Below are 144,179 nucleotides of genomic sequence, written 5' to 3'. Positions count from 1 at the left end.
AATACATTTTTATTACAGTAAAATGTATACAATGATAATGTGTGGATTTTAGAGGAATTTATTTGTATTTCTAGAGTGCAGAGAAAATATATCTCTGAAAAGGGTGGGGAAATAATTGATATGGGACATAATTGCTAGGCATATTAAGTATACACAAACCTCCAAAAGTCATGAATGAGGTTCAGTCGCATTCTCAGAAAAAAAATGACATTTGGGTTAAGGCATTGATAATCACTATGCACAGATTGCCTCCCTACAGGCCATCTTGACAAGGGTACAGTGTTGCGACACAGCAAGGGTAATGTCCCTGGCCCTGCTTGTACACTCCACGGTCCAATGCATAAATAGAGCACCACAGCACACCTCTTAAAAGGCTGCAGCCATCCGAGTGTGTAATGACGCCAGGGGTGAGAGGCACTTTACAACCAACCCATACCTTCACCCACAATGGAGATTAATTGCACTTGATTGACTACATCAGATGTGGTTCTACTTTCTGGCTTCTCGTTTGGTACACTCCGGAATGTATCGGAAGACTTCGGCTTGCTCGATATATATTGAGCCCTTATCAGAGCGGAGCTAATTAAGCGCCATTTCCATGTGTTTATTTTTTTCGCCCCCGCCCCCCTCCTATATCCGGACTGCAGATGGAGTGGGGAAATCTATTAAAGTTGTTGACATGCAATGTGCTAGCCTTTACCTGACGTCAATTCATCGTGCATCATGGTATGCTTGATGGCATTTTGAGCACTCAAGGACCACCTGGAGTGCTATGCAACTACAAGTACTGTAACTCTAACTCTGGGCATAATGAGAAATAGGAAATGACAAATAGGCTACAATATATCTACTCCAGTGCGTGTGTGTGTGTGTGTGTGTGTGTGTGTGTGTGTGTGTGTGTGTGTGTGTGTGTGTGTGTGTGTGTGTGTGTGTGTGCGCGCTCGCGCACGCCAATTGGTCACACGGTTCACACCTGATAACCCCTATATCTCCATATATGGAACTGGCCTGTTCTGGCATCGGCATAGACTCCATATTTGGGCATGCCTGAAATAATAACTGGCTGGGGCATGCATTTACAACTTGCATTGTTCCAAGCAGGCCAACGGCCACCGCTCTAGTATTACCTAACTCGAGTAATACTCCACCATGACATTTGGTGGAGATATAGAAGTACAGTACAGTTGGATAGATGGATGTTTACAGCCCTGTGACAGCAGTCACTGGGGGGAGAAGGTGTTACCCAATATAAATGTGTTAGATACACACCAACCCATGAGCCATCCAGCATGGACCAATAGAAAAACATGTCAACTGTACGCAGCCAACAATGGTGGGTTGCGTTATTAGTAATTCTACAATAATACGTTGGCTACGACATTCTCTATACACTCCGTGTTGCCATACTCGGCCCATCCTAGATTGTGATGCCAGACGGGTCTGCTTTCAATAGAATACCTGATTTATGTTGTACTACTGTACCTCTTATGTTCTTTAACTATACTTATCTTGTAATTTACTGTTACAGTGCTCCTCTTCACCAGGTGCAACTGAGACTATTTCCTGCCCCCTCGCTGTCTGACAACATCTACATACTCTGACGTGAGTACAGTTCAGCATGTTGTGACAGGATGGACGACCTCTCAGTGCTATAGATTTCCATCACCCAGAGTGAACAGCGTATTGTGACAGGCCTGAGATGGAAGGCTGCCATTTCCCATCAAAATTGGATTTATTTTCATTAATGCTATGGCCTGTACTGTATATAGGTCACGGAGAACGATCAATACACACATTTATTTCTATACCGTCCTCCTTGAGGCATGGCAACCACAATTAGACAGCAAGCCAAACTCCATTCACTGAGAGTCAGGATATATTATGCTTCATGCGGAATTGAAAAAAGGCAACAATTACAGTATTGTTGCTTGTATAAATGAATAGGTAAGTGAGTGTAATATAAATGTAGGTTACATTTAGCCTCAATTTGCAGCACTAGATATTTTTTTTTAATGGGTTGAATCTAGAGTTGAAATACCCTCCATTGACAGCCCATTGATACAAATAGAAATGTCTGATCTGCTTGTATTAAACGACGTAAACTCACCAACATCCATATGCCGATGTCATTGTCTGCCCGTTTTCATTTCAGCTTGAAAGGCTTCAGAACCCCCAGAGAGCACAGGAAATCCACGGAATGTTCAAAGTTCAGGTTGTGTGGGTGTAATCGAGGTCATAAAACCTACAAGAAAAAGGAAAAATAAAAGTAATAATAAATAAAGGCTGCAAGCATACTGTATGAACAAAACACCCCAAATCACTTTCACACAACACATTTAATCCATTTTGGGGCGGGAACCCCTTTTGGTGTTTTAAGCATTATGATATACTTTAGCTGTTGAAAAATAGCAGATCTACAAGCTCATAGCGCGGCACTGGTCTGCTATTTTAGAAAGATCGTGAAAATGTGGCGCAAATCTGAATATATATTATTTCAGAGCGAACATTTTAACTCAAATCTTTGCTTCTGTAGGGGTCCGTAGAACAACATTATTTTCAGATGGGGGTTTGCGGCAAATTTCATATATTTTTGGGGGACCTTACCTTGACATGAAAATGTTTAAGAACGACTGACATAATAAACATAGGGTTTTTCAGAAAACTGTCATGATTTAGAAGGTATTTGTAGAATCGTTCCCAGGTCAAAATGGGTTAACTAATACAGGTCTAAAGAGTTAATCAATGCAGTCACACTTACAGACAATGCAAGCCTGGCCTGGTTTGGCTGAATACAACTCTAGTCTAGCTCTCTTTAGCAATGTCTGTGACTAAAAACAAAAGTCCTTTCTGTATCCTGCTTCCTGTCTAAAGGGGAAGTTGTAGCTGCACCATTACACAGCAAGGGGTGCAACTGCAAATAACACACCAAGGAAACAAATGACTGATGGGCAGAACAGTTTCATTAAAACATAGAGCATCGATCTAGTTTCTACAAATGTGTATAGGCTACTTTTGTTGAGCACGAACTTATCAACTCTCCAACTAGTAAGTAAGTACATTTTATTTATAGAGCGCTTTTCAAAACAAAGTTACAAAGTGCTGTAGCCTGTACAGTAAAAACAACAATATAAACAATCAAGTTAAAACAAGGTACACAAAGGAGGAAACACAACAAAGAATAAGAGCAGAAACATAGATTGACAACAATGATGGTCAAAATAAAAGTTTTTGTGCATTTTTAATTGATAAGGGTAGGGCGTTCCACAGTGTGGGAGCAACCACATTCAGGAGGCCTTTGTCAGAGGACCTGAGGGGTCTTACATTTGGTTTTGCCACCAGTAAGTCTGTGATATAAACTGGGGCTAGGCCATGTAGTGCTTTATAGGTTGTTAAAAGGATTTTAAAATCGATTCTGGATTTGATAGGGAGCCCGTGTAGTTCAGCCAGTACCGGTGTTATGTGGTGTTATGTAACTAGGTGTGGCAGTGGCTCAGGGGTAGAGTGGCCGGATGGCAACCGCGAGGTTGCCAGTTCGAACCCAGGCTCCCCCAGAGTTAGCGTCAAAGTGTCCTTGAGCAAGACACTGAACCCCTAATTGCTCCTGATGTGCTGGTTGGTGGCCTTGCATGGTTTCCGCCGCCATTGGTGTATGAATGTGTGTGTGTGTGTGTGTGTGTGTGTGTGTGTGTGTGTATGGGTGAATGTAATGCACAATCTATGTAAAGCTCCTTGGATAAAGGCGCTATATACAAATGCACCATTTACCAACTACAACGAAAATCTATTGAAATTCCTGTCATTGTCATAGCAAATGCAACAAAACAGAAATGTACAACTCCCGGATCAAATGCAGTCATGCAATACAAAGTCACATACTGCACCATCCGCCTTCCGCCTGGCCTCGAAAAGAGTAATTATATGAGAATGATGTTTATTCATGTACCCAGAACCCTCAGACTGAACGGCACTGTCAACAAACTGGATTCTAGTCTTTATGACCAGCAGGCCTCAAAATTGAGTCAAAATGTAGTCAGAATCTCTGTCAGACAGCAGCACGGCTCTCAAGAATTGTGTACTCGGCCCGACGTAGGCTCTACTCGGCCATGACCGTGTTGTGAAGCAGGACTCCATTCTTACATTGGTGCATGACACCACAGTGATGCAGCAGGGACGAGGCAGCCTGCCCTACAGGGAGGATGTAAGACATCTCGTGAACCAAATCTAATCGTGTATGGACCTCGGGATCTCGGAATCCCGGGAACGGCATGGCCCCAATGTCCCAAAAAAATAAAATCCATTATAAAATAGAAGTTAAATATGTCAAAATGTCTAAAGAAAATGATGTGGAAATAGGTGGAGTTAGCATTGTGCTGATCGGTCCCGCAGTTTGAGACATTAGCTCCCCACACATACGCGCACGCACGCACATGCACACGCACACGCACAGTGGATTCCAGGAAACTGCATGCTGGAGAGAGAGTCGGCAGCCCCCGATACTCTGAGGAATCTCACGTGAAGCACTCATCACAGCCCATCCTGTCCTTCAACAACCTCATTTATTGTACAAAAGAGTTGTTGTCCCTACTTGTTGCATAATGCCATGCTCTTATACCCGCATCAAGTGAGGCGAACCTCGCACTCGCAGCCTGTAATTCTTTACTCGGAGGCTAGGAGATTTCACTGTCACCTCCACACAACAGCCTTGTTTTCCATTATGCAATGCCTCACAGTATTGCATACACCAGCGGTGTGAATATTGCATCAGTCTACCAATTCTCATCTGTCATACACTTTCATTGTTTTCACCGATGCCAAAAAGAACCTCAGAACCTCCTCAAACCTTTTACATCCTCCCCCCCCCCTTCCCTCTCTCCCTCTCCATCCTTTCAGCACTGATTGACAGCCTGCTGTGTCCTCTCACCCCTCTCTGGCTGGCAAGGGAGACAGGTGACCCGTCTGGCTTGGCCCCTGCATGCACCTGTGATTTTATAAGGACAGCACACAGCGGCGACAGGAGGGAAAATGTGTCATTCGGTTGAGATGACAAGTAGACGTAAAAAAAAGAAAACTAAATAAAGGAAGAAAGCAAGATAACTGTCATCTCTGAGCACTAGAATATATCAAAGCCTGTATAAGTGACTAGCAGCAGCCGGCTGCAGTGAACTAACGAAGCCACAAAACTGGCCTTTGTAGTTTGTTTTTGCACATCCTTCTAGCAGCAGGACACAACACTCAAAAGTCTTGAGACGTGTTTCACAGGAATCTGACAAGCAGCAATGTCCACTCACTGTGCTGCACAACCACAACATGGATTAACTTGTTAACACAGAAACAGTAGATCTTTTAGAGATTATTTGCAAGTTGTGTCTAGGGGATATTTAACAAAGAGGGAAAAATATATATTATCTCGTCCGGACAAGATAATATCTCATCCGGACAAGATATTATCGCCTGAGTCTTATTATTGTCGGAGTTGTATTAAAGAACTAAAAGCAATAAAGGTCAATTATTATTTTAATAATTATTTAAAATACTGAAAATAGCCAAGATTGTAGCGCTGCTATGTTCACTACTTTTTGTGACACTCCACATTATGAAGTAGGGCAAAAATGTATGAAAAGAAAACATACATTTTGAATTATGGAGATACAATAATTTTTATATCGACGATACATAGTATTTATAGTAGATAGTACTGTAGGTAGGCTCTAATATATGTATAGAGACACTTTAACTGAGATAAGGTGCTGCTCCACTGATAATAATGCGTTATGACCAGCCCTTTCATCAACCTTGTTAACACATTTTGGGTGGGAACCCGTTTTGGTCTTAGCATTACGTTATGCTTTAGCTATTGAAAAATAGCAGATCTACAAGCTCATAGCGCGCCACCGAGTGGAGCGCTACGAGCTTGTAGGTCTGCTTTTTTTGAAAAATCGAAGAGCGACTGACATAGAAGATATTTTTAGAATCTGATCTCAGGTCAGAATGAAAACTGTCAGGATGTAGAAGACATTTTTAGAATCTGATCTCAGGTCAGAATGGGTTAAGGTGTTATGCATAGGCTAATTATAAACATTTACTGTATAACACGCGTTATGAAACTCAGCTTCACTATAAAAGCAATCACAATGCATTATAGACCTGGCCTTTAAGTGTTAACATGCTTGCCACACTGTGCCACCACCAACCAATCCCATGAGTAATTGCTTAGAATATTTTCCAGTACAAAATACAAATGCAGAACACCGTAGGTACACACATAATAGGTAGACTTGTCCACCAGCTTACTGTGCAACAGATTCTCCACGCAAACATGACAACTGATGATGAAACACTTCAAGTGATTCTCCGTTAATTGCATAAGATAGATGCTCTCTCTCGCCCAACGCCACCCACACTGTACCGCAGCGCCTTCGGCGATGAATCATGCTGCGGGCTGTACAGAGAACAGTGCGAGTGCGTCAGGCAAAGGCCAGCGGGATGTAGAGGTGTTGAGTAGAGTAGTGGGAGGTGTGGGGTGAGGTGGTCGGGATGGCATGAGGAAAGCATTTTCTTCTGTCTCTCCCTTCTCTTATTTACCGTAAAGTCATCACCAGACACACGCTTTGTCTCAGCATCTTGCTACGTATACTGTATGCTGAAAGCACACTCTTCCTCTTGTCACAAGAGAGAAAATATATGTGGTTTTGGAGAGGAGCTAAAGGTCATGTGATTTATTTCCTGTGCTATAGATTAACCTATTGTTAAATGTACTACATTTTCAAAAGGTAGCTATAGAGCACAGTATGCATGCATTGCATATTCAAAATCAATACAACCATGCACACTTTGCCAGAACCTGAAAGGTTCTTTGTTGAGAAAGCAATTAGTTCCAATCAGAACATCCGTCAATTAATCACTATACTGGCCTTTTAATTTTGCTCCAATATGTTCCCAGGCCATATACTGTACGTAGTTGGTATAGGCTGCCATTTCATTTACTGCCAAGTAAATTAAAGTGTTCACGAAAGAAAACATTTGCAAAGTGTTAATGCACAATTTAATTGGGTTCGATTTTTGTATTATGCTTTACAAATCAATTTATTTCTTTTTTTCCAATCTCCTTTAACCCATTCTGTACGGGAACCCCTTTTGGTGTTTTAAGCATTCTGTTATACTTTAACTATGAGCTCGTAGCGCGGCACTCTATCTGCTATTTTTGAAAAACCGTGAAAATGTGGCACAAATCTTTGAATATATATTCTTTCAGAGCGAACGTTTTTAACTCAAATCTTTGCTTCTGGGGGGTTCCTGGAATAACATATATTCAGATGGGGGTCGTGGCCGATTACATTTCTGGGTCCTTGACATTAGATCAATCTTCATATGACCACCGCGCTCTGACTATAGGTGCGCCACCCGTTCAAAACATATCAAAGGGTAGTGGGTCGCACACACCAAGACTGCAGTTCAAATATAGTTTATTTCATATTTGAAACAAATGGACAAACGTTTCGGCTGATGAAGGCTGGATAGCCGAAACGTTTGTCCATTTGTTTCAAATATGAAATACTGTATATATTCTATATTTGAACTGCAGTCTTGGTGTGTGCGACCCACTACCCTTTATATTGAGAACCACTGATAACGAAACACGAGGTATTTCAGAAAACTGTTAGGATTTAGAAGACATTTTTAAAATGACGACGTCAGGCCAAAATGGGTTAAATTCAAACACATATTGTTGCATAAGATCATGACAGCGAACCCACACATACTGTAGTATAATGGAATGTCAATGTTTGCATCATCTGCTGTGTGCAATGCATGACCGTCAGACTTGTACGCTTATATTCTAGTCATCCTTGTAGGCAATGAATTCACTATGCTGTCTCGTCTGACCTGTCTCGGGTGACCGAAAGAAACTCTGTGTTTGACTTTCCAAGAAGCATCTTGTTCGGGAATTGTCTTTTTATGCCACGGTGTGTGGCAGGTTCAGCCAGATGAAATTCCTGTCAGCGTGTGTCACCTTATTCCGAGCCAACCTCTGAATCCCTCGGGAATTGTACGAACACAAAGCCATAATGAATTTGTCACCTTCTGTGGTTTTATCGTGGGCTGCAGGCAGTCCGACCTGCACAAAGCAGGATGAAGACGGCAAGCCGTGTGCTCCGAACCACGTTCGCCTTTCCGCAGCCTCCCTCAAACGCTAAACGAGTGGTCTCAATGTTATCAGGAAATTATACAGTGCAGGGCATATAAGCCCTTCATATCTAACCCATATTAAAAGACACTTTTCTTTCCAAGTCTACGCCATTCGGATAAGCCCTTTCACTCAATTAGCCATCTTAAGCGGCTGTACATGTTGGACAAAGGGACAGGCGCATGTTAAATGGGCTGATTATTCCACGGCAATTACGGTACTTTCGGAGAAGCGTTGTCTCGTCCTCCCTCTCAAACGGCTGGAGGAAGAAAGGAGGCGAGATAGAGGGAAAAAGTGTGATAGTTAAAATGACAGGGATGAGCGAGAGTGGGATGAGAGCGAGAGTGGGCAGAGAGAAAGGGTCATTTCGACAGGGCGCGCCGTGGCTGTGAGCCTCCGACTGCACCGAGGATGAAGCTTCCACAGATCAAGATAATGAGCTTAAGACATAAAAAGGACACCTCTGCGTTTGTTTCATGGATGACTTTATACCGTGTCCTGGTCCCCCCCCCCCCCCCTCCACCTCTTCAACTGAAATAAGCGCTGCCAATCAGTGTCTCCATGCAGCAGTGCACGGGTTAAATCTGGAGCTGAAATAAAGAATGTGTTTATTTTTACAGGCGCTGCAGAATTGATGGTTACATTCTCTATCGCAAGCTCACTTACACATGTGGGTGGAAGCCTGGAACTTAACCAGATGCCATCTGCCATGATCATTTAACCCATTCTGATCTGAGATCAGATTAAAAAAAAAAAAGTGTTCTACATCCTGATTTTTCAAAAATAGCAGACCTATACAAGCTCATAGCGCGCCACCGAGTGGCGCGCTATGAGCTTGTAGATCTGCTATTTTTAAATAGCTAAAGCATAACGTAATGCTAACACCAAAAGGGGTTCCCGCCAAGAATGGGTTAACACCAGCTGTAGCGACGCAACTGAGCTTTAAAACAATTATGATTGGAAAAGAGAGAGAGAGAGAAAAGGCGGGGTACAACTTAGCGATTGTGCTCAATCCTTTAATAGACACGAGGGAGACATAGCGGTACTCGGTTTAGACGAGATTATTATTTTCATTGAAAAGTACCGTCACAAATCAGACAATAACTTGGCTCTATTGACCCATAAAAATCCCCTGTAATACCATTCAATCCTTATGGCGCAATTAGCCGAAATGACTCGTCTTAAAGGACATCATTCAGCAGAGCTCAAGGTATTTTTCCACGCGCCGATTAATTGAAGCACCAAGCAGGAATTAATCATCAAGTGAAAATCACACCCGTGTGAATTGAGTGGTACAACTCCCCTTTATCCCCCCACCCCCCCCCATCTCTCCTCTCTCTCTCTCTCTCTCTCTCATTAGCAGGCAACAGTACAGCACTAATACTATCTCTCTCTCTCTCTCAACAGCGCCCCTACTGGTACGGTAGTCATAGTCATACTGGTGCTCATGAACCAACACATACATATAGGCACACACATGAACACGGACATCGCTGTTCCTTGGAGTGGTTGCACCACTCAAAAATCTACATGCACACTGGATTTGTATTATTTTGTTTAATACACACAGCTGACTCTTGAGACACTGAAAGTCACATTGATGTTCTCACCTTTGGAACGGTATCAATGGAAGCCAAGGTAAGGTGTGCAAAAGAAAAAAAACGGGGGCCATCTGGCCTGGCTGCATATGAACCGTCAGCTGCAGTTCTGGCCAACTGACCTTGGCAGACCCCGTCGGGCCTGGAGGTGCCGATATGGCACTAATCATATAACTCTCAGTCTCAGTGGAGGTTGGAAACATGGCAGGACTACTGTACATTTTAGCTTCCCTGACACCTGATGGTCAGTATAAGACAACCGTAATATGTTCTGTATAGATGAATCTCTGTGTTTCATTTGTGTAATCAAAGCACCGTGTGTGCTGTGTGTGTGTGTGTGTGTGTGTGTGTGTGTGTGTGTGTGTGTGTGTGTGTGTGTGTGTGTGTGTGTGTGTGTGCTGTGTGAGCGTGCATGCGTGCGTGCTTCCCGAAGGCCATCATAAATGTGCTTTTATAACAACTCCATGTACATTGTCCAGAGGGCTAAACTGAATACATATTTACATGTTAAAGCAGTGAGTCAAGGCCAGGGTGACTATGAAAATGGGATTCTTTTTATACGCTTGAACGCCAGATGATTTCTCTCTTTTCTTTTTTTTAAACAACACATTTGGATGATCAGAGTAACAGTGAATATCTCCGAGGCTCTCATTTGGCCTTCCGCGTGCTGAATTATTTGAGCCATGGGAGTACGTAAATAACCCATGACTTTGACCCACAGACAGTACAGCCTACGGTTTGAATTTGAATCCTCAACCCTAGGAGAGTCTCTCTCTCTTGTTTATGAAGTAATCCTGTTGCTGCACCATGATGGAAGGTGTGGAGCGCCTTGCACCTCCGGAGTGTAAATAGTACAGAACATCCAGCACCCAGCCAAATCATTTCTCAGAGCAAACAATTCACTCTTTCTTTCCCCCCTTTCTTTTCCCAGAGTCAGTCAACTTGAATGATCCCTGAAGGCAACTAGTCTAGCTGAAGCAGAGTAGAGTTGTTTCACGGACTGTGTCCTAATGACAGATGGTATTTTCATAGCCAGTGCCAATGACGACCTCTAGCAACCCTGGCTGGAACACAACCTAATTGCAAAAAAGAAAAAATCCTACAGTGTAACGAAATAAGTTGCAGCCAAACAGTGTATACTTGTGGCTGTATACATTTCAGATCTGTCTGGTGAAATAAAAAGCATAGCACTTATTCACGCACAAAATGTAACAATGCAGAAACCTGGAACCTTGAAATATACTATTACTGCTATTTAATATAAATTAGTCTCATATTATTTAATGTATTATATTTATTACACACCCCATGAAGCCTTGAATTCATGGAGGTCTTTGTTTTGTTTTTGACAGAATGTGTACCGTACAATTCAAACAAAAGTCAATACAAAAAACTGTTACGAGAACGAAACGATGAAAAGCACTACCGATGACCCAGTCATCAAATTATTGTTTTAGGAATGCATCAAAAACATAATCAATTAATAATAATAATAATAAATAAATATAGCTGCAAGCTATATTTACCAAGAAAGAAGACAATACGCAATAAGAACAATATGCACAAATAAGAATCACAGGCTGAGTTGTCGTTATCCGGATTTGAACACACAACCTTGTTGTCTGAAGGCGAGAACTCTACTGACTGAGCTATACAGAGACAATCAGTGACTATCATGTGTATCCTCGTTTTGGGCATTATCCATTATTACAGTGTGTAAGTCGCTGTTCATGTTTTCACGTACAAAGTTCTCTTCAACTGGAGTTTCAGATAATGGTCCATACATTGTGTGTAGAATGTTTCACGCAAATTGCTCAAAAACCAGGCAGAAAATCAGGTATAAGCATTCTTCAAAACTGCTGACTGTGCAAAGGTTTCATTTTCAAAAGATTGCTATAGCACCCCCATTTGGCCAATTGGAGTCAGACTGGTTACAGGCTTATTTGGCATGACCCTCTGTAAAGTCGCATAAGCATATGACACTGCATGTATGTATGAGGGGCAGAAGAAGAATTTTCACAAAACAGAGGGTCTGTGTGTCAAGGTCATTTACATATCTCTGTCAGAAGTTTCCTGATGGCCCTCAGATGGATCTGACTCACTGGGAGGTTAATCAGGATGGATCTGACTGGGAGGTTAATCAGAGACCATGCGGAGATCAGATCAGCACTGGCATTAAGTAGTGGGATCCCAAAGAGATTGGAAATATAATGGTTTATATTAACCACATGAACCCTATATAGCCGTCTCTGGTCTGGGTTGAACGTTCAGATAAAATAGAAGATCTTACACGTCTGTCGATCTGACAGACAGGCGAGGGCATTTGGTGTAGAGGGAAAATGGAGTGGGACAAGTACAGAGCCCTGGAGGACCCCGGTCAACAAAGTATACAGTGCAGAGCAGGGTTTAACCCATGTTATGCTTTAGCTATTGAAAAATAGCAGATCTACAAGCTCATATTGCGCGCCACCGAGTGTCGCACTACGAGCTTGTAGGTCTGCTATTTTTGAAAAATCGAGGAACGACTGACATAGAAACGTAGCTTATTCAGAAAAGTGTCAGGATGTAGAAGTCATTTTTAGAATCTGTGAAACTTTGTGAAACTGGACCCATTTTGGCCTATGGGAGGTGCTACAGGAAAGGCCAACATCATCTAGTTCATCCTCTGTGTAGCACATTCTGAGACATCCAGCCAGTATTCAGTTGTTACAATTCATAACATGCAAACCGCTTTAATTGTTTCTAAAATGTCAGTCTTTTTTTTCGTGTCCAATGTATTTGGATTTAGTTCATAAAGTTAACATAACTACTATAACATAACTATAACTATAAGTTAAAATATCTATAACCAAAAACAACACCGATGACAAGTTGTAACAAAGGCTGAATATAATACCATATACCGTCACAATTAATGATAATGATAATGAATTTTATTTATATAGCACCTTTTTAAAAGTAAAAAAAACAAAAGCTAATATCACTTGGTGTAGAGGTACGTTTTTAATTGATATTTAAGAACAGGCACGGAGGGTGCTAGCCTTATATTAGCTGTGTCGGCAGTGCATTCCACAACGTAGGTGACTAAATTAGTCCTAGGGTCATCACGAAGGGCCTTATCTGACGATCTAAGGGTGCGTTCAGGTTTATGCGGGGAGAGCATATCAAGTATATATTTAGGGGCCATTCCGTTTAAGGCTTTATAAGTGATAAAGTGAGTATTTTAAAATCGCACCTGGAGCCCAGACAGGCAACCAGTGAAGGCCAGCTAGCAGGGGTGTGATATGGTCCCGTTTTCTCGTGTTCGTAAGTAGTCGGGCGGAAGAGTTCTGAATGAGTTGTAGACGGGAAATTGCTTTTTTGTTAAGGCCGGAGTAAATGGAGTTGCAGTAGTCGAGGCGTGATGAAATGAGGGCGTGAATGACTTTTTCAAGGTCAGGGGGTGACAGGAATGATTTAATTTTGGCAATATTTCTCACCTGAAAGTAGCATGATTGAACAACTGTTTATTGAAGGATAGGTCGGAGTCAAAGATCGCACCCAGGCTGCAGGTGTGGACAGGGAACCACATTGAGGGTGGAAGGAGAGGGTTGAACTAGAAGGGCCAAATAGAATTATCCAAGAAATATTGGAAACTCTGTCAGAACAAATCTAAAGTATTATTAGTCTAAAGGGCCAACAGCTTTAGCTGGAATTCAATTCATGTCGTTTGATTTGTCATCTCGAGGCACGTTCTGCAGCTGTGTGAGAGCCTGCACCTCTGCTCAAGTAAAACAGTATCTCACCCTCTTGTTGTGCTTTCACATCAAATTCGAGGCTTCATCTTTCTATACTGTGCGCTTTAGATTTTTCACATAAGTCAGTGGTTCCCAAACTTTTTCATGCCAAGGACCCCCAAATTGACACTAATTAGCCTGCGGACCCCCATTTGAAAATATACGCCAGGGAAGAAAAGATTTTACGGTGATTCTCAACCCGTTTAATTTAAAGGACCTCCAGGTTTGACATGCATTAGCCTACAACAAACAGACCCCCATTTAATGGCATTTATATCTCTGGGACCCCCAATTTATATTGTAAAATCAATGTTAATTTAACTCTGGGAGTGTACAAACAAACATTTGTACACTCTCAGAGTTACACACCCATAAGGGTCCACTATCATTTAGCTGGGGACCCCCTGGAAGTCCCTCAAGGACCCCTAGGGGTCCCCGGACCCCACTTTGGGAACCACAGGTGTGGATGACATTCCATGAGCCTGCACCCCTGCACAAATAAAACAGTATCTCACCCTTCTGTGCTTTCACATCAAATTCGAGGCTTTATCTTTCTACTGTGAGCTTTAGATTTTTTCCTTTTTAGTCACGACATAAGTGACAGGTTGTATAATCGCTGTTCTGTTGTAATGTTATTTTAACCTCCACATTTCACAGCTGCTATTCTAGCTGACAACGTTAATGACAACATTAATCATGCACACACAGCTCATGATTATCATTATTACCGATTGTCTTGTACAGGTTTAAAGAGGGGGTTTTAAAAGCTGCTTTATTAGAACTGCATTTCAAATTCAAAAAAACTGATTGTCTTCTAGGTAAACAAAAGCCCATTAAAACTGGGAAATACAAAACGTGTATACTGCAACATTCACTGACTTGGCACTTTGAGGGGACGCATTCCATTAGTATTTCAATTCCCTCTCAGCCGTACACTTGAACTGCGTATCCAAGATATTACATTAATTGTCAGCGGCTGCTGTGTGTGGCAGGCTGCATTGCTGTCAGAGTGGAAATATCATTTATGCAATATAAATGAAGACAAATTGCTATGCCATGATTCTAACACCCAACACGGCAAAGAACATGTTGCACACATGGCGACCTCACTTTTTGTTGAATATTATTATTACGTTTCCCCAGCAAAACAATACATGCATGACAATGGGTATGTTTATTTAAACATAGCAGCATGCAGTTATTTGATTAGCTGTCCAATATAACTGTAGAAGAACTGTCTGCCTGCCTGCCTGCCTGCCTGTCTGTCTGTCTGTCTGTCTGCCTGCCTGCCTGTCTGCCTGTCGAATTTGTCATTGCTGCTAAAAATCAGACCCGTCTGAAGTGAGTGGTACTGTACTGTACAAGCCCTCATCCCGTGTGCGTGTGTGTGTGTGTGTGTGTGTGTGTGTGTGTGTTAGGCTGTGCAACAGTGGTGTACAAACGCCATAACGCTATTTTCGTGCTCGGGCAGATCCAGCCACCCAGCCAGGGACAGACCCGGCAGGGACCCAGGAACCCAGGGACACACATAGCTGTCTATAGGTGTGGTTGCACCACTCAAAAAACAGTGGAATCAGAACATAATATGTCCTGGCCTACCCTGTGGATTTGAGTATTATTATTATATTATAATAAGTACACAGGGTATGCCTTTAACAATAAAGACACCTTAAACCACAAGCTCACACACTAGATCTGCTATTCTCACTATGTGTTACTGTTGCACGAAGATGTAGGCCTATTATTAGTCACACATTATTAGTTTACAGAGCTTATGTGGTTTATTTCATGTAGACAATGTAATGTGTGTTTCTACATTTGTAACTCAGAGAATGTATACAAATGAGTTAAATGAACACAGCGAATGTTACAGTGTATGGCAAAATGCCTGCTTCCAGACTAAAAACCACCTCAGCAAGCAGTACTATAGAGGCACCCCTTTGATCAGCGCCACCTGGCGCAGTCCTCACACATGGGAGTTAGGGGGAAAAAAGACGTACATGAAAAATTACATCAATGCAAAGACAAGCAAGGCCCACTAGCGTTTTTCCCCTTCCATATAGCCCGTTTAGACCTGAGCTCAATTCGACAAAATGTCTTCTAAATCACGACAGTTTTCTGAAAGAAATCTGTATTTTCTTTCAGAAATATCTATATAAATATCTATATCAGTGGTGCTCAAACTATTTCATGTCAAGGACGCCACATTTTCACGATTTTTCAAAAATAGCAGACCTACACTACAAGCTCGTAGCGCGGCACCGAGTGCTCGCGCTACGAGCTTGTAGATCTGCTATTTTTCCACAGCTAAAGTACAACATAATGCTTAAAACGCCAACAGGGGTTCCCACCCAGGATGAGATAACAGAAGCACTTCATATGCTATACAGTCTGAATGCTGCCCTATTGCATGTTTGCATCCATGCATCTCTATGGAGGGGGAAAAATGAGTCCCTAGGGGAGGGCGGGAGGGACAAAAGTGTCAAACTACACACTTAGAATGAGTAATGGAGGAACATGCCCATAAATGCCTCCACTGACCTTTCCGTGTACATATACGACGTGCGCGGGAAGGAGACTGGGGGTGACGCTCCGGCATTAATTGCTCCCAAGCAGACTTTTATTTATATTTTCTTGCGTGTCAGAGAGGACGACTTATCAACCGCCGTATATGTTCAAATGAAAATGAAGAAGTGAAATGAGTTTTGGGTTTATTGGGAGAGGACGGAGACGGAGAAAAGGGGGTTATATTATTATTACCGAGGAAGGAAAGAATGTATGAGATAAATAAATGGGCTCTAATGTCCGCTGTTCCGTCTTCGGCTGACACCCGGCAAGCTGGACTGCTAGACGAGGTCCGGCTCTGCAACTGCTACTCAACGCATGCTATATTTTATTCTCCGGCAGATGGAGCTACTTTCACGGATCCAGCCTTTTGTTAATGCTCATCTTCTAACACACACACAGTTGGTTCTCAACATTTTCTGGACCCATGCAGGGCATCTGATCTGACCACTTAACACATTCCCTCCCGTTACCATTGGCGGTAACGTGAGGCTATAGTGCCAGAGAAATGCGAAGACATAATTCAGAGAAGAAGAGCCCTCATCCGGCTGACCCGGAAGTGATTGCCCTCCAAATTCTCTCTCTCTCTCTTTTCTTTCTTTTGTTTCTTCTAATGTTTCTTCTATTTTGTAATCTGTGAAGCACATTGGGTTGCACCTGCTGTGTGAAATGTTCTATACAAATAAAGTTTTGATTGATTGATTCAACTCAACTCAACTCAACTCAAACTTTATTTATATAGCACATTTCACGACCAATGGTTGACCAAAGTGCTGTACAGGTATAAAAATCACACCCGTGTGAACTGAGTGGTGCAAAAGCCCCCCCAACCCACACCTCTCTCTCTCATTAGCAGGCAACAGTGCAGCTCTATCCCTCTCTCTGTTTCTGGCAAACAGCGCCCCTACTGGTACTCATTAACGTCACATGTGAACACATAGGTGAACAGGTGAACACATAGGTGAACAGGTGAACACATAGGTGAACGGGCGGACACATAGGTGAACACGGACATTGCTGTTCCTTGGAGTGGTTGCACCACTCAAAAATAGAAAAGACAGAACATAACAAAAGTGCAACAATATGGAGGATCAGAGAGACAAAATAAGAAAAGCAAATAGAGCTATATGGACAGTATAACATTTACATAATCAGGCACTGTCGAAGGCCACGGAGAAAAAGTGAGTCTTCAATAGGGACTTAAAAGGGAGGGAGAAAAAAATGCTGCTGCATGAGAAACAAACCTACTGTGAGTGACTGTCAAATGCACCAAGCGGGTGTCAAATGTGTCTTCAGTGTTTGGGTGATTAACTGAAATGGATTATTATTTTGAGACTTATTTTGAGTCCTGCTTAGTACAAGTAAAAAACACTTTAGTAAAACTTTTGATAATAAAATACTTTGAAACATATAGTTTTTTTTGTCCAGCTCATGAATGTATAGCCTGTGATAGTGTGAATAGTGAGTAACAAGTAAGAAGAAAACAAAAACAATCTTAACCCACGGTGCACGAATGCCCCACCACCATTGTGTCGGGTGGGTCCATCGTAGATCTACGATGAACCCACCCGACACAATAGTGGTGGTCCCCAGGCTGCTCCTATAGTCAGAATGGAGGCCCCTGGGTCAAAACCAGTTGAAAACCCCTGCAGTAGAGGGAGGCTAGGACCGGAGTAATGTGGCCGCGCTTCTTCTTGCCGGTGAGAAGGCGGGCGGCAGCATTCTGCACCAGCTCCAGACGCCTAAGAGCCGCTTGGCCCAACCCTACATAAAAGGGAATTGCAATAATCTAATGGTGTGTAGTGATGAAGGCACGGATTACCCTTTCCAGATTGGATGGGAAGAGGTAGGCCTTGATTCTATTGATTGATTGTCGCGCCAGGCTCGCTCACGGCCATGATCTACCACTCTCACAACAATTATGCATATTGTGACCGCAAATTAATGTTTTAAGCTCTAAACACGCTCCCCTTTATCTCAATCTGAGCCCTAAGATGCTTTTGCGCGCGTGCACGAGGATGAATATTCAATGACTACACACCATGGGAGCCATGCACCGGAGGGTAACGATGGATGCTAAAAACTGTAAAAAAAAAACATTACCGTACTATTAATTCTGGATTAGATTACATAAAACAAACCCGAGAGTCATCGTGTTTGCAAAGGAGGTTGTAAGCACGAATCCCGATTTAACACGGCCTCTGCCATGTTAAGTGGCCAGATGGGTGGGCCGTGGGCATTTTAACACGGCCTCTGCCATGTTAAGTGGCCAGATGGGTGGGCCGTGGGCATTTTGAGAGTAAGCTGATGCTCGTTTATTTTAACGATCAATCAATTGATTGCGTTCCGGCTCAGATCAATGGAACTAGGGCAGGACTACTTTAATTTCCAATTAAACAGTATCACGATGAAAACTCACTTTTCAAGGATTCAAGTAAGAAACGTACCATGCCATTAATGCTACTTTGACATTATCATATTAGTGTTTTTGCCAATTATTTGGGGGGGGGCCCACTTTCAATGTCCCCGAAGCCCACCATGTGAGCCCTGGCCCCACAGGTTGAGAACCACAGTCTGTTTCTATAGCAACGATGCAAACAATCTCCTCATCTTCCACAGGAAGCAACGGCGCTGATTGCATATTAATGATTCATATCTAGGCTGCCCTGGTTATATTTAAAGTCAGAGATCAAAATAAAGAGAGCGCCGGCCAAGCATATACCGATCTACTTGCACTTCAAAAGCCACCTCTGACGAGAACCCGACGACGCCACACACGCACGCACATACACGTGCACACGCTCTCCACCCATCCATCCATTGACTGACCCAGTTCTTCAATGCTCAGGTGGCAGATTTGGTGACGGCATAAATCATTCCGAGGCAAAGATCCGTGCTTTGATCGATGGCACCATCAGCAAGCTCCAACAGTCAAGACCACTGCCTGACCACGTCTCCTGGACCCGGCGTCTATAATGTTGCCTGTTTGTCCTGTGCTAATTGGCACTTTCCAGTACATAAATCACACAAAAAGATCTGTAGCGAGCGCAGCCCGTTCTCTCTGAGGTATAGCTAACTGCATTCAGAATGACCGGGACCTTCTAATTAGAGGGGACACGTTTTCCTCCAGTGTCTGCGTTGAGTAAACTACTGTATATGACATAGAATATAGCAGCTTCTGTTTGGAGGAGGTTTTGTTTTGGTCCTTTTCCACATGCAAAGATCATTTGTGATTACAGTGTATATAGACCACGTTTAAACGGTCTATATAGGCGATGAAGACAATTCATCAGCATGTTAGCATCAACCGGAATATAATACTATGAGCAACAAAAACCCAAAGCAAAGATTAAAGGGACACCCGGACACCAGATCTTATTTAAAGACGTTTGGGAGACAAATAAACACATTCCTGGGGGGTTTTATGTGGGTAATTGTTTTTAGATATTTTAGTATTTCCAAGTGTCCATGATGTCATGGACACTGCAGGGCTCACTTACAGTACTTACTTGACACTTTGAAATACTAAAATATCTCAAAAACACATGGGTGTTTCTTGTCTCCTAAACATCGGTTAAAATAAGATCTGGTTGCAAAAGGGGTGACGACGTGACCCTTTAATTCACTGCTACTCTGACACACAAAGAGATAATTCAACATTATTGGCGTGCTTAGCCTTTGACTTTAAATGAGCAGCCCACAGAGAGCCACAGAAATCCAGTACGGAACCCATTTCCAATTCCATCAATCAATAACAGAAAACAAAAAAATGTCAATGCTATTGATGTGATTACAATGGCATGCGTTCCTATCAGTGTTGTCTTTGGCAGCAAATTTAGAGTATTTATTTAAAGACGGTTACGCCGCAGACAAAGCCAACTGTAGTCGTGACAAATCATGACAATAAACACAATATTTTGGACCAAACGAATAATTACAAAGGGCCTCGACGCGCGCATAAAGGCAGCAAAAGAACACCACCTCCCAAAAGATGCAATGGAAAAGTTCTAACTGCACTCACGTGTAAAAAATGCCCCATCAAACTTTTAGATGCTTTTTTTATCCCAGTGTGGAGGAAGAATGATTAGGATTTTTTTTCGCAATGCGATGTGAGCTTGTATACCAGCTGTTCTCTGCGTGCAGTACTGTTGCACTTTGAAGTATGTCTCCTAGGGTGCATCTCACTAGACACTAGCCAACGTTGCGATGCTCACAACGCATCGCAACGCGTTGTGAGCTTGTAGATCTGCTATTGTCAGCATGCAACCCAGTGTCAAATGACTTAGACTGGATCTCTTGTCCACTAGTCCCTTCCTAACATTTTAGTCTAGTTTTTATTTGTTGACGAAATTGTCAATATATTCATAGCTTAGTTTTCATTTAGTTTCCATTTAGTTTTCGTCAGTGAAAAAAGGTAGTCGACGAACATTTTTCGTCTTAATGTTATAGTCGACGAAGGTTCCTATACTTGCAATCTGTGGAGGACCCCTGCTCTGCAGGACCACTTCGCTCTCGAGTCTTGACATAAATGTGCGTGCTTTTAATTACCACCCTAGAATAACTTGACCTTGAGTGTTAGAGTGCACTGAGCATTATTTCATTGCTCATGATTATATTTCTTAAAATATATCTGTAGGCCTATGCCAAGTCCTGGCACGGTGCGGTGGAATTCAAGAAAGGAGGCATGCGGTACTAACTAGGGGCTATGTGGCGGATGAGAAAGAAGCCAAGACACAATTCCTTTTCATAGTAAATAATAAGCTCGTTAAATGGCTGAAATGTTTTTTTTTTAAAGCTATTATATGCCCCATTTCACTTTAATTAGCCAAATGTCACAGAGAACTGCATGCACAGCCTTCACGCGAGATTTACTTTTTTGTCAAAATGACAAAACAGAATGTTGAGTGACGCTAATCCAACACAATGGCAATTCAAATGGTTTGACAGGTTAAAATACTGGGGGAATTAGTTCCCCTGCAAAAAGTATTTTGCTGTGATTCTTGACGCTATACTTTGGCTGCATACAATGGTAAACAATATTGGTCAATTGATTAAATATAAATTTTGTGACTTCAGTGGAAATAACTAGTCAGACTCACATCACACTCACTAAATGTATATTTGAGTAAAAAACCCTGGCCATAATGTTTCACCACATGGACTATAGTGTCTCTCTTTTGGCCATAATGGTCAATAATATAAAGTGATGGGCGCTTGACCAACCCTTATCATCTTACATCATCGTGATATCATAACGTAACATCATATGCCAATTACCCAATTTGCTCAGTGACAAACAAAACATTAAACACATTAAACTATGTCCATTGTCAATGGAGTTTTTAATGTTTGTCTAGGAAAGACAAACATTAAACCTGTATATAGAAGGGGCTAGCACCCCTCAAAGATAGGCGAACGTTTAGAGAAAATACTATAGCAGATGCCTGCAACGTTCACAAGTCAAGTGCATGTACAGTACTGTACACTGGGTTCTCAAGTCAAGTGCATGTACAGTACTGTACAGTATAGCCCACCAGACCCCTCATTCTGCAGCAGAACTGCAACAATACTCCTACTGAGAGAGACACAATGATTACATTATATTATATTAAAGGGACACTTAACCCTTTTTGCAAAAAATAAAATAAAAATTAATGACGTTTAGGAGCTTTAGAACACTTTCTTTATGTGTGTAATATGTGGTTTTAGATATTTTAGATTGTAGCAGTGAGCCCAGTGTCTCTGATGTCATGGACAATGGGCTCACTTACTTCCTGGACTGCATGTTGTCTCAGTAAGACAGCCCTCCCCTATCCACAAGGAGGAGCAGTGGACCACAGCATTATGGGAATCTGTAGTTTTCACCAAATGTGTGCAGCCTATTTTCGCCATTTGTTTGCCTATTATGACATGAAAAACATTTAGCTACTTCTTACTATTGTGATTTAAAAAATCATAATGCATATTTTTAAGCCGTGTAGAGTTTGCATACAGGCTTTTACACGTAATATCCGTCGCTATAACTATAGTATAATGGAGCGATCCAATTACACACAGTCAACCGCGGGAGATGATTAAAAATGACTAGCAAAGAGCAAAGACGGGGGACTTAACTAAAAGTCTTTAATTACACTTCATGGGCATTAATCACTCTGAGGGATGAGGTTCATTTCCCGGTCTTCTTAATCTTCGTCATGGAAGGAGTGGGTGAGAAGTGTGTCTTGACTGGTCCCATATGTGAACCATACCAGTACATTCATACTGTATGCTGCCACCGTATTGCCTCCCGAGGCGAGCTTTAGACATGTCCTAGAATAAACCTGCTTTCAATGATACAGCATTGGTATTTACGTTCTGCTTTCCCCACATACTGTACACAGCTGCATACCACAGTGTGTGCAGCACGTATACCTGCAAGAAATATCTATTTACTGAGACAATAGAGCGTCACAGTGAGGAAAATTAACGGGAGCGGGACTGCAACGCTCTATAGACGCCTTAACACATTCTGTACAAAACACGTCTGGAAACGTCATAAGGATCAGAAACGAGTGGTACATAGGACGTCTGTGGACGTCCTAGCGACGTCCAAACGACGCGGGGCGAGATAATAATATTCAGAATTATTCCTATTTTTTTTTTTGGCATTTCGCTTTTCGCTTGCCGTATGCTAACGCTCTGTGCAAATATTAGCTTGTCATTGACTCCCATGTTAGCGCGGCGGAAAGAATGACTCGTATCTCCTGATCCAGGGCGCTCTCCGTGGTGATGAATGGATCGATATGCTGGCGCTGCATTTCTGCTCCTCATCCGTCTCTCCCGCAAAATATGAACGCTTTTTGGAGTTTATATAAATATATTAAGATGATCGGGGATTATGAGCTCACTTTGTCAAGTCAATTTTTTTAAGAAGGTATTTCCGGTTCATGGCTTTCAGAGTAAAACCGATCAGACTACTCTGGCACTATACAGGCCTTTATTTTGATGCACGTTGGCGTACTCAATGTGTTAACAGACGACACCCTGATAAGCAACAGCATGTGCGCGCATAAAGGCAGCAGAAGAACACCACCTCCCATAAGATGAAAAAGTTCTAACTGCACTCACGTGTAAAAAATGCCCCATCAAACATGCTGTTTTTATCCCAGTGTGAAGGAAGAATGATTAGGATTTTTATTGTGATCTCTCGCCCTTGAAATACATAATCCTTTGGTTTCTGTTGTGTTTGAACAATAATAGCAATTCAAAACCACAGCTCCAGTCGCTGTCATAAGAACGGGAGGTGCGCTCATGATCACGGCAGCAGGGCCTATTTGTGCACGGCTGCACGCGCACCTGCAGCCCATCAAGTATAATTGATGCTTCGTCCCGCGATGGTGTCGCGCACGCAGACCTCTAAGCTCACAACAGTCGCATCCGCGATGCGACTTGAGCTTGTATATCAGCTGTTCTCTGCGTGCAGTACTGTTGCTCTTTGAAGTATAAATGTCCCCTAGGGTGCATCTCACTAGCCAACACACAAGAGAGATTGAATGGACTGAAACCAGCGCTCCCCAAACCAACAGGTTTGGAGATCTGTTGGGAATTGATTACATGAAACAGTCACCCGTGCGCCCAGTCCCAATGTTTGTAAACAAATAATTGGTCTATAGGGATGGTGCATAACCCGCTTTCCACGCTATTTAATCCATGTTTCTGCCCTGCGTAAACCGCTAAACCCGCTATTTGTTTTATGTGTCTAATTCGCCGTTATTGAATAATTAAAAAGAAATAGCGGATTTGTCGTGGACATGGTGACGAGGCCGTCGCGTTCTAATGACGAAACCGGAAATCGACCAGTGCAAGTCTGGGCTGCAAGGGCTTCTGGGAAAATTAGTTCAATGCAAGTGAAATGCAGTTTCAACTGCACTCTCACTGCCTGTTGTTCCGGTGGCCATATTTTTCGCAAATACTTCTGCGTATGCTCCAAAGGTAATTAAACAATCCCGGCTGTGTACTGGGTGCACTCTTTCCCCCCACTTTACCAAGTCTCGTCTCCGACAATAGGCGATATACAAGCTTTCACAACACGTCACAATGCGACACATTGCGAGCTTGTGAATGCACTATTTTGGACGAATGTTCCCACCAGATTAGAGGCGCTAGAGTTCAAGTGGTTACGAGCGTACAGTATGTTGTAACACTGGCAGCCTCTTGGCAGTCAACGGCAGATCATGGCATACTGCCAGGACCATGGGTCCCATGATAAAAAAAGAGAAAGAAATGTATGGTCTTCACTTTCAATTCAGGACAAAGGAATGCAAGAGCAGGGTTTTCTTTAGAATTCAAAAGGTGGACGGACACCTTTTGTCAGGAATAGTCTCATAATAGTCTTATTATCAGGAGAATAGCTAAGCAGGTTTCAATAGGAATAGGAAATGACCCAAATCTCAATGTTACACTGAGCGTGTATTGGACTCAAATAGTGTGAAAATGTTACATTTGTGCACACTCACGAGTTAAAATGAACACTGATACTTGTTGAAAACAATCACACCCGTGTGAAGTGAGGGGCGCTCTTATCAAAATGTCATCATACGTACATCATCACATTCTGGCCAATCAAAATTTGCGTTGTTTTCAAAGTTTGTGTTTACACACTTTTGTCTTTAATGTTTGCGTTTACACAGACACTCAAAGCTGGACGTAGGAGGGGCTAGCGCACCTCAAAAATAAAAAAGCACCTTTCTAAATATATTGGTTAGTTTAGAGAGATTTGTCAAAAGTGTGGTGTTTCCATCATGATCAGACGTGTGTTTGAAGGCCTATAGACCAAACACTGTACAAGTGCAAGCTATTTTAATGAGGATATAATTAATGTAGTCTCTCTTAGTCCAGATTGTTCATGGTCCTGGTTGTCTTGATAGGCTTTATCTAGAAAAAAGCCACAAGCTTTTTTCTGTGACAAAGTTTTTATTAAACATTTTTTCATTTTCATTACAATCGCCCCACCCTCCCCAAGGTTCCAATTACCGTTGCAGCAAGAGAAGACATTTCGTCAGTTAGTTCGACAAAAAGCCACAAGCTTGAATTCTTCTGTATATCACACACATCCACTCCCTGTTAAGTTCAGAATAGATTTTAAGGTGCTTTTATTTGTTTTTAAATCACTTACGGTGAAACACACGGTCTCTCTCCCTCCTACCTCTCTGACCTAATTGTGCCCTACGTCCCACCTAGAGCATTAACAAGCTGCTGCTGGTCGAGTTCACGGCTAGTATAAGAGGGTGGTCGTGCATTTGCGGCTGCGGGCCCCAAGCTCTGGAACATGCTGCTCAAAACTCATCTGTTCTCCCTCGCGTTTAACTGCACCTGATTTACCTGTATATTGATTTCCTGCTCTGTGCTAGTGCATGCTCTGTTTTATATTTTATTGTCTCTTTCCGTTGTTTTATATTGCTATGCTCTATACCGTCTTGTTTTACTCCGTTCAGCACTTTGGTCAGCTGTGGCTGTTGTAAAGGTGCTATACAAATAAAGTTTGATTTGATTTGACGCTTTAGCCATGTATGCGAAAAACGAAAGAAGGACTTGCTGTCTAATGCATGCAAGCACTTTATAGCTCATGGGGATCATACTGGAGTCAATTAAATAAGTGCTTACACTCACTGTAAATATATATATATATATATAAATGAAATAAATGCCTCATTATTAACCAATAGTGACACTCGGGCATGCACTGGTCTCTTCTCCACGCGTTATCCATCTCATTTAGTTATACCGTCCAAAGAGGTAGAGACTTATCTTCTTATAGGCCGTAGCACAACACTGCCCAGTGGGGCCCCCTTACATTTTGCAGTGAACCGTTTAAGAGCGATGCACTGCAAATTGAAAATGTTGTCCCCTTGAATTTAAGCTTCCATGTATCAATTATGATGTATACCGTATAGGAACATTCAGCCGTGTTATAATGCACCAGGAAATAGTAACGATAAGAGATGGGTGTGATCAATGTGAACATGGACCTAAACATGCACGATAGAGGTGGATATGGGAACAAGAATTCATTTCAGATGAGCTTATTGTGTGCTTTGCTCCAGTCAGTTACATTTTTTTTAATTTTTTTGCTTTGGTGTTTTGATGCTAATTGAACCATAAAAGTATTGAATTGCAGACTTAATCACATTCCAAGGTCATTTCAGTGCTGAAAAGTTACTTCCCTACTAATGAATGTCTGCCTTTGGGCACTCAGTGGGTTATCACTTTCTCTCTGAAAAGCAATTACCTGTTTCTCTAATGATTGTTAGTTTACGCCCCAATTCACACAGATGGGTTTTTACTGAACCTATTTGTAAATGCAGAACCAAAACAAATAGTGGTGGCTCATCCTGTTCTCTGTCCATATCACAATCACAAGCACATGCACGCACGCACGTACACACGCACGCACATGTGCTCTACTCTAAATCAATCTGTCAACCCTCATGAAGGTACAGTTTTGAAGTCTGATAAATCAGCAGGAAATAATTTATCTAGACAGTACTACTTACACAACTTATTTTCAACTAGGTGCCAACGTTAATTGAACTAATCAAAAAGTGGATAGTATAATAAATAATAATGTATTAATAAGTTCTCTCTATTTTGGAAATGTCATTATCGGCAAAAGAAGAAAAGAATATGCTTCTTTTGAAGGGCAGTAATTAAACTGGCAAAAGCTCTTACAGTCGCATAAATGTGTAAACAAACTTATCGTCTTTTAAAATAGTCATTAGTCATCACAGAGAGAATAATTACCAACTAGGAACTCATGCCAGCATAGTCACTTAGCCTACACGTTTTTTAATTGCTGTGTGTGTGTGTGTGTGTGTGTGTGTGTGTGTGTGTGTGTGCATATTTGCACGTGCATGTTTGTATGCACATGTGTGTGTACAGTATGTGCGTGATTTGATATGCAAATAGGCACCACCGTTCTGTCAAGTACAATACACTTTATGCATTTAGTAGAATCTCTTATGCAGAGTAATTAAAAGTTTTAGCTCAGAGTAAGTACAGTAGCATGAGCCCTACTCAACAAACAACAGGGTCACATATAACTGTACAGCCTGCAAAGAAAACAACTTAGTGCTTCAAAGAAACCGGCATACCAGGTAAATCGACCTAACATCTGTCTAAACAACAAAGAGATGCACTGTGTCTCTTTGTTGTATAAGGGCCTCGCAAAATTACATTTAACTTTTGTTGCAAATCAACCGTATCACAGGCAGCCACCTGGTGGACGCAAGAGCCGACCCGGATGTACTTGATGCTCGAATGTCAAAAACAGCTCAAATCCCTAAAACGAACGAAAGCAGCAAATACTTTCTCTAATAATAACAACCTAAAACATGAACCTTGTTTGAAAAAAAAACTAAAGTTGTCCTTTAACTTCTGTAGCTGGTGTCTGTTCGTTCAATACAAAATGAACAGGCTGCACATTTGTTGCTGTTGCAACTACAGCAGTGTCTCCCCCCCCCCCCCCTCTATGATTAAGATCTAATTGACCAAACATCATCTGCTGGCTGCTTGAATGACACCATGCCGAGTGAATGGGACCACGTACTGCACGCGGGTGCCAATGAGAACATTTGTCTTGTGCTCAATAATGCGTGTCTTGCTGAGGTAGAAAACTAATGACTGAATAATGACCACCCTGGATGGTCTCCACTGACTTCCATTCTTACACTAATGCACAGGAGAGAGTAGCTAAATACAATAGTTAGGAAAGGAAAGGTCACGCCGTCTTGTTCTTATCTAGTGCATTGTCCCCTGACTTAATGAGGTAATAGACTTCATGACCTTTACTCACTGTCACCAACCTTTAGACCAAAAAGGCAAATGCCTCCAAATTCAGTACAGACATTGTGTGTTAGTTACACATAGCCAGAGAAAAGACGCACGGGCCTACTGAAATATCCAACAAAGATATTTCTTGCCCTTCTTGCCCTTCTTCTTGCCCTTATTTCATTATAAAAAATGGACCCGGGGTGGGGTGAGGATGTGTACAATGCATTCAAGGATTACGTGTGTGAGTACAAGATTCCTCTTCATAAAATCCCATCAATGACAACAGGCGGGGCCCATGCGATGCTAGGAGTTCATTCAGGATTTGTGTTCGCATTAACTTCGGATGAAATGGAGATTTCTGAACTAGTAAATTACTGCCAACTGCAGGGCAGAGCTAGAGAGAGCATGCAGGACTTTTGGCCACTTGTGAGCAGAGACAAGTATCCCCTGATTGTGTCGTGTGCACTCAAGCTGCATGCCTACGTTGGCTCCACACAAATGAAAATAATAACATCCAAGTTTAGAACTCGTATTTGACTCACATCTTAATGACACCCTCAGACTGGCAATCACTAACTATGAACCAGATTTCAAAACGCTTGTAGATAATGTGCAGTCTCATTAAAGGTACGTGGGCTGACCCAAATTCTTCTACTCATATGTAAATTATGTATATTTCTAATACATATGTCTTAATATTTAGGCATTCATTATATAATAAGAACTTATTCTTAAACTATAGTCTTTGTCTGGATATGTGCACATGCATTGAGCCTGTCAGAAATCGCAAAAAAACAAGTATTTTTCTTTTTTTTAACATAATTATTTTAGTGGTAGATCATGGCTTACAATTGGGAATAAAATGGACTCTTGGCCTTGAGGTTGGTATCTGCTATTTAGATTCAATTAGATTCTAATTGAATCTAAATAGCAGATATAACCAAGAGAATTCCCATCAACTTTCCTGTGCCTTAATTAGCAACACTATTGTAGGTAAAACAAGAGCTGAAGAAGCATAAGAACTAATCACAAACAAAACAAAACAAACCTGTAGTTCCTATACTGGGGTGGGGCTGAGAACATTCAGGAAAAAAGTAGCAAATCTACAAGCTCAACGATGCCTCACGCTGCCTCACAATGCGAAAGATGGACAAGATTTGGTGCAGAGGGGGGGGGGGGGGGGAGGAGGAGGCCTAGTATAGACCCCTGGGGGACTCCAGTCAAAGCTTTATAGTGTATAGGGTTTAAGTGGCTAATGGCCGTCGGAGGAGGAGGAGGAGGAGGAGAAGCTCAGTCATATACAGCTACACGGATCTGATCTGCTCATATTGATCCATGCATTCATCCATCTTCAACCAATTATTATCTGAAGTATAAGGCAGCTCCAGCAGGGGGACCCAGACTTCTCTTGGACCTGCTGGTCAAGTTAGCCAGCTCTGACGGCTCGGATATGAATTAAGCACCATTAACACATGCAAATGTGGTTGAATCTCATGTGCATCGAATGCCATGAGTCCCCTGACAAACGCACACACGAGCCCGCACAGGCATGCACGCACGCACGCACACACACGCACAGGGGCTGACCTGTCGATTAATCATCAGCATACACACACCAGGAAGACCTGGGGGACTGCGATGTTGTAGATATTGGCCGGTCTATAAATCTAACGGGGACCTATATCTCTGTGGGAAAGCACAGATGATGAATGCTACATCCCACAGTCATCTCTTCCCATAAACACTGTATTGGGTTTAATTAATTGCAGCGGCAAGGTGTGTTTGAAAGGAAGTAAAGGGGAAAAAAGTGTGCCTCATTATGGGAGCTTACTGAAGGACTTGCACTGTGAGACATGATGAATACACACAGAAAAAAATAACATTTCTAGCTGCAGCAAAAAAAAGCATACGCTAGAACCTTGAATATGAAATATGTTTTGGCGAGTGGCCATCATTTAAAACCGCAAACTATAGAGATGAATCCACCTGCCTTGCATGCACCCCGCACAACAGGAATAATATTCATAAATTAAATGGATGGGCGGTAGTACAAAAAAACAGACATCAAGGCCAAAATGTTAGCGTATACAGTATAGGGTACAGTCCATTTCAAACTCAACGATCACAATGTGCAGTGGGTTGCTCTAATTGTTCCTGACAACAGCTGGCCCGATAATTAATTGGAATCCTTTGAATAACTTACAGAATTTGCTCCAGCCTCCCTTGAGTGCAAGGTGGGGACACTTCTGGGACAGTCCAATTTGTTCAATACAATAACAGGTAATAACCTATTAATAAATCGCTGAATACCGCATGTATTCGCAAATAGACTACTGGACCAATGTCTTCAATGCATACTCCTAATTTGTGTCTCTCTCTCTCAAGTAAACCCATCTAGTCTACTGCTTGTAAAAAAGAAATGCCAGTCATAACAACTGTATGTGATCCTGAGGAGTCAACCTAGCTGTCACATTGCATTTTGTCCAATATCTTCAATACAATAACAGGTAATAACCTATAAATAAATCGCTGAATACCGCATTGATTCCCAGTTAGTTTCCCCCCCCAGAGTATAAACCAGGTGTAACTAGTTACAGTACGTTTTGATACTTTATACTGGGCTATTATGCATTATGAAGACTGGCATAAAAGTAGTATACAATGTACTAAATTACATTGATACATGGCTAGATTGGAATTATTGACATGAGCATATTTAGCACAAATTGTGCTGTCTTTAGACGTTTGGTATGGAGAGTGTCTTGTCTGTCACTAGTCACTACACTTCAGTATGTCTACAGTATTATGTAAAGTGTGACGGCCAACACTGCAGAAAACCATGCACACTTTTGTAATGAACGTGCTGACAGATTCTCTTCCCAGAGAAACACACAGTTCCATACCGTTGGACAAGGTATGATGTTGCAAGACGAGAACGTTGTTGACTCAAACAACACCACACGTTATGCTTAATTAGGAATCTGCAATGTACTGTATGAACAAACTGGCAAGACGTCTAACAAAAAGCTGGTTTAAAAAGTAAATGTACTAAATTCCATGTAGAACTATAATAAAGAATGCTAACTGTCTGCCTTTATAAGAATCAAATCAAATATTACAGAAAGCACAGGGCATACGGCACCCACTGGATAGGACTTTACAGTCACCAAAGCACATATGGCTGGCACATTTTCTTTTCAATTAGTGGTCGTCTTTTCAATGAGCTTTGGGAGCCGTGTCTCTATCAAACAAGTCAATGAAGAGTAAAGCAGGAGGGTTCACAGTGGTGCTCTCTTTGCACCTACACACAAAACTGCTCAGTGATAATCAAGGTATTAGTGAAAGCAATTACTGTATTATGTGGCTTACATATTTGTTCGGGAGCAGGTGAACCTTTGTGTTGGAAATCTAGTATTTGCCCCTGTCTCAGCAAAAGGCAAAAAAATGATAAGGTCTGCTGCTGTAAATTCATAATTGTAATTAATGAGCAGGTGAGGCGGTGCAGACAAAGTCATTGTAATCTAAAAGGAAGCGAGGAAGGTGATTAAGATGGAAAAGTTCTTATAACTTTCCAAAGCCTTAAATACCCTGGGAAATGAGAGCCAATATGAAACATCTTTATTTTTTTTAACCGCCCCTTGAAATAAAGTTTTCATCTGGTGGTACGGAATGGCTCATTAAACAAAGTGAATTCTGCAGCATCACAGAGAGCGTGCTTCAGCCTGAAGGCTGAAGTTGCGGGCCAGAGATCCTCCGCCTTCTACTTGTATCAAACAACAGAGACGGCACAATCCCATGATGATTGTTAATACTTTTTTTCATGAGATAGGCCTACTGTATAAGCAAAAAAGGAAAGAAAAAAAAAAAAGGCATTTCAAATTGCGCTACCGTTCAGAATCAAGTTGTTCAGATTTGGATATCCAGCATTGGCCGGGTTAATGCGTGGGTGAAGTATAGACTCTCTGTCCCTCTCCGCCTGGCCCTTTCCCCTTTTAAAGAATATCTCTGTGTGTCTGCATGTCCGCAACCACAATATGCGCAAATATGGAGATGTGAGGATGTCATATCTACTATAAAGGGTACTGTACTATAGGGGATATGCACATGTATAAAGTGAGTGGAAAAGTGAGTTTAACATTGTTTAATGCAATCAGATAGGACTTTTATGTTTGGATGTATGGTATGGGCTGTCAAGGTCAGAAAGTCGTTTTTTGCCACTCCGTAGACGTAGGTGTTCCCACATAACTTCCGGTCTGCAAATAAGTCAGAGTACTTGTTTGAGCCAGAAGTCCCCAGACCACAGAAAATCTACTGTACTGAATTCTTCTTCTTCTTCGTGTCTGGCCATCCTCTATATCACGTCTTCCCAGTGGTTGGCGCAGGCGAGTGCAGCGGCATTTGGTTCGGCCAGGTCATGTGGTCCATTGTTTGTGGTTCGCCGCACAGTGCACACACACATGCATCAGAAAATGTTAGTTTCCATTTTTTTTCATGGATGCCTTGCTGTCCCGCAGACGGTTCAAGGTTGTCCAGGCGGCCCAAGGTTGGTCTTGGCCAGTCGCAAGACATTCATCTTGGGTGATGCCTCTCTCTGCATGTCCATTGGGTTGTCTGGCTTGCCCAGGCTGTTCCACTGGTTGTGCCACTCCGTGGTCCTCCTGCAGGCGACAGATGGTGTGGTCTCCAGTTCTGCAGTGGCATCCAGGAAGCTGCTTCTGGACCTGAGCCGTTTCTGGGGGTGGGGGGGGAGTGTTTGTGCAGTGAGTGCCGGTTGTCACGGGCCTGCTTTGTGCGCTGGGCTTTGGCGGTGACTGGGTTGTTTTGATGCACCCAGTCATTATCCTGCAGGTCTCGTTGAGGATAGGGTCTAGTTTGCGTGCGTGACTTGATTTATACCTGAATGGTAAAAGTTCAAGGCTTTTTTCCGGTGCAATTGAGCTCAGAAAACGACCTCCATCTGAAAATATGTTGTTCCAGGGACCCCCGCCCAGAAGCAAAGATGTGATTTAAAAATGTTCTCTCTGAAAGAATATATATTCAAAGATTTGAGGCACATTTTAACGCATTAAAATAGCAGATCTACACGCTCGTAAATGGGTTACGGCCAGGGTTCAAATTCAGTGGACTAGTCACGGATATAAAATAAAATGCAGCTATTGTTTCCTGTGCCATTATGGCCCACTGTAGACTAGAGGCAATGACCTCTACAGCCTATAGATCAGGGGTCCTCAACTAGAAATGCTGAAGGTCCACAAATATTATTTTAATAAGACCATGGTCCAGTCTCATGCGCACCTCACCCCCCACCCCTAGAAACAACTATGCCTGTTTAGTACAGTCAAACCAAGCTTATACAAACGGGGTCCCATCCCAAACCAACCAATACTGGGGTGGCAGAGTTGACAAATATTCATTATTCCCCCAAAAAAAATCAAATTTTGTTCATTCAACTGAATGTGTCAATGTGTCAATGCTAGTGAGCCAGTCAGCGCAACATTGGCATCATGACATTTCTCGGCATTGAGCGAATACAACGGAGAATTCAACTCGCGGTTACGGTGACTTTTTTTCTATTTTTTATGGAGGGCCAGACAGTAGGCTGAGAGGAAATGGGGAGAGAGATGGGGGAGTGACATGCCGTAAAGGCCATCAGGATCGGGAGTCGAACCCGTGGCACACTGCCAGACTGGATAAACAGTCACGGTGCCTGGACCGCTGAGCCACAGCCCAGGCCTCTTCTCTTTATTCTATCATTTCTCCAGGGTCCGCAAAGAGGTGTGACCACTGGCCTAGATCAACACGGGCAATGGCCTCAAGATCAAGGCCAGTGAATAATTATATTTGGTATTAGAGGATCAGGCAACAAAATGCCATGTTCTGAAAAATGCAATTTCTCATCTGGTATTACATGCAATCAAAACATGTTGCATCCGTTCAACAGTCAATGTCACACATTGACTAAACATGTAACAGAAAACAGAAAATATAACAACATTGATTTACATCATCACATTATCATTGAACAGTACTCTTTCAAACCTATTTGTGTTGCTAAACAAACTAATTAAGCATCTACAATCATTCCATTGTTGTTTTGATAGAGCTACTGTAATTCAGTAATTGTCAACCCTATTTGATGTCTTAATCAGACTAATAGACTGTGAACTGTGGAGTCACTCTGTGTATTCAAAGAGCTGCTATGTTAATGGTAAGGAAGTAAGCATGCTGCTTCTCATCGTCAATATATAGGCCTACAATATCCAGGGTTTGTTTTGTAAAAAGAAAATAGACTATTGTTGTAAGTTGTTATTAGAGAAAGTAAAAGATTAGTGTTCATTATTTTTCATTTACTGCTTTCTTTCGTTTTAGCGTTTTTCAAAGATTTTGGACCGGGGGCGTTCGGGGCAAGTGGCTAAATATGTTACTACATTTTATGGCAATTTCTTGACCAAGTAGACCAAGTAGTCTCAAAGGGGCTTGTTAAGGGACCAAGTAGTCCCAAAGGGACCCTTATTGTTTTTGTCTGTTTTTTTTCTTCTCCTGCCGCCAAAAATATCAGTTATGGCTGAACCATGCAGTCGGTTTTCATGGTAGAGGGCCATGCCAAACGGTGACAATGCGAAGCCCATGACCATTGGCCAAAGGGTGGCGCTATAGCACTTAATTGAAAATGCAAACTTTGTGAAAATTCATCTTCTGCCCATAATACATACATGCAGTGTCATATGCTTATGAAACTTAGTTTACACTATGGTCATGTCAAATAGCACTGAAACTAGCCTTACTCCAATTGGCCAAAGGGGGGCGCTATAGCAATTTTTTGAAAATGAAACCTTTGAAAAGGCATAACTCATGCCTCATTTGGCCAAAAGTCATGGCACTTGTTTCCACCTGTTCCTTGACTCATGGGGAACACAACTGTCACTTTGACCAGTAAGCTCCGCCCTCAGATATTCCGCCATTTGAGCACTTCGAAAAATGCTTAAACCTGATTTTCTGCCTGGATTTTTGAGCAATTTGCATGAAACGTACACACTGGACCATTATCTGAAATCCCAGTTGAAGAAAAGTTTGTACGTGAACACATGAACAGCAAACACACTGTAGTAATGAATAATGACATATAATTGTCATCAAAAACACTGAATGATTTTGCCGTTTACAAAAAAAAACAACTGATTGTGTCTTGATAGCTCAGTAGGTAGAGCTCTCGATTTCGGAACACAAGGTTATGGGTTCAAATCCCGGCAATCAAGAACCCTGAAGATAGAGAGAGAGAAAGTGCACTGATTCTTTACAATCTCTAATAACAGCCTAAAAATGAACCTTGGTTGAAACATCGATCTACGTCGACAAGTCTGTTCTACAAGCCGCAAGCGCAATGTTATGCATTGTGAGTTGTGAGTCAGCATACATATTTCATTAAATTGTAAAATGTGTGCATTCAGTCAGACCAAAGCAAGGCTAAAACATAAAAATTGTGTTAAAAATGAATGACCAGATATATCAGTCCCCCCTGACCCCCCTTCTATCCTCCCTCCATCCCCACTCAGAGTGGAATGGACTGACTTGTGCTCTGAACTGACCTGAACACTTGAACTCTCTGCACTTTATATTTTCACTATGTTACTATGTCACTACGTTATTGACTATGTTGTCTTGTCCTGTTTTGCACTTGTCCTAATGTTGTTGTAACTGCACTCTGCTGTCCACCAAACCAAATGTTTATTGTCATTGTCATGGCAATAAAGTGTTCTGATTCTGATCAGCCCCGGCCATCAGCGCCATGCAGGTTAATCTAAGCACACAGGGCATGTGTCTGGAAACTTAGGTACTGTAGCCGTTCACTGGAGGCAATGTTATACTGTAAACTCCTGAGTATTCATAACTCTGAGAATGCAATAAATGGATCCATGCAATTTCAACTCCATTCAATCCATGCACGCTCAGAGTTACACAAATGGATGGATTGACACAGCATTATACTGTTAGTGTGAACCCACAAATGCACACAGCCACACTTATCCTTTCGATTATCAGGCGCTGAAGTGTATAAATATTTGTATATTTTGCACAGAAAGAATATCCACTACTGAGCTTTACAGAAAAGCATACAATACTCTAGAGTACCAGGGTAAAATTCAATAAACCCCACTTGGATTGAGGAAGGTTCCAGCAGAGCATGCGTAATTTCTTCTGCACTATTTCAAGACACTGAATGGAGGGCACAGGACACTCCCCTGTCATGATTTATGGGGAGTAAAGTAAGTAAGTAAGTAAGGAGCTTGTTAACGCAGGTACAGTTAAAGATCCTCTTGAACTGGTCATGCATGTCGACTTTCCCACCTCAACACCTCTTTCGTTTGGGTCAGAGAAGCCAAAGACAACATAATCTAAATCAGAGGCAGACAGATCCAGAGTGTTCTGCTCCTCAGAGAACAGGTCCCCGGGAATGGAAATGTGCATGCAAAGTTTCACGGCAATCGGACGCTGCGTTTATTATTTGAGGCATTTTGTTCAGAAGAAGACACTCCTGCAAAATGCACATGCCAATCTTAGGCAATCAGGATGGATTATGAAAAATGGAACAGATTTGTGTTGATCATATGACTATAGAGATAGTGTGTACCAATTTGGGTGATGCTTGGACAAAATCTGTGGGAGTAATATCAATAAATGTGTTTTTGCAAAAAATCTGCCTCCTGCAGGTTGCACTATAAACGGCAGATGTGTAAAAGGTTTGCATGCAGGGAGTATGCGTGTTGTGTGCACAGTTTCACTAGCATTGTTTGTTTTGTTAAGTTTTGAATTCTAAATCGTTATCTGCTTTGCATTTAATTAAAATGTGTGCCGATTGTTTGTGGTTACTGAGAAGGATTATTTAACCACATGAACCGTATCGTTCATTTTTTTGGTGGGTGTACATTTGGCAGGTGCTCTTTTGTTTGTTTGCATATACATATTCAAGCTCTTATATTTCCTCATTAGCACCTCTGTTGATTAAAATGAATCATGGTCGCTGCAATATGTGAATCTCTGCAAGTAATTGTCTTTAGCCGTTTTGGAAATGCGTGAATATTTACAATGACTTTTGAGACAAGATAATGAAGCACATGGATTTCCTGTGGTACAGTCATTTCTTTGCAAATGGTCCTAATTATGGAAAACTATTCAGAAAATTCCCCATCCCAGTTAAAATATCAATCAATCAACTTGATTTGTTTAGACTCAGGGTTTATTTTATCATTGTTCTTTGAAGGCTGTATATGTAGATACTACATATATAGTATAGTATATATATATATATATATATATATATATATATATACATTATGATTGGTTATGATGGTTACGTTGAAAGACAAAGCTGTGTGTTTAGTACAAACTGTAAGATGCATGCATCAATATGCTATATCTTATGCCTGCAAAGAGAACGTCTGTGGTACAGTTTGTTACTTCCATCAAATTGCTTTAGGCCTACTGTCAAGATAAAGAGCTCTCCTATTTTTATCTCCTCCCCACTCTCTAGCAATTCAAATAGTGGGGAGGAGAAAAAAATAGAGACCTTTTTGGAGATCCATTGGAAACATTGTTTAATAAATTACTTAGAACAGCTGAGATTTCAAGCAATGCAATTCTTGTGCATGTGCACAATCTCTGCGTGCGTTCGTACGTACGTGTGTGTGTACGTGTGTGTACAGTTGTAATGACAAAACAAAAACAACAACACAGTTGTCCCTGACCAAGGGTCATACTATTTAGGCGTGTAGGGTATCAGATCCATTGCTTGTACGCAAGCATTCTGTTTAGTGTCCATAATGAGCAGTAATTATGTTGTGTGAACGTCCTGCTAGGGGTTAATGGTTATGAAAGTCATTACTTTCCAACCATGTCCAGGAACTACGAGCTGTGTGTGTGTGTGTGTGTGTGTGTGTGTGCGTGCGTGTGTGCGTGCGTGCGTGCGCGTTGGTGAGATGGCATGGATGGTCTTATTTTTATCTCTTTGCTTCCTGTTTTATTTAACAGCCGTAATTGTCTCATCATTGGTGTATCTCTTTGTTTAATGAACTGATCTAAATGATAATGGCGATGTAATGACACCGCTCAATAAATATTTAATCTAGCCACAGCGTGCTCCGTCACCTTGAGAAGACCAACAAACATTTAAAATGAGAGCCCTTTCAATTAACGGTGGCCTGGATGCATTATTTCCCTTGCACTCGGTGACTCAGCGATGCATTAATTAAGCGTATACTGTTGCAGCAGTGTGGGATGTTGTTGATGTCTGCGCAGGTGGGAAACTGCATAGGCATTGTTAGCTCTAATAGCAACATAAGCCATTCTGCAATGATACTCGCTCACAGGAAATGGGTTTGTCTTCTAGGCAGAATTAAAAATAACTTTACGGTGCCATTACACTTAAAGTTGCCGAAATTATGACAATCTCTGTGTGTGTGTGTGTGTGTGTGTGTGTGTGTGTGTGTGTGTGTGTGTGTGTGTGTGTGTGTGTGTGTGTGTGTGCGCGCGCGTGTGCGTGTGTGTGTGAGAGAGTTTGCAGCTAAACTTAAGCTCTAAACTTAAGTTCAAAAAGGGAGATCACTTCTCTCAAGCTTTCTATCTGCACATTAGTTTTTCTCTGAATTCACCACACAAATTATTTTTATTCACAGCTTGAAGTGAGAGCACTACTGGCCAATCGGAAGCCGCGGACAGCCAATCAAAGCGATTTGGCTCAGTCTTTAAATATATATCACTGCCTCTGAACCTGTCATCCCTTTTCCCAGAGCGACAACTCCCATTGGTCCCTGCATGGCTCCACCTCATTAAAGTCTCAATCGGCCTGGAGTTGAGAAGGAATTAGGCTCATCTCATGCAGAGCCACCAATAGCGTCTTAGACTCCAGGGGGTGATCTCTCCCCTATTCAAAGCTCTTACTATTAATCTCATAATATGTTAAATGTTAACGGAGTGTAATCGCCAGCATTTTGGTATCTATTATCCAATTAAAGAAATGTATTTGCATCAGCTTGGTCTGTCCTATTGAAATGAACGTGGACAATCGACCACAAATGAGAATAGCAAGGTTATTCCACAAGCCTGCATGTGTCTCAAAGCCCAGAACAAATAAAAAAATCACATACGTGTGAACTGAGTGGTGCAATTCCCCCCCCCCCCTCTCTCTCTCTCTCTCTCATTAGAGACACAGCACTACCCCTCTCTCTGTTTCTGGCGCCCCCTACTGCTATTAATAAGTCACATACTCGTGCTCACTTCTACAGGTACACAAACATACAGGTACACAAACAGGTGCACGGACATTGCTGGTTGTAGGAGTGGTTGCACCACTCAAAAAAAATGCCACGGCGAGATTTTGATGTCAATGCAGTGATACTTTCTGGAGTGGTTTCAATTGACCTTGAGCTCAGAGACCTACTTTGTAGACAATGTGATGGTATAGTCCCTACGGGGACACCCTGTGATACGGGGCCATTTCTCACAACTGCTAACACTGTGGTGACAGAGAGGTTGTTTCACTGTAAGAGCACCGAGCAACACACCTTGTGCAAGGTCACATTCAATCGGGTGTAATTGTTGAGGTGAGGGGACCTTGGAAATGACAATTCTGAAGTTGAATGTCTCTTCACTGAGTAAAATGTATACATGTGTATGCATTGCATACTGTAAATAACCACATGCAATTACCTAAAGTACATTATTATCCATTCAACATCTGTGATCAAATGCAAGAATAGAGGGTATATGCACGTGACATCATCATCAAACACGGAAGTTATGCGGGAAAACTACTTTCTGGCCTTGACAGCCCGTATCCAAACAGAAAAGTCCTATCTGATTGCATTAAACAATGTTAAACAATGTTAAACTCACTTTGCCTGCATGTCGCCACTCGATTTGACATTCACTTTATGCATAGTGTGCATACCCTCTATAATACAGAGGCCCATATATCTACAGTAGAGATAGAGATTACGATATTACGAATAGCAAACACTATTTTCATAGCTAATTTAACATTCTTTGGACCTGAAATGTATTTTGGGGGAGCTGCATTACCATTTTAACATCCTGTGATCTTGGTTTTGCCCTCGATTAGCTTTTTTTATTATCCTCATGAGAAAAATGCAAGGAGCCGTTTGCAAAACCAGACTTCACAGGTACATTAGTGTGGTAAATTGCTATGAATTTGTCCCGTGCAGGATTAATTACAATCTTTACTCGCTATGAACTGAGACAACTTGTAATTAGCATTTGACCCTTATGCTACTCACCCGTTCAATGTAACAACTGATTCATGCAAGCTTGTCCCTATTACCTGATTAGATCACTGTGTGTGTGTGTGTGTGTGTGTGTGTGTGTGTGTGTGCTTGCGTACGTGTGTGCGTGCGTGTGTGCTTGCGTACGTGTGTGCGTGCGTGTGTGCATGCGTGTCTCCGCACTTGAGCTTTTCAGTGTGTGCACGTCTGTGTTTGATTGTTGAAAGAATAGATTATTCTATTATTACCTTTCTGTACAAGTGTTTAAGGCAATGTCCGTCATTAAGGCAATGTTTCTGTCCTCTGATAAATGAACCGTTGTTTCTAAGCACACAAAAAACAACATACTGTATCCCCTCTAAATCACTTGATAAGTGACATTGAATCTTTTTCCCATTATTGTTCCTTCTCCTTGTACAAAAGAAAAAATAAAGTGTAATGTCCTTTGTAGAAGAGCCAAATTGTACGGTTCTCACACACACGGTACCTGACATAGGGTAAAACCCCACAGGACACTGCAGGCCATCAATAAAGTGCTGAATCTGATTCTAAACTGGTCAATGGAGATGCAACGCCTGCATTCATCTACTGTATAGCCTGGGTTTTTCCCATGGTCTGGCGTGCTGTGAAGGGGTGTTGGTTTGGCGTGAAGGGGTGTTAAGATGTGCAGGAGCAAGCAAGCGCTAAAGAAAATTCCTTTATCACACGTCAATACTCGGTAGGCCTTATGATCCATCTTCTCAGATGCCCGTGAGACAACTTTCAAGAAGAAATACATTTACACGTTCTCTTAAAATGTTCTAGCATTGTTATCTAACAGACTATTTCAGTATTCAGTCCGGTGAGACTATGATGTCTGGCAAAAAGTCGATCCATATCTAAAAAGTTGAATTCACTGCAAATATTGCCAATAGTATTCAGCTGATGTTATAAACATCTATGATTTCCCGGTAGTATTGCCCAATAGTGGTTTCAGAGTTGCAATTTATAAATCAATTTCTCACATCTTCAAACTTCCAGCTCGACTTCCAGCTCGGCATTTCATTTGAAAACTCTATTTGAGTTTTAGTAGGACTGATTAATTTACTTGTCAGTCAATTAAAGTCATCTTAAAAATGGTCTCAGCGCTCATTACTGATGCAGATTACCCTTTGAAGCATTAACCATCTGGAGAGAGTAACTTAAAACCTGAAAAGATACCAAATGCATAAATATTCTGTTCATTTTTGGGGAACCGAGTAATCTGCCGTGGTTAAAATCAAAGAAGAATATAATAGTAACCTATTGTGCCCCTCTTTTAGTACTGGATCTAAGGATGGCAACATCTCTCTGTGCATCTCTATTACATTACTGCCACAGCCTGCGTGTGTGATACATGATCTAAGTTGATCAGGATATATCCAAATCCATGAAGTTACGGCCTGCAACTCAAATGTGTAGTACAGTTTCTGATGATGTGCACTGTGATTGATAGTGTCGTCATGCCAACCGTTGGCAATTATCGTTTCTGTTCACTTTATTTACCCGTTTGTTTTGTTGTTATGCGCATGGTGGAAACTGGGTCGCTACAGTGCATGCATTTAGGTTATAGTGCACGGAAAGTAGCCAGTCAATTATTCCAGAATCTTTGAATGCTACAGTACCTCCCCAACTCCGATTTCTGCTAAGCAGCACGCTATATATGCTTAGATGATTTCTATTTATATTAGGATAAATTTGTGCAACTGTAAAGACAAAATGGAAAAAAATGGAAGCTTTATCACTTACTCATGATCAGAGCTTCCATGCTCCAGACTGTATGACGGAAGCACTTGAACATTGTGTGAGGCAACAGTCTGGACACGCGAGACTTCTGATAAAGTACATGCCTTGTGCGACATGGGGCACAGACAGGTCAGTCAGGTCAGATATATTTATTATTATACATTTTAATTATGTTGCAATAATCTGCTAAATTACGGGCAAAATCTTTTGCCACTATAGACTGTAGGCTGGGTGAAGGATCAGAGGTACTGTGATCACTTTTAAGTGGATTCTTGCATGCAGTCTCAGGCTAAAATTGTTAAGGCAAAAACTTTAGGAAACCTGAAAAACTACACAACTCTAAACATTGCATGTTATAGTCATAGTATATAGACTCATTGTCCGGTGAACCAGCGAACAGCAGCAACACGATATGCTTGACAGCATCATCATCATGCTGTCAAGAAACAATGAGCAATCCCAGGGCTACAGACTATATTTGTTTGCCACTGTGGCTGAGCAATGAGCATGCTTCCTATCTCGCGCGTTTGTTATCTCCTGCGGGCGAAATATATGAAGTGTGGCATTTGAGAACCGCCCACCCCCACTGTGAGGACAGGTGTCTGTTTGGCCTAATTCACAGCCTGTCTTGCCGTGTTAGACAGGTTCTATAGAAGCTACGTGTCCTCACACAACCATACGGTACACGCACGAGAGAGTTTTTCACATGTCTCTCTATACGTTGACCTCAGACGAGCCCTCCATCGGCATCTCCTCTCATCTCGATTCTCCATACAAATGGCCAGCTCGTTTGTTGTGCTTTCCGCATCACCAGCATCTTTCTTCAGCACTTCCACCAAGTGGTATAGAAAGTGGGGGCGTCCTTTTGATCAATGCCCATGTGTTGGTTCCCACAGTACAAGATTTGTGGCGTTGAGTTCCCGGTCAGGCGATGGCAGTGACCAGCTAGTGTCATTCCTCTGACTGCTACTGTATCTTCCCTGGTAGTTCCCTGTATGTCGGTAATGCATTTCTTCCTGTTTGCTGTTAAATACCACACGTGGCATTCTGATGTAGCACCCAATCCAGTCCCCCTTCTGTAGGACTTGCGTCAGTGTCCAGCTTCAACAGAGGGGGCGGCAGTGACTCAGGGGTAGAGTGTCTGAAGGACTTGCGTCAGTGTCCAGCTTCAACAGAGCAGTGACTCAGGGGTAGAGTGTCTGAAGGACTTGCGTCAGTGTCCAGCTTCAACAGAGCAGTGACTCAGGGGTAGAGTGTCTGAAGGACTTGCGTCAGTGTCCAGCTTCAACAGCGGGGGCGGCAGTGGAGTGTCGAACAGTGTTGATTTTGTCGACCAATACTAAGACGAAAAATGTTCGTCGACTACCTTTTATCACAGACGAAAACGACATTTGGGCTACCCGGTACCCTTTTCTTTTTTAGATACTTACTAGATTAGGGATTATGTAATGTCCCAGAATTCAAAACTACTGGATCAACGTCTTTAATACAATTTCCACAATATTTTCATTTCAAATTACACCAGATCCCCGAACTATCATCTTTCATAATTCTGCAGCTATGAGTGGCCTCCCCATGGCTCACAGACGTTTTCTTAATTTCTGCCTCACGTCTGCTAAAAAGTGAATACTACTGCTATGGAAAGGGAAAAAAGGTCCCAGTGTCAAAATGTGGGTAGCTGACCTGGTCAATACGTTGGAGGTGGAGAGGATACGATACTTGAAACTAGACCAAACGAGAGACCAAAGTTCGATTTGATATGGCAACCCTTCATTCAACATCTGGGATAAATCGCCAGCTACAAACTGCTGCTAAATGATGACCAATATACTCTGTAGTCGCTGCCCCATTCTGGATTTCAGGGTTTTAGTTTTTAGGGGTGTCTATTTTTTTATTTGTATCGTTCTGTTTTATGTATAGGGGTAGTAATCTTTTCAAAAGTACTTTTCAAAAGTACCCTACAGCCATAATACCCCATAGTCATACTGGTGCTCATGAACCAACACATACATAGGCACACACATACTGTAGGTGAACACGGACATTGCTGTTCCTTGGAGTGGTTGCACCACTCAAAAAAATAAATAAAAATAAAATGGGTATGTTTATTCTGTACATATACGACAGCTGTACCAACCTCTCACTACCTTTAATTTGGCGGGCATCAAGGCCCGCCAAAATACATTTCAGTCGACTAAATCAACTGTAGAAAATAGTCGACTAAAACTAGACTAACACTAAAACATGCCAAATGTGACTAAAATGTGACTAAAACTAAATGAAAACTATTCAAGAGACTGTGACTAAAACAAAATCTAAATTTGCGGCCAAAAACAACACTGGTATCGAAGACTGAACCCCTAATTGCTCCAGATGTGCAGGTTGGTGCCTTGCATGGTTTCCTCTGCCATCGGTGTGTGAATGTGTGAATGAGTGAATGTAATGCACAATCTAGATGTAAAGTGCCTTGGATAAAGGCGCTATATAAATGCACCATTAACAATTTTACCATTTACAGCCTTAAAGGCGAACGGGCTTGACAGGCGAAGAACATAAAGTGATATTGACGTGTTGGGGAGGTTGTATTTCCACAAACTGGTCATTCCATTAGAGCTCTGCATGCAAGCGCTTTCCCCTCATTAAGGTCCTTCTCTGTGGAATTGACCCATGCGCCCAGATAATTAAAGCCTGTGCGTGCGTGCGTGCGTGCGTGCGTGTGCGTGTGAGCCTGTCTTTCTGTCTGTCTGTCTGTCTGTCCAAACCATGGAGAAAAAATGCTTTAGCAAAAGCCATATGGACAAACATTTCAATTGTGAATGGCATAACAAATTATTATAGTATGTATAATTAGTATATTAGTATAGTATAATTGTGGTACATGCAATGGCGAGGGCTCGAGGGATCGACAATGGAAAACCAACACTCCCAGATGCTGATTGATTTCCTTAGTCCGTGTGACATGGATGACGGCCAGGAGACTGCATGGTATGTTTACAGTATGCAATATATTACCTTTTGTCGCCGAAATAAACCTTTTCTACTGGGAGCTACAGAACAGCGGGAGGACTTCCCTTCTACTCCATTGTACGCAATTCAGTTTCTTCAGCACCATGTGGACGTTTTGTTCAGATGTTGCTTACCTGACTCTGGTGAAGAAGGCTGGCTCAGTACTGGGGCAGAGGCCTGACTCTGTCTGTCTGTTGTCTGTCTGTTGTCTGTCTGTCTGTTGTCTGTCTGTCTGTTGTGGAGAGATGCACACAAAATAAGATGCACAATGTGACTCATCCTCTCCACAAAATCTTGGCAGAACAGAAAATTGCATGGTCACAAGGATCCGTTTCATTCTGTGACGTCTAAGAACAAACGATTCAAGAGCACTTTTGTACCAAGAGCAATCAGTCTCTTTAACTCCACGGCCAGCCGCTATAGGCTTATGAACTGAACTATTGGACTATTGGCTTTCTAGCTTTTACGTGCAATATAGTGACACCTTTTAAATTATTTTTAATGCTTGTTTCATAATATCTTTTTTAATATATTTGTCTTTCTTTTTAACCCGTGCCCCCCCCCCTTTTTGTGCAGTATTTTTAACCTTATTGTATGCCTGTATGAGCTGTGAGACCATCTGAATTTCCCCTCGGCGATCAATAAAGTATCTACTGTATCTATCTACCAATTTACCTATCTACCTATCTATCTATTTCTAATGTTTAGAATATGCTTAAGCATATTATAATGTTTATAATAATATTATTATGCGCATCATGGCAGTAAGTAATGCCATGATGCGCATACAAAATAAACGTTTCAACTTTCAACCAAGAAAGCAATGTTTTCGCATAATCCCCTGTCATTGCAATCTCTGGGTGGAGCAGTTCAATAGACCTCGCGGTAAGCCCCACCCGCTCGCGCACCTGCCTCCATACCGTTGTTAAGCAGGACAAACAACCCCTGCTATCAGCGACCCTCCACCGCGTTATGTCTGCGTTTTTCCGAAGAGGAATAGAAGCATTCATATCACCAACATTCATACTATAATAACGCCATGGTGAAACGTTGCTGTTGGGCGTCCTGCAACAGTGCTTCATAAGTACCCAGGACGTTTGGGGCATTTTATTTTTATTCCTTTCCCCGTGGGTGCGCACAGTTTTGCAAAGTTTTACATTCTGGAGGTGGTGGAGGCAGCAGCGCCAGTGGCGTCACTCGTTCACCCTCCCTGCTACTAAATCATACTATTAACGTCAACCTTTACTAAACAATGGTTAAATCAATCGTCTAATAAAAAACAAACAACTTAACTTGGAGCAAATGGTGTACTCTGTTAGCCTGGTTTCCAGCCCACTCGACTGAGCGCAGCTGGAAGCTCTCAGAGTCTGACAATCAGGCTAGTACTTTGTAACTTTCTAAGTTTCTAGTGGCTTGTGTTGGACGGCAGTCACATAACTTCACCCACAGGCTCCAGCCTCACGTTCCCTCCCACTGCGCTTCAGAAAAAAGAACGCTGCTTACCCTTTTCTGCATATTGTATCCAAAAAGTGAAGGTCTGCTAATGGTCTAAACTAATTTGAATTTAGGAACGGCAAAGAAAAAGTTTAGCCGGAATCGAAAAGACAATTAAAACAATATTAGCCTCCATCTATATGGAGGCATTATCTGCAAATTATTATTTGCAGGCATTATCATCAAAAGAAGCACGACAACAGCAGCTGCGGCTGAGACAGGAGACTATACCCATGCACACTTTGTTACCCAGGTAACACTTTTTAAACACTAAACACGTTTGTTTATTTATGTGTTTAGGTATACAATCAAAAGTCAGTCATATACGTGTTTAGAATTAGAACACTAAACTGTTTGAGGTGTTCTCGTGAGGTGTTCTAGTGTGTTTTATGGCCATAAATAAACATTTGGCATTTAATTATTAGACACTGGCATTTTGGTTTTAAACGCGCCACGCGTTCCATGATTGATCTCCGGTGAAAGGACTCACAGGCAATCACTGTCCACACAGCCTTCACGCCATGTCAGAGATACAGTATCTGATCATGAGGAAATGAGGAATATGTGCTGGTAAATCACAGTCAAAGAATGCAAACTGATAAAGGTTATACATATGGCTGACTGTGACAAGCTGTGACATGCAGTGCATTTCATTATATACCATCCTTGTATTCACACGAGAGGTACTGATATGAATTAAATGATTAATATTTCTCAATTTGGCAAGGTTACAAGAATATATTGTGAAGACGTAGTATTGTTTGTCTCAATGTGCCATATTTTATATCAAATCAATAAAATATGCTTTAAATTGAACTCAAGCAGGCATGCCAGTGTGACAATGTAGGAACCATGCAAAAAATGTGTTGTTGGTGTGCGAGCGAAGTGCGTGCCGTGCATATCAGTGTTGATTTCGTCGACTAATACTGTGACGAAACATGTTCGTCGACTACCTTTTTTCACTGACGAAAACTAAATGGAAACTAAGCTATGGTGACTAAAACTAAGACTAAATATATTGACAATTTTGTAAAATAAAAACAAAAAAAAAGTAATTTTACACTTGGTTGCATGCTGAAAATAGCAGATCTACAAACTCACAATGAGTCACGCTGCGACGCGTTGTGAACTTGTAGATCGGCTATTTTCAGCAAATGTAAAATCACCCATTACGACGGCATCAAGGCCAGCCAAAATGCATTTTAGTCGACTAAATCAACTGTAGATTTAGTCGACTGAAATCTAAAACAGTCCAGGTGACTAGAATGTGACTACAACTAAATGAAAACTAAAAGACTGACTAAAACTAAGATAACAAATTGCTGTCCAAATCAACACTGGTGTGTGAGTGCGTGCATGTATTGATGTTCTGCTATAGCTGTCAGAGAGCTGTGTGCATCACTGCAGTGCCCCTCTCTGGGACAATACTGTATTCACTGTTTCTGATACTGCTCTAAAGGAAAATACATGTTTTGTGCCCACAATTGGCTATTGCAAACAAATGCTGCTACTCGATTCAAAAAGCTTTATACCCTGCATATTTTATATATATAACGATGCAATGTGACAAACTCTGTTTACAAAATGCTATACCCCCTCCAATACTATACTTTCCCCATTTTCAACTGCTTTTTATATTTTGACACTTGCTTTGGCGTTTTCTCATGCCAATAAAGCATTGAATTGAATTGAATTGAATTGAATTGAATTGAATTGAATTGAATTGAATTGAATTGAGAAATACAAATTTATTTCAATCAAATCAGGTGACATTTCAACAATTTGTCATTAAAACAATTACAATTTAAAACTGAACTGGATACATTGGATTTGATATGCAGCAATAGTGCAGAGAGAAGCTTTAGTGCTCTGTGAGCTGCTTTGCATTTACATGCAGTAAGCAAATAACTAATTGGATGTCCCTGTGTTGTATGTGTTATACGGTGACGAGATAAAGTAGACCTTTAAAGCATTTACCATTACTTATAAGAGTGTGCACACTAGCTGTCCTTATCAAGGTCACAGAGAGACAGAAAGATTTCTACATAGAGTCTGGAAAACTAAAGACACGTCAGAGCTCTCCAGGACAGACATGACAGCACTGGCCCTGCGCTTCAAGGGGCGCCCCGACCAACGGGCTGATATGGAGCGAATAATAGATTGGCAAGATAACAGGTCGTACCTGCTTTTATCCATGTTCATTTGCTGTTCATATTCATATCACGTGGTCCCATGTTGTTATCATTAAATATGCCATATCTTCAGGTCCCATTGACTTGAGCCTTTTTATTGGACTTCAGATAATTTGAACCTAAATGCCGACGCATCAACATGTGAACACATGTCATGATTTATCATTTATATACCATAGGATGTACGGCATATAGCAACAACAGCTGGCCACATCAAGGTCTATAATTCATCTGGACACTGATTAGAGGTTGCGCGTGCTAACGTCAGCAAGCTAGCCAGCTAATTCCATGAACGGCGCTGCACTGTTTGACAAATTGAAGCTATGTTAAACAATTCATTAACGAGGAATAAACAGGTGTTTGTTGACAACAAGTGACGACATCCACAGGCATCTACAGAGCTGCTCACCTGCTCACATCTCAATATACCCTCTAAAAAACAGACACGGCTAAAGCAAGTGTGTGCACGTGTTTATAATGTGCACGTGCACATACACACACCTATTGCTATTTTCATTTCACCAAGTGTAAAATGACTTGTATTCTTTTTTTTATTTTTTTACTTATGCTGGATGCCTGGATCTCTTGTCCAATAGTCCCTTCCTAAGACACATACACACACAAACATGCACACGTGTGTCATCTGAATAGGAAACACCCTAATGTCATATCATAGCGTGAACACAGCTCACAGCTTCTACTTACAGCTCATAATGACACAAAGACAATGACGTGACAGGAAGTCATGCTGCGTCTTTGGCAAGCTGCTCGCGTTCAGCCAACTGGCAGTTTGGGGGAAAGCAAAGCTGGTATTGTCAGAGCTGGGCCCATCAGTAGGAGGACAGGGTGTGATGGCATGTGACAAAACAGCCAGGGAGGAGAAAAAAAAACAAAGTCTCGTATTTTCTTGGCACCTTGCATAATTAAATACAATGTACAATGTAGTTCCAAATCACAGTTGATGCGTGAAGGGAAAAAAAACAATAATGAAGAACAAATACTTTGGTCTTTCAGGCTCACAACCACTGCCATTCTTTCTCATTTTTCATCCCTTTTGTCTTGTCATGGCCAAAGAGGGGAGGGGGGGTGGTTGAGACACAAAACAAACAAACCCAAACCCACAGTGCATTTGGCTGGGCCTGCGGGTCTCCATCCATCTCAGGCTCACTACTCATTGGACCGCCCTTGAACAGAGCATAAGGTGCGGTCAGTCCGCTCCGCCAGTGTGTTTATTATTAACTTTGATATGGAATATAATTAATGGGCGAGTGCACAGTGACCTTCAGGGCATTCAGACATGTAATGAAAGCCAGCCCACGGGGGGGGGTCTCAGATGTGAAAGGTTTTATGCGAGATTAAACCAACTGTGATGTGGCTGATGGCGGCTAATGAGGGTGACACTGACTGCCTAGGCCTACATACAGTAGATTTAAAAAAAAGTAGCGTTAATGTTCCCAATCACCCGAGAGACGGACGGCAATGTGCAACCATTGGCTGCCAGTTAAAAATAATAACGAAGCTTTGTTTCTCTATTTTCTCTTCCTTTCGTGTTTGTTGGGTCACCACCTGGCTGAGATGAGATGGTATAGGCAGCGTGCTGGTGGGGATTATGATGAAAGTACTATTTCCTAACTATGGGACAAATAAAATGTCTCAGTGAATTGCACTAAAATGATTGTGCATTTATATAGTGCCTTTATCCAAGGCGCTTTACATAGATTGTGCATTACATACATTCATTCACACACACATTCATACACCGATGCCGGTGGAAACCATGCAAGGCACCAACAACCAGCACATCAGGAGCAATTAGGGGTTCAGAGTCTTGCTCAAGGACACTTCGACACTAACTCTGGGGGAGCCCGGGTTCGAACTGGCAACCTTGCGGTTGCCATCCATCCACTCCACCCCACTCCACCGCCGCACTACATTTGAAACCAGCCTCACTAAAGAACTATAGCTTCTTTTTTTTCTCAAGTTTTTCAAGCTTTTTCGAGTTAATGGAAACAGTCATTCTAAATACACTCGCAGACAACCACGATGCACAATATTTCCCCTGAGTACTGCAGTGTCACCTGAATTTCCTCATTATGATTAATAAACATGCCAAGTGAGAGCTAACAATGTCTCCTCCTCCTCCTCCTCCTCCTCCTACTCCCATCGTCTCGTTCCACAAGGTCTCTTTGGTGCCAAAGCAACAGTCAGGGGCCTCATGTGCGGAACGAGATATACAGCATTCATTTTGGCAGCCATACGGAGAACGACAAGGGTCTGCGGTGTCATGCATCCTTTGTGAATGCTCATGCGGGTAGAGAAAACTTTTACCATCACACTGATTGACTGACCGCTCCGTTGAAGCTTCAAGCGGTGGAGTTTGAAGGCGAGTGAGGCAGCAGCTGCCAGAAAGCAGCAGGGTGCCCACCAAGCCCTGTCGATGCCAGAAGATGATTGACGTACCTTCGTGCAAAAGATGCATGAGACGCTGGGCCACGTCAGCCGGAAGATTTGGAGCGGTTCCAGTTTAGATTATTTTCTTTTTATTCAGGTTTTTGTAACAGAAGCCCAGGGGCAAGTATTAAACAAAATAAAACTCAATCCCCTATCCCACCCTCCCCCCACCCACAATCCCAAGGATAGTCGGAAAAACTGTCTGGAGGAAATCTATGTACACATATACACAAAAATACATGCATACATAATTACAAAAAAAAAAAAAAAAAAAGATAAAGTCTTGTCTTGTTTGTATTGCGGCGGGTAGTCTCGTATAGCCGGACAACTATTCCACAATCTCCGAATCCAATATAGAGTCTGGAACTACACCTACCGAAATCCGAGTAATCCGTTTGTCATTTCCGTTCACAACAATATATTTTTGCGAACAGAATTTTCACATTTCCATTTCTGCTAAGCAGCAAGGCCATAGGGTGCAAATTGCTAGTTTCTTCCAGCGGTGAAATTAATTACCCTTTACCTTTTGCAAGGAGGTCACGTACGGTCACACAGCCATTTTTAACCTTTGCTCACAGTGCAATGGCAAATAGTTTTGCTGTCTACAGTGCACTGACTGAAGGGAGATCTAAATAAAGGCCGGCGCAGCAGAGTATAGTGCAGCACATCACGGCAAAAGTGTAAAAAAAAAAGAAAAGCAATGTGAAAAGGTCTTTGGCGACAGCGATTGTGGAAGGACACCTGTCAAGGTTGTGTGCCACAGGGAATACATGGGTATTGATTTTTGCAGGCATACTTGGTGCAGAAGCTTTGTTGCATGGAGGACAGTCAAAGGCACATCTAGATACGGCCACTGTTTCCGCGGAATGCTCCCGAGGCTGAAACCAGGCCTGTACAGGAGGACCCACTCCATGGAGCCCAAGACAAACGCAGGGCCCAGACGTCAAGTCCATCCCAAGGTCAAGTCCATCCCAAGTCCATCTCGTTAAATTCCACCACATGTCATATTTGTTGCCTGACAATGGCCTGGCAATTTTCAGCATACATATAAATCTTTATGTAACAAAAGCACACCCGTGTGAAGTGAGGGGCTCTCTTATCATCGTACATCCTCTCGTTCCAGCCAATCACAATTTGCGTACTCACTTTTGTCTTCAATGTTTGTGTTTACACATAAGACTGTCACAATGTGGGCTCCGATGCTCGTGAAGTGCCTTTATTTGCACAGAAACATTGACTTGCACAGAAAAAGTCAACAGGGGTTCCCTCTACTGTACTGTACTGTCACACCCGGACTCATCTACTGTAATGTACTGTCACACCCAAACTCATCATATATACAGTTTGTGTGTGCGTGTGTGTGTGTACGTACGTACGACGTGTTAGGCTGCTGCACAACAGTGACAGTTGGTGAGGGGTGCTCTTATGATCATAAGTCATACCCACAGACACACAAATCTGCGCCACCTCAATAATCACACACGTGTGAAGGGAGGGGCGCAGCGAGGGCAGTATTTATATCACCCCGGAGAGGTATATATATGTTGTCATTTACTGCCCGAAATAAGTCCATAGACTTGGCTGAAATTTGCACCCTATATGGCCAGAAACATAATGAAGTCTGTGTTTGACTAGGGTTAGACATGTGCTCAACTGCACAACAAAATCCTTAATGTTAAATAAGTGCATTTGGTTACATGTAGGCCTAGCCTATACTGACGTCTGTGGATACCATTCTAAAATGCTGTCACTTTTGCTTATATTCTGTGATTTCACACTGACATTTCAGCATGAAATCCAAAATGCAGTGTGGCATTTAGCCGTGACGTGCATTAGTAGGGTAAACGGGGAGGGGGATAAGAAGAGAGGGGATGACAAATGGATATATTATTAGTTTTATCTAGAGAGCAGCACTCCTCGTAAATGGTTGCAGACTTGTATATTACACTTTTTTGTTTATGAGACAATGTCATGCCAGAGAAAATCGAGTCATTAGCTCATGTCCCTGGACAACCTGGCACCTGCAATTTGACAGCACTGACACCATGTAAGCTGCAAACTGTTGGCATAATAATGCACTATATTATAACGATGCATAAATAATAGAGGGTATGCACATGCATGGAGTGAATGGGAAATAGAGTGGCAAACCGAGTGGCAAAGTGAGTGGAAAAGTGAGTTTAACGTCGTCTAATACAATCTGATAGGACTTTTCTGTTTGGATACAGGCCAGAAAGTAGTGTTTTGTCAACTTCCCTCTATATGCTTAGCGATAACTAAAAGCACTAACTAATACCGGATTGATTGATTCACAGAAAGATAGTTCTCTTTCTTTTATTTTACTTCTGTAAACAGTGCACACAGTGGGACTGGACATGACATCTCCTTCCCATTGGCCTAATTTTTAAGAAGCATGGCATTTCGTATCACCTGTATGAGGATGATTTGCAAATCTATATGCCCCTTAAAAAGGACAGAAACGGCTCCCTGACACCTCTGCTTGACTGTCTAAGTGACATCAAGGCATGGATGGCTCTTAACTGTCAATGAAAGTGTCAAAGTGTCAATGAAAGAAAAACGGAGGTTATAGTGTTTGCACCTAGTGCCTAGTGGTCCTGGTATCATTCCCACTGACCTGGGTTCCCTGCAACCATATTATGTAAAACATGTGGTCTCTAACCTTGGCGTCAAACTAGACAACGCCCTTAAACTTGATAAACAGGTAAATGCGGTAGTCAGCTCAAGTTTTTATCACCCAAGGCTTCTGGCTAAAATAAAGTCTGTGCTATCCTTTAGCGATTTTGAGCGGGTTATCCATGCCTTTATTTCCACGCGGTTGGACTACTGTAATGCACTGTATGTTGGTTTAAATCAAGCCTCCCTTGCTCGACTCCAGCTAGTCCAGAACTCTGCCACACGTCTACTCACAGGTACTCGCAGGCGTGAGCATATCACACCTGTTTTGGCCTCCTTTCACTGGCTCCCTGTCCGCTTTAGAGTTGATTTAAAAATTATTGTTTTTAAATCAATTAATGGTCTGGCTCCTTTATACCTGTCTGACCTTATTGAGGTCTATACTCCTCCAAGGTCACTGCGGTCTGAGGGCCAGCTAAATCTGCAGGGTCACAAAGAAGACCCGCTTAAAGTCCAGAGGCGACAGAGCCTTTTCTGTTGTAGCCCCCAAACTATGGAACGCACTCCCCTCCCACGTCAAATTGGCCCCTTCCATCGAGACCTTTAAATCTCGCCTAAAGACCCACCTTTATACCTTGGCTTTTAATCCCGCTTGAGTTTCTTCGGTCCTGATGCGCTGATGCTTTCTGATGTTTTCACTGTTTGTACTTTGTATTCTTGCTGTTGTTCTGTGTGGTAGCTATAATGTATTTTCTCCTGTACAGCACTTTGTAAACCCTGAGTTTTGAAACGTGCTATATAAATAAAGTGGATTGGATTGGATTATTGATTTCAGCTGTTACAATTCCAAACATGCAAACATGACCCGCTTGAATTAGTTCAGTCTAAATTAGTAGCTTAATGACTGTATTAAAATGTTGTCAACATAACTATAATTAAAGGCATTTGAAAAATAGTAAAATTGTTACTATTCAGGATTCCAATTAAAAAAATAATTCAATAATTCAAGATTTCAATTCAAATAAGAGCTAAAATAGCTGATCTACAAGCTCAAAACATGTTGCAGTGCGACACCTTTTGCTTGTAGATCGGCTATTTGTAAAATGACAGTACTATGCAACAATGTGGCCCATCTGGAGTGAGTGTGGAACTATATCGGTCGTCTCCATCATCAAAGTTGCTCACCCCTGCCCTACTGAACCGCCTGCACACTAGATGTCGGCTGCTTCAAATCAGCTATGAAGAAGTGGGGCTTGACAAGACAAGTGCAGCATGTGAGGTGTGTGTGTGTGGTGAGCCTGAGCAGTCTCCCAAACCCATAATTAACACCTGCCGCTGCCCTAGCTGTTTGAAGCACCTTCGGAGGCCGTACAGAGTAGACCACCTTCGGAGGCCGTCGACCTCTTCCAACTGGGACCAGAGACGAGGGCGTGGCTACAGGATATACCGCGTTTGGACATTTGAGAATGAATACACGAAAGAATTAGACTGCATGTCACCGTCTACTTCACTCCCAGATGACGAACCACGGCCTGGTCAGTCAGTAAATGGTGCATTTATATATTTACAGCGCCTTTATCCAAGGCGCGCAAACATTCACACACACATTCATACACCGATGGCAGCATGCAAGGCACCAACCAGCACATCAGGAGCAATTAGGGGTTCAGTGTCTTGCTCAAGGACACTTCGACACTAACTCTGGGGGTGCCCGGGTTCGAACTGGCAGCCTTGCGGTTACCACCCAGCCACTCTACCCCTGAGCTACTGCCGCCCCAGTCAGTGACAACAATCTGTCCCCACTACACTGTTGTTTGTGTGCATGCATGCGTGTGTGTGTGTGTGTGTGTGTGTGTGTGTGCATGCAGTGTGCGTTTGTGTATGAGAGGTAAAAAGGGAACTCTGTTCCTCCAGACACTACAAAGACCACACAACCTTTCATCCAGCTTTCCACAATGCTCTGATTATAAACCTATTTCTGTCACATGTGCAAGGACCATTATTTATTTGGCATTTGAGCCACGGACCACCGGTTAATGAGATTTAAAATCTATAAGGGTCCATTTGGTTACCAACTCTCCATCATTTAGTTGGGGACCACCTGGAACCCCCTCAAGGACCACTGGTGGTCCCCAGACCACTGGTTGAGAACCACTGACATCAATCTCAAATATCCTTTTAGGCTATCCAGTTCTAGGGCACTTGAGATGCTTGAGATGACCATTAGCTACCTTTAGGATATAAGCAGCAGAGGAGCCGTTATTATGCGCTGCACTAACACACATTTAATGTAAAAAATAATAATACTAATAGAATAAAAAGATTCATAGATGCAGGATAGGGACTGAAGCTACTACTGCTGTATTGGTAATCGACTTCAGTTTTTGTGCATGTTGTTCTCATTTAAGCCTAAAGGTGGCAGTGTTGTTTTACCATTCAGTTCATCAGTGCTCAAAATCAACAACAGCAGAGAACCGGCCAGCTATATTTCCCAAATCCCAGAGATTAGTTTATGGTATTTAGGATGATACTGGCACTCTGGCAGGCATCATGCTATGATGCTACAGTCGTGTGACTTGAGTCAATCAAGCTGGTGTCAATCAAGACAATATAGACAAGAAGAAGTGATATTAGTGGTCAAATTCAATTGAATCGGTGAGCTGTTGTCAAATGTGAGGATGTACTGTAGGCTACTGTATGTATTTGTTGAAGTATGACAAACAAATGCCGTTAAAATGCAGAATACACTTGAAATATTGTAACTATTGTGCTGTGAATTTGCAGCGCTGTAGAAACCAACCATGCAGGCAGTGCAGGTGGTTGAAGCAGATCAGGCCAGCACACAGTAGGGGGCAAGCCAGAGCCTGAAATAAATTGCTACTCATGGATACGATTGTGGGCGCTTTCCCTTTATAATAAAGCATTCAAGCTGTGTGTGTGTGTGTGTGTGTGTGTGTGTGTGTGTGTGTGTGTGTGTGTGTGTGTGCGTGCGTGAGTGTGCAGGTGCGCATGCGTGTGTACGATTGAAAGGATGCTCTGATGTGCTCGTCCAGGGATGATGTGCTACGGCTCTGTAATGTTCTCCGAATTATACAATTCTTTTTAACAAGCCACTCAATTCTGATCAAAGTTTCATGTGTGCCCTAATTCACAAATCCCTGGTCAGGTTCCACAAAGTCACTGACAAGAATATAAGGCCCACAGTAGTACGTATGCCTACTACGTACGTACCCTATGCCAGGGAAGTACATTTGCACATCAACCCATTGAGGACGGGAACCCCTTTTGGTGTTTTAAGCATTATGTTATACTTTAGCTGTTGAAAAATCTACACGCTCATAGCACGGCACTGTCGTGCTGTGAGCTTGTAGATGTGCTATTTTTTTGAAAAATTGTGAAAATGTGGTGCAAATCTTTCAATAAATATTCTTTCAGAGCGAACGTTTTTAACTCAAATCTTTGCTTCTGGGAGGTCACTGGAACAACTTATTTACAGATGGGGGTCGGCGGCCAATTACATGTAATTTTTGGGGTCCTTCACATGAAATAGTTTGAACACCACTGATATTGAAACATACATTTTTCAGGAAACTGTCAACTTTGTAGAATCTGGTCTCAGTCCTGAATGGGTTAAGAACTATAGCCGCTGGTCACCACCGGTCAAATTAACGTCTCCTGGAACATCACCTTTAGGAGAGAGAAGGAATTTCTGCGACCATTTTTTCCGTGACCACTGTGGGAAAACGTACTGTACGATTGCACTGAATAATTTTCAGTCAGTATCCCTCATGTACTGAAAAGCCTGATTTATACTTCACAGCTCAGCTATTAGTTTTAGGACCAGGGAGCCCGAGCGAGCATGCAAGTGCAAATCCCTTTCAGGTCTTGTCTGCAAAGCTTTCTCATTGTGCAACAAAAAAAAGAGGCACAATTTTGTAAACCCATTACTATAGACTAGTACAGAACATTGGTGCCCAACCTTTTTATACTGAAGTACCACCTCAGAAACTATTTGGTTCTCCATGTACCACCATAATAAATAACTGTTAAAATACAGGAGCGTAGACCTGCCCTTTTTGTTCCATTCCTAAGCCAATAATGCTGCTGCTCTGACAAAACTCTGTCTAATCACTAATCAGCACAACTCTTGATATTTCTAATGAACCATTCTCAAATCTTCGATTAACTAGCTAGCTGTGCTGTCGTGCTCATTTCAGCACTATTTGAACCAATTGATTGGTCAGAAGAACTAGAAGAAGAACCTAGTAATATAAATATTTCATTCCACTTTTGTCTTTTTTTTCTCCTTTTTTGGGCGACTCCTCTGTGTACCACCAGAGGGGGGCTCAAGTACCACCAGTGGTACTAGTACCAGTGGTACTAGTACCACTGGTACTAGTACCACCAGTGGTACTAGTACCAGTGGTTGGGAACGTCTGTATAGAGTAGCTGTTCCACTGTATGATGTAAAACCATACCATAGAGGCCGCTCTCTCTACCGCTAGCTAGTTAGCATGAACCCCAGTTCCAGGGGCCAGCTTACGCGTTCAAAAAGTCAGAGTTTGCCCGCTACACACATTCTAGTATCATTGGAACACGCACACACTCTTTACCCCTCGTCAGAAGCGTTTACATGGCGGCAGCGTCGCGGTACAAAGGCACACATTAAATCCAAAATGTGGATGGCAGAAAATCCACCAAAGACAGTGATCCAAGAATTCAATCCAAGGATCCTCCTTTCAACTGCTTTGCACTGTGAATATATTTGCAATCCCATAGTTGGAACGGTGGGGCGTTGCTATAGGAACCGGACCAATGTTAAAGGTTTCCGTAGGCATCAACCATTATATAGACAGAGTATACGTTGGGGTATATGTATATATACAGACTTGGGATATGACGCCACCTAGCGAAAAAAAATAGTTAATTATGAATTGAGTGTGCAAAACCATACCTCTATGAAATTGTTTATAGGATCAGTATACGTAAGTAAATTAATATGTGATAACCCTTCCACAGGAGTAGCTTTTTCACATTTATCACACATTTTGTAATTTTCACCTCTCGTAGGCCTACTGTATGTGATGGGCGAATAGGTAAAAATGTAATTAATAGTTATCACCATGAAACTTCCCCAGTTGATTACTTACACGAAGACAATGATTTATTGTATTACACATTTTCTGAAATTTAAATACGCAAATTGTGTAGGAAAATATGCAAAGAAATTTGAAAATATATAAAAGCTACTACTGTGGAAGGGTTATCATATATTAATTTTCTTATATTGACAGTTTAATATACTGTAGGTATGGTTTTGCACACTCAATTAATAATTAACGTTCCAATTTTGGAGGTCTGGCTCATGGACTAAGAACTGGTTCTGAACTGAGCCGGTTCCCAACCGGGGGGAAAAGGGGTCACAGTGCCCTTCATGGTCTTTGCTGTTCTCTGCAAACACCAAGACCCCGGCGGTGATCTTGATTTCACCCAATATGGGACAAAAATTCCATCAATGTTATTGATTGCGCGAAAGACACACTGAAATATAATATGACCTCTACGAGGTCCACACAATGAGAGCACTAGCTGTGTTCCGACTTCCTCCAAGTGGAAAACACCCGACTAACTTTGAACCTGTGGAAAGACTTGAATAGACGAGGCGTGAATGCGGCAAGGTGACTCGGTGCTATAAGAACAAGGGCATATAAACGAGAGCTCCGGAGCCCATCTGCTGTACAATGACACGCGGAGAGTCGAGAGACGAGCCAAAGCTCTTCCATTGTCTCCCATTTACTGGTGCGCGTCCTGCTAGCCGCTTTTGTAATGGTAATCAAAGAATCGGTCTGAAAAGGCGCTGGCAACTTTCGGCTTATTGTTTGAAATATGGAGTTTCAAATGGCCTGTGCAGAGCAGCTGTAATGAGTCCAGAGTTGGAGTTGAAACTCTCTCTTCTCTCTCTCTCTCTCTCTCTCTAGCCTCTTCATCTCTGTACCTTTCTCTTATTTTTTTCTCTCCCATTCTGTCATCCTTTCCCTTCCTTTCCTTCTCTCCCTCCCCATCCGTTTTTCACTCGTTCTCTAACCCCTCTACCCCCCCCCCCCCTCTCTCTCTCTCTGTCATAGTAACCTCCTTAATCACCCTTCAACCCAGCACACCTGCCATTCCCTCTCCGCCTCGCCGTGCCTCTCTGGGCGGCGAGCTTTCAGGCCTGCGTCTTCCCTTTGCTTTTTTGATGTACCCTTGATGTACTCTCCAGAATGAGCGCGCCTTGAGAGCCAGCTAGAGAGTGCTATGACAGAGCCTTCCCCTCCTGCTGCACTGTCTCAACACTTTGATTAATTCACAAGTCCAAAACAGTAACTTCCTATGACATTAATTTCCTAAGTAATTTGACACTTCCATGGTTGGCAGCGTGAGCAAGTCCGAGGATGCCTGAACGCCGAATTCTTTCCTGTAATAAATCTTCAGTCATTAGAGACCTATGTGCCCTAAATGACTTAAACAAATGAACTTGTCTTCTTTAATAAGGCTTTCCATTACTATGTTCCATGTAAGAGCAAAGTAATGAAGGAATATGGGAGAGGAGCCTCGTTGTTTTTTGCAATCGGGACACATTCTACACATGCTAATGGTAACTACGCCCTTTCTCTTGCTGAACTGTTATGCTAAAATAGTAGCCACATTTGTTGAAAAAATGAAATAACTAAATATAGTTTGAAATCCCTGCTGATCATGTCATTGCCAGGTGCATTTTAAAGCTATATTCACATGCAGTCTGCCTCTGAGATTATTTGTTTATTTTGCAATCCCAGAAGTCACGGTTCAAAGTCATAGCTTATTGACACAATGGTTAATGTAACAGCATATGGCTACGACAGGCTAATGTAAATGAAAATAGTAAAATGGTCTAAAACGTTTTTTAAGTGTATGAGTCTTTCGATATAGATTAACATTTGCCTTAAATATTGGTTACAATGTCAATGCATAAGAGTTTCAGTTAAACGTGCACATGTGTGCAACACACACACACACACACACACACTAATGTGTAATAAATAATAGCATACCGTATTGTGAAATGTACCCTTACACCCCTACACACTGCAGTCTAGAGACTGTGATAGATAGTGTAAAAAACCCTGCAACAAATGCATGTCACGGAGAAGAGAGTGTGAAGAGAAGGTGTGTCTGTACAGTATACACTATACAGTATGTCCGTGCATGTCTGAAGAAAGACTGATAGGGGGTGTGACTGAGAGAGAGAGAGAGAGAGAGAGAGAGAGAGAGAGAGAGAGAGAGAGAGAGAGAGAGGGGGGTGGATGTGGGAGATTAAATGTAAGAATGAGCCTCCAGCCAGGAGGGTTGAACTTGTGAGAGAAAGAGATCGGCGAGAGACTCAACAAGTCAAGTGAGTGTGCTGGAGTATGCAAGGAGGAAAAGGCTCAAAAACAGCACACGGACCAAGGCCCCATGCGTACACGACTTGAATCTGATCCGTTGGCTTTTCTGATGACACTGTGTTCTCTCGAATCTGTCGAACAGCACCTGATAACGGCACGTAGTCTGGAAACGTTATTGTACCGATGCATTCATCGTGATATATGTTGGTTACTCAAAATGACACTATTCATTCTCCGAATAATAGCATACGGTTTAGGTGGTCAGTGGCTTCTCTCTCTCTCTCTCTCTCTCTCTGTGTCTGCAATGTAATCTGGAGCCCAGTGGCAGTGCCTAACTTATTTCTGCCATGGCAGCTTCATAAACTGATGAACAAATGTCCCAGAGCGTGGCTCGATCATGCGCCCATCTGCCCTAATCCTCGTATTATATGCACTACAAGTTTCCAGGGGGGCTTGGAGCAACAGCAAGTACCAGGCGCCCCGGGGAGGGCCCTGGTACTTAATCACAAATCAACTCCCGCTTTCCTCGCAGTGCCCTAAAAATCCCTGCCAACTGAATGAAGGGCCTATTTCATTTTACACAGAACTTGCTATTGACTTTCTTCTTGAAAGGAGGTTTCTTATAAAGGAAAATAAAGTTTCTGTTTCTTTAGGCTAAGATGAGGATTTGGCGAGGAATACTGATGATGATGCAAACACCCTTTCATCTTGTTTTCTTATGACAAAACAGACAAAACAAGCGGCGGGCATTGGGGACATGGTGAACGAGACACGGCAGAAGCAGCGGGTGGTCGCGGTACAAGATGAACTGACATGCCTCGAAACCAGTGATCAATCACCGAGATGCAAAGAAACTTTGTACAATTAGAAACATAATGGGTTCTCTCTCTCTCTCAAGGCCCACAGAGACAGTACACTTACTTATCTTCTTGTGTTAATTTAATTATTGTACAAATGTAGACTCTCTTGGTGAGTGGATATTAACACTGCGGATGTTTGCTATATGAAGCCAACCCTACCTGTAAGTTAATTTGCTGGATCCAGGCTGTGCACATTATTCCACTCTGTAATATCATACTCCATAGCTACATTTGAAGGTGGCATTAATGTCCTTGTGAGAGAGATGTGACGGTGGCACTGCTTTAAATTGGAACCGACGACAAATGTAAAATTCATTAAGCCAGACCTCCACTACTCCATTAAATGCTAAATTCACCCTTTTGCTTCAACCGCGGGGCACGATAGCCATCGGATGCAATTAAACTTATAATCGCAATGGCAAGAATCTTGTTTGAGTTCTAATTGCAAGGCAGCCACCTTGGCCATTTCACACATGGTCACAAATCACAGCCATCCAAATTGATTTGTACCTCAATACTTAGCAGAACTGATAGCATTCACTGGCCTCAGTAGTGTGGCGTTGGGAAGCCACAGGGGACACCTGTACTCATAATTATTATTAGCAATAGAGGTTTAGTCATCAGTGATATGATGAGATGGTTCTGTTTAATTAAACCAATGTATAGTCTAGTCTTGCTAAATGAGAGAGTTCAAAAGGCTACAGTGAATATTATTTATAGAGTGATTCATTCATTAGTCATAAGGCTAAAAGGATAACACAAAAACGTCCTGGGGACTTTTCCCCATTGTGGTCCTACATATTAAATTAATCATAGCATAAAACATTCACACGATAATAATAATATGAATATGTTGACATTATGTCATCAACAAATATTTTGCGTATTTCGCTTTTTTGCCATTTGACCTTTTCTCATATTTCCGCACATTTCCCAATATTCTGCATATTTCTGCGGAAAATCAAGGATTTTTGCTCACGCTACAAAATAAATGTGAAATTACATTTACATACCCACATGGCAACTTATTAATTTTCGCCAAAGATATTTATAGAAGCCAAGTTGGCTATATCATCATGTCACCATTATACAACATTGCCCTCCCCAACACACTCAGTAGTGGCCTCTCCATCTTATATAAAAATTGGCTTAAGAGAATATTATATATTTGCATACTTCAGTGCAAATCCCAAGCAATCACGGTTCCACAAACTGTGCATTAATGGCTAGATGTTTAATGGGGAGTACTCGACAATGCATATAGAGCCCTGTAACCCCTGTTGCACTATTACATTACTCAATTAAACACTTAATTGCACTCTTTGCAAGGTGGAAAGGTTCTCATCACTCTCAGAGATCTCATAAATTCATCTGTGTGGTGGTAGTGTCTGCGGCACTGAGGAACTATATTATTAAAACGCCGTCTAAATCCTGACCTAAAGTGTTCTGGAAAAACGTCAACTATTTAACCAAAAAAAAAAGAAATTTTATGCTGCTAAATACTGTACAGAGCAACAAGAACCCCAAACGTCTTGAAGGGAAGGGTAAAAACACCTAAAGGGGTTCCCGTCATCCCCACACACACACGACGTGGTCAAGGCAGATGGCCACCCACCCTAGAGCCTGATTCTGCCTGACGTTTCTTCCCATTAAACGGGAGGGTTTTCTTTCCTTGCCACCGTAGCCAAGAAAATTCTTGCTCAGGGTTGAGGGGCGTCAGGGTCTCTGCTCTATGTGTAAAGTGTCTTGAGACAACTTGTTGTGATTCTGTTGCTATAATAAAATGTAATTGAAAATTGCCCTCGGCTGCCGCCATACTGCATTTCTCTTCGCAGTGATTTGGCTACTGTTCTATAATTCAAATGTTTGAAATATTTACGAGAGTTCTGCTGCTCCCAGGTGAAAAACACTGCCGTTGTTCTTCATGATTACATGATTGCCTTTGTTATGTTTTGTAAAGCTGTAACCAAGTTAGAAAACATGACTATTGTTGATCACGGTGTGAGACAGATCCTAGACATATTACAATTATGAAATTATGAAAAATCAGACCCATCTGAAGTGAGTGGTACTGTACTGTACTGTACTGTACTGTACTGTACTGTACTGTACTGTACTGTACTGTACTGTACTATACTATACTATACTGCACTGCACTGCACTGCACTGCACTGCACTGCCATCCTCCCTGGCCCGTGTGTGTCTTGCCTGTGTGTTAGGCTGTGCAACAGTGACACTTGGAGGTGAACAAATGCTCGGACACAGGGATACAGGGACACAGCCACACGCATAGCTGTCTATAGGAGTGGTTGCACCACTCAAAAAGCTTATTGTCCAACTAGAGATCAAAATATTCATGAATGTACAGTACTCACATCGATAAGAAATTAAGAGGATTTAAGGTATACACAGAATATTTTGTTCCCTCAAATGCATCACCTCATATCATAATGCTTAAATGTTAGATTAGATTAGATTTTGTGAGTGGCCTCTTGTACTAGAAGGCAATGCCATTACTCCATGAAGAACAGCAAAGCTAAATGGAGCTGAGCTGAAATCATATATTACACGCTCTGAGAGCTCATTCACTCACTTTAAGAAAAAAAGATTAGATGAAAGGGGCATTTTATATATTTATAAAATCAAATGCTAGATCTATTCGGAGCTAAAAAAGGTACATGTGGTGTCAGAAGGTGAGACACTGCTAATGTTGGAACATAAATCTGCATGTAGTGCAAGAGAAATGTTAAATACAAGAGATGCAGGATTTAATTCATGATGTTTCCATACCACATTAACTAGGGCACACACTGAGAACCCCTTCAGTTCTTTTCGGTTCTTGGTCCATGAGCCAGAGCTCCAAAATTGGTGGGAAAAACTAGACCTACTGTATATAAAATATGTTAAAAATGATTATAGGATCAATACAAGTACATTAATACCTACATCATGCCTCATTTGCATATTTAAAAATGTAAAATGTGTAATACAATGAATCATTGTCTTCGTGTAAGTACTCAATTGGGGAAGTTTCATGGTGATAACAATCTAATATAGGTATGGTTTTGCACACTCATTCATAATTAACGTTCCAATTTTGGAGCTCTGGCTCATGGACTAAGAACCAAAGAAAAAACTGAACCGGTTCCTATTGGGACCCAACCGGTGGAAAAGGGGCCTGATTGACTGTAATGACAGTTGTTTTCAATGTACTTTGTTAAATGTGTCATATAATCCGATATGTACTAACATTTGTAGTGTTTTATTTTCTCTACCGGCCATCCATCTTTGACGGAAAGTAACTTTCCTACAATGAATAACAACAGGTATAACAGCAGCAGCTCACGTCATTAAATTGCAAAATAAGTTACTGAATTATTTACTTGGTTCCTTTCCCCGTTATGCCACAAGTCATTTCCTGTTACATTTAAAATATATATTTAAAAAAATAAGAAATCTGTCAATTAAAATGTGCCCATTCTTTTCTCTGCCATTAAATCGGTTGACAAATCTCCTGTGCTAGCTACTGCCCATTTCCGATAACCAGGCTCACAAAAGGATTCATTTCCTGGGGGGAAAAATAATATGGAAATGGAGGCAGAGGTAAAAATATAATAATAATAAAAAATATTCAACCCGGCACTAACTGTTATTATTGGCCTGAATGAAAAGACAGGGTCTTTTTCCCAGAGTCTCTTATCTACATTTAAATAATTAACCCCAGAGCCAGCTCCAGCAGTCTTATTTTCCAGTCAATCAGAAGATTAACCCATTCTGACCGGGCACCCATTTTGGTGTTGGCATCATGTTATGCTTTAGCTATTGAAAAATAGCAGATCTACAAGCTCATATCGCGCCACCGAGTGGCGCGATACGAGCTTGTAGGTCTGCTATTTTTGAAAAATTCGAAGAACGACTGACATTTTTAGAATCTGATCTCAGGTCAGAATGGGTTAATCAGACCAGTGTGTGTCCGTGGAAACCTCGTATGAATCTGATCTCAGGTCAGAATGGGTTAAAATGAGAATGATTGAACATAATATGCAGCAAAACATGCATTGGGGATCCACACAGCCTAGAGGGGCCTTGAATCATTACCATGTCCCCCACCCGCATGGTCCCCGGCCCTCTCCAGCAGTAGATGTGGCAAATCTGTCTGCGGAGTGGTTTACGAGTGGCTAATCCTGAGAGAATGAGCCCTTACGACCCTGGGATATGGCTGAATATTCAGCCTCGATTCACCCCAGTCTGTTTCAAGCTTTTACAGTATAATCTCCAGAACATTCCTACAGCTGGGGAATATATCGCATACCCAGCAATACTTCTATTTTTTTTTCACCGGCAATTCCCCTCAGAGGGGGGGGGGGGGGGGGTGGACCATAGTCTTTAATGTGATTTATTACCCCCACACCCACCACCCCAAGGGATGTATGCTCTCTCGTTACATTTGTTTGTCTTTCCCCTATTCTCCCCTGTCTGTTTTTTCCCCCCCATTCCATGCTAATCTTTTGCCCACCTTAAAGTCATGATAAACAGCTGAGGATACTTATACAGTATAAGGAAAGTGCAGAGTGAGGTTATAGTGGCACTTGTGGTGGGAGGAAGCGGTTGTTGCATTTGGTGTGTGTGCACGCGTGTGCATATGTGAGTTTGTGTGCACGTCTGTGTGTGTGTGTGACTGTGTGTGTGTGTGTGTGTGTGTGTGTGTGTGTGTGTGTGTGTGTGTGTGTGTGTTTGCGTGTGCGCACACGGCCGCACGCGTGTGTGACATAGCCTACAAGTGATTGTATAGTGTGCATGGTGACCTAGTTTGAGATTAAGTTAACATCCTGAGTTACATGTCACATGTATAGAAAAACAAATGGCACAACAGGGAAACTGTATTCCGTCACAGGAACATGATGACCATACTGTAAGCCTTATATGGTCAGAATGCCTTCCATTATAAGGCATTCTGACTTTGACATGGGCAAAGCTAGCCCATGCATACTGATTACAACTCCTTTCTCGGTGGCACGCCAAAACAGATTCTCAGCTCGTGTCGTTCAGGTCTGGGTACACACTGTAATTATTACAATATTGAAAGTGTGCCACAAAAATAAGGATATCCATTCTTCACACTCTAGACTTCTGCGTGGCAATGATTAATGCCAGCGTCTGTTTACTTTGTTATTAACGATTGCAGAAAGCTCAGCAATCAGTTGTGTTTGCAGCGTATATATATATTGGTTAGTGGTGTAGTTAAGGAGGGCACAGACAGACACTTCCATCAGGGGTCACGTGGTATTTACAGTACAATGCGACTGCGTTACAAATGGGCTCTGTACTGTACTGTACGTCTGCTTGAAGTGAAGACAAGAAGTTTAGGGTAGCACTGGCGAAAATAGTCAATCGTTAACACCGTTAACACCTAATCTCCGGGCACCGTCGGCATGAAAATGTGCAGGACATACTGTATGGGCCTGTTCTACCGTCACCAGCAGGCCGGTTTTTACAAAACAAACTTTTTGATATTACTCCTACAGATCTTGTCCAAACATCACGCAAATCGGTACACAATTCTCTATAGTCACGTGATCAAGATGGATCTGTCCAACTCTTCATATGGCATCTAAAGTTTGCGTGTCTGCAGTGCAAGAACTTCATCAACATGAATCCCTCAACTTCTACAGATTCCACTCACGATCTATAATGACTGAATTCCAAACATTGCTGGCCCACAATGACATACCTGACCTGGCAGAGGCGGAGGTTCTATGTTCCCCACTTACCTTTGGGGTAAAGACTTCAGTGTTTTGTACTATACAATTGTATGTTTAAGTACAGAACAAAGGATGTTTTTGCCATCTTTGTTGAAGAGTCTGAGCAATTATGTTTTAGTTTATTTTATGCCAGTGTACATTTTTTGTTGGCTAAGACTAGATGGTTTAAGTAGCCTATATAGGCAGTTCAATGGATTGTTCAAAGACTGAGCTTAAATCAGAACTTACTACTAAAAGTAAAACTAAGACTAAGTCTTTTAGTCTTAAAATTACTAGGTTAGGTTTCTGGTTTAGGTTTCTTCTAAGTGGGGAACATAGAACCTGGGGAACATAGGTACACTCCCGCCTATACAACATGCTTCATGGACAATAAATACAAATGTACCCTTATAGGAAATGGAGGACATGGACTCATTGTCACCTTTACTTGTTTTCCGTCCACTGTGTGTCCACAGAATTCCACCGTGAAGGGCAGAGACAGAAGCATACTAAACTGCCATGGAGCGCAACGCAGCCTGGCCAATTCACCATGTACAGATCGAGGCTGAGATGCCTGTTCTTTATAACCTTCCCTCCAGGGTTCGGGTCAAATCTGACCGATTTACTGCGCAACCTTCACGGATCATAAATTGTTATTTTCCATTCGGATTCTTCCAAAACCTTATAGGGTTTCCTCCGCACTAGGCATTTAAATGATATACAATGTGGCTCATCACGATTTTCAATTTGGAGTTTACCCCACCTGGCCACCTTTCAACCTTCAACGTTTGGTGTTCCTGGACAAAAATCACCACTATAGGAAATGAAGGAAAACACAGGCACACACGCAGAGACGCACGCACGCAGACACGCATGCACACAGGCAGGCACGCACGCACGTACGCAGGCACGCACGTACGTTTCCACACCATCTTGGATGTATCAGCCTTTAACGTATAATTATGCAAATGCTGCATTTACTGTAATAGCACTTCTCTCCAAAGCACTTTACATACAATGTGCCATTCACACACACTCACACACAGACGCACTGATGAAACCCCATAGGCTACTAGTCGGCAAGCTGCTCATCGTGAGCCGTCAGGGGTTAACCCATTCTGACCTGAGATCAGATTCATACGAGGTTTCCACTGGACACACACTGGTCTGATTAACCCATTCTGACCTGAGATCAGATTCTAAAAAATGTCAGTCGCTCTTCGATTTTTCAAAAATAGCAGACCTACAAGCTCGTATCGCGCCACTCGGTGGCGCGATACGAGCTTGTAGATCTGCTATTTTTCAATAGCTAAAGCATAACATGATGCCAACACCAAAATGGGTGCCCGGTCAGAATGGGTTAAATGTCTTGTTCAAGTAGCCATGTTTGCAAGGCACTCCAACCTGATAGTACATGTCCACTCATGAGGATGAGCACGCACTCACGCACGCAGCCCCACACACACACACACACACACACACACACACACACACACAGAGGAGGAAGGTTTAATGCATGGAATTTACAAGTGGAACCAAATGGCGAACAACAATGCATTTCACTTCCAGCTCTGCCAAGTTTGTGTATATTGTGAACCTGATGAAATGCATGTTTACCGTTAAATGTTATGCATTAAAGACACATCTCATGGCCTCCCCTTTAGAGCAGTAGACTCTCTACTAGGCCTACTGAAATACGGACCCTATCTTCCACTGCATCTTATCCCGTATGCCTAATGTTATGCATTATTATTGTACTTAGCCTATTATTCAGCTTTTTTTTATATTTTGAAAAACGTACAAATAGTGAAAATAGCCAAGTTCACAGCCTGTCAATGTGTGTGTGTGCATGCATGGGTGCATGCATGCATGCATACAGTATACAGTATATATATATATACACACATATATATATATATATATATATTGTGGTGTCTCGCTATGGGACCGCCAGCCAGGTAGGCGCCTCCACGCCGGAGAGAGAGACAGGCAGAGGTAGGCGGAGCGCCGCGTCAACCTCTCGGACACAGAGGGGCGGTACGTACCGGCTGTCATCCTCTATCAGAGCGATTGCTTCCCACCTGCGTCTCTCACCGACAGCCTATACAAATAGCGCATCCTCCCTCTGAGTCAAGGTCTGGTCTCTCCGGTGTGCACACGCTATCGAGCGCCTGGCGGTAAGAAGACACACACCTCATTCCCTCACTAGTAAATATGCCACGTACTGTATATCGAACACTGTAGTAATTGCATGTCTCTCGTCCGCAGGCAAACTACGGCTCTGACGAGTCATACGGAAACTCCCGGGACGGGACGGGGAGGATACGAGGAACCCCCCAGCCCCCCATTCATAATGGCCATGGAGTATAGTTGACTTAGACTTAGGGCCGATTCATACTCCTATTTTAGAGCCGAATAAAAGTCGGTTCGGCTCTGTAGAGCCTACAATTTGACGTCATTTGAGGTTCGGGGGGGCGGGTACCGTCCTAAAGTCGGCTCTTCGGTGCTACTGAAAATTTCTGACGAGCCGAAATCATTTCGGCACTACAGCGCCGAAACAGGAGTATGAATCGGCCCTTAGACTGAAGGCAAACCCCTTTGTTGACTCTGTTGCCTGTAGCTACGTGACGTCGCGTGCCTCGAACACCCTGACCGAAAAGGAAGGGAAATAACTGTTTAGATTAAATACCCCCCCCTCACGCCTATATCAGGAACCACGGGAACCTAGGAGGAGAGGAAGAGGATAGACATTTGTTGCCTGAGTGCCTCTATGTGAACGCCTACCTTAGTTCACCTTTTCATTTGTCAACTCACTTCTAAATAAATCAAGGCTATAAATACCCAGTAGCGCTGTCTCTGTCTTGGTTTTGTGGTCAAAGTGTGACTAAATATATATATATATATATATACACACACATACATACATATACACACACACACACACACACACAAGGCATAAGGGAGAAGGCAGGATGGGCCTCAAAATCTCCTGCATATATCAGCCCCAAATAAGCGACAAGGTGCAATGTCATGGTCATTTCACATTGGGTTCTGAAAACACTACAATATACCAGGGGAAAGAAAATATTCTGTCCTCCTGCAACACCTCTAAAAAGCTGTATAGTCCTGTGACCGATGAAGCACTAATAGCAACATTCCAGCTGAATTGAGAGTCATCGTCTCAAATTTTGACTCGGGTCCCATACATCATGTTCAGTATGCATGGCTGATAAGGATAAGGACTCTTTAACAGCTAAATGCATTACCCTCACCAAGGACACTCCACCCTCACTACAGGCTGAGGAGACAACTATTACAATGCCATGCGTCGTCAAGACTTTTGAAGTGCAGCAGCACTTTGCTTCTAAAGTCCCCTCGGAAACATATACGTTTTGTGTGAGAGATCAGGTGCTCTCATTATTAGCCAGCGCTTGTGGAATTTGGTGCAACTGGAATCAACTGGAACAGTGATAGAAGATCAAAAGCATTACTGACTAATAAGACAAGAGACTGATATACAGTATATGTATATTTAAATTAAAATAAATTCACCTAATGCATGTATTATTGTAACCGGACTCCGCCAGCTGGTGGTAGCTGTGAGTTCCTCCTCCTGCTCCCATCTGGTCCCTCTCGGGCAGCCGCAGAGACGATATAGCATGTTATGTAGACAGCACTAGAATTGCATTGTATATAGTCATAGCATGCCATAGTACATATGTATAGCATAGTAGTATATATGTATAGTTTATATGTATAGTTTCATTATATAGATATTCCACTGTTACTTTCTTAGCTTACGCATGTGTCATGATAAATGCTTTTATGTGATGTATTCACATGCTTTTGTTCTTGCTTAATGTAAATCGCTCTGGATTAAGAGCGTCTGCTAAATGCCTAAATTGTAAATTGTAGACGATGTACTCCGCGCCATTTCTGACCGGAGAGATATGAGGCCGCTAGAGGCGGGATCAACGCGATACTGATGACGCATTGAAGCGCTGCCACAGTGCAAATGTAAACACAACCTAACAAGACTACAACTGGAAATTATTATGGAGATATCATCATTTTTGTCCCGCTACTTCCGGTTTATCGTTTCTGCTTGAGAGAGCCCAGATGCAGGCAGGAGGAGGGAACTGGTGAACTCAATACTGCCGCAATCTGGCGAAGTCAGGTTAGTATTATTGTGCCAGCCATGAAAACATTAAAAAAAAGTGTGTTTGATTAGTTTAACACCAGCCATAACTTATCATACAACGGCTTGAACAGTAAACCGTTTGAATCAAGTGGACCAAGGCACCATTACATCGATCAGCATTGCGATGAGAACACAAATTAATTGTGTGTGATTTTACTTCTACTCCGCTACAATTCTGAGGAAAACATTGTACTTTTCGCCACTAGAAATTTTGAAAACTTTTGTTACTATAATTTTTCGATTTAGATTTCTATTACATTGATCACGTAAGTTCTATATATTTCAGCTATTTGAACATAGCCGATCTACAAGCTCACAACCCATTGTGAGCTTGTATATTTTGATGCCAATACTTTATTTAAAGGGGAACACCAGTCATTTTCAACATTTTACTATGTCATTAATATACAGAGATATAGAGTTGTTGTGTGGAAATAATACAAACTGGAGGTCTGAAAAACATCAGTAACATTATGTACTTATGTTAATGATTTCTTTCAGACCTCCAGTTCTAGGCAACACAGAATGGGGGACCTTTTTTATTAGTATATATACCATTAATTAATGACATAGTAAAATGTTGAAAATGAGTGGTATTCCCACATGGATATCAGACTTTTACTTGTAACAGAGTATATCTACATTGTGGTATTGATACTTTTACTTGTAACAGAGTATATGGTGTTCCAGCATACAATAAGGTCAGACTGAGGAGGTATTTTGTCCATCAATCAACTCTGAGGCTTAATCAGGACTTTGGCCAGGACTAGACTGAGCTGTGGACATTGCTCTCTGCCTTTATGTTTCTATTGTAACTATATTTAATTTGTATTTGTTTTGTCCTGTGTTATATCAAATGTGTATGCATTCAAGGCCGCTGGGTCGCAAAACAAATTTCAGTGCAAACTGTCAATAAAGTATCATATCATATCATATCTACATTGTGGTATTGATACTTTTACTCAAGTAAAAAAAAAAGAAGTACTTATTCCACCCCTGCATTTGTCATCTACAACCTCTAGGGATGATGAAGAATTCAACTGTGCATGTTATTATCGCCTTTTACTGACAATGCCCAGGCCGTTATTATGCATGCAATTCACAGAGGTCACTTTTGCAACCCTCTTGAAGTTATTGCCATGGGTCATATGCCAGGCTTGACTGTCTGAAAGCACGTCACCCCAAGAGGGCAAATGATTAAATTTATGTGGCGGGGTTACCAACATAGCGTTAAAAGAACATGGCTTTGCTTTTAGTGTAATGTCTTACAGGGCCAAGAACTTTGTTGCAGGGAGTGTGGCGTGTGGAAAACAAATGGTCTCCGACTCATTCTGAAAACCCCAGCATATCTGTTCCGGACCCCCATCTCTTCCTCCTCCTCTTTTGAGGGGCACTAGCCCCTCCCATATTCAGCTATAGTCTAGTGTAGATTTACACAAACAAGAAAATGCCATTGGCAATTAATGGAGAATTTATGTAGACAATGAATGGAAAATTTATGTCATAATTATGTGTCCGAGCAAATCGACATGTTTACGTCATGATGATGTACGATGATAAGAGTGTCCTGCCAGACAGAGAGAGAGAGAGAGAGAGATGTTTTTGGCAAATAATTCTGGCAATGAGATCCATGTTTCTATTCCTCAAAGCATAATTTGGCTCGGTACCCACCTTCTGTGGGTAGCATTTGATATAAAAATTAAGAAAGACAAATATATGCATACAACGTTCAAATTTACTGCACACGGCAATGGCTAGAAACTGTGATAAAAACAGGGTGAATGTTCCCTCTAGTTTTACCACCGAGGTGGATTTTAATCAGTGTCCTATAGTGGCTTGGGGTTAGCAAGGAGGCATTTATCACCTGTCCATGAGGGCAGCATGCACATTATTGATAACATAGCAGCACATTTGGTTTACTAAGATTACTTGTAAGATAAAAGAGCTAAAGACAAATACGAAGAAAAATTGCAGCCATTAAGGGTATAGCTTAGAACCGTGACGTGAACCCCTTTAGGTGTTTTAAACATTGTGTTTTACTTTAGCTATTGAAACATAGCAGATCTACAAGCTCATAGCGCGCTATAAGCTTGGAGGTCTGCTATGTTTGAAAAATCGTGAAAATGTCGCGCAAATCTTTGAATATATATATTCATTCAGAGTGAACGTTTTTAACTAAAATCTTTGGTTCTGGGGGGGGTCCCTGGAACAACATATTTTCAGATGGGGGTCCGCGGTCAAATTAATATAATTGCTGGGGTCCTTGACATGAAATAGTTGGAGAATCACTGACATAGAAACATGGGTTTTTCAGAAAACTGCCAGGATTTAGAAGGCATTATTTTGTAGAATCGTCGGGTTAAGTTATTGTAAAGGGTCAAAGTAAAAAATACTCTGTCAAAGAGAACATTTTGGTTGTGTCGGCGAAGCCTGAATATGCTGAGCACGTCGGCCTGTAATAACTTAGACTTTGCAACTGCAACTAAATCAAACACAGGAAAGAAATGTAGAGGAGTCAGAGATACAAGTTACAAGACAAGATAAAATGTCGTTCGGGATGATTTCATGGCTATACTGACCTCGGTCAACAAGACAATAACAATAATAGTAGTTGTAGCAGTGTAGTGCTGCAGGGGAAGTTGGACCTTGGCGTACCTCTCTTGAGGATACAGGGAGTTCATATTGTCAGTCAAGAGAGACTAAAGCCTTTATGAGTGCAATGGCTATATAGAGCGTCGCAGTCCCGCCCCCTACCAGGGCCCAGGAAATTATTCTCCGTTCATTTTCCTCATAGACATTTCAAAAAGTATTTATTTAAAGACGTTTACGCCGTGGACAAAGCCAACTCTTGTCGTGACAAATCATGACAACAAATAATTAGAAAGAAGGAAAAAAAACTTTTTTTGTTGTTTTTCTTCTTTGTAATTATTTGTTTGGTCCAAAATATTGTGTTTGTTGTCATGAGTTGTCACGACTCGAGTTGGCTTTGTCCGCGGCGTAACCGTCTTTAAATAAATACCCTTTGAAATGTCTATGGCGTCGTCATGAAAGGGGGTGGGACTGCGACGCTCTATACTCTAAGAACTGGTCGTCAGATGTGAGCAAAAACAGCAAAACCAGGCAAAGGAATACGCACATTCACTGGCGAAATGGCAACAGATGTGTAGCTATATCTTGCGCCACTCATTACCCTTCATATCCCTGTGCTGTAAGAAAGAAAGTAAGTTTGCTGCTCCTCCTATTGTTGCAGGCCGTCATGGCCTAGCGGTTAGACAGACTATCCCTTATGACTAACAGAAAGGTCACAAGATTGAGCACAGCAACAGCACAACACCCTCACTGATTGAAAAAGTGTCCAAAATGTTATTGTTTCATATATCTGAATCTTCTTACTGGCACAATTGATTTTCCAAGCTGCCGAGGTGAGGCCCTGCGGGCTCGGCTATACGTGTGTGCATTTATAGGGTTGCTGTGGTTGTGACTTACAGTGGCTTTACATTTCTAACAACTTTCGTACAACTTTAACAAGCATGTGTCAACCTGGGCTCGTTAAATGTCACACTAATATCCAGCTCAACAACACGCAGTGGCCATTTTGCACTCACGTCGCAGTCCCGCCCCCTACCAGGGCCCAGGAAATGATTCTCCGTTCATTTTCCTCATAGACATTTTTTAAGTATTTATTTAAAGACGTTTACGCCGTGGACAAAGCCAACTCTTGTCGTGACAAATCATGACAACAAACACAATTTTTGGGCCGAACAAATAATTAGAAAGAAGAAAAAAACGGCAGGTTACAACACTTTTTTTTGTTGTTTTTCTTCTTTGTAATTATTTGTTTGGTCCAAAATATTGTGTTTGTTGTCATGAGTTGTCACGACTCGAGTTGGCTTTGTCCACGGCGTAACCGTCTTTAAATAAATACCTTTTGAAATGTCTATGGGAAAAATGCATTGGGAATCATTTCCTGGGCCTGGCATCGTCATGAAAGGGGGTGGGGGACTGGCATTTCATAAATGTTTGACTGTTGATCACGACTTACCCGACTTTTTTGATAAAGACCTCTTTTCCCTGCCGAAACCCGACATTCCCTTCTTTTGTTTTCATCGTTTAATTCCCCAATTTTGATAACTAAGGTTTTCCCCGGACACTGTTGGATCACGTGACCAGAAAAGAATCACTGAGACTGGATTCCTAGGGCTGATGGGAAATTGAGGCTCAATTCATTCCTATTGTAATGGCGGCGCGCTACGGGTCACTCTCTCCTCCATTCTTTGTTGTTGATCGGAACTTTGGAATATTTTCTGGCAGTATTTTAAAGCGGATTTTTATGAAGCGGACGTACGTGCGCGACCAGGTGATTCTTCAAAGGTTTCGTGAAAAACTCAGCAGTGAAGGTGATTTCAATTCTTAGTAGTAAAATGGCCATCGTGTGAATATGGTGAATAGAACTGGCAAACGATGAAAGCCTATGCATTTGGCTGCGTCTTTCTGTGGAGACAGGGCTACAATTTGGAGCTTAAAGTCATGTACTGTAAAATCGCGTAGAGAATAATTAAAGCCCTGTCAATTATGTCTTCTGGTCATTTTCAGGGGGAACATCTTCCACTGTACATAATATAGCATGAGTTGAGATCGCTGATTAGAGTCTTGGCTTGAAATCGTGGTTTTCACAGCTCTGCTGAACACTGACTGATCTGCTCCTTTCTCTCCCCCCTCCCCCCCTCCCCCCCCCCGGCTCTACAGCAAATCCCTTCGCCTTAAATAGCCTTGTAGATTTGATATCTTTGCCCCCAGAAGAGTGACACTAGTGTTTATGTGGTTAAATCACTTGATAGAATAGGTGGGATTCAGTGATTCAGCATCAATCACACACAATCTCATACATACACACAACACCCACACACAAACACCCACACCCACACGCACACCCACACACACTCACACACACATTAGTCTCTTGGACATACAGTAAGAAGAGAAGGTGTTAGACAATTGTTCTTCATTCATTAGGAATGAACAGGCCATTTGAAAGCCTTCTGGGTTCTTGGTAAATTAAGTGTTGCACAACGCTGAGATAGAAATAGTGCAAGCAGCAAAGATAAAGTGTTTAGCAGGCTTCAGGGCATTTTCATATTGTAATAATTAATGTTCTTTGCAGCCATAATGTAGGAGTGTCAGCAGCTTAATTTAAATCCTGCTCAATTTCTCCTTTACTTAATCTTCATTATTTTCTCATTCCTCGCAACATGTTTACCAGTGATTAAAATGTACCGGAGCAGAAGGAAAAGCCTCCAGAAAATGGTGATACAGCAGCTACATTTACAGGCATTTTTGGATGATATTTGTTTTCAAATGTGGAATATTATAATATCGCACATCCATAAATTAAATGTGGGGCTATGTGCACGAGGCCTAAGCACTAAACAGTCAGTCTGTTGGATTATTCATGGTTAATTCATGAGTCTCCATTAGAAGACAGGCCATTTGTAATTCTGAGTGATACAGTTGAAAAGCATCATATACGGGATAAGGAAGCTGGCAGCGAAAAAGACATCACTCAACACTTAACATTTCTACATTTTTTATGGCTATAGGAAATAGAGCAAAGATTACGAGGATGGAGCTCTGGTGGTGTACTGTAATTAATAGCACGATTATTGGACCAGTCCACATTGATAAGTGAGATGCAATCAATAAAACATAGCAAAGGAAAACATACAGTGGAATGGAAGGAAGGAGAAAGATTAGCTATGCTGAATCAATAAACTGACAGCAATCAAATGGTTACTGTAATTATTGGATAGGGAATGATGGATGAATGAATGGAGGAGCACACGGCACAGTGCAGCACAATAGCTGCTTTAAAAAAATACATTTTCATAATAATAATTAAAGCTCCAAGCAGCGATGACTGGGCCCTCGCACCTCTGTCCACGTTAGGGGAAGAATATCTACCAATGAGAACACGGAGAAGAGCTAAACAACTCTAAAGAAGGATAAGGATTCCAGTAAGGTGACACATGACTCTGTATACGACAAACTGTTCAAAACTTATGGCAAAGGATAGATAGAAAATATTAAATATCGACCAATCAGAAGAGGGGGAGGGGCTAAGTAAAACAAGATGAAGAACAAGGACTGTGATCTGAGTTCAATGACATCACCCACAAGTCTGTATGGCAATCACAAACAAAAACTTGACCTTGTAGATTGGCTATTTTCACTTCCTGATTGGCGTTAAAGTTTGATGTTTCCCCATGGTCAAGCCGTTAAAACGAGAACTCACGCTTTCGATCACTTTTTATCGTCTCGTGTACGCTGAGCGAGTTTGAGGTGATTGAGGTGATCACCTCAAACAAAAACTTGACCTTGTAGATCGGCTATTTTCACTTCCTGATTGGTGTTGACGTTTGATGTTTCCCCACGGTCATGCCGTTAAACGAGAACTCACACTTTTGATCACTTTTTATCGTCTCGTGTACGCTGAGCGAGTTTGAGGTGATTGAGGTGATTCTTTACCAGAGGAGTCTGGGAAAGTACAAGCCGTGAAAATGGCTTGAAATACACAAACTCGCCACTATAAAGTCAAAATGGCTGACTTCCTGTTGGTTTTAGGCCATGGCTCCAAGAGACTTTTCGTTAGTTGGGACAGGATACAGGTGTGTACCAATTTGCATACACGTAGGCAAAACCGTATTATGGGGCTTTAAGCACAAACTTTTGTAAGGGGTGCAATTGAGCCATTAGGCCACGCCTCTTTTTGAGACGATTAAAATACATAATTCTTCACCACGTGTGATGTGTGTGCAAAGTTGCGCAACTTTTCGAGTATATGTTTAGGGCCTCAAAAACGCAATTCATTATGGATAAAATAATCTTTCACTAGGGCTTTCTTTAGCACTGGTGCAGTGCTCTTATATATCTCCATATCTCCTATAATAATTATATATTACTATTATACTAATACTAATAAATACCCAGTCTGAGTTTTTAACCATTTCAAAAGGTGTCCCACAAGGATCCAATCCTTTTTAGTATCTATATAAATAATATCCCCTCATCTTTAAATAACTGCAGCTACTGTCATTTATTGTACAGCAGACTCTATATCAAGTCGCAATAGAAAACATATTTCACCTTCTTTTAACGTCCTCCGGGATGCCCTTATTGGTCTCAGATTGATGTTGAACATCAGCAAAACAAAATTAATGCTGTTCTCCAGAGCCAAAAAAACACCTATAATGACATTTGCATATCTTCTATGAATGGAGCTGATATCGAACGAGTCACAGAGTGTAAATATCCCTACCACACCCGGTCAAGTGGTTTCCCCAAATTCAAGGTACCAAAAGTTAGCTCTGAACTTGCTTTTGGCTTCTGTGGCCCTAATACATGGAATAACCTGCAAACGACATTGAAACTGACCACAGTGGTGCCCTTGAGCCGTTTTAAAACCTTGGTGAGCATACAGACCCCACAATATGTAACGTTTTGAAATTTGTCTTATAGCTTTTTATTTACTTTTGTTTTTCTATTCCTGATCTTCTGATGTATTGTGATGTTTTTTTCTATATGATATTGTATTGTTGTATTGTATTGTATTACTCGACGACACTGAAAATTAGTTTGACTACTCAGTGTAATTTCGAGAATAAAGTAATAAACAAAACTTGAATGAATGAATACTATTATTAAAGGGCCTCAAATAATAATAGTAATATTTGCAATTTCAAAAGGGCTTTGCACTACTGTGCAGTGCTCAGGCCTGCTTGTTATAGGCAACAAGCCTAAACTATACACATGGTTAAAACACATGGTTAACCAGCATTATTTCATGTCCTCACATGCTATCATTTTCTGAATACCCAATCTGACATTACAGTTATCAGTAGTCTATTGATTGTTTTCACATGCAGCCAACTGGAAAGTGTAATCTTTTTTCCAACATGGTGGACCACGAACATGTGCTTTCAGACAGTCTCAAGGACCCTTTGCACAGTGGCAACAGATCCTAATCTTTGAGGCTTTGAAGGTGACTCGTTTAGCTCCTAGTCGGGGTTAATCTGGCAAGAATTTTGCCTGTCAGTAGAACAGCCTGTATCCACAGATAAGGGCCAGTCTGGGCAGAAAGCGGCCGTGGCAGTTCGTTTTTCTGAGGATTTGAAGGTTTAGTAACCACGGTACACTGCGAAACTGCACATGCGAGAGTGTGAGAGAAAAATGCTTCTCAAAATCGACACCAAATCTATCACTTCCTATCACCGTCCATGTAATGCCGTTGGACAAAAAGAGAACATTTCGGAGGCTGTCGTTGTTGGTCTTATATGTTACAGAACATACCGAGATGTTCATTCTGCTATGATTGCACATTCAAGCTCCGAGTTGTCTTTAAGGAGAAAATCGTCAGTCGTTATCAGAAAATTTGAAGCCAAGAAACTGTGTGGGAGTCGTAGATAAACCTACAAAGGGCTTCTTGCCTTCCACTTGCATGATTTCAGGGCCAGATGAATATAAAATTGCCTTAGTTCATGCAGGGTCCACACTGCAGGCACATGAGGCATTTATTGAATTCAAAAGATACACATTCACAGTGTATTTCAAGTCTCAAATGCACACGCACAGCAAAACAATCTATTACCTTTGGATGCGAATGATGAATTGTGGCAGGCAGGCGGGCATATCAACCCGTTTTAGAAAGCAAACAATAAAGATATAATCAAACATTTCCCTGAGGAATAGGGTTGTCATAAATGGTAAATGATCTGCATTTCTATAGCAGCTTTTATATACAAAGTGCTTCATAATGCCCGTTGCGTTCACACATTCAAACACAGGCGGCGGAGGTAACCACGCAAGGTACCATCCTGCTCATCAGGAGCAGTGAGCGCTTCAAGAACACTACACAACAGGCGCCGGCAGGCGGAGTCTGTGATCGAACAGCAGCGTGTACAAAATCTATTTTCAAATGGCTGAAATGTATAGGGTTGAAGTGGTTAATGTATGTTTAAGATCTCCAAAGTAACTAGTAACTAAAGTTTTCAAATAACTGGGCTTGTTCCATGTGTTACTCATACGTACATACGAGAACACACAGAACATGTTGCCCAGAGAGACCAGGTGCGCGTCTACAATAATAAGGGCTGTGCGAGAATTCCAACCTGGAGAAAATGTATTAGTGTTGGTGCGAAATGAGTACATTCATTTAGTTATGCATGTACTGCATATACCTATATATAAATGTGAAAGCACACAGTATGAGTCACATATACTGTTAGAGGCAAACTGTAGATGCTTTGCCAAGTAGTGGAGCCTGCAGACTTTGTAGGAGTTCAGCATAGAACTAACAGACAACTAATTAGGTGTGCGTGTGCATGCGCACACACACACAGGTCCCTGCTATGACTTTTTCCCACCGTGGGGACTAGTCCACATACCCAGCCATATCCTGGCCGATGCTGAGCATTGTCAAGTCAGCCAGACCCAGTCATCATCTGCCAGGACTCCCTTGGCTGTTCATCGACATTACATTCTTCTTCTTTTTTTGTACATGTCCGTCGTACCATCTCACACAGTCCATCTCACCACATGCCTCCACTACTGCCATTCTCAGTCTCATGCTCTGTGCTGATCTTTCTCTTCCTCAGTGACGCACGCACACACACACACACGCACACACAAGCACACACACAGACAGACGCACACGAACACGAACATGCCACACACACAGTATATGCAATATTATGCATTAATTCAAACGTGGGCACAAACATCTGAAGTTCTCCCAGGCAATATTTATTTCACTCATTTTCTGCAGTCTGCCATGCTCTCCTCTTTTCTGACTGTGGGAGGAACACTGCATGAATGCTGCAGGGTGTCAGACTCTCTGAGCCGAGGATCGCAGCAGCCAGCCACTCCTTCACAAACTCTCCCAAGATAACTGTGCCATTGAGTCTACGCAATTGCTGCAGTGTTGAAGTGGAATAAGTCACGAGGGGATATATGTTGACAGCCCGTCTTCCGATTAAATAACGTGTATGTAATGTATGCACCACTCCAGAGGAGATTTATAAATATAGACAGTTACTTTAATGCCTTTACTGTGCATATTATGTACGTTACAGACAGGGTTCTTTTTGGTTCTTTATCTTTTTTTCCCCCCATCTTGGGAGCTTGATGCTAGCTCGATCCTTCCTGGCATTCTCACAGTCTCAGATGAGAGTGTGATGTAAAAAGCCACCAGAGGAGAAGAGCAGAGAGGGTGCATGTGTGTGGTGTGCTAATTCCCCCGGTGACAAAGCCCCTCTTCAAATGCATGAACTCATCAGGGGTAGAAAGCAGAAAAAAAGAAGTCCCTGTCTTCTTTTCAATTCCTCCCGTAATGAAAAAAATTTACAACTGGAAATGGAGGCTTTATGCATGAGTTTGGGGGGTGAGAAAGAAACTAATGGGAATGAATGAGGCATGAATGTGTGTGTGTGTGTGTGTGTGTGTGTGTGTGTGTGTGTGTGTGTGTGTGTGTGTGCGTACGGTACGTGAGTGCATGTGTGCGTGCGTGCGTGCATGTGTGTGTGCGTGCGTGCGTGCGTGCATGGATGGAGATTGTGCATCTCGAGCCAGACACTGCATTTAAAACCAGACACTGCATATGTTGCCAGCAATGGCAACATATTCAATTCAAAAATATACGGGCAAACAGACTGGGAGAAGACTTCATAAAGTCTGGTGAATACATTGTTATGAATACAAATACTTTAACAGCACCACTCATAATTATGTCATTAAGTGAAAGTTGCTGCAGTGACTATCAACAGTTTTGCTCGTTAAAAAGGTATTGCATTATGTTGTACTGTACGTGGCCTACAGTATGATAGATACTCATGCCTGTATATTTGAGAGGGTGTGTAGTCAAATATTCCCCATACCGTACAATATACAGTAGGCTCTGCAGTGCACACACTCGTTCTTCCTTCACCTTCAGGTGTTACCGATGATACTAATGAAGGCTTAGAGTCAGGGTGCTGCTATTGTGGATGTCGGCTCACTGGAAACACTCTGCTACACCAGTGCACCTCAAACACGTGTCCTTGAGTGGGTTCCACATGGCCCCGTAAGGGGGTGTAACAGGGACCATTTGGTTCCATTTGTACACTCTCAGAGTCATGGTGGTCCTTGAAATGAAAAGGTTTGAGAAGCACTGTACACTACATGGCCTTAATTAGTATCATTGGTAACACCTGTGAAGGAAGTAGGGAAGTGGGACTGAATTACGAAGAGTTATTCTGAGTTCATATAGAGTTATAAAGGACAGAGAGCAGACCGGGAGCGACAGCACGTCCCCCACTATTCATTTCAATGGAAAATGTGGTGTCCAAAATGCGGAATTGCTAACGAGCGCTCGTATAAGGGCCGATTCATACTCCTATTTTACCGCTGTTTCGGCGCTGTAGTGCCGAAATGATTTCGGCTCGTCAGAAATTTTCAGTAGCACCGAAGAGACGACTTTAGGACGGTACCCGCCCCCCAGAACCTCAAATGACGTCACATTGTAGGCTCTACAGCGCCGAACCGACTTTTATTCGGCTCTAAAATAGGAGTATGAATTGGCCCTTAAACTTAAATCCCAGCTGTGTGGGGTTTAATCATGCTAAATGCACGGCTTTTACCACTACGTGTCGACAGAGACACGTAGTGGTCAACATTGGCCAGCCACTCTGTGGTGGCTTGGCATATAGCCTATTCAGATGTGCAGAAAGAGAGGCAATATGTAATTTCCACTACTAGAGGACTGGAGGTGTTTACTTGTCAAGAACGTTTTAACAGTTACTGTTACTGGCATAAATTAAGCTGGAAATATCTGCAGGAAATGCTGAAAGTAAGGTTTGAAATAATTACATGTGTACCACATGGCTGAGGTGTAGCCTGTTTTAATCCATGACAGTTTCATGGATCCACCCCCCCTCCCCTTCCCCAAACCAGAGACAGCTAGCTGTCACGAAATCCTGTGTAAGTGGCCAGCAGCACAGCCAGAATCAGATAATAAGCCGAAGAACATCATTTTCCTCTTGTACATATTACCTCTTAAAAGAGAAATGGAAAAGCCAGCTCATTTTATAACAGCTAGATGCACTAAATGTTCTCAGACTCTTCCGGTATAGAGGACAACCAGCATTGATTCTGCCTCGGATAAGATGCTTGACAAAATGAAGGAGGACATGCTTCCATCTGTCTTGGTCGATGCCTTGTTATGCGAGGTGTAAGTGTTGCTGCTGTCAGCTCAGCTCTACACCTGTTTGGGGAAGATAAAATCATATCTCCTGACAGCTGCCCTTTAATCACTTCCTGCCAGGAAGATTGGTGTGTTACTTGCAAAGCAAAGCAAACAGCTCGGTAGAGTCCTGCAGTGTTGCCATTGCTCTGGAAATGGTTTGGCAGAAAGGATAAGCCCATGGTTATGATAGTCTAATACCTAAAACTACTGACATATTGAAAACTTGAGGGGGAAAAGATAGTGAAGTAAAAAATAAAAAATAAAAACTAGAAAACATCTCAGGGTTAGGGATGTCAACTTTTACACGGTTAGCAGTTAACCATTCATTAATTCTTTATATAAAAGCCTGAAACACACCCAGGGAAGAGGTATATAAACTAACCAAAATGGAAAAGAATAAGTAAAAAAATAAAGAATAATAAACCGTTTTAAGAACTAGTTAAACTAAACTGAAATTGGAAACAAAACATCCAAATGGGGGGCGGGGGCAACGCCTTATGTATCATAATGAGTGGAATAAATTATGATGTGTTATTTGTCCTGGTTTTGGGGTCTTAGTTACATAAACATTATATACTGTAGCCACCAAGTTGTCATACAATGACATAAAAATCACACCCGTGTGAAGTGAGTGGTGCAACTCCGTGTGAGGGTGTGGGGGGGGGGGTTCCAGACCCACAGCAACGCACCCAGGGTGCCAGCCCGATTCCAGCGAGCCGCCCTGCGTCCAAAATGGTTGAGAAATGACAGAGTTACCGTGTGGGGGTTCCTCTACTGTACTGTACTGTACTGTACTGTACTGTACTGTACTGTACTGTACTGTACTGTACTGTACTGTACTGTACTGTACTGGCACACCCGAAATCACCATATATACAGTTAATATGTGCGTGTGTGTTTGTGTGGGTTGCGCACAGGTGGTGAAAAACAACCATGCTGTTTTCGTGCTCAGACGCACCCAGCCACCACACCCACACACACAGCTCCGTAAGGGAGTGGTTGTACCACTCAAAAAATGTGAGGCACTATATGTCAATATCTCTTACACAAAGTCACCAAGCTTGCACTTGCTGTATGAAATGTGCTACACAAATAAAGTTTTGATTGATTGATTGCTTAATTATTGCCTTGGCCTGGGACCATCAGCCTGGGCACACTGGCAATTTGTTTGCATTAATTAATACTCATTTTTAATTAATTCTCATTTTTGCCTTCAATTTCCTTAAAATATTAAGCCAGGTGTCTTAGAGATGGACAAGTGTAATATCAGGCTGCTACAAGACACTTCATGTAAAATGTAAAAATCACACCGTTGTCTTCAATGTTTGTGTTTACACGAACATTCAAAGCTGGCCATACATTGTCAATGGCATTCAATGTTTGTGTTTACACAAACCCTCAGAATATTAACAAAGAACATGCACACTCTCCCAGACAGCCTACTAGTATTGAAGTGTAAGTTAGGACTGTCAGAACGAATTTCATAATATGAAAGAAATTCGAATATTAAAAAAATGTAATATATTCGAAAGCTAAAATTGCCATTCGAATGGAGCTTTTATCATTTATTAATTATATTTAATATTTTTTATTTTGTTTTATGTTATTTTATCCACTCACTAAATGTATTGAGTAACGAAATCTCCCATCTGCACGCACGCACACATGCACACACACGCGCGCCTCGTCACCTCCTCCCTCCTCTGCACGCATGCACACACGCACAGTCGCACACTACTAGTGTGTAGCTATCAGCGCGCTGCAACTAAGAAGAATCACTTTATTAGTACCGTCGGGTCTGTCGCAAATTGTGGACAGTTTGAAAATGCGGGTCCTACGTGCATTAAACCATTAACGCTGGTCCGGCTGGTTTCATTTTGTCCTACGCGATTACGTGAATCAGCATGGCTGCGCCTGCAGTAGGCTATTACCAAAACAAACACATGGTAGCCTACTTTTGTGTTGCACATGGAAAGCAACTGAAAACGACCATGGATATATTAAAGACAGTTCCCCTGTGCTGCTGTGCACAGCGGAGATAATGCAAAACTCCAGGTACGAACCAAAACACTGACTGTCTGAAGCTGATCATCCACGACTAACTATCTCCAGACTAGTCCTGCAGTCCCGCAATGAAGGAAAGACAATCTCGCCTCTCACTATAGTCCACTACAATGCCATTCTAGCCTTAAAACCTACATTTATGTGTTATTCAACAATTACTTTAGCGCAAAATATAGGCTTCTCTATATATCTTCATTGCTATTTACTAATGATGGCCTGTTCATCGTGACAGCATTCTGTTTAAAAAGAAAAAAGAAAATGTCCTGTTCATGATTCCTGACTAGCCTACTCACTACTCAGACTATACTGTATCAGAAGTATACAACGTTCACTGTAAAATGCATTTGCACTATAGACAGACAACAATCTTACCGTGCTGAGTGCACTGTGCTCAATAAAACAACAGTTGAAAACCATTATTACATGGGCTGAAAGTACTGCTTTGACGTTTGGAAGGGGGGCCCCTCTAGTGGACAGAACGTGCATCGTCAATCTGTGTATTATTATAGGCTAAATATGAGCTAAAATAAACAATGTAAATATTCGAATATTTTCGAAAATTACAAATAATGAAGCAATGAAATTCGAATTGGATTATAGAGGTGAACTGACAGCCCTAGTGTAAATACCGGTAGTAGTGTTGAGTATTGAAGACTGCAGAGTGTACAACAACTAGTTTCTTTCAACTCACTTCCAAATTACAAATGAGCAAGATAGCACCCCATAGCATAGCAGCAGACAACATGGGCACCCATAGCATAGCAGCAGACAACATGGGCACCCATAGCATAGCAGCAGACAACATGGGCACCCATAGCATAGCAGCAGACAACATGGGCACAATCAATGAAAATCCATTCAGCAAAAATTACAATCATGACCTTTGATGTCTTCAATCACGTAGTATAGTAATCCATAATCAAGGGCGGACGCTGTTGTAGAGTTTCCCAGTAAAGCTGAAGTCCTCAGGAGTTCTGTTTGTACAGTACTAGGCTAGCTCCTCTAGGGACTGCTGACTGCATTTCTTTTCAAAAACTTTGCAATAGCCGTTTGACATTGTGAGGCTAACATTTAGGCTACTCTCAGAGAGGCTATTTAATCATAAACAAAGACGCAAGTTTCTGGTGTGAAGAAAAACAAATCTGCCACATTCTAGAAACAAGCACATGATGACAGGCATCAGGCAGACATGACCAATCAATCTATGCAGGCACAGATGGACAAACCATGCAGTGCCAGTGGATAGGATCCAAATAGGAAATTTCAGAATTCATTCCATACAGTATGTTGATCTGACCTCACCAAGCCCTGTACACTCAAGACACACTCCATATACAGTACAGTATGGCCAGTACAGAATGTTGATCTGACCAAATCAAACCCTAAAGCGTTATTCATAGTATGGACTTTCGATGGTGAGGTGACCACCGAACTGTCTACAACATGACATCACTGAGCCGTGGTGAAGAGCAAACCACCGCGCTCCCTAGCCCTTCTCTCTGTTTTTTCTCACCACCACTCAACGTTATTTCAGCTCCGGTGGTCACCTCACCACCGGAACGGTGGTCACCCCACAACCGAAAATCCAGACTATGAATGAGCCTTTAGATCTCATATATGGAGCTGACCTGTTCTGACATTGCATATTATGTTGATCTGACCTCATCAGGCCCTGTACATACAGTACACTCAAGAAGACACGTGTGTGTCATGTAGAAGACTGAATCAACACCTAGATCTGCAAATATGGAGTTTATAATAATAATAATAACAACAATAGTCACACTAATAATAATGCATAAATAGTTTCCATTGCTGTAAATAAAAATGTTTTCCAAGGCTTCAGTCTGCCGTTATGTTTATGCTGGAGCGTTTCTTTCATTTTACATAGATGACTAATCAAACTTTGAACAGCATCGCTCTGCAGGAGTTACACGGTACCATCTATAGAAGGTTGGCCGTACGTGATGCGTGTCCACACTCCACAGGTATACCTCGCAAACTTTAAACTTAAAAAATATGTATATAGTTAACTTACATTTTATAATGGAAGTGAATTTTGTGTTAACTCACCTACGGTTAGTTTCCAGGAAGAAAAGCCAAAAATAGATGGAATTTGAGCCATGCAGGAATTCCTGAAAAAAGAAAAAAAGAAAGAAATCACGGTAAATAATGACAGACTTTGGAATTGAGGAACATCTACAGGCCTTGCAGTCTGCCAGCTCTTGTAAAACTCAAAATTGTGTTTTTCTTACTTCTTCCTCTTTTTTTCAACCAGCAGATGAAAAAAATACGAGAAAATGAGAAATGAAATGTCAGTACTTTTGTCTTCACACACACTGGCAACGGGCATATGCAGTAATAGGACTGAGATGCTTATCATTTAACCTATTCTGACCCGAGATCAGATTCTAAAAAATGTCTTCTACACGCCGACAGTTTTCTGAAAAAGCTACGTTTCTATGTCAGTCGTTCTTCGATTTTTCAAAAATAGCAAGACCTACAAGCTCTATGAGCTTGTAGATCTGCTATATTTTTCAATAGCTAAAGCATGACATAATGCTAACACCAAAAGGGGTTCCCGCCCAAAATGGGTTAATTTATATCTCGCTCAGTGTAAGATATATTCCAACAGGAAATCTGTAATGATATACAATGCACAGATTCAAACAGAGTGAGAGATGGCCTGATATAAGACTGCCAGAAGACACATTCCGTGTAAGTTGAGGAGAAATGAAAACTGTCTCTGCAACATGCCATCAACTCTGTCTCTTTCGACACTGAAATAGAACCCCACACATACTGACATGAGACGGGGGACGGGGGGGTGTTATGGCGCAGGCTGACTGCCTCTACACTATATGACTATTTGATATGCAGCATATCTAATTCATCCAGCCTTCTAAAAGAAATATACTCAAAGTCATCAAACTACAAGAATCCTCAGTGGTATGGAAGAAAGTTTCATCATCATCATCATGCTGATATGTAGAAGAAAACAATTCCCCCCTGCACCAAAAATATGATGACAGTTAGGCTTTTGCACCACACGGAAGCCATGAATAAATCACTGTTTTGGTAAATGTTCTTGTAATTTTCAATTCATCGACCGCCCAGTCATTATCCCACTAAAACTAATTTATGTACAGGAATGTATAGTGGTCTCCCATCATGTACTGTATATGAGATGTTTTTGCGCGATGCGATTTCAACGGTTGAGTTAAGTTCCCTTGAAGAGCCCTTGAAGCATGAGGACTGCTTTAACTGCTGCCTCAGTATGTTACTGCCTTACAAAATGCATCACACCAAAGAGATGTACGGGAGAAAATGCTATCAAATCATATTATTATGTACTGCGTCTAATTAGTGTGTCTAGTTTAAGGTGGTTAACACTATTATCCCACAGCAAAACGGTTACTTGACACAAACTGTGTCAAAAATGTTGAAATGTCCAATCATTGAAAGCTGATAGAGATAGCATAGAGATACCAATCACACACGCAAACCAAAAATACCAGATCTTCTATTTTCCAAAACTCAAGTGGATCCATAAATGATCAAATAAAAAGTCAATGCAATGCGCAAAAAGGGGAAAAAAAGTATAGACAAGTATAGACCTTCAAGACAAGTCAGGAGGCCACAGCAGGTTCCCCTTCGTGCAAAAGCTCTGAATGGATTCAGAGCTAAACCCTCAGAAATGTTCCTTGACCAAACTTTTGTTCTTCAGATCTCAAAGTTTTCCCGCCCCACTACTCTGTGGTTCATCTATTTCTGATTTATTATTGGCCTTTATAAATGTGTAGTAGTAGTAGTAGTAGTTCTGTAATCAAAACCACCTGTGTTAGGAGGACGATGCAGCAATGGGAATCAAATTTAATCAAGGGTGAATTTAATCAAGGTTCATTCATATGAATGTGAGCCTCTACATGTCATCAAGACTGATTTGCTGCATGTGGTGTTTTTATTTGTTTTTATTTGTTTTTATTTATTTTATGTTCTTATATTCAATTTTGTTCTTTGCCATTGTTTTATCATTTTAACTACTTGTGTTTTATTGTATTTTATTTTTGCCCTGTGAAGCACTTTGAGCTACATTTATGTATGAAAGGTGCTATACAAATAAAGTTTATTATTATTATATTATCAAGCAGCACATTTTCAATCAAAGGAAGTAAAATACATTGTGATTTTTATGGACTTTTGATTTTTGACAAAAATGATTTCTTTTTTGGCATCCATTGTTAAGTATTGTTAAGTACACGCACGCACACATGCACGCACGCACACAAACACACAGTGTATGAAGAAACAATAGCTGACGAAATGGCATTGGGGTTTCTTTGGTAAAGAAAAGTGCACAGAGCGAACAGTTAATGACACAGATGGATTGAGGTGAAATGCTCCCATTCAGGCACCGCTGAATCTTTGACCACATCAGTATTGATTTTAGTCCGTTAGATTGCGGTCCTGAGAAAGCAGATAGATTGTGAAGGATACACTTCATTAGCTTCGACTGTCTCCGTCACTGCAGGCCTTCTCCAAGTCCCTGCCACGTTTTGTGAATGTCTTGTCAATAAGTGTGGCCTCACTAGAGAACCAGAGTTGTCTCCATTCACCTTTCCCAATGACGAACACATAAGTCACGGTAATGGAGGATGCAAGAGAAGAGAAGCGAAAGGTTAAGGAGCTCGGCTGGTGATTGAGGGTGGCCAGGTTTTGACTCTATTGTGAGAGTACAATTGTCTTTAGAAACAGACACATACGCATGCGCACACGCAGTCACACACAAATGCACGCGCACACACGCTATATAAATATATATGTGTCCAGATTTGACTGAGAGCCTGCCATTGCGGCAACCTCCAGCTTTTCACCATATTGTTTCCTAAATTAGTTAATCGCAAAGACAGACTCTTCACATACATAGAGCATGTCTGAAATAAGTGTCACACACACACACACACACACACACACACACACACACACACAGACACACACACACACAATAAAAATACTATATCCAGCAGAAAGGAAGTTGATCTCACAACAAAGGACTGAAATCCTGTGTACAAATCACCCCAAAGCTCATTTGACCTCTACAACACTAAATACCATATTGGGAGAACATCAGTCCATGCCGTGCTCTGCCTTGTGTCCCTGCCAAACCGCTCCACCCCGAGAGACAATCTCTGCGGCTAATGGAGTGCAATAAAGGTTACAGTCACTGCTGAGAAGGACTGACTTGCATGTAGTACGACCCCTGACTCACCTTAGTAAATCCTCGGCAAATACCGATGTCTTTTGCTTTACACTGAAATAATCCCAGTGCTTTATCCCCCAGCCCGGTGCATCTGCTGTGTGACGGCTGAATATCAAAGCATAGAGCTCATGGATAGTCCCTGTGAGACTTCCACTGAAGCTGACTGCGTGAACTACTGAACCAAACTTAATCTTTGCTTCATATAGTGCTGATGCTTCTGTGCGTGCGTGCATGCCTGCCTGCGGCCCTGCGCGCGTTGAAACAAATGAAGGGACAATTGTAGTGGTACCGCGAGACACAATCAAAAGAGGGCGTTGGATAAGAAAAAAAGAAAAAAGAGAACAAGCTGACAACACCTCACTATGTGGCCTGCTGTCAGCTTGTAGATTACTTATTTTTTGACGTGTGACATGGTCATATAGAGTATAAATGATGGTGGAATGTGGGAGTCTACACTTGCCCCTGGCTAAGCAGTATAGCCCCACATAGGGGCCGATCGCCTGGCCAATCTTCCACCAGGACTGTGGCGTGCATGGAAAAGAACATGTGTATTAATTTAATAACATTCTGCTGTATTCTCAGAAGAAGCCTAATTATTCTTTGTTTAAAAAAAAAAAAAAAAAACTGCAGACAAATTTAGAAAAAGAATGTCTTCCTCCAGTATAAATTGCACAGCAATATGGAAAATAAAATATTAAACATTTTACATGGATAATACTGTAACTCACAGTGATGATTAACCTACAGTATTTCAAAGTTAAAGAAGACGAAAGGGAAACATCCCCTTAAAGTCGTGGCTATTAGAGACTCTAGAGCGTCATAATCATTTGTGCCATTTTACGCCATGCATATTTTTGGGGAAATAATATTGCAGTGGTCCGTTCTGGTGCACTCCACTCCTTCAACATCCTTGTGAAAGTAACTGCTGGGAGCCTACAGCGTTTCTTTCCATCTAATCCACCTCTCCTGTGTGCAGAATGAGACCTTGTTCTCTTGTATAATAGATTTCCCACTTTACATACAGATGAACACTCGCACGCACGCACGCACACACATGCACACACACACACACACACACGTGCGCACATACATGGACACACGCACACAGACACACTTGCTCGCCCACCCACTTATACACCAATACACCAACACACAAACATGCAAAACAACTTATGCATTTGTTCTGTGCAACGTCGTGGACATTAATTGATGGTCACCCGGGCAAGCCAATTTCAAATTATGCGCTCGACTGACTGGCTTTTATCTGCGGCAGTGGCTCGGTAGGTACAGTGTAGTGTAGAGCGTCCCTCTCCCGGCTCCAAGTGTCCTTGAGCAAGACGCTGAACCCACGACTGCTCCCAGTGAGCAGGTCGGTGCTGGCGTGTAATCATGGACCAATCAGTAATGAGGAAAGAGGTGGTGGTGAGGGGAATACGTGAGGCGAATACGTGTGCGTGTGTGTGTGTGCGTGCATACGTGCGTTTTGCTGCAACATTCACTAGTGAATCTCTGTTTGATATTATAAGTGCCACATGGAGTCTGAAAGGTTAGGCAACATCTACATCTACATGAAGGCAATAGGAACATTCATATTCATATATAACTGCATAAACCATACAAATGTTGGTGCAACAGCCTGGCCCAGATAAACTATAGGTTTAAGATCTCCCACTGAGACCAATTTCTCTTTCATTATATGATCGATGGATGTCGAAGACCAGAGCAACCCAGATACGGAAACACGGGACAGGCTGTGAATTCTTAGTAATAGCGATGACAGAATAGTGATGGATTGAACCCAATCCATCTGCAATGTTAATATTTCATCCTTTTAATTAGACTGGACCATGTCTATCCATCATCGTGGCTGTGGAGAGATGGATGGATGATAACTGTGCTTTATTGATGAAGCACTTCTATCCGATTGCTCTCATTGAGGGGCGTGCCGTGCCGCTATAGCCCCTCCAATGCATGGCGTTTGAGAACGACGTTATGGCAGCGTCCACGTCTATGGGCTTTTTAATCTTCTTTTTGGAGCACTTATGACGTATATACCCGTTGGGCACGGGCCTACTTGGAACGATGCAAGTTGGAAAGGCATGCCCCGCCCAGTAATTATGGCTGTGTCCCTTTTATGCTCATACAGCCTGTTGATCATAAATCCAATTCATTGTGCAAATCAGAATTCATAAACACTGTAGAAAGCCAATTTGATGCAATGGACCAAGTATTTTGCATTAAATATCATACAACTCTATGTTGGGTGGATTTTCAGTGTTTCGGGCATTACGGGGTAAATAACAAAAGATATCAAAAAAATATATCACTGAGAAAATATATAATATTATATCTGACGAAACCACGTTCAGCCAAAAATCTCCCTTTCGCTCCCGGACTGAATAAGCCTTATTTTCGTATGGTACTGTAGCGTATTACATAATATATTCTACAAGGTATTTTCTGCATGATGGAAACCAAGTGACCAATATAAGTCATCAATGAATCAATCCATTCGTCCGTCCATCCATCAATCAATACATGCATCTGTCCACAGTAAATGCTTTGAGAAGCATGTCAGGGAGCTACTGTAGTACATGTTACTGCCCACCCGGAACCTCACTAATTTGCCCACAACACCCTCACCGCCCTCACTCAACTGGAGCAGGACAATATAGCCGAGCGTTCACATTAATTCTTGTTTTTTTTGGTCCTCCACAGAATTCACCATTTGTCAGACTTCTGATTGGAACCCTGACTGACTCTTTCTGCCTTGTTTTGATTTGTTGTCCAACCACGAAACGGCAACCAATGGGTGCGAAGAGGGGCACAACCATGGGCGAGACTTGACAAAGGGTGAATTGTTTTCACGGTCCGTACACAATTAAACACGCAAAACAGATAACACCTAAACAAAGGATTTAGAAAAGACAAGATTACTACTACCCATGACTGCAGGCTATATGGCCACACAGAGCTCAAACTTGCTGATTAACGTTGCCAACAACACTCCAATGACAGCAACGAGACAGCCTTCAGGACAGAGGACAACTTCTCTCTCAACGTCACTCAGAACAAGGAGCTGACCATGGACTACAGTCTACAGAAAGAGAGGAGGGAGGCTGGACCTCATCGCCATCATCAACAGGTCTGCTGTAGAGAAAGTCTGCAAGTCGGCAAATCGATCATGTGGTGAAAAAAGAAACAGCAATGCCTCTTCCACCTCAGGCAGCATGGACCTAACCGCACGCGGAACCCACATATAGTCGGGATGGCGGTGCCTCGGAATGCCATTATTTTCCCGGGAACAGCACTGCCCTGCAACATTGCAAAGTGTAGCAGTGTGTGTTACGAACAGCCCAGAACATTAGTGGATCTGAACTTCCCTTCATCTAGGATGCCCACACTTTTTGGACTTGAAAGCTACTTTCAAAATGACCAACTATTAAACCATTGCTGAAACTAGTTTAAATATGTATCTGAGGGGGCTTTGGAATACCGGAGCTGGCGTTACATTTAAGACAAATGCACTTGTATTGCGAAATAAGAGCGGGATAAATGGAATAGGTCGAGTTTATTGTATTAATTTGTAACGCTACCAATGTTTTTGTACACAACAACACTCTTGAAAACAAAATAGGCCTATTGCATTGTGGGTTTGAGCTGACCCTTTTGATGTCACTCAATCACCTTAATTCAAGTGGCAGATACCACTATTTCAATTAAATAGTCCTTAGGCACATGTCATGTGATCTACCTGCACAGCCTTTGTGGTCTACTGGTAGATCGCAATCTACCTTTTGGGCTCCCCTGATCTAGGCCCCAGGGCATACATGGGCCCCCCACCATCACTTAATGCAGGTTAATATCAGAATACTGATATACTGGGTGAAAAACATGGGTTGCAAAATGGTGGATATATATATATATATATATATATATATATATATATATATATATATATATGTATATGTATATATGCACTGTGACGCGTTTTGAGCTTGTAGATCGGCTATTTTTTCTACGACAGCAATATGTAACATGGGCCTCTGTAGTGAGTGTGGAAATATAGTGGCCCTCTGGAGTGTGTGTGGAAATATAGCGGCATTACTACAGTAGCTACCATCTGGCAGGTTGTACCACTACCACAGCTTGCAGGACCAGCAGGCTAGGACAACTTATTCCACCAGAAATGTCATGAATGAACAATTGACAGCTTGTTGCCTGTCTGCCTATTACACACACCAGAGGCACACAATGATACGATGTTTTATATATTGTGGAGTGCACTGTGCTCATCATTCAGGCTGATGAAGTTTAAACTTTATGAGTATGTTAAGCAATCCAACCGACAGGTTGCTAGGACGCATCTTCAATGATAACAAACGAGAGAAGAATATTCAGAATTTTGTTTTTTTAGTTGGACTCCAAGGCCACCATACTCTTCGCTCTCCGTTCATCCGCGGTCCCGGTCACTTCCTAGTTTACCGCTGTAGAAAGAATGCCTCGTGTCTCCTAATCTAGGGCGCTCTCCGTGCTTTTCATCAGATGGATATACTAAGTGTCATATGATTGCTTGATACAGACAGGAGACAGACAAGATGGAGTCGTAGTTTTAGAATATAGATGAATTATACTTACATGAGGAGCAGAGCTGAGCGAGCAGAGGCAGGCAAGCGTCCAGTTCCAGAGTGGTTCGAGGTCACTGTGAAGACAGGAGAATAAAATGTATTTCAGAATAGCACACTGAGATAGAATGATGCTGCTAGCCCGGGTGGAACATGACTGACCAGGTCCAACAGAGACGGATGATCTGACAGGGCGCGAAGGGTTGAACCAGGCTTTATAGTTGTGTTGATTGGTTGCCTCCGCCTCCTCTCCTGCACCTCTGTCTCCACTCCTATAATTAGAGGATAGGTTAGAAAGAAGGGGAGGAAGACCGGTTAGGTGTGTGGCAGACGTGACACTAAGCTCTTCATTTCTGACTTCTCACCTGCCTCTCGTTCAACAACAAAAAAAAATCTCTGTTTACAAAGAAATGCCATCACAATGTGTTAAAATGGACAACAAGGGCTGCAGTAGCTCAGGGCTATAGAGTGGCCGGTAGAACAGCCGGATGGGAAAACCGTGAGGTTCCCGGTTCGATACCAGGCTACCCCAGAATTAGTGTCGAAGTGTCCTTGAGCAACACTCTGAACCCCTAACTGCTCCCGATGTGCAGGTTGGTGCCTTGCATGGTTTCCTCCGCCATCGGCGTATGAATGCATGTGTGGATGGGTGAATGTAATGCACAATCTAGATGTAAAGTGCTTTGGATAAAAGCGATACATAAATGCAACATTTACAAGAGGGGCAATAAAGCAAAAAATGGCTACATGCAAAACATGTTGGGGGGGATGGGGGACTGTTCAGATCAACATTCATTTCAGCGTTTAAATACTTTCCTCTTATCGTAAATAGAAAATCTATTACAAGAAAATCCATTAGAACCAAAGAGCTTTTGACATGTGGTACAAAAACTGATGAGCTTGACGAATCAGGGACGAGTGCACATGACACGAAGCGGGGGGGAAAAGTCAGAGGAAATCTCTCACGTTTGTGCTGAGAGACATCTCGCAGTAAATTAAAACGGTGGTTTCCATTCATAACAGACAAGCTTTTCCAACAGATTATTTTTTCCATACATAATTATCCTCTGTGAAACGGCCGTGAGTTAACCCATTCTGACCGGGCACCCATTTTGGTGTTGGCATCATGTTATGCTTTAGCTATTGAAAAATAGCAGATCTACAAGCTCATATCGCGCCACCGAGTGGCGCGATACGAGCTTGTAGGTCTGCTATTTTTGAAAAATTCGAAGAACGACTTACATTTTTAGAATCTGATCTCAGGTCAGAATGGGTTAATCAGACCAGTGTGTGTCCAGTGAAAACCTCGTATGAATCTGATCTCAGGTCAGAATGGGTTAAACTGACAGCAGCACTATGCAGATTTAGAAATGGGAGGCGATTACAGCTCGACCATTATGCATTGCAGTACACTTCGTCAGACATGCACACACACACTCTGTCCTTCCCCCTCGTTCCCGACTACACCACTACGTTGATGCAGTACACAGTAAAAAAATGATCAGTGCACACTCTCACATTTAAATTAAAGATCAACACTGAACAAAGAAAGCAAGGAGCAAGGATCTAACTCTATTCTATTCGCATTGTGAGATGTGATTTTGTGGTGTTGAGCAGTACCGACACTGTCACTGCATTTGTCTGAAGCAAAAACATGTACACTTTCTTAACTTTCCATATTACTCACATTATTATTATTAATTACCCTGCTGAGAGAAACTGCAATACCTAACAGACAAGCTGCGTTAACTTGTGTGTCATGTTTTATCTTACAGTAATTTACTGTAGGTATAAATAATGCTTTCTCAAGTTGAAAGTCTTCTTGAATATGAATAGCTAGTAACCTACATTAACAGTTTTTCCTCAATTTTTGGCTCACTTTTGTTTGGACTATCAAATAAAATGTGCAGCAATCAATTTTAAACACAAACTACTGCACATTCTTCTAACAGGGACGATTGATGGGATTGATACAGACCACTTATCTGAGAACCTGCCTGAAAGCTGTTAAAAGTTATTGCCAGAGGCTGAAAGGGAAGCAGAATGTGTTCCCGAAATTAACTGTTCAGTTTGCAGTGACGGATTGATTATGGGTTCAGATTGATGAGGGAGTCAATGGGGATCTTTTTTTGGATTGGCATTATCCAAACTGTTACAGTATTTTAGCCGTGCCGTGAGCGCCCCCTCCAGAGATACTTCCGGGTCCTGCTTTTGTGTCACTTTTGTGTCCCCATAGAGTTATACTGTGTCCCTCCGTCGGACTAAATCCGAGACGAAAAACAACCACGAAAGTCTCATTTTACCGCTTTCCTTGCAACAACAAAGCTACTGGTCTCCCAAATCTGGCTGTGACAGGCCGTCTGCCCCACACGGAATACTATTGCCATTTTATTTCATTGTGTCAACTAAATCCTCATTAATGGAAACTAGATTCAACATACTCAACCATGCACACATTCTAAATATGCCCCCGAAATATTGTACTGAGCAAATGGACTGTTACCACCTTCAATAATAATGATGATAATAGTCCTTATTGTCTCCACATCATATATTTTCTTTGTCATGGACACTTGCACAGAACATTAATAATTCTACTCGAGTTGGAAGCATTAAGACCCATTTAACCCTCAATGGCTTCCTCTCTGAAAAATAACGCCATTGTAAAAAGATTCACGCGTTTAGATATTCTATTTATAATGAGATGCGGACGGGAGCTGGTGCCACTTGCACACTCCAGGAAACAAAGACGCGTTTATTAGCACAACCGTGAGGTCCGTTTCATCAGGTGGGAAAACAGAATCAGGTGGACATGCTGTATAGTCTATAGTGTGTACATTTAATGATTTCCCCCTGCGTGATAATAAAGGTATATATCTATATCAGTGTGTTAAATACATACGTATAACGTACAGCTCCATTGCATCCTACTGTAATGAGGACGGAGACAGTCATTACTGCAAGCCATCATTTAAAAAACATGTGCCCTACTTTAGAAAGAATCCTTGTAAATGAGACTAATGAGGTTACCAACGGCGGCCATCTTTGAGCTTAGAGACAATTTAAAAAGTAAAAAAGTTGTACCCAAAAGAGAAACAAATTAAAGTAAAATTGCAGTCCACTTACAAAGATCCATTGTCCCCTATAAAGTTCTCCAATGAAAAACTTTTTTCATTTGAATATTAATAATAATGATAAAGTATTATAAAGTAATTATGAAGATATTTATAATGTAACCTTTTACGTGCATTCAACCATTATGTTTCATCGTGACATTTTTTTTTCATTTACACTTTCTATAAAGAAGATGTGCAAAGCGTCTGAATAAGAGCTTCAATGTGCAAAGCGTAACAATGAGTTGTTTTGTTACAGTCTGGAAGCAAGGACGCCCGCACGACTCCAATGGCTTAGTTTCTCTGAACAGTCTTACCGGGTGCGCGGTCGAGGAAAGTTAACTTTACAAGAAATTCTCTAAGGAGAGAATACCAGCACTCACGCACATGTCATTTGGTTTAAGGCACTTTTTATTATTTTATATTCGCACAGTATGCTGCAGAGCAGACAGCACAACGTACGCGTTTCGGCGTATAGCCTTCGTCAGCGTTATACTAACCAACTGTATTGTTACAGTCTGGGACTAATGGTATATATATTAAATGGCCTGCATTTTCATAGCACCTTTATCCAAAGCACTTTCCAATGTGTGGTACAGTTTACATTTATCCATTCACGTGCCGACGCAGAGGCCATGACCCATGCGAGGCACCAACTCAATCGCTCCTCTCTAGACTATCAGTGTCTTGCTCAAGGTAGGGGTGATAAATATTGCGTCGTATTATTGGGCCTAGCTCAAATATTGCGTCCACGATTCGCCTTTTCAGAGATATCGTGTATTATATTGTGATACATTCCATGATTTGCAGTCCTATACCGTATACTTTTGTAGAATGACGGTTTTCGTTAGCCAAAATTAACACTTATTTTGGTCTAAATGTTCTGTAACTTCTTTTAGGTGATTGTACTGTTAAGTAACTGGAACAATAACCCTAAAAGCAGCATGAAAAAGATATCGTGATAATATCATGTACAGTGATACTGCCCACCCATAGCTCAAGGGCCCTTCAACACAAAGACAGGTGCCCTGCTCTCCGTCCGAATGGAAAACCTACAAATGTACTGTAAGTACCAACACAAATAAATGACATTTGCGTTGTGTAACTGCTCCTAAACAATCTTCATCTGATGCAGAATAGACAATGCTCCAACTGATGTTCACAAAGTGTAAGACACCGTGAAAAACTATAAATGAAATCACACAAACGAAACACCTCATAACACAATGACGTATAAACACCATGAATGTATATGAAATGTCCATGGCAACGGATGGTGTCTGTTTCCTGAGGCTATGCAAGGAGGGCGAGTGCGTTCCAAAAGGTTTTTTCTAAAACGGTTAGTCTCAATACATGATTCTGATTGGCTGGTTCCCATCACGTGGCAGTTGTAAATCTCACCCATAATCCACACCTTCAATCACTTTAAATCATTCCCAGCTGATCCCGCAGCTCTGTAGCTGTACTGGGGAAGGGGAGCACTTGATTGCCTTACAAGCCCATGCCGTGCGGGCGTCTAAGCACCGCCCACGCTCATATGACTGTGAATGTGTAGCTCTGGGCGGCCTCGTAAAGACATCAAGCGCCTCCTATTCCCCCGTCACACTGGCTGACTAAAAACAAGGAAGTGTGGCTCGCTCTGGGGGGCGCAAAGTGTAGCTACTTTTGTGAATTGAATAGTTTTGAGGTTAATATTCATTGCTATATGTTTGTAACCGTTTTAGAAAAGCAATAAGCCACGCGAGGCCCCAGCTTACCGTGGATTTTATAATGTCTCATATAAAATCCACGGTTAACCTGAGACCTCTTGTGGCTTATTGCTTCATTATACCCTACACCCTAATCAAGGGAACTTGATTCAGCTGGAGGAGCATGAGGGAACCTCCCAAGAGCACTTGTCGATCAAGGGACTGCATGGTTTCAACAACGTGGGGGGAGAGTCCGGGAATGCACTCTACCTTCAGTCCTGAGTAACCGGAAGGTTGGGCACCACGGAAGAGTGGGACATTTAGGTCTGATAATGATGTCCCGTCAATGTTGAAATCATGTACATTTGCATCTACGTTAAATTTGTCCTCTACATTAATGATTTAACCCACTCTAATGGTTTAGAGTGATGGGTAAGTGCCATTACTAGGCGGGGAGCAGTTGGGGGTTAAGTGTCTTGCTGAGGGACACTTTGACACATGGACTGGGACAACTGGGGTGAACAGGTGACCTCCTGATTACCAGACGACCTCTGTGTGTACCCACTCAGCTATGGCTGTCCAGTATAGCTGAATCTACATAAAAGTGAGAAGAGGGATGTATAGACACACAGAGAGAGAGAGAGAGAGAGAGAGAGAGAGAGAGAGAGCAGACTTGGGACCCTATCTTGGCTTAACCATTATCCCTAAACTTATAAGCCATATTTATTTTACTTTTGGATTTCGTGGATGAGCATAACTTGAGGTGCGTGAACATTGTGGGATTGTTGCTTCACACAATTCAAAGGAAATGTATTTCAAAAAGAGAGACAAACCTTCCAAGGAAGGGACTGCACACTCCAGGGAACAAAGACGGACAACTTATTTACTTATGTATTAGCACAACGCGTTCTGGAAGGAAAAGTGGAGGCAGAAGTGGAGCCAATTTTATACATGCCCAGCTGGGACAAGCATTATATATTTTGACATGTTTTAATTAACCTTTGGACAAAAATAAATAAGACCCGTCACCTATCACACTTTGTTTCCTAATCTCTTGTTTTCCGTTAATCAAAAGAGCATAGCTGACTGCAAGTCTTTGACTGGGCATGCACTGTGTGTTGAGAGTTTGAGACAGTGAGCCAAATGAAGCTGTCATGTAGCAAAGCAAGCTAAACTTTAGTGTCAGTTGATTTAGCGCACAGTGTTCAGCAATCACAATACGAAAAAAGAAAAACAGAAATAAACCCATAAAAAAACAGCAGAACAAAACTAAACCAGAATAGAGGTACAGGCTTATCAATGCAATCAATTAGTCAATCAATTAATCAATTAGTCCAAAAGCCAAGACCCAAGTTAGATGCTTAAGCATGAGCGCATACCGTAGGCCTATACGACTGTGCTGGAATCCCCCCGGCCCCCCCTCCTGGAATAGTTAACTTTCATGACATGGATCGAGAGGCATTTGAGGGAGACTGCAGCTCTGCAGCTATAGTCAAGTAGATTAGGCTACTGTAGCCTAATCTACAGCAGGCCGATGACTTTCTGGAGTTACGGTATGTGCAATCTCTTCCTCGTTTAATATCCTGTTCCCGATAAACCTGACATGTCGCTCGAATGCCAAATGTGCCGGGACCGCACAAGTGGGGACCGCATCGGAGATAGGTAGGCTAACCCAGCCAGCCCACCACCACCAGGTTTAAGCTGCACATTCATATAATTGACAGTTGACAGCCCAGCAAGGCATACTTTTTTTATTGGCTTTTTCCATGTAACCAAGGTTTCAAATCAATACGTTGTTTGGTCGTATTGCAGTTGTTCATGTCGCAAAAACGAGGGCGAGGCTTGATTTCATAGGGCGTGCCAGATTGATTTCAGCCGTCACATCACTGCTAGGAATGAAATTAAGGAAGGGTCAGCTGTTTGCGATCACTTTATAAATGCCATGGCGACGTGAGTGTACTACAAAAACGGCGCTCGAATTTGGGGCAGATTTTACACTCAATTGATAAATGAGGGCCAATGTGTCTATATTAGAAGACACATCACTTTGTAATGCTCCAAGTATTTATTCACAATCGCAGCAGGCAGGACATACAATGTTTCGACCGGTATTGGTCTTTCTCAAGTATATTTTTCAAATATTTATATTTGATGATAGAAGGCCATATACAGAGCCTGTCACGACTCACGAGGCGTGACAGACTGACTGACTGACTGATGGACTGATCGACAGGTTTTAAACTTTGCCCACAGAGCCAAAACTACTAGTAATTGGTGTACTGAGTACTGACCATGGTATTACTGTGCTTAACTGACCAGCAAACTGGCCTGCCATGTACCCCACAGAGAATCTAGGTTGTATTGTCAAGAGGAAGGTGTGAGACATGAGAGTCAACAATAAAAACATAATTTACGGCTGTTAAAACCTGCGCTTCCATAACACCTCAACAGTGCCACAGGCTGATCACCTCCATGCCACGGTGCCACGCCCCATCGATGAAATAATCCGTTCAAAAGTAGCCCAGACCAATCATCGACTGCATACATTAATATACTTTTCGGATGGTCGACATTTCTTTCTTAGTGGTCTCGTAAAATATTCTAATTTGTCTTTTCATGAGCCGTACGCCATAATCTATTCATGCACAATGAATTGAATTATTTTATGGAAGAAAATGAACTTTTACATAATACACTAATTCAGTGAGATGGAGCTGTACGTTAATGTGGCTGCTGCATTGATCCTATCTATATTGTATACACCACTGAGGGGGGGCGGCACCTTGCACAGTGTGCAATGCACCACCGAGGGGGGGGGGGGGGGGGTCGGGGGTCGGCACCTTGCACAGTGTGCAATGCCAAAAAAGCCATACTATATCTTAATTCTATTCCATTCATCTATATTCTATTCATCTATAGCATTCAGCCTCCTCCTCATCTTAACCTCTGACCACCTCCAGATGGTGTAGAATATAGGTTCACTGTATTTCCAGCAACACAGCAGCTTTAATATACATATATATATATATATATATATATATATATATATATGAATGTGTGTAGATGAATGTATATACCTAAGGACAACATGAATGTATGCACTGTGTAGGCAGATAGATCTGCTACACGTGCACAAATGGACTCCAGGGGTAGGGCGCGACAAGCCTATGGCTTCTCCCTAACCCCTTTTCGGATCGGACAGGACATGAGCTACGGACACTCAAAAGGACAAAAATATGGAAACTATGTGTGCTATGTCTATCCTTCCGAAAATAAACTGAACTGAACTGAACATTCAGGCACTTATACTGTACATTCACACAGAAACTGCCCAATATAAACCACAGAACATCACTAGAGCAATTATATTAATGCACCATTTACCAAATGGGGGTTAGACGAGTACTTCACCCCTTATATTCAGCTATATATTAGTGTAGATTTTCGTCTTACACAAACATTACATTCCCATTGACAATGAATGGAGAATTTACGTCATATGTGGACGAGCAAATCGGCTATTTTCATTAATGATAAGAGCGCCCCTCACTTCACACGGGTGTGATTTCTCTATTACAAACACTTTGTTATCTAGTTTGTATTTCATAAACTGACCGATCAGCAGCCCGTTGCATTGCTTTGGCTGCCGGCTCTAACTGCTTTAATGTGTTATGTGTACAGTATGTGTCAATTTGGTGAGACACATGGGAGCCGTTGTCATCTACATTCCCAGCCTAATGTGTGCTCCCAGTCTGCACTGCACAAGCATAATTGACACATCAGCATCCTTTATCATAGCCCTTTCCCTAATGCCCCGTGCCTTTCCATACACTCACAACATTGTCATCACGCGCACCACACGGACACGACCAAGTATAGCGTGCCTCGCGGCGGACACTGGATGCAATGCCATGCGATGCTTTTTCATCCGGACTGCGAGCTGACACAATCGATCGGGCCAACAATCATAATCAGACAAACCTCAGCATGGACATGAGATCTGGGAGTTCTGATAAGGCTTTATAAGGTAATTGATTGCGCTGGAAAGCTGGAAAGCTGTTACTTTGAAATGACAGATACAGGAAACAGCCAAACCGTAACTTAGCTTCATCATAGTTTATTATCAGTAGTCGGTGAGGTTCAGGTTTACCCCCCGAAGATGTTAAGTACATGCCATTATAAACTATTGAATAGATCTATTGATCTCTCTCTCTCTCTCTCTCTCTCTCTCTCTCCTATTGAAGCTCGTATTAGAAACAGAGGCAGCAATAGGCTTTTTGTATCCCTCATTATCATTGGTTAATAAGAACAAACTCCATAAAATCATCAACGTGTCCAGCAAATTAGCTGGGGTATGATTTGAGAGTATGACCTCAATGTATGAGACCCGGGTACTCAGGAAGGGGAAAGATATTACTAGGGACAACACACACCCGTTACACAGCCAATACCATCTTTTACCATCAGGGCGACGGTACGTACATGGTACCTTCCCTGCAGGCTAGGGCCTCAAGATCGTTTGTTCCCATAAGTATAGGACTTATGAACAAGCAGGCCCCGTCTCCGTTCCGTGCATAAAGTGTGATGTGATGCCTCCTGGAACTATGACTGGTGGCCTTCTGTTAGCATTGTTTCTTTATTTTTTATGTACTGTGTGACCTGTTTGTTTCCATATGTTTTATGTATATCCTGATGACTGCTGTGCACAAAACAAATTTCCGAAAGGACAAATAAAGTATCTATCTATCTACTTTTGTTTACTTAAGCAAAGATAATGTATTTGTCTTGCTCATACAAACATGTTGCTTTGACATGCTCCACCAGGCTGTGCTACCAGTATAATAAATACAGGTTATATAACGAACACAATAAAGTGATAACATGTAAAGCTTGTGTTCAGTGTCAGTAGAGCATTTATGAATGATCGAATATAATCTTACAGGGTGTGCAAAACAATATCACTTTAGGATAGCATAATACAAATACAGTATAGCTTACATGCAACCCAGAAGATGTGCAAACTGATTTGTCAAATAGAACAATCTCAGGATGAGTGAGCATATCCAGAGTGTAAACTGTGCTAGCCCCCCCGTCAGAATGCAGATAGAACATACCCAGAGTGTAAACTGTGCTAGCCCCCCGTCAGAATGCAGATAGATAAACTGTGCTAGCCCCCCGTCAGAATGCAAATAGATAAACTGTGCTAGCCCCCCGTCAGAATGCAGATAGAACATACCCAGAGTGTAAACTGTGCTAGCCCCCCGTCAGAATGCAGATAGAACATACCCAGAGTGTAAACTGTGCTAGCCCCCCGTCAGAATGCAGATAGAACATACCCAGAGTGTAAACTGTGCTAACCTCACGTCAGAATGCAGATAGAACATACCCAGAGTGTAAACTGTGCTAGCCCCACGTCAGAATGCAGATAGAACATACCCAGAGTGTAAACTGTGCTAGCCCCACGTCAGAATGCAGATAGAACATACCCAGAGTGTAAACTGTGCTAGCCCCCCGTCAGAATGCAGATAGAACATACCCAGAGTGTAAACTGTGCTAGCCCCACGTCAGAATGCAGATAGCCGGTAGAAGGATTCCAGGACCCGAGACTTTGAATTTACGTTAGTTTCCGTCCGTACTGTACTTAAGTAAAACTTTGAGCTGTTTCTATACTTTGCATTTTGGCCATTTGAAAATAGCCGATCTACAAGCTCACAATGCGTTGCAACGCGACGCATTGTGAGCTTGTAGATCTGCTACTTTCAATAGACTCTGTACACATTCTGCAATATGAATACGTATTTTGATGCCGATACTTTTGTACTTTTACTCAAGTGCATTTTCAATTCCGTACTTTTACTTGTAACGAAGTAGTTCTAAATTGCAGTATTGGCACTTTTACTTAAGTAAAACAATTGAGTACTTTTACCACCACTGGTCAAAACAGATCCATGATCAGCTACTTTGATCATTTCATCAGCCCATTTACAGTACATTTGCTGGCTTCATTCATTCAGCACCATGGACAGCGACTAGTCTCTGCTTGCCTCTTCACTCAACTGAGAACAATCTCCCAACTTTTTGGTGTTAAAACAGACTGACAGATGAACTGCTGTTTCCAACATGACAGCCATGTAAACACACACCTGGAGACGTGATCAATGCTCTTTGGCCACTCAGAATAGCCAAATGGCATTGATCACGCCTCCAGGTCTTTAGTTTACTCAGGTTAGGGAATAAGACCTGGTACTTAAGACACGCAAAATACAGCCCATAATGTCATACAGCTTAACATTGCTCTCAAAAATGTTTTTGAAAACATTTGAGCGAGAAATAGACTAAGCAGTACCCCGAAAATGGATTCTATCTGATCAACTCACTTCCTGTTGCGACTGTGCTGCAGCTGCACAGACGCTGGCCAGCGCATCACTTATGGAATACTTTCATTACTGGAAGCAGGGAAATACCTCGTTTTGTTGAGTCAATTTATTTATTTATGTATTAAGTAGCCATGTAAGCGGGATAATGTATGGCTGAGTGGTAATTGTTTATATATTAACCCATTTAGACCTAGGAAAGGTTCTACAAATGTCTTCTAAATCCTGACAGTTTTCTGAAAAACCCTATGTTTTCTCAAACATTTTCATGTCAAGGACCCCCAAGATTATATGTACTGTAATTGGCCGCCGACACCCAAATATGTTCCAGGGACCTCCCCCCAGAAGCAAAGATTTGAGTTAAAAACATTCTCTCTGAAAGAATATATATTCAAAGATTTGCGCCACATTTTCACGATTTTTCGAAAATATCTAAAGTAAAACATAATGCTTACAAAAAAGGGGTTCCCGCCAAAAATGGGTTAATCACCCTGTTTCATGCCAAATGTGAGGTACCACAATTACCACAGGATAACTGATGTGGAGAGACAAATATTAGACATTGTGAAATGTTATTTGTCAACTATTATAGACAGCTTGTTGGCAAACAACTCATTCAAGCATGAGTATAATGACGTGGAATTGCCATTCAAACTTTGCTATACAGTCATTTCTAAGTAATTAGCGCGCCAATCTTTCTACCAGCAACAGCAATTGTCAGCAAAAGAAGTCTTTACAGTGAATGAGGTAATTTTCTGCATCATTTGTGAGGGTAGAACTCGCAGTGAAGTAGTGAGTGCACTGAATAAAAACTCGTCAGTGCCTGAGGAAGCAAAGACCTGCTAATTTGTCTCTCGTTCTCAAATGTATAATGTATATGGCTTTTCATTTGCAGCCATTCACCAGGACCTCAGTCTCCACGGTGCTAAAACTACTAATATGTGGTTTGCTGACCATGGTATTACTGTGCTTGATCGACCAGCCAACTCTCCTGACCTGAACCCCGTAAATAATCTAAGGGGTACTGTTGAGAGGAAGATGAGAGACACCAGACCCAACAGCGCAGACAAGACTGAAGGGCACTATCAAAGGAAACTTGGCTTCCATAGCAACAACTCAACAGTGCCATGCACGTCACATTGAAGGAGCCATTTGTTAATAAGTAGACCAGATCTAATAAGTGCATATTGAACCTACTTTTCAGATGGTTGATATTCCTGTATACACAGGTTTAATGTAAAGTAATTGATCGCATTGACAATGAAAGGAAAATTCATCATAATGTGTCGTTTACGTCATATTGTCTCTTTATTGTTAATGGCGTTTAATGTTTGTTTTACATCACCATTACATCACCTAGTCAACATGAGTTAGACTTTAATATATTAGCGGCCCTCACTTCACACGGCTGTGATTTTTTTAATCGGTATGTATAATCTCTTCTCAAGGTCGTCCTCAGACGAGCCTCCATCATGGCTTCCAGTCATCCGGGTTCTCAACATGCATTTGGCCAGCTTGTTGGTGCTTTGCACTCCTGCGTCTTTCATGTATACATCCACGTTATGTGTGTTGGTTCCCACAGCACTAACTTGCTGGCTGGCAGCTCTTGGTGTCTTTGGCAGTGTACTGCTAGTCTCATTCTCCTGGCTGCTATTTTCTGGCTCACCCTTGGCATGCCATACAGATTCTTGTTGGTAACGTGCACTCTTGCTGATGTTAAGTACTGCACGCAGCATTCTGGCGTAGCACCCATCTAGAGACTTGCTCCGTTGAGTTGACCCATGAGCCCGGGTAGTTGAAGTCCATGACTTCTTTCAGAGCAGTGCCTTCTGTTGCTGTCAGAGGTGGATGTTTCCGAAGGGTCGTTATAGGTGATAACTTCAGTTTTCTTGGCATTGGAGCTGAAGGCCAACCTTGGCACACTCTGCCTCAACTCTGGTCAGGAGCTCCTGATCTTTTCCATGTGGTCAGAGAGCAGGCTGATATCCGCATATACTGTAGTCCAGGCCTGTCAGGAGCTGACTGTTTTCACTAATTTCACAGTACTACACAGTTCTCACTAATTCGTAATTTATTCTAATTGTTATTGCAATTTACGATCTGCGTTCGCTTCCCGCGTTCGCGCGTCTTACTCGTACTCATCATCATCATAATCATCAAACATTTGAGAAATTTCACTTCGTGTGCAATGAATCTAGAAATGACTGTATTAAAGTTACACTTTTTGAATTATATTATGGAAAGAAATAAACTTTTCCACAATATTCTTCTTTTTTTTCCCCCTGGAACTTTCTTTTCATAACAGAACATGTACATTTTGCCTGAAATGAATACATAATTACATTTATTCCCTCCTGTGTACCATGTATGTATGTATGTGTGATGTTTACTGGGACTTAGTGTATTTATAATCAGTAACCACCGACAAAGCCCTCACCCAGAGCATCTTTTCATCGTATTGCCTTTGGCCTGGTCTCACCAGCTTTGGCGGGCAGGATTGAGCTGGCAGATTTATGCTCCATTTTCAGTCCATTGATGTGTATGAATTTGACATGGTGTTGTTAGACCGGATATTATTATAACCGGTCTAACAACACCATCAGCCACGTGCTGATTCAGAAAGAAAGGAGAGTGAAAAAGAGATACATCGTTACACCAAAATCTTACACCAGGGGTCCTCATGGTAAGCAGCATGGGATGGCTATAATTTGATGACTACTTTCCTCCGACTATGGCAAAAATATGAAGGGTGAATGTGTGTGTGTGTGTGTGTGTGTGTGTGTGTGTGTGTGTGTGTGTGTGTGTGTGTGTGTGTGTGTGTCTGTGTGCATGCGTACATTGTATGCATGCTCGTGCTCAGAATGATGTGTATATGCATGTCATATACTGCAATTCTAGAACATAGCTCCGCTCTGAATTCTGAACATTAAAGGGACATTTCACCACTGGAAGAAACTGCAGTCACTCAATGTTAACAGACTTACTGCTTGCGACGTAACGCTCCGCCATAAGGAGATTTATCAATTTCTGCATGGTGACACACACTCTGTGCTATCTCTTTCTCTCCTTACATTAATTCACCCTCTGTCAAGTCCCGCCCGTGGCTGTGCCCCTCTTCGCACCCATTTGTTGCCGTTTCGTGCATTGGACAAAAATCCTCTCTCTCCATCCACTACCATTGAAATAACGCGTTTTTCAGTTGCTTCATATTGATATTCTGCGCACTCAATAGTTATTTTAAACTTGGTTTCAGTAAAAAGGAACATCACAGGTGCAGCATGGTGACTGGGCATATCATGTTTGTTTTTAGGGCGGAACAAGGCAGAAAGAGCCTGCTGGTTAGTCAGTCAGGGACCAATCAGAAGGCTGAAAAAGGGTGAATTGTTATCCGTAGTCCCTCAGATAAGAGATGATAAAGGTTTGTACCACCTAACCTCCTCCTTTCTTCTAAACTGTCCACATGTATGTTGGGTTGGCAGCAGACTGTGTAAATAAAACAGACATAAAACACGAGCGCATTGAGTTTCTGAACCAGGCACACATTCACATTCACCACGTTCACATTTCTCTCTGTGGTGAATGTTCTACAGAAAACTAATGTCGGCTGCAAGTCAACGTGCTTGTTAGTTTGTGCCGCAATGCAACGTCATTCCATCTCTGTTGAACCTGACGAAAGCTGGAAAACGTTAAACTTTGTTGGGAGTACAGTACGTTTGCTTCAGGCTTAAACCTGCGTGTGAGTTTGTAAACCCATGTTGATAAGCACGAGGGTTTCAATTGGCTCTTGTTCTGTCTACTGTATCTGCCTGTGATGTGCTATGATTTGATGTGATGTGATGTGACGTGATGCGGTGTGGTGTGTGGTGTGATGCGGTGTGGTGTGTATATGTGCTGTGCTGTGCGGTGTAGTGCCGTTCAGCAGGAACCCTTCCTCCCGCCAGCACATCAGATACTCTCCTGTCAAGTCAGCCATACCTCCCGCCATGCCTCCAGATGGGACAATATACTTGCAGTTTCACTCTGAACACAGAACAAGAGCTGTTCATGTATACACACACACACACACTACTGTACTACCCTCCCAGCTCTCTCACTTTTATTTTTTGCCCCCCCGTCGCATTCCAATCCTCCTTGCAAAATGACAGTGATATTTCTGTAATCACCATCATCACCATCCCTCTCTGCTGTTATAGCCGTGCATAAAGTATAGCAGGGATATGTGCATGACATTTCCACTGCCAGTGGGGAGTATTTTGGAATGATAATGTCTTCAATTTGAACCAGCATTTACACGCCAACTCCAATGTGCCTTTATATTTACCTCAGTATGCGGGGAGAATAATGAGTATTATCATTATTATTGCACATCAGTGGGATCTTATCGCAACGGCAGTGCACAGATCAGCGGCCCACGGAAAGTGCAAACTGAAACAGTGGACAGGCCTGTGTCACGTTCAGTGCATCCAGGGTATACAATACAGTGTACCATCCTGAGAGTTCATTTATCTCTGAACGTGTACGAATGTAACCAAATGGATTTGAGATAAATAGCTGATCTGGCAAGCTCAAAACACATCATGCTGCAGCACCAAGTATACAGTACTCTCTCTCCCCTCTCTCTCTCTATCCTTAAGTAAAAGTATCAATACTGCAATTTAGAACTACTTAAATTGCAGTAAAAGTACGGAATTGAAAATGTATCGAGTAAAAGTACAAAAGTATCGAGTAAAAGTACAATTTTTGGCTCCGAGATGTAGTGGAGTAGAAGTAAACGTACTGTAAATTGGAAATACTCAAGTAAAGTACAAATACCTCAAAATTGTACTTAAGTACAGTACTTAAGTAAAAGTACTTAGTCACTTTCCACCACTGCAAAAAAGCGTGATCGGAACCACGTCCGAAAGACAATGCAGACAGAGGAAAATGATTGACATGTCTGCGGAATAATTGCTTTGCCATGAGGGCAGCTGGCAATATTTGGGTAGAAGGAAGAGGAGCTAATGATGAGATATCCATTGGATGATGAAAAAGTAATCACTTTTCCCGTTGGAAGCTCAGGGCTCAGGAAGATCCCAGCGCTAACAGACAGGAATCAATAATGAATGATCCGATGTGGAACAATTTACACATGACACATCACTCATCACTCCATATTGGAGAGCCCACTGCCAGATCACCACTCCACAGAGATCAGCCCGGCTTGACAAGAGTAAGACCGATGCAACGCTAAGTTTTATAGATTTTAATGAAGGAGCCAAGCCAAGGAATGTAATCACAAAACATCGATAGGTAACTTTTAATATCAACTTTATTTCCCCCCCCCATTTCAGCAGTGCGAGGGGTGGGTATAATGAGGGTGGGTTGGGGGGGGGGGGGGTTAGGCCTTTATTTCCTGTGCCATTTCTAATATCTCATAATATTGATTCTTCCAGTCCGACGCAAACATACTGTAGCCTCTGTTAATTCCACCAGCCATCTACGGTACGTGACTCAAGTTTATTTCATAACTGAACAACCAGATCGATATCATTCCCTCAAGGAGCAGTGGGTTAAGGAAACAGACAGTGAAAGATTACTATCCATATTACGGAATGTTTAAGATTACACTTGTGCCTCTGGGTGTATGGACAGTTCACAAAAGGTATAGGCCTACTACTAACCCATGCCACCACTGACTTTCACGCAAATGTTCTTAAAAGACAATATGCATTGAGCAAAGGACTAAGAACCAAGTAAAACAAGTATTATTATTATTATTACTATTATTAAATAATGAAAGACCAGATTCGGTTCAGACTAGATGTCGCTTGTTTCCAATATCCTGAAAATGCAGTTTGTTTTTCTACATTATAACATAGTTCTCAATGTCCTTTTTAGTGCAACATAATATTCTGAGGAAGGAGGTTGTGAAACTGATAATTAAACTCCCTGAGACAAGAAACAGCCAGCTGTGTATCGCTGGTTTGGCTGCCAGGGATATTTAATTCATTCACCTTTTACACAGTGCCATGAGTGTTGCCTGTTGAGGGGCTGTGCCAAGGCCTGTAATTATTTGGACACTAGACTGATGATGGCATCTGTGGCTGGCATCAAACAGTCCAAATAAGGGCAATATAGTAAACTGTTGGCAATAAATACAACTACAAACATCAGCATGCAAATGCACGCACACACACACACACACACACACACACACACACACACACACACACACACACACACACACACACACACACACACACACACACACACACACACACACACACACACACACACACACACACACACACACACACACACACGTCAGATAAAACACCTTGGCATCAGGGATCAGCACGCTCACAAGTCTGAGCCCAGATCTTACATTTTAAGTCAGAACAAAGAGGAGTGATTTTCAGTTCCAGCTAGGAGAACAAAAATTACAGTATGTTGAAAATTACAAATATTCGGGTCTTAACTTGGATGAACATTTACTTTATGAATATGGTACAGTACATCATTATTGGCAGGATCTGCAGGTAGGGCCCTAGGTGGTATAATAGCCAAAACTAAACAGCTGGGTGATTTGGGATATGCTGCCTACTTCAAAATGTTTCACACGTGTGTACTGTCTGCCCTGTCATGGACTATATGGCGGAAATATGGGGCTCAAAGGTAAATAATAAGTGACAAATGGTTCAGAATATAGAGCCGCACAGTATTTTCTGGGGGTGCATAAATGTGTGCCTGTATACTGTAGAGCATTGCAGTCCCTACCAGGGCCCAGGAAATGATTCTCAGTTCATTTTCCTCATAGACATTTCAAAAAGTATTTATTTAAAGACGTTTACGTCGCGGACAAAGCCAACTGGAGTCGTGACAACTCATGACAACAAACACAATATTTTGGACCAAACAAATAATTACAAAGAAGAACAACACTTTTTTTGTTGATTTTAAATAAATACTTTTTGAAATGTCTATGGGAAAAATGCATTGGGAATCATTTCCTGGGCCTGGCGTCATCAAGAAAGGGGGCGGGACTGCGACGCTCTATTGGCAATAACAGGAGACGTGGGATGGGATCCGTGTGAGATAAGGTGGAGAGGCAGCATGGTGGCTTTATGGAATCGACTAATCAGAATGCCAGAGAACAGAATGGGCGAATGCAATAGAGGACACTCTTGTAAGAACGGTGCCGTGTCATTAGTCAGAAGGTTCATTGTTCCGAAATTACTATCCCTATCTCTAACCCTAACCTAAACATAACCGCAAGCACGGGAGCAAACCTAAACCTAACCACAAGCACGGGAGCAGTGCATGTTCGGACTAACGGGACTTCGGATCTATGGGTAGTTCCCGTAAGAACTGGGTTACATGACAGTTTTCTAAATAACAGTATTGTAAACATCTCCACGGTTAAAGACACACTTTATAGTTTATATCAGAACAAATGGTCACAGGACATAATGTACAAACCAAAGCGGAGAACATGTGTTACTATAACAAGCTGTGAAAAGTACGTTTGTGCCCCATTATCCAAAAGACTCTATGTGCCCAACTTCATTCTGGGATCTTGCCCTTGCACCTTGAGACTGGGAGGTATAGAGGAGTTACAGAAGAAGATCGTATTTGCACCAATTGCGATTATAAAATTGTAAAATTATATTGAGAATGAGTTCCATTTTCTTTTCTATTGGCCGTTGTATCATGAGTTACGTCAAAAGCTATTTAACAGATCTGATGTGGTTAAATGGTGCAGAGCAACAGATGGATTTTCGAACATAAGATATATTGCATTAGCATTAGAAAGCTTGGGACAAATAAATCTTATATGTGATGTATTTTTCTATTCTGTTTTTGTCTTCATCAAATACTTTGTGTAGCTTCTGTGTGGGAAGTGAACGTGATATTGTTTGTATATGATTTGTGTCTTATAGTCCCATAGCATAAGGGATGGGTGTTAACGACAAGACACGGAAATAAAGATTCACTCATTCATCCATTCATTCACACAGGGTACACATACTACACAGTAAAATCCTGATAGTGTTAATTTATCCATTTGTGGTAGGGTCTGATAGAATGTGTTTTTTTTTATTTGTATTCTTCATATTACACAAGGTTAAATGTTGAAGAATACTCAATATAACAGAAGGTAGTTTTAAGATCACAAAATAGACTGGAATTGTGTGAAGCTGTATATATGTGAAGTGTGTACATTGTCGTTTGTGGGTGCGTGCAGCCGTGCGTGCGTGTGAGCCCTGGGTAGATTACAGAGACGGCTGCTGAGTAGAGAAGTCTAAAGCAAGATCATCCCTCGATCCACACAGGATGCAACTCTAACCACAGGGCTCTTGTAAAGAGACAGTACATCAAAAAGACATGTCCAAGAATAATGCAGCTACTGTACCCACACATTCCTGGTTGAATGCAAGAACAGTGAAAGATATTATTAATGTGATGTGTTCTCTCTAAATAATATACGTTTACAGTACATGTATGTGCATAAAAAATAATGATGTGCACCAGCAGCATAAAACTAGACATGCACTCGTTGCACTGCGCTCCATGTATTTGTTTTCCTGAAGGATAATTGCAAAATCGTTGTACCAATCAGTGGCACATTTCAATCGTGAAATGATGTATGTTTTGGGTCCTCTGTGTGTCATTAAAGCAGCATCTAGAAAACACTACTTGGGAGGGAAGGACAGACAGACAGACAGACAGACAGACAGCTTGTCATGGTTGGCAGCCGGCCTCAACTAGCCTTAGCTAATTCACTATGCAGCATTACTTGCCCAGGCAGTGCAGGCACACCTGTCCAGCCCTCAAGCCAAGACACACTGCCATTGTGTGACAGCACAGTTTGAGAACCACTGCTAGCCTGCAAATACACATTACATTTATTTTTTATTCAAAGTATATCATTGTGAAGATAATATTCAGAGTACGTTAAAGTACGATGTAATCTCTTGTTTTTCTGCCATCTACGAATATATTCGACCATTTAATGGTCGATAATTTAATTTAATTTAATTAATTTAATTTAATTTAATTTAATTTAATGGTCGATTTAATGCATGCTGTGGTTTGCTAACAACTGAAATTTGCATGCACAAGGGCTGCCAAAGAAGGCTATCTTTTGTTTTTCTTGTTTTTTCGCCCCCTCTCTTCGAAGTTAGACTGGGCAAACTTTAAACTGACTGGGCCACGGCCCGTGTGGCCCAATGGACCCTACGCCGGTGGCACTGTCCATGGTGAGCCGTCGCGCATCCGATTTAATTCGTGACTTTGTCTCGCATCGCTCCGGACATGTAACCGTTTCAGACGACAGGTAAGGGGTAATGCTAACAATCACTGCTCACAACAACAGCCCCCACCTCTCCGATAACCCGGAAATGAAACGGAGGCTCGTTAGAATGCGAGTCAATGCCTGGCACAGGTTAGCTGTGCTCTTATGCTACCACCTAGTGGGCAGATAGTTAACTGTGACCTGACCGGAACCTTTTGGTAGAGCACATATTTTACTCTGAAACTAGAGCCTGTAGCGGTTTCTTTGAGTGTGCGTGCGTGCGTGTGCATGTGTGTGTCTGTGTGCGCGTGCGTGTGCTCATTCGCGTGTGTGTGCTCATTCACGTGCGTGTGGCTGGATGGCTTAAAATAATTGATATAAATATTGTTCTAAATCTTTATGGGAAAAAAGTAATGGGCTTTGGATCAGTGGAACCACAAAAACGACTTCTACGCCCTACAGTTGTGTTGGTGTTGTGCATGTGTTCCAATTTAAAATTCAGGCATTTAGCAGGCACTCTTATCCAGAGTGACTTAAAAGCATGAGATCAGAATAAGCATGAATTCTAGTCAAGCAATTAGGTAAATAGTCACACAAGTAGAGTGCAGAGAGAACAATGTAGTGCCTCAAAAAACAAGCATAAGGGGTAAACCTATATGATCTGTCCAAACCACATGTAATCATCTAAATCACATTCTTAATTCCAAACAAACAAAATTCAAGTAAAACATAAGAACAATTGATCAACATCTCCCTAGTAAACTCGATTGCATGATTGCATCTATATCAAACAAATGGATTAGAGTTCTCAATTTCAGCCCGGACGCGATGGGACAGGTTCCGGCTGACAACGTGTGCAAATAACAAAACAGCTAGAACGGAATGGAGCAGGCAGTGTTTTGTGAGTTTGCGTGTATATTGTGCCTCATGCCGGTTCCGGAAAACATGCTCATCGGCTTCCCGCTCTGTGCTGTACTCCCTTGGGGACTGTGCAAAGCCAACAACCACGTTTCAAGATCCTACTGTCTGGGGTCCATAAATGGAAATGAGCGAAAAAGGTTGCAAATCTTTGAATATATACCTTTCACAGCAAATATTTGCTTCTGGGGGGTCCCAGGAACAACATATTTTGAGATGGGGGTCAGCGGCCAATTACATATATTTCTGGGGGTCCTTGACGTGAAATAGTTTGAAAACCACCGACAGAGAAACATTTCAGGATTTAGTAGAATGTGGTCTCATGTCGTAAATGAAGCGGAACATTCTGTATTCTTCCCCGAGTCATGCGGCCTCATCTATAAATTGGATTTGGTGATGAGTATAGGAAAAGAGGTGCGACGGGAGCAATGAAATCCAAAGCACATCACATGGAGATATAGCTGCAGTGGGAGATGAGGACGGGCGAGGACAATGAATGATGCTGCAGAAAGCATTAGCCTCTGATCAGGAGTTCATCACAAATATATGATTGCTGCCGACAAGCTCACACTCGGGAGCAGAGAGGAACTTCAACCTCTTCTCTCTTGCACGCTGTACTCTTTGGCGGTGCCTCTCAGTGTTGTCAGACACACACAGGCACAAAAACGAATTTCCGACAAGACAAAAGCTTGTCTTACCGATTATTACAGAGGCTTACATAAAAGCGTTGCTCTCTAGTAGTCTCTCTACTCAAGGTTGCTTAGCAATTGTGACACATTTGGAACTTCTTACCCAAGACGAGAAATCATGCAAACGGAAAAAATACTTGGCTTCTATTTTTCGTCCAGCAGACATTGCAAGGGAAAGTGCTACTGTAGTTGAGTTAATTAGTTGTTTGTCAGACATTTGGGTTTAAAATGGTGAAACCGTAAGAGAGAAAAACAATAGTTGCTGTGATCAGGCTATATTCTTGGTATATATGAATATACAGTACAGAGACTGCCATTATACATTGAAAATGTATGCTTGCTTTAAAGATGTTTAGTTTTTTTTGTAGTTTGTCATGTGTCTATGAGGTGACAGTACTTCATTAGACACCCTGGAGTCATTTTTATGTGCAATGATTGATATTAACTTTGTATTTAGGGTTTCTTCCTGGAGGCTGAACCCTTGACAGTCAAACGGGCCAATGAAATAAACAGTATCACATTATCAGCCCCTCCCCCTTTATCATACAACTACAGCTGTGGGTGCGGCTTCAGTTCAGGTGGATCACCTCCTATCCCACTGACTCACCGGCCAGTGAGGAGCCCCCACCGGGAGGACGTACTGTCGTATCCCACTGACTCACCGGCCAGTGAGGAGCCCCCACCGGGAGGACGTACTGTCGTATCCCACTGACTCACCGGCCAGTGAGGAGCCCCCACCGGGAGGACGTACTGTCGTATCCCATTGACTCACCGGCCAGTGAGGAGCTCCCACCGGGAGGACGTACTGTATCCCATTGACTCACCGGCCATAGTGAGTAGCCCCCCCGGGAGGACGTAGCCTATAGCTGCCCTCCCCCGAACAAGAGCCAAATGTGTTTGCTCGATAAAGCCGACCCTGGTCTCTATTTGGTCAAATTTTCCAAATGTGGCAACATTTATTACAATTTGTAGAAGAAAAAAAGATGTACGCTATACTGTCCTCCTCCTTTTGTCCCCAGAGTTCGAATATCCACATAGACACGTCAAGGTTTCACTTGTCTCAAGAGCAAGTGTCACTGCACATTCAGAGTGACTGTGACTGTGAAGGAGGAGGGACGATTATGGAGATTCATAACGGCAGTTTGTCTTCTGGGCACAACTCATCTCTGGAGAGGGGAAGAGATATCATTCTGCAATGTGCCGGATGACTTGCAGATGCTATACTGTATGCGTCGCCGACGTGTCACAAAAGAAACAGCTTTTCAATAGACCCATGCAGCCTTGCCTTCTCAGCAAAGGGTGTAAAATGATTTTTCTATGAGCCGCACAGGGGAGAGGGCTCTAGTCTCGAACACACACGTGTGGAAAGACGGGAGTGATTTGTTCATAGATGTCGCAGAACACAAGCAGGCCCACTGACTTATCATGCATAAAAGGTATACAGCAATAAGATACTGCACCTCTCACATGTATTCCCCCCACAGCTACTTCCAATGTGAGGACACATGCTATTCAATCATAGAGGGCAATAGGACCACATTCTGTTTTGTCGCCAGTGAAAATCAATTATAGAGCTGATGCCTTGTCACAGAGATGTGTGAGATGGAGAAAAATCACTGCCGTGTGAGGGGCGCTCTTATCATCGTACATCATCCATTCACTGCCGATGGGAATTAAATACCCACTGGCTCAGACTTTGTTTTACTTCAGTAAAAGCACCAATACTGCAATTTGCAATTTAGAAGTACTTCAATACAAGTAAAAGTACGGAATTGAAAAATGTACTTGAGTAAAAAGTACAAAAGTATCGGCATAAAAACGTGGTACATGGTCATCGGGGTTCCGGGTCTCGCGAACAACATACCCCTCACTCGGGTGACCCAGCTGGGGTGATCAAGTCCCGACTCATGTTCCCATTGGCTACCCTCGATCAGACCCACTAGGGAAAGACCAGGGCCACACAATCCCTTGGATCCACTCCGGGACTGAGAGGTACAATTCTGGCATGTAAAAGTACTCGTATTGCAGAATGTGTAGAAAATCTATTGAAAATAGCCGATCTATTGTGAGCTTGTAGATTTAAAAATGGACGAAATGTATAGGGTTGAAGTGGTTAATGTATGTTTTCTAATCAAATAATCAAATCAAATAATTGTAGTGGAGTAAAATTCAAAAAATTGGCTCTGAGATGTAGTGGAGTAGAAGTAAAAGTATTGAAAATTGGAAATACTCAAGTAAAGTACAAATACCAAAAAAGTACAGTACTTAAGTAAAAGTACTTACAGTAGTTACTTTCCACCACTGGATAACAGAAGCACTCTGTCACAGTCCTGTGCTCGGTGGTCAGTTTAGAGAAAAGGTTTCTGAGACAACAATATAGAAAATATGGAAAAATGTTCCCCCAATCATTTTAGCTATTTCTCAGATGAAGATTATTTATCCCTACAAGCATTGTTGGTGCTTTTTTTTAGTGTATTGATCATCTTCAGTGTCAAGTACAAATTATACAACAATACATGGAAACTGTTACACAGAGGTGATCAAAGGGAAACAAAGTGAAAGTTGCTAATGTTGCTCTGGAGAGATAAGTCTGGAGCTCTCTGGTGGAGCTGTTGCCCCTGCGACCCGACTACGGAATAGTACGGATAAGCGAGCATGAAATAGAAGTGTCTTGAACTGCAGTGTGTTACGTCTCACACACACACACACACACACACACACACACACACACACACACACACACACACACACACACACACACTCAAGTCATAACACAGTGGTCTGAAAGCTGAAACCTAAAAGGTCACGTTGCTTGTACTATTGACTTCACAACACAAATGACCATGACACTGACGTTTGATAACGTGAAGCTTCATTTAGGTGCGTGTATCAGCCAATGCTATCTTTTGATGAAAACCAATATAACGATTGCATGCTACTGTAGGTGTACGTCTCTTGCAATAGACTCCTACATAACAGAATATGATGTCTGATAACAGTAAATAAGCTTGGTACTGTACCTCAATATATCAGGCCAATTTTTCAATTGCCTTTAACCCATTCTGACCTGAGATCAGATTCATACAAGGTTTCCACGGGACACACACTGGTCTGATTAACCCATTCTGACCTGAGATCAGATTCTAAAAATGTCAGTCGTTCTTCGAATTTTTCAAAAATAGCAGACCTACAAGCTCGTATCGCGCCACTCGGTGGCGCGATATGAGCTTGTAGATCTGCTATTTTTCAATAGCTAAAGCATAACATGATGCCAACACCAAAATGGGTGCCCGGTCAGAATGGGTTAAGTCCTTTAATGCGTATAATGCACCAAATCCGTTTTAATCCAATAAAGTCAGTATAATTAGAACTCCAGACTTTGAGAGACACATTTTGATATTCTAATGGGCTATTATTATATTATCATATCTGTGAACTTTATGACCTATGACCATAACAATTTAACTTACAGCAGTCAAAATCGGACCGTGCAATTTAAATTCCATTTAGAAATGATAATCACTGAATGCGGACTAATGGACTAATTTCCGAAAAAGTGCTAACTCAGTTGTTTGGAGAAATTATGCAATTTAGCAACTTAGACTGATTCATACGAGGACACTCTGACACATAATAATAGTACATATTGGTAATAACTTCCAGAGCATAATATAAACTATATTCTGTAGATGACCCCCTTTGCGCAGCCTCAACATGGCTCTTAATAATAATAAATGTATTCGTTTTTTTTCAGACGTATGAATAACTTTCACGATTGGTTATAGCCCTGAGCCCCGCTCCATTCAGAACGCCTTTGCTGCACATCTTGTCCTCGCATATGAAAGACCCGCTGTGCTCAGAAAGGGTGCGGAGAGTTACAGCAGGTCTAAATGATCTGCATCTCCGCTCTACAGACAGGGATTCAAATCTTTATTTAAATCTATTCATTTGCCACCCACCGATGCGGGGGCTGGGACCGGCGCAGGCACATGCCATTACCGGGGTCGCTATTGCAATTGCAGATGGTGTAAAAGAAAATAGAATATTTCACGTCCCATCGGCACACCGCCACAGGTGGGACAAAACGACTGTCGAACAGACGAAACACCATCAGTGAGGGACGATGGTGATAACTGCAGTGCAGCCATGCAGGCCTTACACGTCCCTCCCTCCCCCCCTCCCTCGTTTCTCCCTGCTCCGCCAACAACATCCCTATGTAAATGCCACTACGTTGCCTTGTGGTCTCCACAGCATCCATCCATCTCCTCATGGAAATGCCACTGAGTCATCACCACCACTGTGCATTGATCCAGGTGCTCGAGCAGTGGCTGCACTGTCCTGAAACAAGAGGTCAAAAGGCACCGTGCTATTTGTGGAGGAGTTGCTTCTTTTCTTTCTGTATTTCTTTCACCTTTTGTTGATTGTCTGTCGCATTGTTCAGAGAAGTGGATAATACACCTCCGTGTCAAATTCAAATGACCTCTCTAGGCAGAGAGAGAGAGAGAGAGAGAGAGAGAGAGAGAGAGGGGCGTGTTGATGGTTGATAACAGCACAGTGCAGCCACATAAAGAGAGACACAGACGTAGTGGAGGGGGAGAGAAAAAAATCTGATATCTATTTTTCACTGTCTATACATCGGGTGAGCGTGTCTGTCGTCTCGCGTGCGATAAGGAGCGGCGCTGGTTTAGATTAATGGCTTGCTTACAGCAACGGCACAGAATGAGCACAGATGTTGCACGCTGAAAAAGATGACTTTGCTGACAAGGACTGTGTCCTTTCTATCAACAGAAGAGACTCCCAGGCCCCTTGACGGCTCTGCCCTCGGCGCACCCGCGAAGCCATATCAAAGTGATGATGGCTTTTGGGGGAGGGGCAGTTGACTTTCTACTGGGGACAGTTCTGAATGGCAGCCACCTCCGAATCGCAGTCCCACCAAAGACATTAAACGTATATTCAATGATTTCACTTAATTCAAATATCACTTTTATACTATAATTTTATACTATATAAGTGTGCTGACCATATACATGGGGTCAAAAAACCTTAGGTTTTGTTTTTGGCTAGATGGACCAGCCTTCAATCAATCAAAGTCAAAGTCAAAGTCGTACGATTAGTCACACACGTTACCGCAGTGAAATTTGTTCTCCGCATTTGACCATCTCTTGGAGCGGTGAGCCGCAGCGTGCGCCACGCTCTGGAATCATTCGTTGATTTGACCCCCCAATCCAACCCATTGATGCCGAGTGTCAAGCAGGGAGGCATTGGTTCCCATTTTACAGTCTTTGGTATGACCCGGCCGGGGATCGAACGCCCGACTCCCAGCTTCAGGACAGGACCACTGTCTGGTATATATATGGAACAGGATGAGAGGGGCCTTCCTCCAATCATGATCGAGTGCCTTGGTGCGCGTGCTGTTGGCCTGTTGCACGTCCCGCCACTGTAGAGTGTGTGTGCATGTGCACATCTCGTTACCGGAGTTTTCCCAAATCACCCAAGTCACTGAATGCTCCTTTAAACAGCTAACTTTAAGAGCTCTAGCTGGGGGTGCGGTGGGGATCTATACAAAGCGAATTGGCATTTGGGTTATGTATGGGGGATTTGAATTGCATCTGGCACCGGAGCGGTATCAGTGTTGGGTTTGATTAAATACCCGGTCCTCCTGTTAGACACAGTTGGGCTGGCACCACGCTCGTCTCTGCTTACTGGCGGCTCTCATGTTGCAGAGCTTCCCTCTCCCATCTGGCACCGCCGTCACTGCCAGTGTAGCTTGCAGCGCCGCTTCTCCCCAAGTCCCTCGTCTGTCAGCCTAATGCGATGCACTTTTCTTTTACAGAGGATCACCTTCATTCGCCGCCTCACACTGAGACAGCATCGTGTAAACTGTGGACCCAGAACACGGGCTCACACCGAGTATATAGATGCACGGCGGCGGTCTCAGATCACTGTTAACCGATTGAGACCCGAGAACAGATTCTACAAAATGTCCTCTAAGTCCTTCTGAAAAACCTAATGTTTGTATGTCATTGGTGTTTAAACTATTTCATGTCAAGCACCCCCAGAATTATCTGTATTTGGCCGCCGACCCCCATCTGAAAATATATTTGAGCTAAAAACGCTTGCTGCGAAATAATATATATTCAATAGTTTGCACACATTTTCACGATTTTTCAAAAATAGCAGATCTACAAGCTCGTAGCGTGGCGTTAGATGTAGATCGTGTAGATCTGCTATATTTCAACAGCTAAAGTTGAAAATAATGGTTACACAGACGCGGTCTAAATGGGTTAATATTATGCATTCATTCTCTGTTGTCTGTTTGACAGGATTCAGAGTGATTTAAGCTGTGCCCAGTTAGTTTGTGTGGTTTGAAATTCTCCCAAAAGTAGAGTGCTTAAAAATAATTGCGCCTAGATATTTATTGTTCCTGATATCCAGATGGCAGTGAGTCATGGACCCATGCTGAGCTGCTGGTATGTCTGACAGTCAGGAAATAACTAAAAACATCATAAGTGCTTTTGGACTAATGGGGCATATTATGATGGTGATTTTCTTTTGGACTAGTGGGAATTCAAGTCTAAAAAGAGAAAAAAAATGTATGAAACTAGACCTGGAACTGCCTCATTAGTCATTTATCTTAGAATAAATGGACTAACAAATATAGCTAAAAAGAATTACAATTTCATGAATCCTGTGCTACAGTATGGTGCTTTCAGCTATACTTTCATAAACACAATCTTAATACTAAGAATAAAAAGGTGAAAATGAAAGTTTTCACCGCCATCTGTTTGTCTGCTTGTCACCATGTTTGCATAAAACATGGTGGAAAGGTTTGTCCTGAGCCAAGGAAGAACCGAATTAAAAACAAAACATCATTGTGGAGCAAAGAACTTCCGCAGGACCGATATTCGCCTTGGCAGTTCAAGATTTTCTAACTATAGCCGAACACCTCCACAAACAGAACATTGTATGTGACTTATACGTGTTTTCTATAGACTACTTTGAAGAAAGGTCGGATGAGGAGGTTGTCATGTCATTGGTCAGACCGACCCATTGTTCTGAAATACCATTGGTCCGTTGGCACGCATTATAAGTTATAATGCGTGCCATCGGACCAATGGTATTTCAGATAACTAAGCTTAACCCTAACCTCACACTGTGACTAACCTAACATTTGGATGTCAGGCTAATGAGCAGCCCGCGTTTTGCAAAACAAACACAACCAGTTGTTAATTATGTAATGAAGAAAGATAGCACATTATACACTCTGTCACCAGAATCTGTGGGGAAAAAAATGTGAGGTTTATGTAAACAAACAGTGAAGATCTGTGTTAAAATCCTTGTTCTAGCTGTGCACAGTGGGTGGGTCGAGTATAAAATGGTCTTGTTCTCACAGAACGATGTTCGCTTCGAGAAGTCCTGCCCAAGCCGAAAAAGGTTAGGCATCATTTATACTTTATAGTATGCGGCAACGTTAACCTTTTACGCCAAGTGGCCAAAAGGGGTGTATGATGGCAGCTATAGTGCCTGCCTGTGATATAAAACCCCATTACTGTGAAAAAAGGGTTCATCATAGCATGGACCGAGGAAGAAATGATTAACTGGTCACATTGTTTCCCTGTCAACCTCCAGAGGCCACTGGAGCTACCCCCAAACAGTCAGCCTCCAGAGGCCACTGGAGCTACCCCCAAACAGTCAGCCTCCAGAGGCCACTGGAGCTACCCCCAAACAGTCAACCTCCAGAGGCCAGTCAGGGTGTTGGTAGCTACCCCCAAACAGTGACACAATTGTCCATAATAGCAGAGGTCGTGCTCTAGTTCTTCTATTTGTGTATTTCACTAGATTCCAGCTTTGAGATTTTACTTGTGCATTTAGATATCTGACAATCTTCTGATCACTAGCTGGTTTTGATTAAAGTGTGTGGAAAGGTAAACGAGACATTTATCAATATATGATGAGAGGATAAATACAGTTTCCTTGTATATAATGATACAACTTAAAGCGTCCTGCTGCATTCATGAAAAGATCCCTCTGCACTTCCCCGTATGCACATCGAGGGCCTTTCATAGTCCCTCAATTAAGATTAACGGTGTGAATTTGTGACACCTCAGAAAAGCCATACGAGTCAAAGCAAAGCACTCACAAAGATGATCCCAGAAAGTCCCCAGTGACTGACTGGGTGCGCCGGTGGTGTGCTGCAGGCAAAGTGGAGAGAGACACCCCTGTCTAGATACGTAGTATTAATGATATAATGATATAGTGAGGCCTCGTTAAATCTGGCTCAAAGATGTTGTTCAGACAGAGGTACTCTATGGAACTGAAACAGCTAATGAGCCATGCACCCAGACAGAGCCAGTGTGTGTGGAAATGTACTCGACACACTCCCATCCTTCAAATCTACTGTGACTGGAGCTGGCAAAAAGGGACTCAATTCGGCCGGAGTATTTTTTTTTCTCTCTTTATCAATCTCCCACCACACACACACACACACACACACACACACACACACTGACAGTGTCAAGTGGCTGCGACGTGCGCTCAGTGAAAATAGCTCATCACCAGGTTGCAAAATGCTCAAAACAGGTCCCAAAACAAAACATGGTATTTGTTAGCACATGTGCGACTGTCCTTATTTTTTGTCGTATGACCAAAAATGCTCCCCAATGTCTCCGTGAGCTTGCCGGCAGGCTACAACGAGCAGTGTAGCTTGCTCGTTAGCCGTCACTCGTTAATTCATTTGTTCCACCTGTGTACGCTAATAGAAGTGCATTGAAGTGGGCATAGTGCATTTAATGTTTGCGTTTGGACAAACACTCAAAGCTTGCCATTCATTATCAATGGCATTTAATGTTTGTGTTTACACAAACCCTCAAAGCTGGACATAGGAGGGGCTAGCGCCTACTGACCTTTGCAGTTTAGACATCACTTTTTTCACATCAGAGCTGCCCAGTCCATAATTACCTTTAAATATCTGCTTAAAACGTATCTATAGACCAATTATTTGTTTACAAACATTGGGACTGGGCGCACGGGTGACTGTTTCATGTAATCAATTCCCAACAGATCTCCAAACCTGTTGTTTTGGGGAGCGCTGGTTTCAGTCCATTCAACCTCCTCTTGTGTGTTGGCTAGTGAGATGCACCCTAGGAGACATTTATACTTCAAAGCCCAACAGTATTGCGCACAGAGAACAGCTGATATACAAGCTCACATCGAAACGCAGATGAGCGACCATCGCAGGACGAAGCATAAATTATACTTGATGGGCTGCAGGTGCGTGTGCAGCCATGGACAAACGGGCTCTGCTGCCGTGATCATGAGCGCACCTCCCGTTCTTATGACAGCGACTAGAGGTGTGTTTTGAGGACAACTGCTTTGAATTGCTAAACCAAGGATTATATATTTCAAGGGCGAGAGATCACAATAAAAATCCTAATCATTCTTCCTCCACACTGGGAGAAAAAACACCATCTGAAAGTTTGATGGGGCATTTTGTACACGCGCATGCAGTTAGAACTTTTCCATTGCATCTTATGAGAGGAAGGGTTCTTGTGCTGCCGGTATGCACGCGCATGCTGGTGCTTATGAGTGTGACGTAGTCTGTTAAAGGAGAATTCCATACTAAAAGGCTTTCTTACCTTTCTTTGTAGTTGTTACGTCCCCACCAAAAAGGTCCAGGTGTTATTTTGTGCAAAAGCTCCTTATTGGCTATTTCCCTACCATAAGCCCTAAATGAATTGCATTGAATTGAATGGGGCTATGGGGTGTTGTGCTAATTCGCTTATTTCCATCGCTCAAATTATAATTTATTTGTATATATCCTCTCTTCATAATGTAAATAATATCCCAAGAGGCACACTTTACTACTTATTTCGACACCCCATAGCCCCATTCAATTCCCATTCAATGCAATTCATTGAGGGCTTATGGTAGGGAAAATAGCCAATAAGGAGTTTTTGCACAAAAAAACACCTGGACCTCTTTGGTGGGGACGTAACAACTACAAAGAAAGGTAAGAAAGATAAGAAAGCATTCTAGCATGGAATTCTCCTTTAAGGCGTCTATTCTCCTTAGCCTTTAGTGTCACTTAAGGTAGCACTGCTCCCTTCATTTGCGCAAATGTCTGTTAAGGTGTCTATTCTCCTTAGCCTTTAAGGTAGCCCTGCTCCCTTCATTTGCGCAAATGTCTGTTAAGGCGTCTATTCCCTTTAGCCTTTAGTGTCACTTGAGGTAGCCCTGCTCCCTTCATTTGCGCAAATGTCTGCTTTGTTTGTGCTGTTTTGGATTGCCTGCTAAAAATCTGTCTACATTGTATTGATTATGTTTCTTACTTCAAATGCCTGCTTAAGTTTGAATGTTTTGATGTTTGTTTATATTGCATTGTTTGCTCTTTTGTTTTCTTTTAACCTGTACAGCACTTTGGTTGACCTGGTCATGATAAATGTGATATATAAATAAAGTTGAGTTAATATACACTAATGTGCCCAACCAAGAAATCTTTAGCTGCTTTAGCTGAGACTAGAGTTTACAGGAAATAAACAGATCGCAACAGTTTTCTGGACTTTTCCAGTTATCACCCGCCAGGCCTCACAAAGGGCTCAGGCCACCATACAGTCATTAGTGAGAATCGAAAGAATATGCAGTTCATTCTAATAGTGCTGTTGCAGAACAGGCAGCTGAGCTGTGCTCCGGGTTTGCTTCTAAAGGTTACAGTGCATGCATTTTAAATGAGCCTTTACGGAGAGCCAGACAGTTGGACAGAAAAGAGTTGTTAAAACCCCTAAACCGCCGGTATTCAAAGTATCCGATAGGATTGAATGTGCAACCACTTTGTCACCTCTCTGTAGAGAGATTAGACAGAGCATATAGAGAAACATTGTCACATCTTGTCCAGTGATCGAAGCATTGGTCATGTTTTTAGAGACAAACCTATGTTTGCCCACAAGAGGGCCAAGAACTTTTGATTGATTGATTGATTGAAGTATTTATTTACAGTTTGCAGAATTACAGTACATTTCAAGCAAAAACTGTTAACTGTGTGAGTGGACGACACCATAAAGCATTACACTTGTTTAGAGGGTCCACCGTTTTTCAATTCATCATAACATTTAGAGATGTACAAATATACACTTCTATAGGCTGCACATAAGTGGTGCGCCAGTGCGCATGCACCGTCAAAATTCATAATGCGCTGTCAATCAAGCGCCGGGAAGCGCTTCTGCGTACCAACAGCTGGGGCCTCACAGAATGATTATCATGGCCAGAATACTAGTAAATTCTGTGGCGAGAGCATTTCCCACTGACTGCCACTCAAAGTAGCTACTACTGGCCAATCACAGCACGTCTTGCACAAGTGCACTGGCCATTGTGGCTAATCACAGCACGTCCTTAGTCAAACGAGGGGAGGATTCCATGCTGCTCACTGCTGGTTTTCCGGGTGCTGGAGCAAGTTGCTCGTGTGCGATGCAACTTGCTCGTGTGCGATGCCGTCTCTCACGGACTGGCCCTGCTGCACATTATGAAGCTTATCAACATGACAACAGCGTGTCCCGACATACTGTCCCTTATTATCGTAAAGTCGGGTAGTGTACACTGTTTATTTTGCACCGAGGAGCCATGTGTGTCCGACTGTCTTGACTCTGTGTTGACTGTGTGTACATCGCCTCGGCTAAAAACAAGAGGGAAGCCTGACGTATGCTTCGCCGTACATAGGCAATAGCTGATCTGCAAGCTTACGTGTCGCCTCCGCAACACGTTGTGAGCTAGTAGATCGGCTATTTAAATTTAAAAAAGTATCTAAATATTGCTTTGATGCTCATATTATCCTTAGGAAGTATTAAGAAGTTTGTATTAGAATATGCATATAGGGCTGGAATACACATGGACCTATAGCTGCAATTTGCAACTCTAGATTTTTTTGTATAATGGGATGAATCTAGAGTTGCAATACCCTCCATTGACTCCCCACTTATCCAATAAAAAGTTATTCATGCATCCCTCTTTTATCCATCCGGCGAGACGGGTCGCCGCATTTTAGGAGCACCAAGTAACTCCTCCAGGTGCTCCTCTGAGTACTAGACCAAAAAAAGTTGTGTGCAGCCCTGTCTATATAGCCAAAAACAGGAAATCATCATAAAGGAGGTAAAAAGGGGGGGATAAACATATACAGTGAGGGGAAAAGGGGGTGGGTGGGGCTTCAGATTTTTACGGGGCCCAGTTTCGAATTGCAGCCGTCCGTAGGTGCCCTTTGAGAAGGAGTCAAGGGATTCACATGTCTTAATGACAGTTGGTACTTGCAGGGACACACTTGTCAGAGCAGACTTATATAGTCCTCCTAAGCACGTCCTGTCTACTCTTCCCTCTGGTAATTATCCCTGTCACACACTCTGTCCTCCTCAGGAGTACCAATGAGCTAATGGTAAGGTCCCAGAATGCAGGTGTGCACAAAAATATCTGACTTTTGGATATATGTTGTGTAACATAAGGTTCAGGGCCATAATTATGATGAAACTAAGAACGATATGTTCTTAGTTTTGGTTTGTACCATAAATCAACAGCCCAACTCTCCTTATACCCAAGGAACATATAGTTCTGTATTTCATGAATATTACAGCATAGTCTATTTAAATAAATAAATAATGAATTATTCATACAAAATAAAGACTTTACTTCATTGGCCAAGGGGTAACCGTTAGAAATGTCCCAGTTAAAGATCTTTTTGGTTAGTCCGTCATCGGACATATTAACAAGTCTATTCCAAAGTCTCACCATACCTTTGTGTCTGATATTTACGGGCATCCATCCCATATCTCCGCTAATAGCCAAGAGTGAGTCATTTCTACATTCACACTCTGGTAATAAATATGCAGTTAAAGGCAGGATTTCATGTAAAACAAAATATGTGGTATATCTTTTGAAATGCCCTTGCGGCCTATGTTACGCGGGGGAAACTTATCAGGGAAATCAAAACCAGGTTTTCAGAACATAAGAGTTTGCATCCGGAACAATGATGAGGAATCATCTGTATAGCGAGGCATTTCAATGCTGTGGGTCATCCCGCCAGCACCTGTCAAGATGTTTCAGGGGATAGAGGTCGTCAATCCCTTAAAAAGAGGGGGTGATAGGGACAAAATGTTACTCCCGAGGTAGGCGCGTTGGATTCATACACTCCAGACAGAGTCTCCAAAAGGTCTTAATGAGGAGCTTTTATTGAGCTGCTTTCTTTAAGTGTTGTGTCTTAATCAGCCACACTTGATCACCCCTGCTGGGTCACCTGAGTATGATGTTGGGAGACTCAAATCCTTGATGACCTTGGGATACATCACTGAGGATACGTCCTAGGTGCATCCATGCAATGTATTTGTGTTTTTTTAATGTGTTTCTATTGTTTATTCAAGTTATGTATGAATCAACAGACACGTCCTGTTAGACGGACAACCTTTCTGGAGTGTTACGAATGGTCTCCTTTCCATATTTAATATTTAATGTTTTTTGAGTGTTTTTGCAAATATGTAGTGTTCATTATTGGTAGCTAATTAATGTCTGTTAGGTTAACTAACTTTCCAGGCTCTTAAAGGTCTATCTTTAGTAGCCTATGTACATGTTTGAACATTCATTGAGTGCTGGCATTCCTTTTTTTCAATTGAGTATCTTTGAGCCTTGAACCAACAAGAATGTTGCAGGTTGTCTGCTTCGGCAGTCTTTGTTTCTCTCACAACACATTGTGTAAAAGAGTGTGTGGAAATATTTGTGTGCAAGCTCTCGACATTGCAGTTACAGGAAGAATAGAGGAAGAGAGAGTCAAAAGGATCGTGTAACATTTCACATAACACGAAGGTTATGAAGGACATGAAGGACACTCTACCCCTGAGCCACTGCCGCCCCTTAAAAAGAATAAAATCCACAAATGTTTTTAAAAGATATTTTTTATACCATCATCAAAATGGTAATGTTTTGTCAATTATTTGGGGGGCCCACTACCAATACACCAGTGGGCCCCGTCGTCTCACGGGTTGAGAATCACTGGAAGAAAATGTCTTCGCTTTGGCACCTGCAGTACACGGTTTAGTTGCGTACTGGGAAAAAACACAATTTCATAGCTCTAAGCAAGCACAACAGCAATTAAAAGATTGTTCTTCATCCAAACCTCACCAGTCTCTCTTTAAGGGATCCCTCCTCCATTCATGCAAACAAATTAACATACAAATCTCAAGAAGACACACGAGGACGACGATGTTTTACATTCCTGGCGCGCCTGTGAGAATTCCTTAGAGTTTTACGATAGAGAAACGGGTCTAACCGCCACCCCGCCCGCCGCCCCACTCTGCTAATATGACTCGGCGATTCATGCCATCTTCCCAAGGGAGACATTTTGGGAGACAAGAGAGAACGTCTGCGTTTGCCGATAAAGAGGCGAGCTGACTGCTCGCCACACCTACAAGCACCAGCACGCAGCCCCCCTGACAACCAGAACTGGTTGTCAGCAGGGCTTTTTGTGCCTGTGTATCAAAACCATGAGTAGTAAAACCCCCGTGCAGCACCAACAATCAGAGCCGGGGATATGTGCCAATCACGCTATATTTTTCCACGAGTGCAGGGAGAAGGAGATGGAGGGTAAATAAATCAATGTGCACCAACCTGTCAGAGCAGAGGCTGACAGGCAGACATAATCTCTGCTACAGTCTGGGCAGACGCCATGGATGAGGGATGAGCATGAAGGAAAGAGAAGGGGAGGATCGAGGGGGTGTGTGTGTGTGTGTGTGTGTGTGTGTGTGTGTGTGTGTGTGCATTTTTTGTTGGGGTTAACTACCTCGTTGTCTAGTGATCCACTGCGGGACCACAGGGACTCAAGCACGCATGCAAGTATAAACAAACACAAATACACAACTGATGCTGGAAAAAGAATCCCATCACGCACACCGTGTGAAACCTTGCAGCTCCATATTTCAAGTCGTTTCATAAATTATTAATGTCCCACTTCATCATCGTACTATGCAGTGCCACACGAAAGTAGCAAAGGATTATACAGATCTACACGCTCACAACACTTGTGTAAATGTGTTGTGACCTTGTATACTGTAGATATAGCATTTTCTTCATATTATTGCATTTATTATTAAATAAAAGTGATTAAGTATAATGTCTGTGGGCTTTATTTAACCAAATTACGTTGCTTAGTTTTTATATTGGCCTTTATTGGTCACGTTATTAGACTTTCCTGTTTCCTGAAGTGAGGACACCTTGTGTCTCAGTTTTTCAGTTTAGTTTCATTTTGGTCATAGAATGAACATTACATGTATTCATTATATTAAAAAATAATAAAAACATTGTATAGACCAAAAAGGTTTAGGCTGAAGCCAATGGCCTATTGTGCCTATCCTTTTGACGTCAAGCAGACTTTGAGATTTCTTATATATATAACTATTAACTACAAACAGGGGAAACAAACAGTGTCTTGACAGGAGGAGCGGGGATTCGAACCGATTCCATCCCCGTTATCGTCGCGTATTTGTTGTTACTGGTAGAGCTGTGTAACATATCATTTGCCTCTTCTCTTGGCCAGTTCACACTTGTAAAAGAGACTTTAGTCTCAATGTGGCTTTTACTGGTTAAATAAAGGTTACATAAATAAAACAAACCAAGGAAACGTATTAACAAGAGCTGAGTGTGACTACATTAGGTCCTTTGGAAAACACGTTAGTTTTATATACCGACAATGGCGTTATGTAACGTTGACGAACACTGAACACATCACAGCATCAAACAATCTATACACTATCAAGTAGTACGCATACCAACACAAACACTGTGCACATAACGGCCTCAAACAATCTATACAATATCAAGTAGTACGCATACCAACACAAACACTGTGCACATAACGGCCTCAAACAATCTATACAATATCAAGTAGTACGCATACCAACACAAACACTGTGCACATAACAGCATCAAACAATCTATACACTATCAAGTAGTACGCATACCAACACAAACACTGTGCACACGCACACGCGCACACACACACACACACACACACACACACGTCAGATAAGACACCTTGGCATCAGGGATCAGCGCGCTCACAAGTCTGAGCCCAGTGAAATCCCCCCTCAGAAATCCCTGCGTTATTGACGCTGTTATATGAAGTTCAGAACGAAAACCAAACGCAGAACACAGACACGCGGTAAGATAAGGTGAGGTTTAACAATGTTTAAAATGGCTGGGAATTGAACGGCGATGATGGTGAATGGCAGGCAGGCAGGTGCACTGTCTGGCAGGCAAGCATGTGAGCAAGCAAACTACAATACTGTTGTATACAAATTGGAAGCAAAACATCAAGATTCGAGAGATGTGAAGCATGTCACTATACACCAATGGAGCCGACGGATGGAAGGTGTGCACGATCCGAGTGAGTGAGCAGCAAGACACTTGTCTTGCTGCAGGCGTGTGTGTGCACTGTGCACGCACGCCTGCACACACACACACACACACACACACACGGGAAGATATGTTTTGTGAAGGACGCGGCCCGGTGTGTGTCTTTAAAGTCCCATTACGCTTGGTTGCACACCAGTGCCACGAACCGAAGAATAAACATCTTCTAGAGAGCATGTCATGGCTGATAAGAAGCTAGGTCAGTCCTGATGAAAACCTGTGTCATCTACAGTGATGGAAAAGGTACTCAAATGTTTTACTTACAATACTTCAATGTGGGGTACAAAAAGTACTCGTTTACAAAGTTTACAAAAGCTCTTTTGAAAATACTACTAAAATAAATAATACTGTCTACCGAGCAATATTCGTTCCTACTCTCACCTATGTTCATGAAGTGTGGGTCATGACTGAAAGAATAAGGTCGCAAATACAAGCCGCCGAAATGAGTTTTCTTCGACGGGTGGCTGGCATCTCCCTTGGAGATGGGGTAGAGTCCAGTCACACGAGAGAGACTCGGAGTAGAACCGCTGCTCCTGCAGGAGCCAGCTTAGGTGGTTTGGGCATCTGGTTAGGATGCCTCTCGGGCGTCTCCCTAGGGAGGTCCTCGAGGCACGTCCCACTGGGAGGAGACCCCGGGGCAGACCAAGGCGCAGTTGGAGGAAACACATCGACTCACTAGCCTTGGAACGTCTCGGGATCCCCCAGGAGGAAGTCACTGATGTTGCTTGGTATGTTATTTATTATAATATATACAATATATAGGGTGACAAGATCCAAACTGTTCCTTTGAAGGACAGAAGTACCGCTTGTGTGGGACAAGTGGGATGGGAGGACGGGGTCCCCCCATCCCACTTGTCCCACACAAGCGATACTGGAGTACAGGGTGTGTGAGACTCCTCTGGTGTCTCACATTTTGTTTTAAAATCATGCTTTATTTTTATGCTATTTTAACAGGCTTAAAAACTTGCCGGAAGAGACAATGAGATAGCTTTACAACAGAAGGCCAACTCTATTAGGGGACTAACTATTAGGGCATTTGAACACTGATGCAATTGTCTGCCAGTCACAATGTGGGACAGGGTCTCAATTTGTGGGACGCCTAAAAAGTCTTGGAAGTGGGACTGTCCCACGCAAAGAGGGACATCTGGTCACCCCAACAGTATAAGCACTACTTTGTTACACAGTGATGGGGAACTCAATTCATAGATTCCCTCTGTGCCGACCACCTAATTTTAAAAGTGCATGCAACTCATTGTTGCTGTCCAAAAAATATTCAATTTAGGTTGTGTTTTTAGTGATAGTCCTCTCTGGTATGCTAATGAGTTCCATCTGGTAAGTACAAAGAGAGAGAGAAAGAGAGAGAGAGAGAGAGAGAGAGAGAGAGAGAGAGAGAGAGAGAGAGAGAGGCAGAGGACGTGCGTGCGTGCGTCTACCCCTCATCCCCTTGATACAGCAGCAAAGCCCAGCTGTGGCAGTAAGGAGAGTTTAAAAATGTAATTTCGGGGAATAATGAACCAATTAAAATTAAATGCCACACATATAATAGACTAATCTCCCGTCCATTAGCATTTAGTAATTTATTATTTGAACACAGTCATCATAGCATAATTGAATGGTTCCTGTGTTTGCACTAAGGCCACGTTTAAGTAGCTGGCTGCATCTACACTGTAGATAATTCTTGTAGGCCCCGTTACTGTTTGTACAGTAAGTTCAAGGCAAGGCAATAGAAGCTGGGCCAGGAGTCCATTTCCGCCCCTTTAGTATGGGGGGGGAGGGGGGGGGGGGGGAGAGTGCAGCCTTGCTGATTGTCTGGTCTTTGGAGTCCTTCAATGTCATCTGAAGTCTTACTTTAGGGCACTTGTCCTCCTCCGTCAGACTTGTGAGAGGTAGTTCCAGTTCCAGTTGCTGTGGAGGGCGATGTTGCTTAGACATCGTGGGGACACCTACAGTGTATTCATTTCTTCACGTATGAAGTAATGCTTCGCTCCATCTTCTCCTACTGGGACCTCATAGACGGTGAGTGGCCACATTACCCGGGGGAGAAGGCCAAACCACAGGCACCAAAGTTTGAGCTTCCCAGGCAGTAGGGTCTTGTTGATGTTGTTCTCCAGACCATTGGAGATGTCCTGCCTTAATTGCTGCACTTGATCTTTATCCATGAGGCTTGCATTGTACAATATCTGCACAGGCTTTTGACAGGTTGCTCAGACACTGTTGGTATAGGCACAATAATGATGATACTGGTCCCAATATTCTTCGTGACTGGTCCCGATATTCTGATGACGTGTTATCTGTTTTTTATCCCCAAGAGGGAGATATTCATCTTTCGGCCTGTCCCTATAATAACCACATAAACCCTATACTATACTATACTTCAGGGAATCTGGGCATGTCATACAGTATACTGTATTAAACAGCAAACATTCTGTGGAAACTGGTGAACATACTGTAGGTGAAAAGAGCAGATATACATGCTCACACTGTGTCACAACACGACTCATTTTCACCCCCATTTGCTCGTGCTGTTCGCGATGGGAAATCACAGCCACCGCGAGCCGTGGGTTCCTCCAGTCATCATCATCATCTGTAGTGTTGTTAGGAACCCAGATGAAATCTTTAGAGTGCTTTTTCCGGAGATGTAAATTATTAAGCAGCAACACAAAATCTAATTCTGGGTGATGAATGAAATCACATTAAGTTAGAGTCCACTGGAACTGGATCTTTGCTTCGAGGGGGCAAGAACAACAGTGGAGCTTGTGAGAGAGAGAGAGAGAGAGGGGGCGAGCAAGTGTGTCCTTGTGCGCGTGTGTGAGTGTGTGTGAGTGTGTGTGTGTGTGTGTGTGTGTGTGTGTGTGTGTGTGTGTGTCCTTGTGCGCGTGTGCGTGTGCGTGTGCGTGTGTGGTGCGTGTGTGTGTGTGTAATGAATGACTGCTTCTCTCCAGCTGTGGCTGGAGGCTTTTATGGTATAGAAGGATCTCTCTCTCTCCACCATCACAAACTCCTCAGTACTCTCTCCCCTGACGGGAGATGGATTGCACCCGACCCTGCTCCGGCAGTTTGTGTTGATTGATTTACAGATTGATTGATTGACTGATTGACTGAATGTCATTTTTTTTATTGGCAGAATAAAACATGAGACAATTGAATGATGAACATTGTCTCTTGCGAAAACCTATAATTTAATCCCTGCATCAAGGACAAAGCGTATTCCTATTGACCGGGGCCAGTGCTGCATGCAGAAACGGCGTTATGCTCATATACTGTATATACAGTATACCCCCTGCATCTCACTCTCTCTCGCATGCTGCATGCGTGCACACATGGACGTGTTTGCGCACGCCGCGCTCTCTATCTCTATACTATATCTCGAGGGCAGGTGAGCTCTTTGGTCCACTGTGGTGTGAGACTGGTGTGTGTGTGTGTGTGTGCGTGTGCGTGTGCAGTGCACGTACGTGTGTGTGTGGCCGTGCGCGTGTCAATCTTTGTACAGTATAAAATGTATTCCGTCCATGTGCGTCGTTCCTTTCATAACCCTTTTCTCCTCCACCTTCTGATGCCCACCTGAGGGGAGACCGGGAGAGGCCTTTCTGCAGGCCGGGGGAGGATCAATGGACTGCTGCGTTGTGCTCAGCCAGTGTAGGAACTTATTTAGCAGCGCTCCGGGTGGGCAGGTGGTCAGTGCACAGAGGAGCGAGAGAGAGAGAGAGAGAGAGAGGCCAACACGAAACATCAATTATTAATCCCCTCATCTAAAACTGGCAGCCCCGCAGGTTCCTTGCCCCACTTTTATTTACTCAAAGAGGCCGAGGTTTCGAGGAGGGGTTAATTCTCCAAAGGGGGTTAATATCGGGAACATAATTGGATTCCTGATGGAGGAGCGATGGGAGTTGGGGAGAGAGATAAGGGATGTGTTGTAAACACAGTGCGTACCCCGGTGTTGATAAAAGACCCATCCATATACGTCCGTCTGGTCTTAATCCATTTAGGACGGGAACGCGTCTGTGTGTCGCTTATGGCGCTTCACCACTTTTAACCATTATTTTAAAACTTTAGCTGTTGAAAAATAGCAGATCTGCACACTCGTAGCGCGGCACCGACTGCTGCGCTACGAGCTTGTAGATCTGCTATTTTTGTGTTTGATGTATTACCGTGTTACCGTGTAGCTCTGGATTAAGAGCGTCTGCTAAATGCCTAAATTGTAAATTGTTGAAAAAAATCGTGAAAATGTGGCACAGATCTTTGAATATATGCTTTCACGGCGAACGTTTGCTTCTGGGGGGTCCCTGGTTAGGTACAACATATTTTGAGAACAACTGATCTAGAAAAATAGTTTTTTTCTGAAAACAGTCATGATTCAGAAGACATTTTCTAGAAGGTGGTCCTAGATGGGTTAACTACAAGAGCCATGCATGCCAGAGAGCGAGGGAGACTCACTGAAGTTATTGATCCAACAACCCCCTTAACTTCTTCAATTAGAGGAATGAATAATTAGTAGAGGCTGCGCCACTCAAACGTATTACTGTCGGTTTCCTGTTAGTGTCCACTGTCCTCCTGCCCAATCCTGTCCATTCCGTCTATGCCTCTTCTCCCTTTGCCGTTTGTCCGGCCAATACCTAAACTATTCTAACGAGAGCTTAAGAGCATACGTGCTTTGGGTGATTAAGCTGTGCATAAAGACTGGACGTTCAAAACGTTATTTTCGAGGGGCGATATAGGCCCTCCTATGTCCACCTTTTGGTGTATGTAACCCAATTTTTGTCCCGGCACAAACATTAAATGACATCGACGATGAATGGACAATTTTGAGTGTTTGTGTAAACACAAACATTGCGTAACACAAACATTGATGACGAAGGTGGAGACACAAATTCTGATTGGCCGGAATGAGATGATGTATGATGATGTACGATGATAAGAGCGCCTCTCACTTCACACGGGTGTGATTTATTTTTTAAATCATTAGCATGAAGGCATCTCTTGCAGAGATCTCTAAACAGAAGAACATGGTGGAAAAAACTCATGTTCCTAAAGTACAGCAATTATTTACTCACATTTCGTCTCTTATCTTTGAACAATGTCAACATGACCTCTGCTTCAAAAACTATTCTGATTAGGGCTGCACGATATGGACAAAAATTCATATCACGATATACATGGCAGATATCTCGATATCGATACGATGACGATATATCGTGCAGCCCTAGCTGACACCATCGTCGGGAGACTCCAGACCTGAATCGCCATAACATATTTTCTTAATGGACCTGGCTAGCGATGCAGGGCTGGAGCCAGGCTACAACAGGACAGAGGGACAAACGAGTGATGGTTTATTTTCCGAGGGGCACAGGCTAAAATAGAGGGCTGGCTTTAGAAGTGGACGATATATTGTCGATATAGACGATATATCGATATGTCGGCGATATATCTATATCGCGATACCGTTGACTTTTTGCGATACTGATATTGTGCATGTTCATACCTCGATATCGATACGATAACGATATATTGTGCAGCCCTAATTCTGATATGATAATCTTTGTAATCTACGTGAGGCTTTCTCACTCGGGAAATCATTCAAACTCACATGACACTGAAAGTGACATTGAAATGTTTAAATAATCAATACGTTTCATCCTGGCCTTACGAAAACTATAAAGGTCCATTGAGATTTAAAAAGGGCACCACATTGTGCAAAAAGCTTGAAGCCTGATACAGTACCTCGTTCAACAAACGGGTAGATCTGCAAGCTCACTGTACCGTTGCATTGTGAGCTTGTAGATGTGCTTTACACCATGGGTTCCCAAAGTGGGGTCCTTGAGGGAGTTCCAGGGGGTCCCCAGCTAAATGATAGTTTGTAACCAAATGGACCCTTATGGGTCTGTAACTCTGAGAGTGTACAAATTGAACCAAATGGACCCTGACGAGTCCATTTGGTTCCATTTGTACACACACTCAGTTAAATTAACAGTGGTTTTACAATATCAATTGGGGTCTCAGAGATAGAAATGCCATTAAATGGGGGTCCGTAGACTAAAGCATGTCAAACTGGGGGTCCTTGAAATTAATATGTTTCGGAATCACTGCTAGAGCCGTAAAATCTTCTCTTATGGGGGTCACTGGCATATGTTTTCAAATGGGGATCCGCGGCGTAATAATTGTCGACTTGGGGGTCCTTGACATGAAAAGGTTTGAAAAGTCATATTATGAAATATGAAAAGAGGCAAGCTTCTGTTCCAATACTAGAAAAGTGTCAATAATACAGTCCAACGACCAGCAACGTGAAGAAATAAATACACTGTATTTGAGCGAGTGACTTGTTCTTAAAATCCATTATTCCCAATGATAATCGCCTCTGCTGCACAAAATCGCCGGGCAGTTTCCATTAAAAATGTAAGCTGTAATTTAAAGAAAAAAGGAATGCATTCAGCTGCTGCACCCCCGGGGAAGAAATCAGTCTTCAATGCTCTTGTAAAACCGAGCACACCTAGCAGCTCACTGCAGAATAACCCATTCTGAACGGGAACCCATGTTAGCATCATGTTATGCTTTAGCTATTGAAAAATAGCAGATCTACAAGCTCATAGCGCGCCACCGAGTGGCGCGCTACGAGCTTGTAGGTCTGCTATTTTTGAAAAATCGAAGAACGACCAACATTTTTAGAATCTGATCTCAGGTCAGAATGGGTTAATCAGACCAGTGTGTGTCCAGTGGACACCTCGTATTAATCTGATCTCAGGTCAGAATGGGATAATCAGGAATTAGAGGATAAATGCAGCAACTGTGAAGACTGATATGGGGCTGTATTGCTCTTGTACGCCGACTTTATAAAGCTCCCCCCTTGCCTTGCCAACCCTGTGAGTGTGTGTGTGCTTCTCTTTTCCAAAATAGGATTTAACCCATTCTGGGCTGAGGTTGATTTAAAAAAAAAAGGCTTCTAACATTTTTCTGAAAAACCCATGTTTCTATGTCAGTGGTCCTCAACCTTTTTCATGTCAAGGACCCCCAGAATTATCTCTATTGGGCCACGGACCCCCCCCCCCCCCATCACAAAATATGTAGTTTCAGGGACCCCCCAGAAGCCAATATTTTTTAGTTAAAAATCTCCGCTCTGAAATATGTATTCAAAGATTTGCGCCACATTTTCACGACTTTTCAAAAATAGCAGACCTACAAGGGCTTGTAGATCTTCTATTTTTCAATAGCTAAAGTGGAACAGAATGCTTGAAACACCAAGAGGGGTTCCCGACAAAAATGGGTTAAAAAAACACTCTCTGGAGAAGCACATGTGAGTGAGGAAGGAGTGGTGTTTTTTGTCCTTCTCAGAGCTTCCATGCAATATATTTTAATCTTCCATTGGATTCCTCATCGAATGAAGGAATTGGAAAATTATGCCAAGACAAAGCGGGGTGGTATATTGTGCATGAGAGAGAACAACAGAGAGAGAGAGAGAGAGAGAGAGAGAGAGAGAGAGGACAACAGAAAACTATTTACTGTTCTATTGTAATACCCCTATTAATAAAAAACTGTGCCATAGCTGGCCCTGAATGACCAGACGGACATTAAAATGAAATAAATGTGAAGCATTATCAAATTAAGTTGCACACAAAAAACCCATTGAAGCCCACGTGTCAATACTAACAAAGTAAAAACAAGAAGGACTGCACACTGTATAGATCCCTCCCTTTTTTAAAGGACCTCTTCACCACTTTTCAACCTATATAATAGGTCCCCAGTAATAATCATGATTAAAAAAATAGTCTGTGTCTCATGGGAGGGCTGTGGGCAGTTCAGAAACCCCTCCACCAGTGACATCATCGATGGGGAATCCAAGCTAATTAGAAACTGCAGGCTTTCTATTCCTGAAAAGTTGCAATGTGAAAATGGAAACCATCATTCTCACGAAAATATATATATTTTTTGTAAAACAATAGTTTAAAAACAAATCTGCCTAACGATGTGGACAGGTTTCTGAACTGCCCACAGCCCTCCTATGAGACACAGACTGAGTAGGAAAAAATCGTGCCATTTTATCATGATTATTAGTGAGGACCTATTATATGAAGATAGGTTGAAAAGTTGTGAAGTGGTCCTTTAAGAACCAGAATCATCTCACAGTTTTAACAAGTAAAACAGTGAGTGAAATTCGTTTTTGTGCATAATTCCCATCGTGTTATTTTTCCAAGAAACAAATAAAAGGAAAGGGGGGGGGGGGGGGGGGTTAGAAGATGTAAGCAAGAAATACATGACTTAAATTTGATCTGTTGACTTTCCTGATGACACTCTGATACACGGTGTTCTCTTTCCTGATGATACTACTCTCATACACGGTGTTCCCTTTCCCGACGATACCACTCTCATCTCATACACTGCGTTCTCTCGACTCTGTCGAACAGCACCTGATAACCACACGTACGTATAGTGGTCTCACCATGGCTGGAAACACTATTGTACCGATCCATTCACCGTGATAGATGTTGGATACTCAAAAATGACAAAATTACAATATGCATCCTCCGAATAAACCTCTCTTATCTTATTTAGCCCACAGTAAAAAGTAATTGGTTTCCAGATATTTACAAGCTTGTATCACAAAAGGCACAACCATATAGGGTTCTCTCTTATCTTATTTACAGGCTGTACAGCCGTACAACCAAGGGGGTTCTCTTTTCTACAAGAAAATAAATACACATGTGTATTTATCTCACTATCTATACTGAGATAGTAAATAAGGTGTGCGAGCAATGAGCATCGCAGCCGCTGTGCACTGTGCAACATATAGATTTATTACACGGCTTGGATAAATGCTCGATTCCGATTGGTCAATCGCCGAAATCAACGGTGCGTTCTCTCTGGATAATGACCAGCTCCGGTCTATAACAGACCTATAGTCTAATCAAAGCCTTGGAGCACCTGCTGCGCCCAGCTTGATTTACTGCTGTTTCCAACATGACAGCCATTTAAACACACACACACACACAGTCACACTGTCTCACACACACACACACACACACACACACACACAATGTAATTTACAGCTAAATATTGTCCTCAAAAAAGTTTTTGAGAACATTTGAGCGAGATACAGACGATAGGCCTACAGTACCTGAAAATGGATTCTATTCAATCAACTTCACTTCCTTGTGTTGCGACTGTGCTGCAGCTGGGCAGACGCTGGCCAATGCGACATTTATGGAATACTTTCATTACCGTAAGCAAAGGAAATATACCTCGTTCTGTTGCGTTTTGGGTCAATTTATATATTTATGTATTCAAGGGGAATTTTTTTCCTAACCTTTTTTTTTTTACAAACGTAAGTTGATGATAATGTATATTGACCACAAAATTAAAATAAATAAATAAATAAAGATATAGGCCGGGCGCTGGTCCTTCAAGAGTGTTGCTGTCATATCATCTAGAACAGATGTAAACCAAAAACAAACTACTATTGCGCGATTGAATAGGAGTTCTAGCGTTTGACCCACATGGACAGTAAATCCGTGTCTTCAGTGTCTTCAT

This window comes from Protomyctophum bolini (genome assembly GCF_963924005.1).
Source record: "Protomyctophum bolini genome assembly, chromosome: 8".
NCBI classification, from domain to species: Eukaryota; Metazoa; Chordata; class Actinopteri; order Myctophiformes; family Myctophidae; genus Protomyctophum; species Protomyctophum bolini.
The sequence above is the reverse complement of the archived record's forward strand: the minus strand, read 5'-3'. Positions refer to the sequence as shown.